Here is a 141,149-nt window from a genome sequence, read left to right as displayed (position 1 = left end):
AACTACTTACCAACGTCAATCTTGAATCCCCGAGAGCGAATCTTTGTTTGTTTTTAAAAACCCACCGAAGGTAGACTTCATCAATCGTCCCAAGCACTATCTGCTGCCCCTTCTTTTTTATTGTTCGAATCCGCAAACATGAACCGATACTTGTCCTCAATGTTTACTGATGTTGGTCCCGCTATTGAGCTTTTGGATAAAGCAACCCTAGCTTGCTTTTGAGCAGCTGCTGCTTCTTTTTCTTTCCTTCTTGCAGTCTGATGGTCAATAGCAGAAGCTGTCAAGCTTATAAACACGTGAAACAAAATTTTCTTTCCTTTATACCCAGATTAGTTAGCAATGAGAAAGAAATTCTGGGCACTAGTACGATGCAAAAGCAATGACCGTTGATAGTATATCTCAAAATCAGTACCTTCCCAGTTGCAAAAGCCACAGCATTCCCAGATCCAGCATCTGATATTGCTTTCTTTATATTTGCCACAAGGAACTACAGAGTGCCATCAATAATCAAGAATAAAGAGTTATATTCTGATAATGGAAGAGATGGTGAGAAGAAGCAGTAAGAAAAGGTGAACTAGGTACCATATCACGATCCGTGTAAAAGGAAGTAGATTGTCCCATTGATCCTGCTCTTCCCGTCCTTCCAATTCGGTGTACATAATCTTCCATGCTCTATATTGAGGTAGCCATAACTGAAGCTTCAGGTTTGCTATTTCACAACAAAATTAATAGCAACTGAAAAGACCAGGCTATTGAGATGCTATCACATGATAGCAAAAAGACTTAATGATCACAAGTTGACGCTATTCAAATACCAAAGGTAAGAATTGCCTAATTTATAGCCAATTCTCAGATAAGTTTCTAAGTTGGGTTAGTGGATTCCAGATATAAATTGACCTAGAGGCCTTCCTTCGCAACCACCTATACCTTTGGAAGATCCAAATTGATAACATGTGCAACTCCTGAGACATCCAAACCGCGAGACGCAACATCAGTGGCAACCTGGACACAAGGTCTCAATCAGATTCATGCTGATTGGTGATGTTAAAGCTGCCTTGTATTCAAGCAGAATCAGACAAAGATGAATAGATATAAAAAAGAAAATATGAATTTATAGAGCGCAAGACGGTGATGTACCAAAATACTGGTAGTGCCTTTTCTAAAATCACGTAGAGCAGCCTCTCTTTCAGTTTGTGTACGACCACCATGAAGAGTAACTGCATGCAAGCCTTGTGCTGCCAAAGCTTCAGCAACTTCGTCACATCTCGTCTACAAGCAAACACAAATTCAATGTCAAATTTCACTTTTGTCCAAAAAGAGTTAGTAACGAGAGAAAATTAAGTCACACCAGATTAAGTGAGTTTGGCTCCTACAAGCAATCCTAAAAAGCATTCTGATAGCATCTTGCACTAAGAAACAGGAAAGGCTTCACATTGAATTTGTACAAAGATTTCACACAATCATGCTCTAAACATATTTCTTCATCAAGCCTTAACGCGAACGCCTTCCATTATTCAGTACACTATTATAAAATGTACCCTAAAAAAATGTACCTTCCTTTCAACAAACACAATTGTTAAGGGCAAGGGATGGCCAGTTCCTTCAACCCGAGATGCCTCTTCTACGAGCAAAGCCAATAGCTGATCAGTCTACACAGACAAAGCATGGTTACCAAATTAAAATGAGACCAATAACTCTCCCAATAAAAGCAGTGGACACATTAAAAACTAGATGGGTAATACAAAAGATAAGCTGTGAAATATGGTTGCCAAAGATGATAAGATCATCGTCAAGCACATAAATATGCCGAGGGAAGTGCCAAATATACATAGAACAACTCTCCGCATCATAGGTCTGGCACTAAATTCCTAGAAACCTCATCCCCACAACAAAAGGAAAGAAAAAGACAAGACAATATCACAGACCGCGGAAAGAAAAAATGTGAAGAAACCAATATTGCTCAAGTCTGGGTGAACCAACCTTCTCACTCTCAGGAACCTTCTCCAAAGTCTGAGTCACATTTGCTGTAGGGCTACTCACTTTTCCCACCTTCACTTGCACTGGTTTAGTCAAGTATTCCTGAAGACAATAAAAGCTAGAATAAGTTTCAATGAAATTGTGCATGACAGTCCTAACTAAACGCAGAGAGAGAGAGAGAGAGAGAGAGAGAGAGCACAATGATCTTAATGGTATTCCAATACTAGCTTTTGTATATTGGAAAATTACAAAGTACAAATTCATTCCAAACTTGGTATAAAATTATGTTGAATTAAAGGTAGAACGCATTAGTTGCATGAAGTGACCACCAGAACAAGTGCTAATGGCTCATATGTGTGTCAGGAAAGAGATAAGGCCATTCAGACCCCTAAACCATAACAGGAAAAAATAAGTCATAGAAACATAAGATTGTAAAATGAGAAGGTTGATTATATGGAAGAATCACAGCGACACCTTTCCATTATTTAGTTACAGAAACTATGAATAATATTATTTAGTTACATAAACTATGACCATGTTCATAAAAGCTCGTACAAGAAGGTAACCTTTACCTGAGCTAATTCTTCGATCTCTTCAGGCATAGTTGCACTAAACAGCAAAGTTTGATGCTTTTCAGAAAGGTTCCGCATCACCTGAAATGGCATCAAAATAATGTGTTCTATATATGTACAAGACAATTTATTTCAATGTTGTGAAATTCTTAACCAATATACATTTTGCTTCTTACAGGAGTCACGCTATTGGTTATACTTTGAAGATGTATTACAAAGTTTATACACACACACACACACATTTATATATATATATATATATATATATATATATATAGCACATAGAGTTGTACAAAACCTAAACCTTATTCAAAATGGAACCTAAAAGTGAGATGAAGATCGTGTATGAGTCTAATCCCCCATGACGTCTATATTGCTTCTATAAATTGTAAAACCTCCAACAGTTTGCTTTTACCAAGCAATATTTTCCCTCTTTCTAATTTCCCCTTTACTGTTGCCCTTTTTTGTTAAATTTTCACTTCATGTTAAACCTGATATTTGATGTTTTAAGGTGGGAAATAATTAAAGAAAGGAATACACATGGAAGCATTGAAAGGAAGAAAAGGTAGGATGCAAAAACTTTGACCTCAAGAAATCTAAAAAAGAAAGCCAAAACCAATCCATGGTGAGGATAATTTTTTTTTTTTAAGGAAAAATAAATAGAAAGTAAAACGCATATTCAGGTCAAAAGTTGATGCAAAACATACCTCTCGTATCTGTGGTTCAAATCCCATGTCAAGCATTCTATCAGCTTCATCTAAAACAACAAACGAAATTCTAGTGATAGAAGTGTTCCCTTGTTGTAAATGATCTATAAATCTTCCAGGAGTAGCAACCACTACATCAACTCCTGCTCGTAGCTCAGACCTCTTTCATTCCATCCAGGTAGAAAGCCACAACAAAACAATTATTAGCAGAGACTAATAAGAAATAACATATTGCGTACGATGTCATAAAATTGAAAAAACATTCCACTAAAAGCATGCATCACTGTTACTGAATGAGAAACAAATGTTGATATGAACCTATTACACGACAAGCATTTATTAAAAACCTAGCCCACATCTAGGAATTATCAAAACCAAGACAAAACGACAAGTATTAATGAATTTCCGGAGTCACAACACCTACAAGAAGATTGAAAACACTTATTGAAATAGAATGTACCGTTATTCCACCAAATCAATTACCTGCTCAGATATGTTGGTTCCACCCACCACAATAGCAGTTCTGAAGGACTCGAGAGATGCACCAAACGCTTTGACCTGTAAAACCACACTTGTAACTTAGCACTTATGGAAAAGTATTATGAAACAAATTCCAAACTAACTCCTCATAAATGCATTGTGATCTTTTGCAGCTTAGGTCACCTCTTTTTCAATTTGTTGGGCAAGCTCTCTAGTCGGAGCCAATACCAGAGCTAGTGGTCCATCACCACGCTGAACAGGAGGTTGAGCCAAGCAATGCTGTACATCGAAAATAAAAAGTTAAAACATCCATTAAACCAAAATCTACTTAGCAGGCACATAAAGTCCAGACTACATAAGAATACTAAATAACAGGACCTCGGACCTGTATCATGGGAATGGCGAATGCAGCAGTTTTTCCACTGCCAGTTTCAGCACAACCTAATAAGTCCCTCCCACTGAGAGCAACCGGCATAGCTTGAGCCTGAATGGATGTCGGTGTGGTGTATCCGTGATTGTCGATATCCTTCATGATGCTAGGGTGCAAACACTGAGAATAGAGGAACGACACGTCCGTTAATACAAACTAGGCTAATCCAAAATAGAAGTAAAACATCCGATTGATAAAACACAAAAATGATTCACCATATCTGTAAAAGACTCGATCGGTGCCGGAGCAGGAGCAGAGTCGGAACTAACAGTAACATCCAAATTAAGCCGCAAACAAACCTCTTCAATCTACAGGCATGTAATTTCGTAAATTTCAGCTAATGGTGACGATATAAACAGACTGATGACGTCAATAAACCAGAAATTTGATTGAAATTGTGAAATTAGCTGTAGCAAGAACCCTAAGCAAATGCAAATGCAAATTTCAAAAAACTCATAAAAGGCAAAGGCAATGATTGGAGAAGCGTCGAACCATATCAGGATTCATGCGGAGGACGCGGTCGGAGGGCTTCCACTGAGGGACGACGGAGTCCGGGCGAGCTCTGCTGGCCTGGGAGAGAGCGCCGGAGCTCCAGCGAGAGGAGGCATTGGAGTGAGAGAAGCTGGAGGAGGAAGCACCACCGGACGACGACTTGTCGTTGCTGAAGTGAGAGTTGGAGGAGGAGTAGGAGAGCTTGCTCTGATCGTCTAGGGTTCGAGACGAGGCTTCGGTGGCGGTGGTAGTGGTGATTGTCGTGGTGGTTCTTGAGCTCGACCTCAGGTGCGGAGGCACATACGACATCGTTTTGCGGGAAGTTTTCTCGGGAATCGGAGAGAGTGTTTGATTTTACGGCGACGACGACTGTAAGTGGAGTGAGTGAGCAAATGAAAAACGAGAGGTGCGTGGTAGGCCAATCTTTCTCGCTAACTTGCGCTTCTGTGGGCTGTGGGCCCTTTTCGGTCTTCGCGGGCTTAGATTTTAGTCCATATTATTTATGGGCCAGAATAACAGTGTATTTTGGGTCCTTCTCCAGCAAATTTGGACCGGCCTACTCAGCCCACATTGGAATTGGGTTTTTTTTCTTTCTTGTATCCCAAATTTGGATTTTGTCTCCAATGAGAGCCACTTCATTGTACATGTTTTTTGAAATAATTTTACCATTAAAGGCCATTACTAGGTACTTGTGGCCCTTGAGGACCAAGATATAGGAGAAGCAAGGCCAGCCATTTTCCCATTTGACTTTTTGGTTTTAAGAATATTTGGCTTCGAGAATGAGTGATTGTCCTTCTTCCACCTCATCATTTAACCTATTGTGGTCCACTTGATTTATTGACTTCGTTTTATTGTCGGTTTGCAACCCTGATGCCAAAAGACTCACGTAAACGAATGCCAAAGAGCCATTATTGCACTACTTACCTATGAGCACATCTATATGTAAGTAGCATGAGAGCTCTCAGCGACATTAATAGCTCAAGTGCTCATTAGGATAAGTCTCTTTAAGAATGTTTGGTTTTGAGAATGAGTGATTGTCCTTTTTTCACCTTGTCGTTTAACCTATTGCAGTCCACTTGTCAATTTGAGACCCTGATGCAAAAAGACGCACGTAAACGAAAGTCAAAAAGCCATTATTGCACTACTTATGAGCACATCCGTATGTAAGTAGCGTGAGAGCTCTCAGCCGCATTAATAGCTCAAGCGCTCATTAGCATCTGTCTCTATAAGGTTGAAATATGAATCATATCAGGCACATTAGGTCTTCTATAGCAGCAGTATGAAGAATTCAATTTGATTCCAATTTCATATGTATCAAGCTCCTACAGTTGGCCAAAATAAAGAAATTGGTTTTATGAGAGTGATTTCAATAATTTAGTTAATATATTAAACTTGATACAATAAATGATCAACTTTTTTTTTATGGAAAGAAGTGGGAATAACCAATAAAAAATATTAGATGAGTCTCACAATTAATAGATAGATTTCACATATTAACTAACACGTATGTAAAAATTGTGTTATGTTTGATTTTTTTTTTTTATACATGAATCAAACTCGCATAAACCAAACAAAAAGCAACAAACTTCTATTCACAAAGGTATCCCGTGCGATTCTAAAAATGTTATTTTTACCATCTATTTGTACTACTATTTATATCATCTCTATAATAAAAGTGAACCCACATGAATTGATGTGTCCTATTTTTATTTAAGAGATTTTACAAATAAATGATATAGTGCAGAACTATTCGTTGGAAAGAGATCATCTCCCGATTTCTTCCATCAAATTCACTCAATCCTTAAATTCGGACTCTTGAAATTTGATTCAGCGGCTAAAATTATTATAACTTTTAAAAGGATTCCATATTTGTAGTCATTTGATTAAACTTCAAAAATCCAAATTTAAAAATTAGGTGAATTTAGTGGAAAGGATCAGAAGATGACCATTTCCCTCTTGTTCGGCTCACATAGCTTGGTAGTACGATGTAATCATTTGTATTCTTATTTCCGTGTGCTCCTTTTTATTTTTATTTAGCATAATGAGTCCTAGTCATTTAATTGCCTACGAGTGGTGTCGTAATTGATGACGATTGACATAAAGATGGATGTGGACGGTTTTAATGATTAAAAAATAGTAATAGTGAAATTAAATTTTGAATCAATGATATGATTTATAATGATTGAATTATTATTTAACTGTTCGTAGTATAACATTTAATTTATAAATTTAATTTAAAATTTTAATCTTCCTAATATTATTTGTGAAAACAATAAAGAGAAAATGGTTGGGTTGAGGAGGTGGTAGCTTGAGAAGGTGAGTTGCGTGCCATTCGTTGAACATCCGTTTCAACGGTGGTAGGTGAGATGATATGAAAGCCTTGGATGTTTGTATCTTATCTTCTTGTTCGTCCTTCGTAGCTGATTTGTGATGGTTTTGTTTCAATGATTAAATTTAATTAATTGTGTCCTTGTAGGGTGTATCTTTACATAATTACAAAATTATAGTGTCAACCGGTCATATAACTTTTACTTTCTTGGGCGACATTTTTCTTGTATATCTATTTGTAGTATCTTATTAAAATCACAATAATAATAATAATTTTTATTACATATTAAACTTTGATTTGTTAATAAAAATGATCGACATAAAGAAGTACAAGGATCGCGGACAAGCAAAATCTCCCTTGCTGCTTTCTACCCAATCTTTATCAAGTCTTGCTCACATTAGGAAATGTTCATCCGAAAAAAGTATGTGCATTTGTGTTTTATCCTACTCGAACAATATTTGACTACTTAAAGATGAGTAGAAATTTCTACTTACAATTTCTCGAAATTATTTGTTGTCAATTTATAGAACTTCGTGTTTATAAGCATAACTGTTCATATTCTCAAATCGGGATGTTCGAGATCACCCTATAAAGATTGCCTCTACAAAAAATAAATTAAAACTAAGATCGTTTAGTCATCAAACGATTTAAAACAAATGAACAGTATTGGTAAAAGCATTAGGAACCGTTTATGTATTTGTTATAATAGATTGACTAAGTCATTAAACTATTTAAAACAAATGAACAGTATTGGTAAAAGCATTAGGAACTGTTTATGTAGTTGCTATAATATATTGACTAAACGACCTTAATTTTAATTTATTTTTGCAAAGATGATCTTTACAGTTTGATTCATAGTATGAACGGTTCTGATCATAAGCACAAAAATTTATGATTAAAACACTAAGAGTGTTGAGTAGGAGTTCCTACTCATCTTTGTCAAGTATTGTTCATCTTACTTCGCTTTTACCAAGAGTAAGTCTCTTCGTGTAATATAATATAAATAAGATCAAGGGACAAATTCTCAACCTTTAGATCTAGTTTAATCCAATGGTCCCTAAGTAAAACTCAAATGTTCTCGGTGACATGGCAATGACATTAAAATGAATAAAAAACTAAGTAATTTTATTTTCACCAAAATTCAGGAGATATGACTTGTTCATTAAAATCCAAAAGTCATGACAAACGCCTTCATCAGACGGTGCTTTGATTTGATTCGTACAAGATTTTAAAGCACACAAATAATATCAAGCTATTACTCGATTTCTTGAATCTTTTATTAAGTAAACAAAACTAAATCCTAAATTATAAGTCTTCATTCTTAGTATCTTTAGGCGATGAATTAGGTTGTGGTAAAACTTTGATATCTTAAATTTTACCTAGTTCTTAAGTTGTAATTATTACTTATAAGTAAGAGGTCTTAAGTTTAATTCTCACCAAAGACGAATTTAAACCGCATAATTACTAGTCAATTGTGAAATTAAACTTACTCTTTTATTTAGTGTAGATAATGTCATTTGTTTAAAAAAAAAAATTGTGATTATCACTTTTTATTTCTTTTGGTCATAGTGTCCTGAAGACTTGAACCAAATTTGGTGGTTCTGGCAAATCACCAATCACCAAAGCAATGGAGGCCTTCCTCCCTCCCTCACGTTTTGCAGATTTTATTTATTATCTATGCATCTTTTATGCCATTTACTGCTTGAAATTCTCCACATCACTTTTAATTAGGGAAACGGGTCCTCTTCGGATCCTTTCCTCCTAATCTTAGGGATTCACCAATCCAGATTATTGAAATTTGATCCAATGGTTACAAATAGGGGTTCATTTTAAAAGTTATAATAACTTTAGTCATTGGATCAAATTTTAACGATCTGAATTGATGGATCCCTAAGATTAAGAGGAAGGGATATGAAGAGGATCCCTTTCCTTTAATTAAGACTATTGGATGCTATAAAAATTTAAAAGTTAAAAAGAAGTGTAAGCATATTTGTCAAAAATTTTGTCTATTGATCCTATCTAATATATGTATAATCACAAATATGAGGACGGAGGCATAGCACCACTTTTTTTAATAATTTTTAACACACGTTTTTGTGGGCCCACTTTGAAATGTATTTGTTTGGACCCAATTTTACACTATAGGCCCGAGTAATCTTGACCGTTGAATGAGCATAGCTCTCAACCGTTGGATGGCAGAATTGTTAAGATAATTGAAGGATATATTGTGGTTTTAATCATGATATTATCTTTATATTTCCTTGAAAAAGATGAGGTGCAGATTATATCTTCAACTTGAAAGTAAGCAGAATAAGTTCAATTTGATTTGGGATTCTTGGAGTTTAGACGCGTGACAGATTGGAGCATCAGAGCATTTTATCAAGAGTCTTAATATATTGCGACGTTGGTTGGCAAACGGATATTGATTGGCAGAGAAGATTAATGCATACATTTAAATGGGATACCAAGATGCGTAATCAACAGAGAATCAACTCCACGTGTGCTTGGAGTTGGTTAGCCGTGCATAAAGGTTATTGGCATATTTCAAATTAGGATGCTTATCAGCATAAAGATATGTGCTAATAATGGGTATATGCTATTAATTAGCAAGTGGTGGTGTCATGCTGGTAAGTGATAAGGCATAACAATCTTTTGTTTTGCATGAGACTGTTATGCAGGAGGAAGCGTTGGTATTGACGGCAGTTTTACAACATGACGGCCATCAAGATGATAGTCTTATAAATATGAGATGCGTAGAAAACAGAAGGGGACCTTGAATTCAGCATACAATTGTCCTGCGCAAAACCTCTCAAACACCTTGAGATTTTTTCTATTTTCTTTTTTCCGCCGACACATCTTTAGTTTGGATAAACAGCACTGTGAAGGCAACCGGCGAATATCTTCAGTTTGGATAAACAGCACTGTTGCCGTAGAATCAGCCGTTCCCGAAGCATCTTCAGTTTGGATAAACAGCACTGCGTCGAGGCCGACTGGTTATCTATCCAAGTCTCGGTCGAGAAGGATTTTCAAATCCTTATTGGCAGAGGTCATCTCATTAGCCTTCTCGGCGAAGTGAGGTGTTACCAGGTTACTACATTCGGCACCTTGAGAGCCGAATTTGATATTGAACTTCGTAGAACTAGCAGCCTTGTCTTCAGGCTCGAGAATCCAAAGGCCGAGATTTGTTCCTTCCTCGGCCGCAGTCGCAAGATAAAGAAGTCAACAACGCGCTCAACGCATCATCAACAAATTTTACTCCTCGATCGAGCTCGGCCGACGAGTTGGCACGCCCCGCATTCAACCGAATGACGTAGTTAGCTTATTAATTACTTGGCATGCGCGCCACGTAGGCTTTGTAATTTTTAGGGTCAACATTTTGGCACGCCCAGTGGGACCCAGTGCTAGAACTACGAAGTTCATATGATATATCAAGATTCCAATCTGGCTCAACGTAGCCGATTGTACGAGCGCCTAGAGGAATTGAAAAAACACAATGAAGAACGGAAAAGATCTTTGGAAGTGGAAAAGGTTCTTCGTGGCCATAAAGAGTTGCAAAAGTCATTCGCTTACATGTTGAGAATAAAAGCTCATGTTGCCCTGCAAGAGCAATGGGTAAATGAAGACAGGGCTCGATTTAATGCCTGGCTAGATGGAAAATATTTTCCTTACGTTTTCGACTACAAATCAATTCCATTTGAGGAATGGTTGGTTGAAAAGACTGGGGGGCAATTTTCCGCTTCGGCCGTAATCAGACATCGGCCTAAGAAAATTGTTAATTTGGTCGAGGAACAAAGGCCACCTATTTTTTCGGTCGAGACTGAAAGTGTGGTAGGCCTAGAAGAAAATGTTCAAGTTTCTGAGCCAAAAATTGACTCAGAAAATGATTCTTTAGAGGAGTGTTCCAATGACGAACAATATCGATACACGACTTCGGACCATAAAACCACATCAATTAATATGGTAATTGGAGACATGGTTTTAGATGCCGAAACTACGCCAATCAATATGATTGTTGGTGATAACACCGATATAGAGAAATCTCATTCGGCTAAGTTGTTTGAATTAAAAGCCGAAATTATGCTTGTGGGGCATAATAATTGTTCAACACATTCGGCGGCCGAAAATGAAAAAATTTTCACCAAGTTACAAATATTTGGAGAAAATTCTTTGTTTGGCCTAGAGAGAAATCAATTTAAAAATTTTGATATTAAAAGATCTCGGCTTGGAATAAAACACCGTTGGCCTCCTCCTATTTATGGTTCGACCACTTTTATTTCCGTATGCTAAAAATATATATATAATAAATAAATTATTTTCTTAAACATACGGCTATGCAAGCCGATGTAAAGAAAATGGGGGGCGGACATTATGGGCTTGCTCTCAATAAGCTTCTCCTCAGGGAAATTTAAGCGGTGATGGCCTGATGCTTAGTGCAGTGTGCAATTTGTTTGAAATTTCAAGCCTAACCTTGGTTTTAAAGTTAGCTTACATCAGGATGCTGTGTGTGTGTGTATATATATATATATATATATGCCACTTTTATATATAAATATGTATTTATAGGCAGGCCGAGCTCCAGGAATGGTTTTCATCGTCTTCGACCCTAGTTCTACTTGGTCTCGGCCCCATTTTATCCTCGACCCTAGTTCTTCTCGGTCTCGTACCAATATACTTTCCAAGTGATGTAACCAAGTCTATGGAACTTTTGAAGGCAAAGAAACTGGAGAAAGGAATGGAATTTTGAACATTAGTTTGCCGAATAAATTTTGTTCGGCGGTGGTTTCTCAACAAATTCTCAGCTATATGTTTTTCGTGGTCATTCGGCAGAATTACAAATTTCAAAGCCATGTAGCCGAAGCTGGGGAAATTTTTGATACCTGATTCCTGGACCATTCGGCTCCTCGACCGATGCGAAGAAAATAAAGGGGGGCAACTACAGTGCGGCAATCCAAATATATATATATATGGCCGGATTGGCCGAATACAATGGGATATATATATATATATATATATATAGGTTCTACACCCAATTCTTTTTGGCCTCGGCCTCGGCCCACTTTACAAAACTATATGGCCGAATACAATTCTTAGGCCGAATAAACGAAAGTTTGGCCGAATACAATGGGACATATATATATATATATATATATATATATATATATATGTATATGTATATGCCATTTAATGTTCAGCAGAGGTAGGGGCATTTTAAGTATTCTATTTGGTAGAATTATGAAGTGCTGTTACGCTTAGTTTCCTTAACCATTCGGCTTATGGGCCGAAGCTCGAGGAAACTGGGGGGCAATGTTTGGACCCAATTTTACACTATAGGCCCGAGTAATCTTGACCGTTGAATGAGCATAGCTCTCAACCGTTGGATGGCAGAATTGTTAAGATAATTGAAGGATATATTGTGGTTTTAATCATGATATTATCTTTATATTTCCTTGAAAAAGATGAGGTGCAGATTATATCTTCAACTTGAAAGTAAGCAGAACAAGTTCAATTTGATTTGGGATTCTTGGAGTTTAGACGCGTGACGGATTGGAGCATCAGAGCATTTTATCAAGAGTCTTAATATATTGCGACGTTAGTTGGCAAACGGATATTGATTGGCAGAGAAGATTAATGCATACATTTAAATGGGATACCAAGATGCGTAATCAACAGAGAATCAACTCCACGTGTGCTTGGAGTTGGTTAGCCGTGCATAAAGGTTATTGGCATATTTCAAATTAGGATGCTTATCAGCATAAAGATATGTGCTAATAATGGGTATATGCTATTAATTAGCAAGTGGTGGTGTCATGCTGGTAAGTGATAAGGCATAACAATCTTTTGTTTTGCATGAGACTGTTATGCAGGAGGAAGCGTTGGTATTGACGGCAGTTTTACAACATGACGGCCATCAAGATGATAGTCTTATAAATACGAGATGCGTAGAAAACAGAAGGGGACCTTGAATTCAGCATACAATTGCCCTGCGCAAAACCTCTCAAACACCTTGAGATTTTTTCTATTTTCTTTTTTCCGCCGACACATCTTCAGTTTGGATAAACAACACTGTGAAGGCAACCGGCGAACATCTTCAGTTTGGATAAACAACACTGTTGCCGTAGAATCAGCCGTTCCCGAAGCACCTTCAGTTTGGATAAACAGCACTGCGTCGAGGCCGACTGGTTATCTATCCAAGTCTCGGTCGAGAAGGATTTTCAAATCCTTATTGGCAGAGGTCATCTCATTAGCCTTCTCGGCGAAGTGAGGTGTTACCAGGTTACTACATTCGGCACCTTGAGAGCCGAATTTGATATTGAACTTCGTAGAACTAGCAGCCTTGTCTTCAGGCTCGAGAATCCAAAGGCCGAGATTTGTTCCTTCCTCGGCCGCAGTCGCAAGATAAAGAAGTCAACAACGCGCTCAACGCATCATCAACAAATTTTACTCCTCGGTCGAGCTCGGCCGACGAGTTGGCACGCCCCGCATTCAACCGAAGGACGTAGTTAGCTTATTAATTACTTGGCCTGCGCGCCACGTAGGCTTTGTAATTTTTAGGGTCAACAGTATTTTAACGATTAGAACTGTCTATCTAGATTCTAGAATAGTGTTCATAGATCACCCTCGCAACAAAATTAGACAAATCCAAAACCTCTAAGACTTTTATTCGTAATGAAGAAAATAAACGAATATGGTTCTACAAATAAATGCTAAATCCTTAATCCAAAGGTTATGGTTTCAGATTTGAAAGATTTTTGGTAGACATAATCTTTGAGGAAAGACTTAAAATATAAACAGTTAAAATCGTTAAAATATATATAGAGTGGTCCTCATTAAAAAAAAAAAAAGTCAAATATTATGTAAAAAATGTTCTGTCCCCACAAATATAGATAGAAATGCTGAGGAGTCTAAGAGTAAGGTGTGAGCACAATATATATGCACAACGTATGGGAATTGGGTGGTAAAGCCTGGTAGGCAGCACATGGATTTTTTGGAGGATGATATGATTAACGGAAGGTACGACCACCTCAAATTGCACTTGTATTGCATTAACCTAACGCCGTCAAATATCTAATTTAACGGCAATCCAATACGACGGCGTCTAAAAGTTTCTAGGAATACTAGGAAGATATGAAAGCGCGTTGACACGTTTTTTTTACTCTCTCAATAAATTATATTTTATCTATTTTGTATGGTAAACTTCCATTTGAAGTCATAGAGAGTCCGGATCCCCACTGGATCATCTTTGTGAGGATATTAGGGATCTATGAATTGTATCCGTTCATCGTATATCATGCGATCATAAATTATTTTAAATATTTTTATTTTAAAAAATAAATATAAATAGTACTTGACAAAAAATGATCGCACAATGTACGATGAACAGACACAATTCACGGATTCTTAAGATCCTCACCAAAAGGATCCGGAGAGGATCTTGTTGGTGAAACGTACACCAATTACACTTAAAAATTACATGACTGAATTATATGCGAGGATTACAGAGAAATTCAGATTCATTAACTATAATCTAACAAGAAGTTCAAATAAGTTTTATGTCGACGAATGATTTTCTAGCTATGTTGGTATACTCTGCCGTACCTTAAAGTGAAAAAACGGGTAGGATCTGTTTGATTTGGCTAAGAGCGTTCGGAATATTTTTTAGGTTATACGAGGGAAGCAAACTAAAGGAAGTTGAGGTTTCATTTAAAACCAGAATGAGAGAGTGACGCAACTCTTTATAAGTCCATGCAAAGTTTCTCAAATCTGCAATCTAAGATTTGCACTCTAAAAGTGTAGCTTCTACCCCATGCAATTTTTTTTTTTTTTTTTCTAATAGAGAGGATAGTTGATTCATTAAAGGCAGAAGCCAAAACAACATCAAAACCAGCAAACCAATTAAATTGGTCGTCAAAATTCAAACTATAGCGGCAAGACGACGAGCAACACTATTAGCTTGCCGACGGATATGGGTACACAAAGTTCAGTGATCGTGGGTTGCAACTAGCAACGCTTTCGTATCCTCCACTATTTGTCTGATCACAAACAAATTAAGGGCACCAACAATCTGAAACGAATACAAGATGATGAGACATTTAGTGTACCATTCATGCATCCAGAACTCATACAAGGTAAAGAATCAACATAGAATTTGATGGACTGAGTCTTCTTCGAGAAGGATATACAGAATTCAAAAATGGAGGACGAACCACTAATACAATTTGACCTAATTGCTTCTCATACATTTTAGATTCAAGATTATGGTGGGATCCACTACCGACTTTAAATGATTGAACCAACCTTATTTTCAAAATGATTGAAAACAAATTCAACCTTATTTAAGATGCTAAGAAATTTCAAAATGAAATTTAATATTATGGAATTTAATGTGGGTATAGAATTATTAATATATAAATGAGAGATTGTACTTAGGAGATGTGCTAGTAATGGTGATAATAACGACAATGATGATGATGGGTGGTGGTTATGGCGGTGGTGATGACAACAGGTGGTGGTAGTGGTGACGGCAATGGTAATGACAACAACAATATGTAGTGCTCTTGGCGGCCTTTCCTTTGGATCGCGCGGCTTCTATAATCTAGAGTGTTTATTTCTTTTATATTCATTTTTTCAAATTCGTGCAGATATAAAGGTTGATATTACTAATGAACTCGATTGGAAGTGTTTTAAAATGACTGAAAACGTAGAAAAGATGTTTATGGATTTCAAAAGCACTTGAAGTGAGTGCTTTTCCAAGATTTACTTGTTTTTTTACTAAAAATTGGTTCCACTAACATTTTCACCAAAATGACAAGTTATTTTAAAAGCATTTCCAAACAAACTCCATATTGAAACCTAAGACATCTGCTTTAAGAAATTAGGGTTTCATGCTCATGGAGCATTTTCCTGCAATTTTATCTCTCTTTCCAAATTTTCAATCCAACTATACTACTGGCGGCACAAATAAACTCTGAGGCAACCACATTCAACTTATAAAATTATAAATTTTGACAATGAAATCTATGCGTGTCAGCTTATAAATTTTAACTTTGGCCTTGTTTGGATATACTTTTAAAATGATTGAAAATGCTTTTAGATAAAATATTTTTGGGTTCCAAAAGCACTTTAAGTATTTTCTACAAAAAGCATCAGTTATGTGCTTCTTCTAGGAAACACTTTAAGTGCTTTTCAAGGATTTACTAGCATTTTTACTAAGGATTGTTTCTAAAAATATTTTTACCAAAAGCACTTTCAGTCGTTTTAAAAGCACATCCAAACTAGCTTTTTGTTTAAATTCTAAATTATTTTTCTCGTTCAAATATAATGTGAGGATCCGTTTGGTTCACGGAAAGAATTCATGAGAAATTATTTCCCATGCCATTGTTAAAAAAAAAAAAAAAAAGTTGAGTATGAAGAGTTATTATGGGTATATCTGGTTTTCCAATATTTAGTGAGGGCAATGTTGTCCAAAACGTTTTGTAATAAATGCTGAACTTGTGCTATAATGCCAATAAATAAAAATGAGGGGAAGCAAACCCTCCATCATTCTTAGATCATCTCTAATCTTTGGGTTAAAAGCCAAATATTTTACTCCGAAAAATTTAGCTATTAGTCCAGAAATAACTTTTCTACTCAAACCCTTCTGACCTAAAATTTTAGCCTATGATTATTAAAGAATGAATTTAGACTCATTTTTTTCTTAAATTAATTTAAAAATAAAAAATAAATATATAGACTATTGTAAATTAATTTTATGAACATTTTAATCTAAAAATATTTAAATTCCGATAAATATTGAAAAATCACTAAATTTCCACAAAGCAAGCCTTCAACTTTCACCAAACTTTCAATTCACCAACCGTTCAACACCAAACTCATCCTCTATATAAACACATATCCAATATTTGTTGATAGTCTTCCACCGATTATAAACACCACCACCGTCCAGCCCGCCGCCGTTTCAGTTTTCTTGAAACTTTGCAATGATTTTATCCCACGTAATTTTTTTTATTTTGATTTGTGCCAACTGCACCACCTTCGCTAACAGAAACCCATGACAAGCATAAAGCAACATCTTCATCAAAGGGTCCAATTACGACCTCTAATATACTCTCTTACCATGTTGAACAATTTGGAAATGGAAAGAAATGGTAGAAAGATAAATTGGAAGAATTGTAGGAGAAAATGGAGTTTTGTGTGGATGTTTGAACAAATACATAGGTATTTATAGAGTTTTGGGTGAATTTTGAGTTAAATAATTTTTTTTTAATTATTTTAGCCGTTGGATTTAAATTTGGGCCGTTAGATCTTTTTTTTTTACCGTTAGATCTTATTATATTCGATCTTAGCCGTTGGATTCAATGTATTTTAAAATACCATTTTTTTTTAAATTGAATCTGGACCGTTGGTTGATCCAACGGTCCTTAAATGATGGTCGTCCAATGCGCAAAAAAGCCGTTGGGCTAGGGGAAATGGCCGACAGGGGCCCTAACAATGGGCCCCACGCTGTCAGGAAACAATTTCAAACCTATCACGTGTGGTGCGTACGCATTTTTTGGGGGGGGGGGCATTTGGCACACCTTTAGCATTTGGCTTTTAGCCTAATGTTTTAACTTGGGTTGGGTGGTTTTTTTTTTTGGGGGGGGGGGGGGGGAGGGGGGCGGGAATAAATAGGGTAATTTGGCTTTTAGACCATGGTTGAAGATAGTCTTATAGATAAGGCTTTCCCATCTATTTTGCCAACGTTTATTACACCTTTTTCCCACAAGTCCAACAAACCAAACGCAACCTTACATTTTTGCTCCCATTGGATATGTCAAATTAAAAGATTTAATAAGTTTCTCTATACCATGTCTGATTGTATTCTTTTTCACTTGTAAGCGAGAGGTCTTAGGTTTGAATCTCGTGGATGACAAGTTCGATACCAGATTAGGTTGTTTATTGTGTGGCTTAGCTAAACTCTCATTTCTTTAGTGTAAAATATATTGTTATACTGTATCAAGGTAGGATAGAGAATTCCTTGATATCTTAGTACTCAGAAGTATATGACGTGATGACGTGAAAACATTAAAACACATAAAAATTTACTTGCCACTTGCTTATGAGAGAGGTCAATTAATAGTTTGCCACCATTTAGGTCCCTATAGTTTACTCACTTGCAATGAAGACAATCACGACGATAGCTTAATTTCGTCTAAGTTTCACAAAATTAACACGTATAAATGTCACACAGGTAAAGATAAGCTTGTCTTTATGGAGCCTAAAATAATCTTAAAAATTCTAGAGGTGATACGTGGATTTTTGCCCAAGAAAGACAAGATTGCCCACAATACATAGGCAGGCTCCTTGTATACTCTCACGCACAGCTTATACTCCTGAAGGTCTCGGCAGCTGAATACGACTATCCATAGCTCACCTACCCTTGTTAAGGAAAAGTCAAAGCATTAAAGATAAGGATTAATTACCCAAATCCTATCTTTAATACATTCCTAATTAAATATTGACTCCATTCAAGTAAATAATCTCAATTTAAATCAATTAAGGATAATTACTTCATTATCTCAAGATATTATTTCCTATTTAATATCTTGAAAATATTTCTCCATAAAACCTTGGCCAATAAGATGTTGTCATGTATAAGGTAAAACCCTAACACTATGACCGGCCACTCCCCTATATATACCTCATATTCTACCAAATTTCGGTAAGTTTTTGCTACCCATAAAAGTCCTAAACACTTTACTCTTCTTAGAGAAACTAACTTAGCATCAGAGATCCATTGGCCTAACCCCCACCTCTGGGTGCATAATGCTTAAGTCCTTGATCAAATATGTTGATTGTTTTGCAAGTGCATTTTCGTTAAGGCTATGTACAGTAAAATTTGCATTAACAGTCTTGAAGAGTACAATTACATACATGCCTCTCAAGTCTCAACTATAATCTCATACTCGTAAATTTAAATCACGACAATTAAAACTACGTCAAGCTTTTTAGTTGAGATCCGAATTCTCTCCTAACCTTAAAAAATTAAGCCTACTGAATAGGCGATCGTGGCCGTTGAAATTTGATCAAATGACTATAATTATTATAACTTTTAGAGAACCCCATATTTGTAGCTGTTAGATCTCAAGAGGACCATTGAAATTTGATCCAACAACTACAATTATTATAACTTTTAGAGAATCCCATATTTGTAGCTATTAGATCTCAAGAGGACCATTTAAATTTGATCCAACAACTACAATTATTATAACTTTTAGAGAACATCATATTTATAGCTGTAGATCTCAAGAGGGCATCCGGATCCTTTTAATTGAAGAAGGCCAAACAAACATTTGGACATCTTTACTCCGCCTCCACCTACCCGCTCTCGTTTATCTACTCCCCAGACCTCACAGGCGCACACACTTTCCTCCAACCCCATCTTCCGTTAAATCTAACGCCGTTAGATTCCGCATCATGCATTTACGTCTTCCACCTACCGCCACCCCACAGACACATGACCACGCAATCCACCTAACGCCCGCGAAACCGTTCCTCTATAAAACGCAAACCCAAAACGCGCAATAAATCAGTTCACTCTCCCACCCCAACTCTCTCTGCATTTCGCTCCGTACACCCACCAAATTTCTCACCACACCAACGCTCCCCCAAAAATGGATCTCCTCCTCCTGGAAAAGACCCTTCTGGGTCTCTTCGTCGCCGTGATCGTTGCCATCGCCATTTCAAAACTCCGCGGCAAGAAATTCAAGCTCCCGCCGGGTCCCATACCCGTACCTGTTTTTGGAAACTGGCTCCAGGTCGGCGACGACCTCAACCACCGTAATCTCACCGACCTCGCCAAGAAATTCGGCGACTGCTTCCTCCTCCGCATGGGGCAGCGCAACCTCGTCGTCGTCTCCTCGCCGGAGCTCGCCAAGGAGGTGCTCCACACCCAGGGAGTCGAATTCGGATCGAGGACCCGAAACGTCGTCTTTGATATCTTCACCGGTGAAGGCCAGGACATGGTGTTCACCGTCTACGGCGAGCACTGGCGGAAAATGCGGCGGATCATGACCGTCCCCTTCTTCACCAACAAGGTGGTTCAGCAGTACCGCCACGGATGGGAATCTGAGGCGGCGGCGGTCGTTGAGGACGTGAAAAAGCACCCTGAGGCGGCGACCAGTGGGATGGTGCTGCGGAGGCGGCTGCAGCTGATGATGTACAACAACATGTACAGAATCATGTTCGATCGGCGATTCGAAAGCGAGGAGGATCCCCTGTTCGTGAAGCTCAAGGGATTGAACGGGGAGAGGAGCCGATTGGCGCAGAGCTTCGAGTACAACTACGGCGATTTTATCCCAATATTAAGGCCCTTTTTGAGAGGGTATTTGAAGATCTGCAAGGAGGTGAAGGAGAAGAGGATTCAGCTGTTTAAGAGCTATTTCGTTGACGAGAGGAAGTAAGTTAATTCACATCATTTATGATTTTTAATTACTTTCATTTTTGCCTTTTATTTTGGATAGAAGTAATACTAAAAAGTTTAAATTTGTAAACTAAATGATGGATCATTAATAAAAATTAGCACGTTTATTAAATTTATTAACACTTAAATAATAAATTAATCATCAACTTTTATGTGTTTTAACTTTCAAAATTTAGTCAATAAATTAAGTCTTCTTAGCATTACCCTTTGGATAGTGCTCTTTATACAATTTTTTTTTACTTCCTACACGTTTTTTTTCATTATTTACACACTTTTAGTTCATTTTTAGGGAATTTTAATGAAAAGTTTCTAATAATGATCACGAAAAACCACATTTTTAAACTAAAAAGTCAATTAAGATATTATTCACTTTACCATTTGTCTTGTCCTTATTATTAAAATTTAAAGTTTTCAAGTCTTTTTTATTAGTTTGCTTAATTTTTATCATTTGATCATCTTTAATTCATTCGATCTAACGGTCGAAATTGAGATCTAATGTCCAAAAAAAAGTGAGTATAGGGAGTCTTTATTTTTAATATATGGTTGGCACATATTTAGTTACAGGTCTCACATATAATGGTAAAATTGGCAAAGAGTCGGACAAGCTTGTATCTAATTGATAAGATTTAAGCCGTTGGAGTTAATACCATTACTTGTAGTAATTCACGCTCTGAATTTGTAATTCTACGTTAACAAAGATGACAAAATGAGAGTGTAACTGAAATTACCCAAAATAAATTTTGCTTGATGTATTAAAATAACGTGATTGACAAATTGATCGCGTGAATAATAATATAAAAATTAAAAAAATTGAATATAATTTTTGTAGTTAAAAGTAGTGGATTAATAGTTTACTTAAATGGTGAGGATGTCAACATTCTCTGAATCTCTGATAGTGCTGGCAATGATATTTTTTTTATTTGTTTAATACATGTTTGAATAATTAATCATATTATAACAATATGTCGTTGCTATTTGAAAGGCAACGACTAAAATGAGAGCATGAAAATCGCTAGTCTGACTCAGTTTTTTTCTAATATTCGAGCAGGAAACTTTCAAGCACACGGGCTACAACAAACGAGGGGTTGAAGTGCGCCATTGACCACATCCTCGACGCGCAGCAGAAGGGAGAAATCAACGAGGACAATGTTCTCTACATCGTCGAGAACATCAATGTTGCTGGTGAGCAAACCCCACTCTCATAATATTAACTCTGAAACTAAAACGTGGTAAATTTTATTTTGTTGATGAGAATTATTATTAACACTTTATAAATTTTATTTTACACTTTAAAATTTATGTAATTAGAAAGAAATATACACTTGTGAAGAGTACAATATAAGATGTTTAGGATGCAAACAACAGTTGTCTTTACTCATTTACCAAGTTTAATGTTGTGAACGGTTCGTCCAAAAATTCTTTTAAAATGACTGAGAATATTTTTGGTAAAAATATTTTTGAAACTAACTTTAGGAAAACTTTAAATGTATTCTGAAAAAGTATTTGACGTTCGAAGCACATATATATTATTTCTTCTAAAAAAATACTTAAAATACTTTTGAAATTCACAATTATCTTCATAAAAAAACGTTTTTAATTATTTTAAAAACTATTACAAACGAACATCTATTGGAAATGGAGATGGATTATCTCCAGATTCTTTTCACTAAATCTTCCTCATCAAACAATTTGGATCCTTGAAATTTGATCAAACGGTTACAGTTATTATAACTTTTAAAGTGAATCTCTATTTTCTGCCGTTGAATCAAATTATAAAAATTCAGATTGTTTGATGAAAACATTGTGGAGGATTAGCCGGAAAGGATTCATAGGATCCTTTCCCGTGATAGAAACCAAATTGCGGGCTGGAGATGAGATAAGCTTTCTGTGACGGTTGTTGACGTGAATACATTAATTTGGAAGCTAACTTTTTGTTCCCCACCTTTTTGTTTTATATATATATATTTATTTTATTTTATATATTTGGGTTTTTTATTAAATATTTTTGGTTTCGTGATGGAGTCACTAAAATATGAAACATTTTGTATGGTTTATTGGCTCCCACGTATGCTATTGCTTGATATGTCGTAGAAGGCCTAGAGGACCCCATGATGTTACGTTATATTGTTTGCTTACGTATTATTGCAAGAGCCCACAAAGTTTCTATTGGAGACGTGCCCATCTGTAGTTGTCTCATTTTCATCCAGTTGGCATACTAGTTTAGGTCAAATACTTATCGTGTCATATATATTTTCGTGTGAGTATATCCTTGTGTATGGGTCACCAATATATAATCGTGTTCGTGTGGTATAGCACTTTTATAGAAAGAAAAAGAGACAAAAAACTATTTTGAGTCTGTTTGGATATACTTTTAAGATGATCAAAAATGTTTTTGGTGAAAATATTTTTAAAATCAATTTTAGTAAACATGAAAATAAATTTTAAAAAAATACTTAAAGTGCTTCCTGAAAGAAGTATATAACTGATGCTTCTTACATAAAGCATTTTATGTGTTTTTCAAATCCAAAAATATTTTATCTAAAAATGTTTTTAATTATTTTAAAAACACACCCGAGCTTGCTTTTAAAGTTGGTATTGACAAATCTAGGTGGAGTGGTTGGCGTGTTGGTGAACAAGTATGTTGCTTTTGATGTAAATTTGCTAAACCACTTTGATTGGGCATCCTTTTAAACAATTTATTGTCCTTATCCTTTTTGTAACTTGCATTTTATATGCCACTCGCTTCTTTTTACCAACCCCCATGACATTAACATGCAAACATGACGTGCTGTGACAGTAAACTCGCCGCTCTTTCATAAAATGAAAATTGGTTATACCATGTGGTTGTATTTCAATATCGTATTTTTTCTTTGTAACGAGCTTTGTGCAAATTCAATTAAGGTTGTTTAATTTTAGACTGCTGATGTCACATTTCTATGTTGAACAGCTATTGAAACCACGTTGTGGTCGATCGAGTGGGGAATTGCCGAGCTAGTGAACCATCCTGAAATCCAGAAGAAGTTGAGGGATGAACTTGACGCAGTCCTTGGCCGCGGAGTTCAGATCACAGAGCCCGATGTTCAGAAACTTCCCTACCTGCAAGCCGTGATCAAGGAGACTCTACGACTTCGCATGGCAATCCCACTCCTTGTTCCCCACATGAACCTCCAGGACGCCAAGCTCGGCGGGTTTGACATCCCGGCGGAGAGCAAGATTTTGGTGAATGCTTGGTGGTTGGCAAACAACCCTGCCCTGTGGAAGAAACCGGAGGAGTTTAGGCCCGAGAGGTTTTTGGAGGAGGAGTCGAAGGTGGAGGCTAACGGGAACGACTTTAGGTATCTCCCGTTTGGTGTTGGGAGGAGAAGCTGTCCCGGGATTATCCTGGCCCTGCCAATCCTAGGCATTACAATTGGACGTTTAGTCCAGAACTTCGAGCTTCTGCCTCCGCCGGGACAGTCCAAGCTTGACACCTCGGAGAAAGGTGGGCAGTTCAGCCTGCACATCCTGAAGCATTCCACCATTGTGATGAAGTCGAGGGCGTAGATTGATGCTTGGGGAGAAAGATTTTGAATATATGAGATGATATGTGGCTTGTGAAAATGTAAATTTATCAAGTGTTTTCCTTCTTCTTTGGTTACTTAGATTTATGAACTCGAATAAATGGACGGTTCAAGTAATAAACTTCTTTCTGTTTTTGAATAAGTCGTCATATATTAATTTTGATGAGTTCGTTTTCTGTTGATAGTCTTATAAATCAACGAGGACAACGTTCATGTGTGCTCCAAGAGTCACACACGCGTGTTCCGACAGTTATTCCTACAATAATGCAAGCTATAAGCCCCAGTTAATTCTTTCAAAATCGTCAAAAAATATCAAACAATATATCAAAATATTCCCTTGTCTTGGCTTTCCTTCGGTTAACTCTTTTAAAATTGTTGAAATTGATGCCTCTGAATTTGGTTATGAAGGTATTCTCAAACAAAGGGTCTCTCCAGATCAACCTGAACAAATTGTTCATTTGCATTTAGGAGTCTGGACTCAGGTCGCAGGGTAACTACAGTACCATCCAAAGTTACAACCCCTGCATCTGCCCAGTCACTAAAACCATCTCCTTATTCGATCAAAAGTACTACCCATCTTGTATTTATAGTAAGTACCCGGTTTCAGTCACTTCAAAAGTTCCCCTCATATTTGCCAGTCCACCAAAAATTCATCTCCTACATCAAACTGAGGATTTTAGTCGCTCTTGGTTCATCAACGAAGGTAGTATTTTTCCTCAAACTACAGAGTCTACAAAGAGGAAATAATTTCCGCCACTTAGGACTATGATCTAGTGTTATTCCTCTTCACTTGTAAGTTCGAGGTCTTATGATCGATTCTCGTCAAAGACGAATTTGAACCACATTATTGTTAACCCATTGTGAGGCTAACTCCCTCATCTTAGTGTAGATAATATCAATTGTTCAAAAAAAAAAAAAATTTCCCGTACCTTAGTGTAGATAGTATTACAACGCCAACTGGAAAGAAAAAGATGTAGTCAGCCAAATCACAGTGAAATGGTGGGATAATTTCAAGCACGACCGAATTACAGAACAAGTCGATACTGAATTCCCAGTAGCTCATACTACAGAAGCCTCTACTTCTTCCATCTCAATCGATGGAAAAACAAAATCAGAACTCACAAAAATAGCAAGCCGATTAATGCTCCAGGTCAATCAAATGAGCGAAGATGAAGAAGAGATTTCCTCGTAAAATTCATCTACCAATTGAAAAGGCAATTCTCCACCACACAAGTTTTTCTTTTGATACAAGATCGATAGATTTCATTAAAGAGTCCAGAAGGAAAACAACAAAACAGTTACAGATCAGCTTCCTCAACCCAAGCAAAATTAATTCCAAAAAGAAGGGCAGCGCGCATGGCGATGAGCAATGTCATTAGCTTGACGGCGAACATGAGTAAAAGATGGCCACATAAGTTAAGATGGGCAGCCTACTATGATAAATGACCCATATGATCTTGACGAAGATTACAAAAAATAAAAAATACTACTCTTATTATATGTTAATACTATCACTACTACTAGCACTATCTTTTTTATAAAATGAGATTCACATTTATTAATGGCTTACCTTTATTAGAGATACGGTACAATTAATAATATAAATATGTAGTAAGTGTAACATCACTTGTAAAAAATTAGTATCAATCATTCACAGTCACTATTGATAGGATTAAAAGCACACCACAAAAGTAGCACACAAATGTCCTATTGATTTTCCCTATTAACACTAAGATTTGTCAATTGTAGCATATGAAAATAAAGGTATTTCCTACAGAATATTGTTTTATCTAACTACTTAAAATGTTACAAAAACTGAGTTGCTGTCCCTACTAACCAGCCACCGAAAAGTAATTATTAGACCAACTTACACTTATCTAAAGTCTACGAAATTTTATATACATATACTAGACACGCAGAGCTACACTCACACAAAATTTTGGGATTTTTGGAGTTGATTTGCTATTTAAATTAAATTGAAAAAAAAAACAGGACATAAACAGATTAAGTAGTTCACAAATTAAGAAAAACGTGTTAGGGGAATTGCTATCCACCACCAAACAATCATACAAACATGTTATGTTTCATTCAAATTCCTTTTATTTCCAGATGAAGATGCTCAAGTTGGCTCAATGTTAGAACTCAACATATTACTCTTTCTTATATAGTATGTTAAGAAAATGACGTTTTCAACTTAGTCTCTAGCATTCAATTTAAAATGATGTGTTCATAGATTTAACAAGTAGAAATCATTAAGAAAGAAAAGAGTTCGAGTCATCACAAGGCATCGTAAGTACTAGTGTTGTCTTACTTATCCTAGAAATTGGTTCACATGTTAATCGCAATTAACAAGTAATACTCTAAAACATATGTAGGTCCTCATTCGACAAGGGCAGACACATATTCTTAGTATTAGAATCCTAGATATGCTTACTAAGTATGCATCTGTAGAAAACACATAAAGAATTCATCACTGACATAAGTAGTGAACTAATTTTCATCAATTCATAAAAGTAATTCAAATGAAATGTCATAACAAACTTGCAATCATATTCGGAACTTTAAAACAGCCCCTAACTACTAAAAATTTAATTACACATAATTCTCAAATTAAATAAAAAATAAAACATGGGTTTAAGAAAGAACCAAAAGAATCGAGTGAGTGGTGTTACCAAAAAAAGAAAAAAAAAGAAAAAAAAAAAGAAGAATCGAGCGAGGGCTCTTCTTCCTTCCTTCCTGTTGCTGCCTTGCCTTCTTCCTTTTCTCTAAAAATTTTCGTTCCCTTTACATCTTTTTCATTTTTTTATCCTTTTTTGTTGTTCTATTTTTCTCCCATTCCTTCCACCTTGCCGCTGCAACCTGCAGCCTTTTTCCCTTTTTAACTTGTTGCCCCATTTTCTTTTCTTTAACTCACTCACTAACAGTCATTTAATGATAACAATAAGTGAGAGGAAATGGTAAAACAATTGTAACTCTTTGAGTATTCTTTATGCCAATTACTCTCTCTTAATCCTCATCTTTAATTCGATTCCCTTTGATATTTGAATAAGTATCAGTTGACTTGTTCTTGGCTGCATCAGTTTTGGCCGCTAAATTTATTGGGTTTATTGCTTTCATTGCATGTTAACAATCCGCGAAATGCTCTAGAAAATAGACATTTCCAAGCATATAAGGCTCATTTTCTACTGCATTCTAAGCTGTTCGCAACTTGCTTCCACTGCACAGGCAATTTTGACGAATTTGTTACTTAAAATCCCACGTGTTTGACAAATCCTATAAAACATAAAAAACAAAGTAAATAGCTCAAAAATATAAGAAACTCACTAAGAAAAGACAAATAAATTTGATGTAAAATATATATAAATATAAGCTTATCAACTATTCATCCAAGGCAAAAGTGAAACAGTAATCGAACAAAGCCATTCATCGTCAGTGCTAACGTATGTTAAAGAAAATGTTAACTATTCTGACAAGCTTCTGTTTATTAGTCGCACACTCCAGTTCCAACTGTCATTCCTGCAATGATGCAAGTTAGTCTATAAATTCCAAATCATATCTTCTAGTTGATTACTCTGCAAACTCAATGGTACAATCTGGACTCTAACCCACCTAACATCCACGAAACCTGAAGCTACCAATAAACCCCTTCACTCTACCACCACCATTCTCAGCATTTCGCTCTGTGCACCCACCAAATTAATCACCACACCAACGCACCACAAAATGGACCTCTTCCTCCTGGAAAAGACCCTTCTGGGTCTCTTCGTTGCGGTGACCATCGCCATCGCCATTTCAAAACTCCGCAGCAAGAAATTCAAGCTCCCGCCGGGTCCCATAGCCGTACCTGTTTTCGGAAACTGGCTTCAGGTCGGCGACGACCTCAACCACCGTAGTCTCTCCGACCTCGCCAGGAAATTCGGCGACTGCTTCCTCCTCCGCATGGGACAGCGCAACCTCGTCGTCGTCTCGTCGCCGGAGCTCGCCAAGGAGGTGCTCCACACCCAGGGAGTCGAATTCGGGTCGAGGACAAGAAACGTCGTCTTTGATATCTTCACCGGTAAAGGCCAGGACATGGTGTTCACCGTCTACGGCGAGCACTGGCGGAAAATGCGACGGATCATGACGGTCCCTTTCTTCACCAACAAGGTCGTCCAGCAGTACCGCCAAGGATGGGAATCGGAGGCGGCGGCGGTCGTCGAGGACGTGAAAAAGCACCCTGAGGCGGCGACCAATGGGATGGTGCTGCGGAGGCGGCTGCAGCTGATGATGTACAACAACGTATACAGAATCATGTTCGATCGGCGATTCGAGAGTGAGGAGGATCCCCTGTTCGTGAAGCTCAAGGGATCGAACGGGGACAGGAGCCGATTGGCGCAGAGCTTCGATTACAACTACGCCGATTTTATCCCCATTTTAAGGCCCTTTTTGAGAGGATATTTGAAGATCTGCAAGGAAGTGAAGGAGAAGAGGATTCAGCTGTTTAAGGACTATTTCATTGACGAGAGAAAGTAAGTTAATCATTTTATTTAAGAAAACTAATGATAAGAATTTGAAAATTTTGAGTTTAATCAAAATAATAAAAAATTATTGTAAGTGAATAGCATATGAAGTAACTTTTTAGAGTAAGAATGTTATTTTTGTTAAAAATAAATAGTATCAGAAGTGTTTCATTAAAACTCACTTTTATTTATAGGTTCCTTTTTATTCAAAATGATCTTGAATTGTCATAATTTTTTTACTAAGTTTTCTGAAATTGTCCATTGTTAATTATTTTGTCTTTTATGTGAAACATCTATGTTAACATGTGTCTATTTTTTAAATCAACGCATCCCCTTAAATTGACATTTTCTTTAATTTAACGAAATTTTTTCACAAAATGATTAAAATAATTAATAATGAACAATCTCAAAGATCATTTTATTAATTTTAAATCTTAAATAGCAAAGTAAAAAATTATGACATTTTTATAAATTATTTTAACCAAAAATCCTTCTAATTTTTAATTACTTTCATTTGTTGCCTTTTATTTTTATGGAGAAATGACAGGGTGATATTTTTTATATCATATTTAATTCAAGTAGGAATTTTGTCATCAATCGTCACAATATGTTGTTTATAAATATGTTTAAAAAGATGATTTTTGCCTTGTGTTTGTGGCATGGCAATTATTAAGGTTTATCGTTTGACTTTTAAGTCTCATACACTTATACACTCTAGTGTGATCCTTGTTCTAAAAATTTCAAATTAACGCCACCTAGTGATTAAGCGGCTAACTACTATCCTGATTAATCTTTAGGTATTTGAAAATTAAAAAAGACACTAGACCGTCCATACTCACCTAGGCATTCACCTATATCAATATTCTTACTTAGACATAAAATATATAATTTTCATTTACATTTCATTTTTTTAAAATAAATTGAAGGAGACTTGTTGAATACTTAGATAAGTACACATTACATGCTTTTAATCATATGTTCTAATACTTTGTAATCTATGTATCATTCTATTTTGCAATCTATGTATCCCAATGTAATTATGTACCTTTTAAGTATAAACAAACACTTATATATACGATATATACTAAATTTGCTTAAATCTGCCTAATCCACCTAGGCCTCAGACTATCGCCTGACTATAGCCAAATGTCTTTTAGAACCTTGAGTGTGATTTTGAAGTGTGACAACTAAAATGAAAGTGGAAAAGGGAAATGTTAAGGAAACTCTTTCAAAAATATGACTTTTTATGGACTTTTTGCAACCCCATATGTTTTGTTCAATTCTCGTGCTAATATTATAAAAATTATGCCAAAAACACGAGATGGTAAAGAGTCCATGAAAATCCTACTTTAAAAAAGTTTTCTTAGTATTTCTCGAGGGTAATGGCTAGCCAAACTCAACTTTCTAATTTTGGAGCAGGAAACTTTCAGGCACACAGGCAACAACAAACGAAGTGTTGAAGTGCGCCATTGACCACATGCTCGACGGGCAGCAGAAGGGAGAAATCAACGACGACAATATTTACCACATCCTTGACAATATCAATGTCGCTGGTGAGTACACTCCGCTTTCATAAGGGTAATGTTATGAAAATTAAATTTGTAAATTAAGTGATGTGGCAGTAATAGGAATGAGTACGTTTATCAACGTTTAAGTAATAAATCAATTATCAACTCTCATGTCCTTTAGTTTTCAAAATTTAGTCTCCCTAGCATTATCCCTTTGATAATGTTAACTTTGAAAATTAAAACTGGGTTAATCTATCTTTACTGAATTACCATCTTTTTGTTATGGATCTATTTGATGACAGAAATGGTAATTTAATTTCACCTGATATTTTAAATTTTATGAACAAATCAGTTCTTCTTACCAACCCCATGACATTAACATGCAAATATGACAATAACAGTAACCCCGTCAATAATCCTAAAATGTAAACTGATCACGTGATTGTATTTCAATATCCTAATTTTTGTTTTATGAGCTCTGAGCAAATTCAATTATGGTTGTATAATTTTAGGCTGCTAATGTCACATTTCTCTGTTGAGCAGCTATTGAAACCACTCTGTGGTCGATGGAGTGGGGAATTGCCGAGCTAGTGAACCACCCCGAAATCCAAAAGAAATTGAGGGAGGAACTCGACGCAGTCCTCGGCCGCGGAGTTCAGATCACAGAGCCCGACATTCAAAAACTTCCCTACCTGCAAGCTGTGATCAAGGAGACTCTCCGACTTCGCATGGCAATCCCACTCCTTGTTCCCCACATGAACCTCCAGGACGCCAAGCTCGGCGGGTTTGACATCCCAGCGGAGAGCAAGATTTTGGTGAATGCTTGGTGGTTGGCAAACAACCCTGCCTTGTGGAAGAAACCGGAGGAGTTTAGGCCTGAGAGGTTTTTGGAGGAGGAGTCGAAGGTGGAGGCTAACGGGAACGATTTCAGGTATCTCCCGTTTGGTGTTGGGAGGAGAAGCTGTCCCGGGATTATCCTGGCCCTGCCAATCCTGGCGATTACAATTGGACGTTTAGTCCAGAACTTGGAGCTTCTGCCTCCGCTGGGACAGTCCAAGATCGACACCTCGGAGAAACGTGGGCAGTTCAGCCTGCACATCCTGAAGCACTCCACCATTGTGATGAAGCCGAGGGCGTAGATTAATGATTTCTTTTTTCTTCTCCTTTGGTTATTTAGATTTATGAACTTAGAATTAAGGGATGGTTTGATAAGCCAAGTGATAAGTCCGTGTCAGATCAGTTTGTATTTTGCCGGTTCCGCGCCTCTGCACCACTATAGTTCGACTTCAGTTCGAACTCTCCAGCAGACCACCGCTGGCTACTCTTAGGGCTGGTTTGGTATTTGTGCTTTGAAAAAAAGCTGTTTCTGCTGTGCTGTGAAAATAAGCAGCTGTAAAATAAAGCAGCAGAGTGTTTGGTAAACTTTTTTGTAAAAGTGCTTTTGAAAAAAAAAAAAGCAGTATTATAGTGTTTGGTAAACTTTTATGTAAAACAGATGTGAAAAAAAACCGGTTTTTCAAAGCTGGATTTTGCAGCTTCTTGTTTTTGGCTTTTTTTCATCCAAAACTGTGAAAAAAAACTAAAGCTGAATGTTTACCAAACACAAAAACAGCTCCCAGCTTTTTTTGATACCAGCTTTTTTCAGAATCACCTCATTACCAAACCAGACCTTAGTTCATTAAGTATTGTGTAAATTTGAAGTATTTTGTAATCAGAGATTACTCTTTTCTGTAACAACCTCATCACTTGTAACTCAGAATAATCAACGTGAAGCGTCACTCGTAATTATTGAGTCAAGTTTATTCAAACATTCATTCTACACGTTGCGGGGCGTTAATATGTTTAGAACACAAAATCTGATGTGTTTACCACTTTGTTTCTGTTGACTACAAAAATTACAAAACCTACGTGGCGCGCAGGCCGAGTAACTAATGAGCTAATTACGTCCTTCGGTTGAATGCGGGGCGTGCCAACTCGTCGGCCGAGCTCGGCCGAGGAGTAAAATGTGATGTCGCGTTGGGTGCGCTATCGACTTCTGTATCTTGCGATTGCGACCGAGGAAAGAACGCTCTCGGTCTCTGGGTTCTATAGCCTGAAGACAAGGCTACTAATTCTACGGAGTTCACAGGTCGTCAGACCCTGATTCGGTCACTGTGATTATATTCGTAAGAGTATAAGCACGCCGAATCGAGACCAAACTATATGGGCACAGGTACTCGAATGTGATGTATGTCTTGATGGTAAACGTAGTTCGGCCGTCGGAATGCCGAACCCTGAAACTTACTTGCGAGTATCCAATCATAAACTCACTCGACGTCCAATACGCCGAGCAATGCAACTCGTAACACCTAACTATGCCGAAAAGGCTTAGTTAGATGACCTCCATCAACAAAGGTTCGAAAACCCTTCTTGGCCGAGACTTAGATAGATAATCGGTCGACCTCGACGCAGTACTGTTTATCCAAACTGAAGGTGTTTCTCGGTCGGCTGATTCTGCGGCGGCAATGCTGTTTATCCAAACTGAAGGTGCTCACCGGTTGCTTCCACAGTGCTGTTTATCCAAACTGAAGGTGTGTCGGCAGGAAAAGAAAAGGAAAAATCTCAAGGTGTTTGAGAGGTTTTGCGCAGGGCAATTGTATGCTGATTGTCAAGGGTCCTTTTCTATTGCGTAATTTCTTGTATTTATAGCACCTCGCTCCTTGATTCCCATTCTGATTTGGATTGGGAGTCCTTGTCCCATCTCACCTTTAACTCAAACAATCCCAGTCCTACTGGGATTCTGAATTCTCCTCCTTTTGAGGCTTTATCCCTTGCTGGTCGAGAATCCTGGTTGCACCAGGATTTCCTCGACCTTTCCTCATTTATCTGGACTACTTAAGATAGGATCTGGCCGACCCTGCCAGCTGGTCCGAGTCTCATTATTTGGCCCATAGCATGTGTTATTACCTTGGGCCAAGCACATCCTGCTGCTCGGCCCAATCATAATATTTTGGGCCCAAACAGTTTCCCTTAAGAAATTGGTTGAAAATATGTTCAGCACACAAATCAAATCATTTCTGATTGATGGCGTGGGGAGTATATTAATACCAATTTTCGAAAAATTTTAGCTCATCTTAGAATTCATCACCGTTTTACTTGCCCTCATCACCTAGAACAAAATGGACTCCTTCACCCACATCCTTTCGGGATGCAGCCTTTCACCCAGCAAAATATCTTATAAATGGATGTCGATTGCTAAGCCTCCTCAATATCTTATAAATCAAAGTGAAATGGTGGGATAATTTCAAGCATGACAGAATTATGGAACAAGTCGATACTGAATTCCCGGTGGCTCAGCCTCTCCAATTTAAAAGGCAATTCTCCACCACACAAGTTAAGATGTGCATACTACCGAGATTCCCAAAACTCATATGATCTTGATGAAGATTAAAAAATAAAAATATGTTATTCTTATCATATATTTGTACTATTATGTGATAAGTGTAGCATCATTATTAAATAATTAAGATCAATCATTCACGTTTGCTATTCATCGAAGACAAAAGTCAAACAATAATCGTACCATTCATCTGTAGTGTCATCGTATGCTAAAGAGAAAATTAATTATTTAGACAAGCCTCCATCTATGCTACAAAAGTCATACACACGGGTTCCAACATTCATTCCTACAATAATGCAAGCTATAAGCCCAATCTATAAATTTCAACTCATATTTATCTTCGTATCATTTAGGGTTTTTATCACAAATGTTTTATGAAATTGGCTCACCTATCAAGATGGTTTCTGAAATTGAAAATCAATTAATGTATTATTTGAAAATGGATGTCGCAAATCAATGTGGTTATTCCATCACCAATTTGTCAAAATATCTATTATATTTTGACGACACATAACTACCCCATAAGTCTAACTAAATGGGTTCGGAATGGGTTATTATTGGCGATTCAGAGGGGTTATCATGATATCATTATTGAGAGTGATGTGCTCCAAATTGTCTCAACATTACGCAGCGGTCTTTCCAATGGTTCCTTGATCGGTAACATTGTTGAAGATTGCAAGGCGTTGTTGTCTACAATTATTGGAGCTACTACTGCCCATACCCGTCGGCAGAATAACAAAGCTGCTCACCGCACAGCTAGATATGCTTTTTCTAGCTTGACCAACTGTTCGTGGTTCGAGGAACTTCCGAACATTATCTCTGATATTCTTACATCTGATTGTAATGTCTGAATTTTAGCTTCTTTTTTAGACCGTAGCCTTAGGTACTTTTAGGGCTGTTAGCTTTCCTTTTTTTACTGAACTTTCTATCTATAAACTAATATCGTTGCCTACAAAAAAAACAAAAAATCCAAGAAGAAGGGCAGCACGTGAGGCGATGAGCAATGTAATTGGCTTGATGGCGAACATGAGTAAAAGATGGCCACAAAAGTTTAGACGGGGCAGCCTACTAAGATGCCTAAATTTTGACGAAGATTACAAAAAATAAAAAATACCACTTTTATCATATGTTTATACTACCATTAGATTATCTCTCTAAGAAAATGAGACTCATATTTGTTAACGGCTTACCTTTATTACAGAGACGGTACAAATAATAGTGCAAATGTATGGTAAATGTAATATTACTCTTAAATAATTAAGATCAATCATTCACGGTCACTATTCACCTACGACAAAAGTCAAACCGTAATCGGACAAATCCATTCATCGTCAGTGCCATCGTATGCTAAAGAAATTTTGACAAGCTGATATTCATACGTCACCCTCCAGTTCCAACAGTCATTCATGCAATAATGCAAGTTAAAAGCCGCAGTCTATAAATTCCAAATCATATCTTCTAGTTGATTACTCTGCAAACTCAATGGTACAATCTGGACTCTAACCCACCTAACATCCACGAAACCTGAAGCTACCAATAAACCACTTCACTCTACCACCACTATTCTCAGCATTTCGCTCTGTGCACCCACCAAATTACTCACCACACCAACGGACCCACAAAAATGGACCTCTTCCTCCTGGAAAAGACCCTTCTGGGTCTCTTCCTCGCGGTGATCGTCGCCATCGCCATTTCAAAACTCCGCAGCAAGAAATTCAAGCTCCCGCCGGGTCCCATACCCGTACCTGTTTTCGGAAACTGGCTCCAAGTCGGCGACGACCTCAACCACCGTAATCTCACAGACCTCGCCAAGAAATTCGGCGACTGCTTCCTCCTCCGCATGGGGCAGCGCAACCTCGTCGTCGTCTCCTCGCCGGAGCTCGCCAAGGAGGTGCTCCACACCCAGGCAGTCGAATTCGGGTCGAGGACCAGAAACGTCGTCGTTGATATCTTCAACGGTAAAGGCCAGGACATGGTGTTCTGCGTCTACGGCGTGCACTGGCGGAATATGCGGCGGATCATGACCGTCCCCTTCTTCACCAACAGGGTTGTCCAGCAGTACCGCTACGGATGGGAATCGGAGGCGGCTGCGGTCGTCGAGGATGTGAAAAAGCACCCTGAGGCGGCGACCAGTGGAATGGTGCTGCGGAGGCGGCTGCAGCTGATGATGTACAACAACGTATACAAAATCCTGTTCGATCGGCGATTCGAGAGCGAGGAGGATCCCCTGTTCGTTAAGCTCAAGGGATCGAACGGGGACAGGAGCCGATTGACGCAGAGCTTCGATTACAACTACGGCGATTTTATCCCGATATTAAGGCCGTTTTTGAGAGGGTATTTGAAGATCTGCAAGGAAGTGAAGGCGAAGAGGATTCAGCTGTTTAAGAACTATTTCATTGACGAGAGGAAGTAAGTTCATTCATTTTATTTATTAGTTGGCTTTTTATTCAAAATATTCTTCGGATTGATAATTCTTTACTTCTATCTCTGGGATTTACAATTGATCGTGATCTTTAGAATTGTCCAGAGTGAATTATTTGGTCTTTATGTTAGAAATCTTCATTGAATTGAAGTTTTTTCTTTTAGATCAACCTCTCCTTGAAATTGCAGTGTCTTCAATTTAACTAATTTTTTTTTATTTTATAAAATGACAAAAATAATTAACGATGTACAATCTTAATAACTATTTCTATCGCTATTAAATTTCATAAGCTAAATTGAATAGTTATTTCAATTTTAGTGACAATTTTAACTAAAAATTTAGATGAAATTTTATTATTTTTATTTTTATAAGAAAATGACGGAGTTGTATTTTTTATGGACGAGGATTTTCTTTCCTCACTTGTTTTCCTCTTCCCTCCCTTACCTGTTATAGTTTTTTTTTTCTCTTCGTTCTCTCTATTCTCTCAAGAAAGATGAAAAAAAAAAAAAAGAAATCTTGAACATTCAAACAGGATAAGATGGGAGAGATGGAAAAAAAAAAAGGAGAGAATTTTTGCCCATTTTATTTAAAAATAGGAATCTAATTATTAATTGTCACAATATGTTGTCTACAAATATATGTCTAAAAAGATGATTTCGCCTTGTGTTAGTGGCATGACAATTATTAAGGTTTATCGTTTGACATTTTAGGAGGTGTATTCAATCGAGGATTTGAGAGATTTTAATGAATTTATAAATTCATGAATTTTTATGGAGTTTAATTGATTTGTAGAGATTTCGGGGGTGTATTCAATTGAGATTTTGAGGGATTTTAATTCTTTTAATCAATCTAGGGGTTTTCAATTAGGATTTTAAGTGATTCTTTGAAATTCAATGTGTATCAATTAGGATTTTCAGATAGTTTATTAAAATCTTAAAAAATTCGGATGTATTCAATTAGAATTTTAAAGAAGTTTATACTATTCCAGGTGTATTCAATTAGAATTAGAATTTAAAGAATTTGGAAAAGTTGAGGAATTAGAGGGAGAATTGGAGAAATTTTAAAGTGTATTTTAAGCATCCACAAATCTTATCTCTCCCCATGAGATTTCGAGAGAATTGAATCAAAATTTTACTTGAAATCTCTACAAATCAATTAAACTCTATAAAAATCTATAGATTTATAAATCCATTAAAAATCTCTTAAATTCCCAATTGAATACACCCCCTTTATATAAAATTTTGATTTAATTCTCTCGAAATCTCATAGGGAGATATGAGATTTGTGGATGCTTAAAATACACTATGAAATCTCTCCAATTTCCTTTAATTCCTTAACTTTCACAAATTCTTTAAAATCAATTTCTAATTGAACATACCTAGAATGTTATAAATTTCTTTAAAATCCTAATTGAATACACTTGGATTTCTAAGGATTTTAATAAACTATCTTAAAATTCTAATTGAATACATGTTAAATTACAAAGAATCATTTAAAATCCTGATTGAATATCCCTAGATTCATTAAAAGAATTAAAATCCCTCAAAATCCCAATTATATAAGTCTTATACACCTATACACTTATACACTTATACACTAGTGTGTTTGCAATTTGAAGTTCGACGACTCAAATGAGAGTGTAAAAGAGAAATGCTAAGGAGACTCTCAAAAGTATGATTCTTTATAGACTATCTGCTAACTCATAAATTTGGCACAATTCTCATGCCAACATTATAAAATATTGTGTAAAAAATATGACACTACGGATAGTCTAACTCAACTTTTCTAATTTTGAATCAGGAAACTTTCAAGCACACATGCAACAACAAACGAAGGATTGAAGTGCGCCATTGACCACATCCTCAAGGCACAGCAGAAGGGAGAAATCAACGAGACTAACATTTACCACGTCGTTGACAACATCAATGCCGCTGGTGAGTAGACCCCACTCTCGTAATATCAAGAGAGTTTTAATGAAATATTCTTGGTATTATTCACTTTTAACGAAAATGATAATTTTACTTTAAAAAGTCATTTATGATACTATTCACTTACAGCATATTTTTGTCATTTTGATTAAAACTCAAAGTTTTCAAGTTTTTTTCATTAGTTTTCTTTAATATTAACTCTGAAAATTAAAACACTATTGATGACCGAAATGATAAATTTAATTATTTGAAAAATTTTGTAATGAGCTTTGTGCATATTCAATTAAGGTTGTTTAATTTTTGGTCGCTAATGTCACGTTTCGCTGTTGAGCAGCTATTGAAAGCACTTTGTTGTCTATCGAGTGGGGGATCGCCGAGCTAGTGAACCACCCCGACAGCCAGAAGAAGTTGAGGGAAGAACTCGATACTGTCCTCGGCCGTGGAGTACAAATCACAGAGCCCGACATTCAGAAACTTCCCTACCTGCAAGCCGTGATCAAGGAGACTCTCCGCCTTCGCATGACAATTCCACTCCTTCTTCCCCACATGAACCTTAAGGACGCCAAGCTCAGTGGGTTTGACATCCCGGCGGGGAGCAAGATTTTGGTGAATGCTTGGTGGTTGGCGAACAACCCTGCCATGTGGAAGAAGCCGGAGGAGTTTAGGCCCGAGAGGTTTTTGGAGGAGGAGTCGAAGGTGGAGGCTAACGGGAACGACTTCAGGTATCTCCCGTTTGGTGTTGGGAGGAGAAGCTGTCCCGGTATTATCCTGGCCCTGCCAATCCTATGCATTACAATTGGACGTTTAGTTCAGAACTTCGAGCTTCTACCTCCGCCGGGACAGTCCAAGCTCGACACCTCGGAGAAATGCGGGCAGTTCAGCTTGCACATCCTGAAGCATTCCACCATTGTGATGAAGCCGACGACATAGATTTATGAACTTTGAATTAATGTACAGTCTTGGTAAGCCAAGTGATAAGTTCACTTCAGATCAGTTTGTATTTCGCCGTTGCCGCTCTTCTCCGTCACTTAATAGTTCAACTTCGGTCAATCCTTCTCTATCTACAACTCCTTCACAACATTTGGCTACTCTCAGTTGATTAAGGGCTGGTTTGGTATTGTTGTGTTTTGAAAAAAATGCTGCTTTTGTTATTATGTGAGAATAAGCAGCTGTGAAATAAAGCAGTAGAGTATTTGGTAAACCTTTTTTATAAAAGAACTTTTGGAAAAGAAAAAAAAAGCAGTATGATAATGTTTGATAAATTTTTATACAAAACAACCATGATGATGTGAAATGATTAAAACCAAGCTTATCTATCATTTTTTTTTCCTTCCTTTCCTCTGCTGCTTATCTATCATATTTCTTTTTCTCCATTCCCAAAACCAAGATTAATTCTATCTTTTACATTTTTTTCCTTTTCTATTTTCTTTTACTTTTCTAGAACACTCCCTCTCTAGAATCATCTCCATTTTTTTCTCCATCCCGTCCAACTACCTCTCTGTCTCTCACTCTTCACTTTTTCTCTCATCACCAAATTCCATTATTTTCGCCACTTTCTCCCTCATCATCAAATTCCATTTTTTCTCATTCATTCTCAGAAAAAGCTTCTAGATTTGTCATATGGGTTTTCGAAGCTGATTTTGTACATCGACGATCTGGTGAAGGTGTTGAAGGACCAGAGGGACATCAACAACTTGGCGCAGTGTCTCCAGTGTAGGAGTTTGAAACCTTCTTGTTTCACATTGGTCAACAGTATTTTTTCACTAGTATTTATATAGGCTTATTCCTTTTTCTTAGTAATTAGAACTTGGACCATTTGGAAATGAATTGAAGGCTTGGGCCTTATGGTTGTGTGGATTAGGCTTGATGCTTATACTATAATATTAATATTAATTAATCAAGACAAGGGCACTTGGGGTCAAGGAATTAAAATTAATCTGATCAATTAGTTTTAATTTTGAATTAAGTTTTTAATTAAATTAATTAAAAACGTTTTGATTAATAGACACAACTCTTTGGAAAGAGTTGTATAGCTTCAGATACATCCAAAAGGTGTTTGAAGAGGTATGAAAGAGCCTATATAACTGGAGTCCTCAGTTCCATAAAAAATCATCTTTTTCTTTCCCCTTGTCTTCCGTACAAAATTTCTAGAAAGTAAACACAAGCAATTCGCTAGAGTTCTCCAGTGTGGGTTGTAGAATTAGGTAGTTGTATCCTAGTCGAGCAGACGTTGTAGAACCACAAGCACATGAGTGGGACGGAAATACTGTTCGAAGGACATAGCATTTGCGCTAGCCTCTACCTTCAATTCATTTAAGTTAGTATCATTTTAATTTTTTGTTACTATAACATAATTGCATTTTGTATTACAAGTATTTTTTAATAATAAAGTATAAGTATTTCTGTTATTTTATTTTTTCTAAATTGTTCTCCAACATCCAGCACTGCAAGGCCCTTCGATCCTCCTGCGATTCCGATTTCAATGAAGTCCAAAACTTGCTTCGAGGTTTGTTTCCTCACTTGGGTTTTGTTTGTTTCCCGAGAAAATTTCTGACCCAGAAAATTTTCAGTTAGTTGCTTATACTTTTTTTCCACTTTCAAGCAAGCTAATCTGGGATTGTATAGTTTAGAAACTTACCTTGTGCACACCCGTAGAGAGCTCCACCTCAAAATGTAGGGTTCTAACCCATTTTCTGGGAAAATGTTTTCTTAAAGAGGGAGGCGGGGGCCCGGGGGGGGGGGTCACTCGTAATTATTGAGTCGAGTTTATTCAAGCATTCATCCTAGAGATCATTGAGCATTAATATGTATAGCACACAAATCTGATGTGTTTAACACTTCCGTTCCTTTAAGAAATTGGTTCAAAATATGTTTAGCACACAAATCAAATCACTTCGCCTAGTAGCACCGCGCTTGTATTGCTCTCCCACAACCTAGGTGAAACCCTTACTTTAGGGCCTTGCCTCGTGATTTTCTTGGCAAGCATTTTGGGTGAAATGGGGTTCTAACAAGAAACCATGGAAATTTTAGATTTCACCATTGGTTACTTCAACAAGGTTACGGTTGTCTAGATCCGTCTACCGGTTGATTTTTTTTGTCTCGCATGTAAATCAATAGTTAGGGTCCTCAAGTATTAAAAATGCAACCAATAAATTAACATTTTGGCAAGAAATTTTTTTTAAACCAAACACCAGCTACTAATCAAAAGGAGTTCTAATAATATTTGGCAAAAAAATAAAATAAAATAAAATAAAATGCATTTAAAAACACGGTTAGATTTTTAACAAAAATCTGGACGCGCCTCAATAAAAAAGCTTCAAGAAAAGCACTGGTTGACAGAAGTGCTTTCCATAGAAGCTTTTTTTAAACAATGACTTGACTCAAGGGTTAAAAGCAGAAAATTCGACCTCGAAAACCAGGAAAAAAAAAAGGAAAAAAAGATAAAAAAAGATATGGGTTGTAATCAGCCCCTCAAATCAGAGAGGATCAGAGAGTGCGTACATGTAGACCCTTTGCATTTCAATTCAAAAATTATATTTAAGAGTTTCCTTGATATGCGACGAAGTCTAAGCTTCATTCCATTTTCATTTTTTTTTTTGACAAAAAATATCGACTGTATCAAAGAAATTTCAAACCTTGATTGGTTGAATGTAGGTCAAATTCCTTCATCAAATTGAAGGTTAGTCACTCTTGGTTCATCAATTTTGATAGTAAGTTTTGCAGTCAATTCCCAACAAGGTTAGTATATTAATCTATTCCCTGTGAGCCTCAAGGAATCAGTAAAATGTTTTTATTCAAAAGACGAAGTCACAAAGAGAAAACTATTTTCTCATTCATTAGCACTTTCTTGCCAAGTATAAAGTCCCCTGGATTTTCATATCGTATTACAAGTTACAACGCCAATTGGGAAGAAAAGGATGTAATTCGCCAAATCACATTGAAATGTTGGGATAATTTCAAGCACGACAGGATTACAGAACAAGTCGTAATTAAAAAATTAGGATCAGTCACTCACGATCACTATTCATCCAAGACAAATCAAACAGTATCTAACAAATTACAATTCATCTATATTCTATATTATTGTGGTAAGCAAAAGGAAGAATTAATGACGGAACATAATTGGTACATCATATATTTTAATAGGAGTAGTGAAAAAATTTATTTTTTAAGTTATCAACCTTTTAGCACACATCTTTTATGATTTGTATAATGACACATAATGTATTATTCCGTATACCGATTCCAATGAAAAATCTCCCTTCAGATAAACCGGTATTCGTGCTCCAAAAGTCATCATCCCTGCTCCGACAGTCTTTCCTACAATAATGCAAGCCAGAAGCCCCAGTCTGTAAATTCCAAGAAACCCAAAACCACACCAATAAACCAGTTCACTCTCCAACCCCCACTCTCAGCATTTCGCTCTGTGCACCCACCAAATTACTCACCACACCAACGCACCCCAAAAAATGGACCTCCTCCTCCTGGAAATGACCCTTCTGGGTCTCTTCGTTGCCATCGCCATTTCAAAACTCTGCGGCAAGAAATGCAAGTTCCCGCCGGGTCCCATACCCGTACCCGTTTTCGGAAACTAGCTCCAGGTCGGCAACGACCTCAACCACCGTAATCTCTCCGACCTCGCCAAGAAATTCGGCGACTGCTTCCTCCTCGGCATGGGGCAGCGCAACCTCGTCGTCGTCTCGTCGCCGGAGCTCGCCAAGGAGGTGCTCCACACCCAGGGAGTCGAATTCGGGTCGAGGAGCCGAACCGTCGTTGTTGATATCTTCACCGGTAAAGGCCAGGACATGGTGTTCAGCGTCTACGGCGAGCACTGGCGGAAAATGCGGCGGATCATGACCTTCCCCTTCTTCACCAACAAGGTCGTCCAGCTGTACCGCCACGGATTGGAATCGGAGGCGGCGGCGGTCGTCGAGGACGTGAAAAAGCAGCCTGAGGCGGCGACCAATGGGATGGTGCTGCGGAGGCGGCTGCAGCTGATGATGTACAACAACATATACAGAATCATGTTCGATCGGCGATTCGAGAGCGAGGAGGATCCCCTGTTCGTGAAGCTGAAGGGATCGAACGGGGAGAAGAGCGGATTGGCGCAGAGCTTCGATTACAACTACGGCGATTTTATCGAGATATTAAGGCCGTTTTTGAGAGGGTATTTGAAGATGTGCAAGGAAGTGAAGGAGAAGAGGATGCAGCTGTTCAAGGACTATTTCATTGACGAGAGGAAGTAAGCAATTTGAAGTGCAAGGACTAAAACGGAAGTGTGAAAATCGCTAGTCTGACTCAACTCTTCTAATTTTGGAGCAGGAAAATTTGGAGCACACAGGCTACAACAAATGAAGGGTTGAAGTGCGCCATTGACCACCTCCTCGACGCGCAGCACAAGGGAGAAATCAACGACGAAAATATTTACTACATCCTTGACAACATCAATGGCGCTGGTGAGATCATCCGTTTAAACAATTTGATTGTCCTTGTCCTTTTGTAACTTGCATTTTATGTACAAATTCAATTAAGTTCCAAGTTTAGGCCGCTAGCGTCACATTTCTTTGTTGAGCAGCTATTGACACCACTTTGTGGTCGATCGAGTGGGGAATTGTCGAGCTTGTGAACCACCCCGAAATCCAGAAGAAGTTGAGTGAAGAACTTGATGCAGTCCTCGGCCGCGGAGTTCAGATCACAGAGCCCGACGTTCAGAAACTTCCCTACCTGCAAGCCGTGATCAAGGAGACTCTCCGACTTCACATGCCAGCCCCACTCCTTGTTCCCCACATGAACCTCCTGGACGCCAAGCTTGGCGGGTTTGACATCCCGGCGGAAAGCAAGATTTTGGTGAATGCTGGGTGGTTGGCAAACAACCCTGCCTTGTGGAAGAAGCCAGAGGAGTTTAGGCCCGAGAGGTTTTTGGAGGAGGAGTCGAAGGTGGAGGCTAATGGGAACGACTTCAGGTATCTCCCGTTTGGTGTTGGGAGAAGAAGTTGTCCGGGAATTACCCTAGCCCTTTCAATTTTGGGCATTGCAATTGGACGTTTAGTCCAGAACTTGGAGCTTCTTCCTCCGCCGGGACAGTCCAAGGTCGACACCTCGGAGAAATGTGGGCAGTTCACCCTGCAGATCCTTAAGCATTCCACCATTGTGATGAAGCCGAGGGGGTAGGTTGATGCTTGGGGAGGATGATTTTGATTACATGGAATGATACGTGGGTTGTGAAAATGTAAATTTATGAATTTTTTTTTTTCTCTCTTCTTTGCTGATATAGATTTATGAACTCAGAATTAATGGATGAGAGTCTTTCTCACCGCAGTGTGAGTTTATTATCTCTCTTTCGTTTTCCGGCGGGCCGGGCACTGCGTGCTTTTCTTGTTTTCTTCTTCTTTTTGTTCCTTTTTTGTTATCTGAAATAAGCCCACCCCCTTTCCCTAAACCAATCTACACCTTTCTGGCCTCTATTATAAGTTAGAACCATCTGGATCCCAAATTCCGCATGTTCACTTTCCTATACCCTCCTCACCATTGGGCCTTATGTTTTCACTAAATCTCAATTTGATTCGCCTACCTTTTCTTGCGATTTTTCGCATTTTTATAGGAGCGTACTTAGAGTTTTAACTCGGGTGTCCACACCACAACCCTTGTTGACCTTTGTTGGTCTTTTCTGGTGCTTGCGCTTGTTGGCGATGTCACTCGCGGATATTTCTGCCTGCGTGGCGTTTGTTTTGGTGGTCCGTTGAGGATGGTGCGGCCTTCTTCTTCAACTTTGGTTTTCTGGATAGTGATGGAGGTTGGCTTCTATGCTTCGTTCTGAGGTGTGTCGGCTGTGGAGGTGGTTTCATATGAAAATATAATGTTGTTTGTGTATGTTGGGCTGCAATGTAGACTTGGGCTTGTCTGTTTTTTGTTTTGAGGTCCATGTTGTTCTTTGTAATTATTGTGGTTTTGGACCTCTTTGTGTATAATGTTTGTGTGTAATATTTTCTTATTGGTAATAACTTTACCTTTTTACATAAAAAGTTAAAAAAATCCCCCAGTCTGCATTTTGTCTTTCCCTAAATCGAATTTAGGGCCACAGATTCTCTTGAAGTTTTTAAAAGGATGTGATATACACATTTTTTTTTACTTTTCACATACCTCTTGTTAAATTTTTGTTCATTGATTTTTTTCAATTCATCTGATCCAACGGTCAAAAACTAAAAAAGTGTAAAAGAAGTAAAAAAAAATGTGGATATCACATCTCTATATATCAATACATTTTTAATTATTTTGTAATTAGAGATAAAATAATACTAAAAAGATTAAATTTGTAGATAAAATTTTAAAAATTAAATGACACAATAATTATTACTTAAACTTTAATATACGTACTCATCTTTATTAATGACATTATTTAGTTTATATTAAGCAATTAAAATGCATGAAATAAACATGTTGGAATAATGGTAGGCTAATCAATTTTCTTGTTCAAAGTTAGGCAAAATTAGGCTTATGTTCTTTTTCTTCCCTATATATATGTTTCATCTTGTAATTGTTTCTCCAAGCAAATATACAAAACCATCTTCAATACTTCTCTCTCATGGCTTAAACCCTAGAACCCACGAAACCCTAGAACCCACGAAACCCTAGCAGGTTCATATTTTATCATGGTATCATAGCAAGGTTTCGTGGGTTCTAGGGTTTAAACCATGAGAGAGAAGTATTGAAGATGGTTTTGTATATTTGCTTGGAGAAACAATTACAAGATAAAACATATATATAGGGAAGAAAAAGAACATAAGCCTAATTTTGCCTAACTTGCCTAATTTGCCTAACTTGACTAATCTAACTTGCCTAACTTTGAACAAGAAAATTGACTAGCCTACCATTATTCCAACATGTTTATTTCATGCATCTCATTACTTGGCAAGATGGGTGTGATTGACATTCACATTCCACCTTGAGGGGGAGTATTAAGCAATTAAAATACATGAAATAAACATGTTGGAATAATGGTAGGCTAATCAATTTTCTTGTTCAAAGTTAGGCAAGTTAGGTTAGTCAAGTTAGGCAAGTTAGGCTAGTTAGGCAAAATTAAGCTTATGTTCTTTTTCTTCCCTGTATATATGTTTCATCTTGTAATTGTTTCTCCAAGCAAATATACAAAACCATCTTCAATACTTCTCTCTCATGGCTTAAACCCTAGAACCCACGAAACCCTAGCAGGTTCATATTCTATCAGTTTACCTTCTATAACAACCTCATCATTTGTAATCAAGTTTATATAATTAACATGAAGCCTCACTCGTAATAATTAAGTTCATTCTAGTCAAGCATTTATTCTAAAAACTGCTGAGCGTTAATTGAGTTCATTCTATTCAAATATTTGATGGGTCGATAGATTAACATTTTGGTATGAAATATAATAAAATCAAAAGCACTTTCCACGATGTTTGACAAGAAAATTAAAATTAATTTGTAAACACGTCCAAGTCAAAATTACCGAGGCCTCTAACAAAAGAGCTTCAAAAAAAGCACTTGTTGACAGAAGTGCTTTCCATAGAAGCACTTTTAAACAAGAACCCGGTTCAGGGGCTAAAAAGCAGAAAAAATTCGATCTCGAAAACAAGAAAAAAAAAAGGAGGAAATGAGATAGAAAAGGTAATTTGGGTCGTAACCAGGCCCTCAAATCAGAGAAATTCAGAGAGGGCAGACATGCGGACCCTTTGCAATTCAATTTCCGTGCACATAACCATGCTTTCTTCATTCTTTTGTATCCAAAGCATCGGCTTATTGTGCACGGATCCGTAAATGATCTGTAAATTCTAATTAACACCCAATAAATCGAAACAAAATCACAATTTCAAGTGTTATATGCGTTGAAACCAAAGGATTCAAATGATAAAAATCAAAATCAAAGGATGCTAATGATGAAAATTAAAATCCAGAGGATTCGGATGCGAAAAATAAAAAAGAATGGGTCGGAATAAGAAAATATGGAAGAACGTTTTCGGAACTGCGTCCTGCTGCTGTGGAGTGTTGTTTCTCTTGCTCTGGTATATATAGGGTTGGAGAGGGATCTGATCTGTTAGGGTTTATGCGACGTTGAAGGTGTGTCAAATTACGAAAGGGCCACTCTTGTTTCTGTGAATTAACGAGACTACCCTTGGGTTTGGTTAAGTGCACGGCCCCTCCGGAGGGTATGGGTGCATTCATATGGGGCCCACGGTCAGCGGTGTAGGAACAATTTTGTTGGGCTTAGTAAGTAGTTGGGCCTTTTAGACTATTTCTCTTCACTTGTAAGTGAGAGGTCTTATGTTCGATTCTCGTTAAAGGTAAATTTGAACCATATTATTGTTAGCTCATTATGAGGCTAAGCCCACCCCCTCCCCCTTAGCTTCAAAAAAGAAAAATTGTTGATAATAAGCATAAACAAAAAATTGTTTTAAATTGTCACTTAGTACTACAGGTTAGTAGTATTTTTTTCTTCACTTGTAAGTGAGAGGTTTTAGGTTTGATTCTCATCAAAAGCGATTTTGAATCACATTATTACTAGCCTATCGTGAGGCCAAACCCACATCCTCCTCCTTAGTGTAGATAATATCATTTGTTAAAAAAAAAAACATTGTTTTAAAATTTTAATTAAAACTGTAGATGACATTTTACCTTAGTGACGGAACCACAGATGACATTAAAACTGCAGATGAGTTATGATACATACCATCATTTCAGTTAGCTTGATATGCATTGTTGACACATTCCCCAAGGGTTATCTGACATTGATGCATGTAATGATATATTCTAGGTCTCTAGGTTCAATTTGCATGAAACTCAGGTGAAATTCTACTCTGGACATAGACAGACAAGTTCGATATCTTAGGTGTTTTCTGTCTCGTACTAGCCTCCCAAATGAACTGAGCGTATAATTTTTCAACTAGACTCCGTGTAGCTGCGTATAGATATGAAAATACAGATTGTTTGGGTTCAAGAAGCTATTACCTATATGTACTTGAACTTTTTCTTCCTCAAATTGTTTTTACTTTGTCGGTATTGCACAGTAGGATTAAGTTGTGCGTTGTGTCCATTTCTTAGATCATGTTATGAAGAGCTTACATGGAAACATTGTGCTAAAACTGTGATTTTAGCTTCTCTGATCAGAGGAACATTCGTATTCGAAGCACCAAACTTCATAAAAATGATCGTGATTTTATGTTTTCCAGTAGGGCAAGGTACGCCTTCTGAGTAAGCTAAAATTTCTCAACATGTAGACATACACTCAAGAGTTGTGTCTTCTTGTGATTGCAGACAGACACCACCCAGTAGGAAGGAATTATGATTTCGGCGGTGTAACCAGGCAACCAGATTGGTCTTGCTTTGTGAATGAAGATGAAAGGGATGATCTGAGCTCGCTGCGGTTATTAGCGGCATTCTTTTATTTCCATTGATTTCTTCCCCACCTCTGACTGATAAAATCGTATGTTTCCTTACCTTCTGTGTCTTTTGGCAGCGAAGAGTCTTGCTCATCAAGTGCGGGTATATCTATCAAGCGAAGATATGAGGCCTTTTCTGTAATTGCCACTTTGATGATATTTTCTCAAAAACTTAATGTTCTTTTTTTCCCAATTTTTAACCTCATTAAGGAACAATACGATCTATAGTTCACTGTCAAAATCAACCAGGAATTGGAGCAAGAAGCGACATGACAATGCATATTCGGGCCCGGGAAATCATTCAAATACAGAACAAAAGCGGGCATGCTGTTCAACCAGAGAATTTCATGGCTCAACAAAGATGCCAAATTCGTCAATCTTCAAACCATCCCACTACTCAAACTCTCCTCTCCAGGAAAACAGCAATTGGTTTGCTGGCGAAGGATATCTGCCGGTTGACAATAATTCAGGTTGCAATTCTTTCCATCAAAAGTCAGACACAAACTGCCCATCTGCAGGCTCTAAAATTTTGTTTGGAGGTCCCTTCAGTGCAATTCCTGTCCCAGAAATACATCTCAATCCTAGATCTCCATTTGAACCCTCTTAACCTGTTGCAAGTTCACCTTCCGGCAGTTTTATTTCTGGAACTTTGAATTTCATGACTCTCCTATGACACCAAAGATTGGTTATGGACCAAGAACACCAGAGTTCCATTACTCTAATGGCGAGACGCCATCTCCTGACTTATCAGCGCATGGAAGTGTCGGCAAAGATGAGGGAAGAAAAGCTGAATTGCAGCCATGCAAAAAATCTAACGTATTTCCCTCACCGGGCCGAGAAGACTTCGTCATCTATGAACACTCCAGCCAAATATAGAAGCTTAATAGATGAAAAAGAGCATGTTGCACAAACATTGAAGTATTTCTCTCCCTCGAGTTTATATATATGTTTGGTTCCCCAACTCTGGAGCCTTTAAACCTATCCTATATACGTACTAAGAGGTTTTTGCTGTACAGGATCACAGTGGTTTCGAAATTCCTATTCCATGTCCAAATCGCAATGAAAGGCACGTGTTTCTTCTTAACTACGTTGAACTTCCCTTTTGTTTCTTATCTTGTGATAACAAAGGTTTAACAAATGTTTGTTTCATTATTTTTTCGATTTTTCCTGCAGACTAATGTGTTTCGTTTACTGTTTATACAGAAATGGGAGAGGCTGATGTAAACATTCATTGTTTACCAACAACATCATCAACCACACCATAAACTACATCAACGCGAAATCATCACTCGGTAAAAGTATTCCATGTGAGTGTACAAGACAATAAGCTTACTTGCAGGATTCGCCATGAAAACCTAGCAGCAAGGTGGTTCTCTTCTCTTGGATTTGTAATAGTTCTCACTTTCAATAGGACTAGTGCCATATGAACATGGTAATCTGAGAAGAGGGATCAAGCTATTTTTATCGTCTAAAATGATAACTGCTCCTCCAACCGTGGCAACAATTACATGTCAGTTTTTAGAGTTTGAAACCAACTCTAAATCAAAAGTTTGAGTTCTATTGTTTCCCTCCTCATAATTAAATTACTCTACAAGTCCAATATTAATGTAAGTCCATTTGTTTTCTTGACATACCGTAAACTAAGGTTTTATTATTACTCACATTATGGAAAAATCCTAACAGCTGATCCTCAGGAAACAAACAAAGAAAGTAAACAACAGAGTGATTTTGTTGACTCGTCTTGTCGAGTGATGATGCTTGAGACCTTCGTTCAGGTTTTGTGTGCGAGGTATTGAAGGAGGCAGCTGCGCACAACGGGATAAAGAAGATATAACACGTTTGCAACATGGTTGCCACATTCAGACATTCTAATAGACCTGAGGATTCTGTTGCATCAAACCACACGGTACGTTTTTTCTTCGTTAATATCATTTTCAGTTGTGTAATGCAGATCATACCGGTCTAGAATTTACGTTGTACATGCAGTACCAAAACGGAGGAGGAGGCAAAAAATATGCTTAAATTTAAATCTGTTTTATGTCCGAACAATGAAGAAATTGACAACGGTTACATTGTACTAATCTTCGGCTCCTTCCTCAAGGCACATATTGAGGTCAATAATTTTTGAAGTGCTGATAGCATCTCCATTAAAAATCAAAATTATCAAATAAAAGTTTTTACTTAAGAAACCGTGTGGTGTAAAATGTAAAAATTGAAACCTCATGGCTCATTTTGAAAATGACCCTTGAAACTTATGGTGTAAAATGCAATTAACCCTAAAAGTTTTCAATTGCGGGTAATTTATTTTCCTCTTAGATTCTTGCTTACCAAGTTAATTTTTTTCAGCCGTTTTGCTTATGTTTCCTACCGATGTTGTTTCAAATGTTACAACATTATGCATTTATATTACTCACAATTGGCTTTCTTCTTTTTTCTTTCGCATGGTAAAAAAAATGGTAACAGATGACTGCAATCTATTTGAACTGGATATTTAACCTTTCAGAAGTTACTTGATATCGGATGTTTATATGTACGGTTGTTAGGATCGGGATCCTGCTCCGAAAATGATAACCCAAATCCCGAACCGATCCCTTTCAGGGGAAACTGGTTGGAGGGACGGGTTTGTGCTAGAACTGCATATGAAAATTTAGTTTGCTGCAATACAATAGACACATTCCATTCGGGGGAAACTGGTTGGAGGGACGGCAGTTTGTGCCGCAAGGTAAGCTTGCAGTTTGGTCATTTATAAATTAAAAAAATTCGATCTCTCTTTCTCTCTCGCTTTCTCTCTGTGACTCTAGTTCTGTAATTTACTTAAATTTGTGCAGCCTCTCCACTGTGGATGCATAGTCTCTCGGTTTTTATATAAGGCCATCTCCAGGTCCAAAGGGCCAAAAAAACGTTTGAAAATTGTCTTCAATCAAGAACTAGGCCAGAGGATTTATGAGCCCCACGAAATCTGAAAGGGTCAAAGGATCAACCGGCTGGTCACTTTCAGCCACCTCGCTAGCTAGCCCAATTTCAACTTTTTTTTTTTTTTTTTGGTTCTTTCCATTAGCCCATCTCTTGAACAAAAAAGTCACAAAGTCACAGTAAGGGGAACCTATCATAGCAAGGGGAACTTGCAGCTAGCCCTAGTTTTCAGTAGCAGCAAGTCTTATCGTTGCTCTTCCCACTTCCTGCAACAACATGCTGCTGCTCCTAGAAACTAGGGTTTTTAGGTGACTTATTGATGTAAATCTCCTTAAATCAAGGAGTGCCATTGAAATCAGAAAAATCTTTTTGTTTAGTCTTTAAATCAAGGAGAAGGTGGTGTGTTCCTTCTCCCTTGTTTGAGTTGTGCTGCTTTATATTGTGCTTTTGTTGTAATCCTTTGATTCATCAGAAATACATAACAAAAAACACATTTGTCAATATGGTATTAGAGCAGTGTCCTTCTTAGGCCTGACTCTGCAACTTTTTTTGCCGTGATTTTTCACTCTTCTCAGCCAACAATATGGCAGAAGAAAATTCAGTGAATCAAGAAGCTGAGAGCTCTCTTGCCTCATCGGCTACAAATTTCTCTGAGGTTGATATCAACCCAAATCAAAGACTCAGTTCAGTTTTGTTGAATGAGTTTAATTATCTTCCTTGGTCAAGGGCAGTCTCTTTGGCTCTCGGTGGAAGGGCCAAGCTTGGCTTCATCAATGTAGTTATTAAAGCACCAGAAATTTCGTCTCCAAATTATGAAGCATGGCTGTGCAAAGATCAGTTAGTTATGTCATGGTTGCTAAATTCTATGGAGAGGAAAATTGCTGAAATTTTCAGCTATTCTAATTCATCACAACATCTACGGAACTAAGTGAAGGACATGTATGGCAATCAAAACAACTCGGCCCGTGTCTTTCAACTCAAGAGAGATGTTGTCGCTTTTCAACAAGAAAACAAGTCCTTCGTGCAACATCTTGGCAACCTTACCACTATGTGGAATGAGCTAGATATCTATCCACCTCACACCACATATGCGACAGTGTTGTTTTAAAATTTTAATTAAAACTGTAGATGACATTTTACCTTAGTGACGGAACCACAGATGACATTAAAACTGCAGATGAGTTATGATACATACCATCATTTCAGTTAGCTTGATATGCATTGTTGACACATTCCCCAAGGGTTATCTGACATTGATGCATGTAATGATATATTCTAGGTCTCTAGGTTCAATTTGCATGAAACTCAGGTGAAATTCTACTCTGGACATAGACAGACAAGTTCGATATCTTAGGTGTTTTCTGTCTCGTACTAGCCTCCCAAATGAACTGAGCTTATAATTTTTCAACTAGACTCCGTGTAGCTGCGTATAGATATGAAAATACAGATTGTTTGGGTTCAAGAAGCTATTACCTATATGTACTTGAACTTTTTCTTCCTCAAATTGTTTTTACTTTGTCGGTATTGCACAGTAGGATTAAGTTGTGCGTTGTGTCCATTTCTTAGATCATGTTATGAAGAGCTTACATGGAAACATTGTGCTAAAACTGTGATTTTAGCTTCTCTGATCAGAGGAACATTCATATTCGAAGCACCAAACTTCAGAAAAATGATCGTGATTTTATGTTTTCCAATAGGGCAAGGTACGCCTTCTGAGTAAGCTAAAATTTCTCAAACATGTAGACATACACTCAAGAGTTGTGTCTTCTTGTGATTGCAGACAGACACCACCCAGTAGGAAGGAATTATGATTTCGGCGGTGTAACCAGGCAACCAGATTGGTCTTGCTTTGTGAATGAAGATGAAAGGGATGATCTGCGCTCGCTGCGGTTATTAGCGGCATTCTTTTATTTCCATTGATTTCTTCCCCACCTCTGACTGATAAAATCGTATGTTTCCTTACCTTCTGTGTCTTTTGGCAGCGAAGAGTCTTGCTCATCAAGTGCGGGTATATCTATCAAGTGAAGATATGAGGCCTTTTCTGTAATTGCCACTATGATGATATTTTCTCAAAAACTTAATGTTCTTTTTTTCCCAATTTTTAACCTCAGTGATGGACAATACGATCTATTGTTCACTGTCAAAATCAACCAGGAATTGGAGCAAGAAGCGACATGACAATGCATATTCGGGCCCGCGAAATCATTCAAGTATAACTTCTACCGAAAAGATACAGAACAAGAGCGGGCATGCTGTTCAACCAGAGAATTTCATGGCTCAACAAAGATGCCTAATTCGTCAATCTTCAAACCATCCCACTACTCAAACTCTCCTCTCCAGGAAAACAGCAATTGGTTTGCTGGCGAAGGGTATCTGACGGTCGACAATAATTCAGGTTGCAGTTCTTTCCATCAAAAGTCAGACACAAACTGCCCATCTGCAGGCTCTAAAATTTTGTTTGGAGGTCCCTTCAGTGCAAATCCTGTCCTAGAAATACATCTCAATCCTAGATCTCCTTTTGAACCCTCTTAACCTGTTGCAAGTTCACCTTCCGGCAGTTTTGTTTCTGGGAACTTTGAATTTCATGACTCTCCTATGACACCTAAGATTGATTATGGACCAAGAACACCAGAGTTCCATTACTCTAATGGCGAGACGCCATCTCCTGACTTATCAGTGCATGAAAGTGTCGGCAAAGCTGAGGGAAGAAAAGCTGAATTGCAGCCATGCAAAAAATCTAAGCCGGAGGAAGAAAACTGTATTTTGAACAATTCGTACATGGAAAATCAACAATGGAACAGGAACAGTGAATACGAGAAAGGAAAAGATGCAGCTCCAGGACTAACGGCAGGTGTAAAACTAACCTATTTCCCTCACCGAGCCGAGAAGACTTCGTCATCTATGAACACTCCAGCCAAATATAGAAGCTTAATAGATGAAAAAGAGCATGTTACACAAACATTGAAGTATTTCATATATATGTTTGGTTCCCCAACTCTAGAGCCTTAAAACCTATCTATATGTACCAAGAGGTATTCGCTGTACAGGATCACAGTGGTTTCGAAATTCGTATTCCATGTCCAAATCGCAACGAAGGTTAACTACCTTGAACTTCCCTTTTGTTTCTGGTCTTGTGATAACAAAGGTTTAACAAATGTTGGTTTCATTATTTTTTCGATTTTTCCTGCATACTAGTGTGTTTCGTTTACTGTTTATACAGAAATGGGAGAGGCTGATGTAAACATTCATTGTTTACCAACAACATCATCAACCACACCATAAACTACATCAACGCGAAATCATCACTCAGTAAAAGTATTCCATGTAAGTGTACAAGACAATAAGCTTACTTGCAGGATTCGCCATGAAAACCTAGCAGCAAGGTTCTTCTCTTCTCTTGGATTCGTAATAGTTCTCACTTTCAATAGGACTAGTGCCATATGAACATGGTAATCTGAGAAGAGGGACCAAGCTATTTTTATCGTCTAAAATGATAGCTGCTCCTCCTATAGTGACAACAGTTACATGTCAGTTTTTAGAGTTTGAAACCAACTCTAATTCAAAAGCTTGAGTTCTATTGTTTCCCTCCTCTGTCATTTATCATAATTAAATTACTCTACAAGTCCAATATTAATGTAAGTCCATTTGTTTTCTTGACATACCGTAATCTATGGTTTTATTACTACTCACATTACGGAAAAATCCTAACAGCTGATCCTCAGGAAACAAACAAAGAAAGTAAAGAACAGAGTGATTTTGTTGACTCGTCTTGTCGAGTGATGATGCTTGAGACCTTCGTTCAGGTTCTGTGTGCAGAGGTATTGAAGGAGGCAGCTGCGCACAACGGGATAAAGAAGATATAACACGTTTACGACATGGTTGCCACATTCTAATAGACCTCAGGATTCTGTTGCATCAAACCACACGGTACGTTTTTTCTTCGTTAGTATCATTTTTAGTTGTGTAATGCAGATCATACCGGTCTAGAATTTACGTTGTACGGTACCAAAACGAAGGAGGAGGCAAAAAATATGCTTAAATTTAACTCTGTTTTATGTCCGAACAATGAAGAAATTGACAACGGTTACATTGTACTAATTTTCGGCTCCTTCCTCAAGGCACATATTGAGGTCAATAATTTTTGAAGTACTGATAGCATCTCCGTTCAAAATCAAAATTACCATATAAAAGTTTTTACTTGAGAAACCGAGTGGTGTAAAATGTAAAAATTGAAACCTCATGGCTCATTTTGCAAATGACCGTTGAAACTTATGGTGTAAAATGCAATTAACCCTAAAAGTTTTCAATTGCGGGTAATTTATTTTCCTCTTAGATTCTTGCTTACCAAGTTTATTTTTTTTCAGCCGTTTTGCTTATATTTCCTACCGATGTTGTTTCAGATGTTACAACATTATGCATTTATATTATTCACAATTGGCTTTCTTCTTTTTTCTTTCGCATGGTAAAAAAAATGGTAACAGATGACTGCAATCTATTTGAACTGGATATTTAACCTTTCAGAAGTTACTTGATATCGGATGTTTATATGTACGGTTGTTAGGATCGGGATCCTGCTCCGAAAATGATAACCCAAATCCCGAACCGATCCCTTTCAGGGGAAACTGGTTGGAGGGACGGGTTTGTGCTAGAACTGCATATGAAAATTTAGTTTGCTGCAATACAATAGACACATTCCATTCGGGGGAAACTGGTTGGAGGGACGGCAGTTTGTGCCGCAAGGTAAGCTTGCAGTTTGGTCATTTATAAATTAAAAAAATTCGATCTCTCTTTCTCTCTCGCCTTCTCTCTGTGACTCTAGTTCTGTAATTTACTTAAATTTGTGCAGCCTCTCCACTGTGGATGCATAGTCTCTCGGTTTTTATATAAGGTCTTTATAAAAGGCCATCTCCTGGTCCAAAGGGCCAAAAAAACGTTTGAAAATTGTCTTCAATCGAGGACTAGGCCAGAGGATTCATGGGCCCCACGAAATCTGAAAGGGCCAAAGGACCAACCGGCTAGTCACTTTCAGCCACCTCGCTAGCTAGCCCAATTTCAAATTTTTTTTTTATTTTTATTTTTTATTTTTTATGTTCTTTCCATTAGCCCATCTCTTGAACAAAAAAGTCACAAAGTCACAGTAAGGGGAACCTGTCATAGCAAGGGGAACTTGCAGCTAGCCCTAGTTTTCAGTAGCAGCAAGTCTTATCGCTGCTCTTCCCACTTCCTGCAACAACATGCTGCTGCTCCTAGAAACTAGGGTTTTTAGGTGACTTATTGATGTAAATCTCCTTAAATCAAGGAGTGCCATTGAAATCAGAAAAATCTTTTTGTTTAGTCCTTAAATCAAGGAGAAGGTGGTGTGTTCTTTCTCCCTTGTTTGAGTTGTGCTGCTTTATATTGTGCTTTTGTTGTAATCCTTTGATTCATTAGAAATACATAACAAAAAACACATTTGTCAATATGGTATCAAAGCAGTGTCCTTCTTAGGCCTGACCCTGCAACTTTTTTTGCCGTGATTTTTCACTCTTCTCAGCCAACAATATGGCAGAAGAAAATTCAGTGAATCAAGAAGCTGAGAGCTCTCTTGCCTCATCGGCTACAAATTTCTCTGAGGTTGATATCAACCCAAATCAAAGACTCAGTTCAGTTTTGTTGAATGAGTTTAATTATCTTCCTTGGTCAAGGGTAGTCTCTTTGGCTCTCGGTGGAAGGGCCAAGCTTGGCTTCATCAATGTAGTCATTAAAGCACCAGAAATTTCGTCTCCAAATTATGAAGCATGGCTGTGCAAAGATCAGTTAGTTATGTCATGGTTGCTAAATTCTATGGAGAGGAAAATTGCTGAAATTTTCAGCTATTCTAATTCATCACAACATCTATGGAACTAAGTGAAGGAAATGTATGGCAATCAAAACAACTCGGCCCGTGTCTTTCAACTCAAGAGAGATGTTGTCGCTCTTCAACAAGAAAACAAGTCATTCGTGCAACATCTTGGCAACCTTACCACTATGTGGAATGAGCTAGATATCTATCCACCTCACACGACATATGCGACAGTGTTGTTAAAAAGAGCCGAGGAGGACAAAATTTTTCAACTACTAGCAAACTTGAGCTCGGAGTATGAAGACTTGAGAAGTCACATTTTGATGACTTCAGAGCTTCCATCTTTCTCAAGCGTATGTGCCACCATTCAACGTGAAGAAGTCAGAAAATAGGTCATGGGATTAGACACCAAAGTGGTCGCGCGAGAATCACGAGCATATGCTTCGAATTATCAGTCATCTGAAGTGAAGTTTTACAAAGGTAAGAGCCCCGACTTGAAGTGTGATCACTGTCTTAGAATTGGCTATCGCTGGATTGGTCACACCAAGGATCGATGCTGGATACTTCATCCCGAGTTGAAACCCAAGTTCAACAAGGACATCAAGGCCATACAAGGTTACTGGTAGTTCACCATACAAACTCAGTCATATGGCAAACCTGGTAGAGTCTACTTCAAATCATGCCTCTACTAATGAGTTGTTAGATTTTTCTTCAAGTCTTGTTGCTCTAATAAATGAATTTGCTTCATTTCTTCAACACAATAAAGGGAATGGAAAGGTTGAAGAGGCAACAGTGACTGAATCTGAGAACCATTCTGCGATGCTTGGCAAGTTTGTTGGGTTTCTAGCAGAGGCTGAAGGTGTACCACATGAAGCTGTCCCAGGTATTCTCCATGCTCTCTCTCTAAATAATAGTTGTGTGCATGATTGTTGGATCATTGATTCGGGTGCCACTGACTACATGACAAACCAAAGAACAAACTTGCATGAATTTCAAGATATGTCATCTCAAGTGTCTGTTGCTAACGGAAAAGGAGTCTCCGTTATGGGTAGAGGAAAAATTAGGTTAATATCGAACCAAGTTGAGTCCACTGCCCTATATGTCCCTACCTTCCCAGTTTAACTTCTTTCTATTAGGAAAATTACCAAAACTTTAAACTTTCTTGCAATTTTCTCACCAACAAATGTAGTTTTTCAGGACCTAGTCACCGGGAAGACGATTGGTGAAGGTTTCTTTCTCAATGGTCTCTACTATTTGCCAAGAAACGATTCTCTGTCCAAAGGCTTCCAAGCTAGTTCAGCCTCAAGTTCAAAACAACCCCAAGATCCACATTTATGGCACCAACGTCTAGCACACCCGTCCAACCCTATTTTGTCTAAGTTATTTCCTACTATGTGTCAAACCCTTATCAAGTGTGACACTTGTAATTTCTCCAAATTTGCTAGATTACCTTTCAATTCTTCTTTGTCTAGAGCTAGTAAGCCTTTTGAAATTGTACATTCGGATATTTGGGGTCCAATTAATGAATCATTTGATGGCTACAAATATTTTGTGACATTTGTTGATGATTTCACAAGAATTACTTGGTTATATCTCTTGAAATTCAAAAGTGAAGTGTTTACTATGTTTAAAGACTTTCACAACCTTGTTACTAATCATTTTGAGTCCAACCTTCAAACATTAAGATCGGATAATGGCACCGAGTATATGTCTAACAACATGGCACAATATTTGAGCATGCATGGCATATTTCATCAAACAAGTTGTGTTGGGACGCCCCAACAAAATGGGGTGGTCGAGAGGAAAAATAAAGACCTCGTAGAGAAGACACGTTCTCTGATGCTTCACATGAACATTCCTAAGAAGTTTTGGTCACAAGGCGTGCTCACTGCCACATATTTGATAAACAAGCTTCCAAGTGGTCTTTTGGGGTTTAAATCACCCTATGAAGTTCTTAAACATAGGCCCATAGATTTGTCACATTTAAAAGTGTTTGGATGTACATGTTTTGTGCATATTCAAGCATCTCATCGTGATAAGTTAGATCCCCGATCTATTAAGTGTGTGTTTTTGGGCTACTCTTCAACCCATAAAGGGTATAAATGTTTTAACCTTGTTACTAACAAGATGATGGTGTCTCAAGACGTAAAATTTGAGGAGTCAATTCCTTATTTTCACAAAGGAACTGCAGATTCAAGTAAGGGGGAGACTTGGGAGGACTTGATTCCGTTGCCTAATCATATTGGGGATATTAACTCGGACTATCTTCAAGTTGATGTTACTCATGTACCTACTTCTGATGCCTCTCATCCTCCTGATTCTTCAAGCTATCAAGAGGTTGATCAAGTTGATGCCACTCATGCTCCTGCTTCCGATACATCTCCCTGTAATCAAGAGGTTGATCCACTTCTAGTTAAAAGAAATCCTCCAAAAGCTCGCCAACCTCCACCCAAACTGCTGGATTATGTTACTTATGCAGCACGACATCCAATCAGTCTTGCATATCATCGACACTCACCTTCCCATGCAGCTTTTCTCAATGCTATTTTAAACCACCATGAACCCTGTACGTTTCAGGAAGCTAACATGCATACCAAATGGAGACAAGCTATGGACGAGGAATTGTGAGCCCTTAACGACAATCACACTTGGAGTGTTGTTCATCTCCCTTGTGGCAAGAAAGCTGTAGGCAGTATGTAGGTTTACAAGCTAAAATTCCATTCTGATGGCTCTATTGAAAGTTATAAAGCACGATTGATGGCTCGGGGTTTTACTTAAACGTATAGAGTGGACTACAAGGAGACTTATGCTCCTGTGGCCAAGATGAATACAGTTTGGGTCCGTCTTTCTGTGGCAGTCAACCAAGGTTGGTTCTTATTCCAAATGGACGTAAAAAATGCATTCCTGCATGGGAAACTTGAAGAAGAAGTATATATGCAACTACCTCCTGGACATCCTCAAGCCTCCCAAAAAGGCCTGGTTTGTAAGCTCCACAAAGCCATTTATGGGTTAAAACAGTCCCCATGAGCATGGTACGCTAAGTTAAGCTCTGTGTTGGAAGAGGTAGAATTCTCCAGGAGTAATGCAGATTCATCCTTGTTTATTTGCATAGGTTCATTGGATAAATTGGTGGTGTTAATTTACATCGATGATCTTATCATAACTGGCGACAATATGGAAGAGATTGTGTCTCTCAAACAGTCTCTTCATCAGAAGTTTGCTATTAAGGATCTTGGTAAGCTCAACTACTTTCTTGGCATTGAGATGACAACTTCCTAAAATGGACTGTTTTTTAACCAAAGAAAGTACGTGTTGGATCTTCTTCGAGAGGTAAATATGTTTAATTGTAAACCAGTCACTACTTCCTGGGATTGCAAGCTCAAGTTGGACACGGCTGGGGAACTTCTCACTCACGTAGGTTACTATCAACAATTAGTTGGTAAACTTATTTATCTTACTATCACACGGCCTGATATTACTTATATCGTGAGTCTTGTTAGCCAGTTTATGCATGCTCCCACTGTTACACATCTTCATGTTGTTAAGAGGATACTACAGAATCTCAAAGGGTCCATTGGGCGTGGTATTCTCATGAGAAATAATGGTTCCACCCAAATACAAGGCTATACGGACGCAGATTGGGCGGCCAATGCTCTCGATCGAAAGTCAACCACGGGTTATTGTACTTTCGTGGGTGGAAATTTGGTCACTTGGAAAAGCAAAAAACAGAATGTCATTGCTCGCTCTAGTGCTGAGGCGGAATATCGCGCAATGGCTTCCACTGCATGCGAACTTATATGGCTCAAAAGTCTTCTTTTCAACTTGGGGTTCCTTAGCAATGCACCGATGTCACTCATGTGCGACAACCAAGCCGCGATGCACATTGCATCCAATCTGGTCTTCCATGAACGTACCAAGCATATTGAGGTGGATTGCCATTATGTGTGAGCTCAGTTCAGTCCAAAGTCATTCAAACTCTCTTTACTCGTATCTATGATCAATTGGCTGATTTGTTTACCAAGGCTTTGCCAGCTACACATTTTCAGCACTTTCTGGGCAAGCTTGGCTCTATTGATCTTATGGATCCAGCTTGAGGGGGAGTCTTGAACAAAAAAGTCACAAAGTCATAGCAAGGGGAACCTGTCACAGCAAGGGCAACCTGTAGCTAGCCCTAGTTTTCAGTAGCAGCAAGTCTTCTCTCCCACTTCCTGCAACAACATGCTGCTGCTCCTAGAAACTAGGGTTTTTAGGTGACTTATTGATGTAAATCTCCTTAAATCAAGGAGTGCCATTGAAATCAGAAAAATCTTTTTGTTTAGTCCTTAAATCAAGGAGAAGGTGGCGTGTTCCTTCCCCCTTGTTTGAGTTGTACTGCTTTATATTGTGCTTTTGTTGTAATCCTTTGATTCATCAGAAATACATAACAAAAAACACATTTGTCAATACCATCTTCTTTTTTTTTTCCCTTTTCCATTGCCCAGTCCACTTTAGGGTTTAGGGCTTTTTTTTTTTTTTTTATTTTTTTTTTTTATGCCCAGTAACCTTTTTTTATTTTATTTTAAATTTCTAATTTTTTCCTATACCATTTCTCACATATTTTTCACTATTTCATACTATTTTACCTCATTTTATTTCAATTCTTCACGTTCCATACTATAGCCTTTTGACCCTTGGTAGAAAACGGTTTTTTGCGACAAGGCTAAAATGAACGAGCCATCTGGCAAGCCTTCGGTTGGGGATGACCTAAGTACCTGGACTCTTAGCGTCTCCAACGCGGTAGTGTTAGGCACTCCAACTACGTATGATGTGACTCTTTTATCTTTATGCGTCAGACAACTTCCTTGAACGCAGTATCACTGACATGGGATGTTTCTATCAATTTGGTAAAGTAATATATAGTCACGATAATGTAGGTACAATGATCACTAGATTAAATGTAATATCATCAACATCCGCTGGTCGTCCCAATGAAATTCATCGCCCAACCTATAAAAGGCCAATGTTTGATTAATGGATTCAATGGCACACTAAGAGCTCGTTGTATCGGCCCATAAGTTCGTCAGAACTCATCGAATCTTCTAAGTAGCTATCTCATGTTTTTTCTTAATGGATAAGTCAATTCACGTTAAAAGAGGGTGGAAATTTTGGCACCATATACATGAATCATACATTATTGTATTCCAATTTAGGCCTAAAAATGTAATAAAGTGGCTCACGATTCATAAAAAGTCATGTATTAGTTGTCATGCAAAGAGGATAAGTTTATGTAGAGGACATAGAAAAACTTTTCAAGACAACCTTAACATCGTCACAGGGCATTAATTACAAATTCAGGGTGTCACTTATTTTAATTACATTAAATTTTTGGAGTATTTCCTTCTTTTTTTTTGCTGATTGGAGTTATTTATTTTATAAGGAAAAAAGTGGAAAAGATTTATTTTATTTGTCTTCAATTTGGCAAAAAAAATTGTAGTTTTCAAGTCAATTGGGTGTTAAATTTGAAGGGGTATTTACAATTTTGGTCGCTCTTCAAAGGGCAAACTGCGATTTTCTTTAATTAAAACAATAGGCCGATTGCAAGCTAACAAGGGTTTTGATTTTGTGATCGTTGGGGGAGGGGATAATGTTTACCGTACATAGTTTTATTCATATTTTGCTAAAATGGTGTTTACACGACTCAAACGCGTGACTTTTAGATCATAAATTTCGATCATAAGGGAACAACATTTTCATTGCGCCTAAGCTCGTCCTCTTTTTTAATAAAATAATAATATATATAATTACACAATTGACCGATTATAATAAATTGATACCTAACTTGTTATTTACGATAATCAAATTTAAGATATCTTTCTTCTAAATAAAAGAAATATCACTAAATCAAAGCAATTAAAATTACATAAAGCTCGTTTGGATGTGCTTTTAAAATGAATGAAAGCGCTTTTGGTGAAAATATTTTTGAAAACAATCCTTATTAAAAATATTAATAAATCTTGGAAAAATACTTAAAGTGCTTCTTGAGAGAAACGCATAGCTGATGCTTCTTGTGGAAAGTAATTAAAATGCTTTTGAAACCCAAAAATATTTTCTCTAAAAACGTTTTCAATCATTTTAAAAGTATATTCAAACGAGTTTATATATTTACGTAGTCGAGGATTAGAATTGAAAAGCAAAATAAAACACAAACACCAATTTTTTTTTTTCAAAAACCCTATTAAATATTAAATATAGGCAGATAAGGTCATAATAGTCTTTCCATTTTCTTGGTCAAGCAAACCAAGAAATACAACTGACAGGTCAGAGCTGATCCAAACCAAAAAAGCCCTAACGAAACCGTCGGGTCATCGGATCATATCACTGTCCTAATGGGGATTCTCACCCTCCCTTTCTCTCTCCTCACTTTCTCTCTCTAATATACAATTTCAATACAGTGTATATACATGGACTAAAAAAAAAGGAGACGACTTGTTAAGCGGTGGTGTGTCTTCAAGTGTCGTGCATGCATTTTATGCATCTGTTGCTTTGCATGCACTCTCTCTCCTCCCCCTCTCTCCTCCTCTCTCTCTCTCTCTCTCTCTCTCTCTCTCTAAATACACGCTTTCTCTCCTGGTCTTGCCCACACAGACCCCCAAAAATCCCACTCGCCGTTACGACTAATTACGTTCGTGAACGGTAAAACACAGCTGACTGAGTTTTGACTCGTTTCTTCTTCTTCTTCTTCTTCATCAGCTCACTCTATCGAGCTCGCCCCGCAGCCTCCGCCGTTTCTGGGCAGTTTCCAGAGTGTGTTTCTGCTCTGTTCTTGGATGACTAGTGGTTTTCGAGATTTGGGTTTCGATTTGGGGTTCGATTTGGATAAAACAAGGTTTGATCTTTGCTATTTAATTTAATTTTGAATTATTTATTTGTTTAATAATTGCCCAAATCTCAAATGTTGTGTATGATTGTGTTTAATGCTGGGGTTTCTGTTTAAATTTCTGGGTTTTGATCAAAAGGTGTTTAGGAATTTGGGTTTGATTGCTCTGTTTTGTTTGATTTAAGGGTTTGAAGAGTTTGAATTTGGGGCAATGGACTCCAAGATTTGCATGAATCCTTCGTGTAGGACGGCCAATACGCACGAATGGAAGAAAGGTTGGCCTTTGCGAACTGGTGGATTTGCCCATCTCTGCAACAAGTGCGGGTAATTTTTTTTCCCTCTTTTTAATTTTTGCTTGTCAAAGTTTTAATCTTTCAGTTGTTCAGTGGTAGATACGGAGTTGGGAGGGCATTATGGGAATATAGGTTGTGGTTCTTGTCGTGGGGTTTTATGTGTATTGGCGATTATTTTGTGTTGTGCTTTTTATGTGTGTTTTGTGGGTTTGGACTAGTTGCATTGTTCATGAGCTGCTTCTATTTTTATTGTTGGACATGAAGGAATTAGAGGCATTGTCGATAATCAACATATAATCGGGTTGCAATTATAATCCTTAGTAGAAATACTAAGGAGAAATATCAAGAATAAGAAAATTGTTCAACTTTTTTTTTACCGTAAGAGTATGTTCAATAGTGTGCTGAACTTTTTCTATCCTTGTGGTCCGGCTAATTTAAGTATGAATAAGAAAATTGTAACCCAAGTTGTTGAATAACTATGAAGAAATTTTCCCTGTGATTGGGGCCCAAATTACATCAACTAACCTTTGGAGAACCTAACTGTAGCCATAGTTATCTTAATGTAGTAGGCAGAAGTGCTTATCTTTCTTATCGGTTCGTGTTGTTTCAGCCGTTAAAGTACTTTGCATTTTGTATTACACTTACCTATTTCCCCTGTTGGTTTACAATATATCTTCCATTGCTGGTCATGGCATTGCGTGGACTCCAGAGTTGAGTATGAGAATTCAGTTTACTGCAATACATTCCATTCTGGGGAAACTGGTTGGAGGGACTGCAATTTGTGCCACAAGGTTAGCTTGCAGTTTGGTCATGTAAAAAAAAATAGTATTGAAGCTCTCTTTCACACCCGCTCCTCCGTTACTCTCTCTGACTCTACTTTCAAAATTTATTCAATTTTGTGCAGCCTCTCCACTGTGGATGCATAGTCTCAGAGACATTGTATGAGTGCCTGGATTTTGGGGGTATAGGTTGTATTGGCTGTGCTTCTCAACCTCGTGTGGTATGAACAAATTCGGGTTTTTGGTTATTGTATACCCATTTTAAAGTCACTATCCTGATCTCCACCGAATCATGTGTTTGCATTAAACTCTCCCATTTGAGTCCATGGTTGATATTTAACTTCAGTCTTCAGGACAGAAATTATACATGTACATATATGTATCTTATGTTGTACTTGACGTCAATTCATAGTATTGATTATTCTGTTTTCACTTGCTCAATGGAACACCTGTGCCAATAAAAGGACACATATCATGGTTGACAGACTGTGAAATGCTCACAGGCTCCCCCTAGTAATTTTAGATATACTCTATTGGAGGTCTTTATCTGTCAGAATATATCTGTCTGTATCTCTCGCTCTTGCTCACATACACACAAAGATGACTTTTTCAGGGATTCTTATTTTCTTATGTGCAGATCCAGAACGATGATGTGTTAAATGGATTTGGTGGATTGAAAATAAGTAATTCTGGTGATCAGCAATCTACAGTTCCTCAGAATGGAGCATTAAGTGATACTGCCAACGAGGGAAAACTTTTGCAATTGTGCCAAGTCATGGAGGCCAATGAATCCAACCTTTCGTCTCAATCTCAGAGAGGTGATATAAATGTATCTCCTGTGCAAACCAAACGAGAAGAAGTTACTTATCCTAAGGGGGAAGTTGGCCCAGGATTTTCAAGTGTCACTAGACCATCTATTGGATCATTAACATTTACCAAACCAGACAATGGTAGAATAATGATAGGGGTCAAAGATATGAATAATCCATCCTCTGAGCCGTCTTTGAGTATGACTTTGGGAGGCCCGTCTGCAACTCCAAATTTTGCTCAACCCTTTACTGGGGGAATTTTGGAGGGAAGAGATCAGAGCAAGATGCCTTCTTCCTTCCAGCAGGGGCAAAAAATTCGGCCTATTTTGCCCAGACCCTTGAGACCTCCCTCTCCTGTTCACCATGTGCGTGTTGCAAGGCCACCTTCTGAAGGGCGAGGGAAGAGTCAGTTACTTCCCCGATACTGGCCAAGGATTACTGACCAAGAGCTACAGAAATTAGCTGGAGAGTATCCTTAGTCGGTTCTATATTTCTACTATTGTGCCACTGTCTGTCTATTTGAATTTATGGTATTTTCCTTAAATGTTTTTAAAGTTTGAATTCTACTATTGTGCCACTGTTCGAGAAGGTGCTAAGTGCCAGCGATGCAGGTCGAATTGGTCGTCTGGTTCTCCCAAAAGCATGTGCTGAGGTAAAAATTAAAAAGTTAACTTCTTAAAAGGCTTCTTATGAATTTGGGATTATGTTATTTATTAGTTTTGGGAAGGATAGGTGGGGATAATTTTATTTTATTTTTGTTTCTTTATCCTTCCATTTTCCCCTTGTTTGTGTATGTGTTCTTTTCCCTTTGCCACACTTGTATGAACTGGAAGTGAATGCAGGCATACTTTCCTCCTATTTCTCAATCAGAAGGCCTTCCTATAAGGATTCAAGATGTCAAGGGTAATGAATGGACGTTTCAGTTCAGATTTTGGCCAAATAATAATAGCAGGATGTATGTTTTAGAAGGAGTAACACCTTGCATACAGTCTATGCAACTTCAAGCTGGTGATACCGGTATGCTTAACTATATTCTGGCTTAGAGGGCTTTTAGATAAAAAGTCCGCATATTTTGCATTTTTCCAGTTATTTCATTAGCTTCTCATTCACTTTGCCATAGAAAAAGAACTCCCAGCTGAAGTCTAGATTTGGATCTGGTTCTTTTGTTGCAGTGACATTCAGTCGGATAGATCCTGGAGGCAGACTTGTAATTGGGTTCCGAAAGGCATCAAGAAGTTTAGATATGCAGGTCAAGTATCATAATTTCATATTTCTTGATATTCTTCACCCTCTTACGTCTGTACTGTGTTTTTGTTCTTTTGTTCTGATGGAATCTGACTTTTCTACCCAAATGTTAAACAATTAGGACCCCCAAACATCTTTCCTTCCCAATGGAACTCCTGGGGAAACTTCCTGTCCTAGTGTCGTTGAGAATCTGGTATCAGGAAGTGGTCAGTCTAGTCTTTATCAAACAAATACGGGAAGCAAAGACCCTTACCTAAATGCTCTATCAGGACATTTGCATTTGGCTGATGGGGATACGAGTTTGCATAATTGTGAGAACCATAGTCACTTAACAAGTGAGGATTTACTGCAGCGGCCAGTGTCAAATTCTGACAAGAAGAGGGCCCGAAATATTGGGCCTAAAAGTAAGAGGTTGCTCTTGCATAGAGAAGATGTTCTAGAGCTGAGACTGACTTGGGAAGAAGCACAGGACTTGCTTCGTCCACCCCCGAGTGTCAAACCAAGCATTGTAACTATAGAAGATCATGAATTCGAAGAGTATGATGTAAGTATGTCATAGTCAGTGCTCCTCTTGTTATACGAAGACGTGTGTTATGATTCTCTGTCATATTCAATCCGTTGAAGGTTACAAATTCCAATGAGTCGACTGATCAATGTTGTTCAATTTTTCCAGGAGCCTCCAGTGTTTGGGAAGAGATCTCTATTCATTGCCGAATCTGAGTAAGTATTGTGAGATATACTATGCTATGTTACTTTATCATATTGAGAAAGAGGATGTATTTAATTTATACCCGGCCACAAAGAGCATCCTCAAGTCTCTTGAATCCACTATTGAAATGTAGCCAACGACCTTGTTGGCACATGAGCATGTGCCTGATATGGTATGCTGTCTGCTGTAAATTGTGGACTAACTTTGTGCGTGCATTGTGAAACCTGGAACTTATATTCCAGGAGACAAGAACAATGGGCTCAGTGTGATGATTGCTTTAAGTGGCGGAGGTTGCCTGTCAACGTTTTTCTTCCTCCAAAGTGGACATGCTCTGAAAATTCTTGGGATATGAACAGGTTGCAACTTAAATCATTAATCTTGTGCCGTGAGATCACTGTGATGCAAGACTGATTGTGTTTGTTTTATATCATTGCAGGTGCTCATGTTCTGCACCAGAGGAGGTGAGCCAAAAGGAATTAGATAATCTTCTAAGGCCAAGCATAGGTAGAACTTGAACCTTTGTGTCCCTTCTCTTTTATATAATACATTTTTCAAACACACATGCACGTATTGTTTCCAACCACACCCGTCAACGTAGGCATTGGTAAACTTATATTTTTCTGTTATGGCCATCTTTAATTTCACCCAGATTTAAAGAAGCGAAGAATCGTAGTAAACCATAATGAAGCCCAAGAACATGAACCTTCTGGCTTGGATGCCCTGGCGAGTGCTAGTGCTGCCATTCTGGGAGATAATGTGGATTACTCTGGTGAGCAATCACTTGGAGCCACAACCAGACATCCACGCCATCGCCCAGGCTGCACTTGCATAGTATGTATTCAACCCCCGAGCGGGAAGGGCAAGCACAAGCCAACATGCACATGCAACGTGTGCATGACAGTAAAACGGCGCTTCAAAACCCTCATGATGAACAAGAGGAAACGCAAATCAGAACGTGAAGCGGAGAATGCCCATAGGGATAATAATGACCACAAGGACGAATCAGAAATGAATGGCACATCAACAGAGATCGAGTTGCATATGAATCACTCATCGGAGAATGGAAGCAGCAGCGAGAAGAGAATTGAAGCTGACGTGGCTGAAAGTTCATGTGCTGGACAAATTGATCTGAATTGTGAGCCCAAACACAATTATGTGCAGGTTTCAGGATTGAACTTGTTGAGGCTTACTGACGCTGTTGCTTGCCAACCAGTAAAGAACGGCACGAAGGAAAGTTTCCTCACAAACAAGATGTGTGAGCCACAGGCTGGTCTTGGTTCTTCTTTACTTGCACAAGAGACTGCGGAGACTGACAGACTCCTGTGTAATGAAGGCAGCCTTTCGTCCGTAGCAGCGTGGGACTTGGAGGGTAGAGGTGGTGAGGACTGAAACAATCGGACCGTCGCCCTTCTTTTTTGTCGGAAGTATATCCTTATTTTGCTTTATTTATAGAGGCCAGTGCTATACATCTCTACCAGTTCTTCACAGCCAGTGAATGTAATCTGTTCTTTTTGCATGAACGCTACCCTTTTGCGGCAATCGGTTTTGGACGAGATTACTTAAAAAATCAATCTTATGGAAAAAAAAAATCCATCACTTATTAACTGTTAATGTTGAGTGCTAAGGGTTTTCTTTTGTTCTTCGGGGTTTCAAGTGTTTTGTGTTGAACGGTGTGTGTCATGGGTATATTTTGCTAAGGGTTTTCTTTTGTTTTTCGGGGTTTCAAGTGTTTTGTGTTGAACGGTGTGTGTCATGGGTATATTTTCTAGAGCTCACTGAAGAATCTCAAACCAACTCTATAGAAGGAAAAATTCAGCTTGCTGTTCAAGTTAGTGAAGTTATAATTAGACCTAGCAAGAACAGAATCACGCTCTATAGGATTTGAACCTACGATATCGGGTTTTGGAGAGCCGACGTTACCCATTCAGTGACTTTGGCATTGGACATTTCCAAAATGGGTACTATCGGGTCAGGTGAATTGAATTCAATTTAGATGAGAGCGAGGTTGGAAAAACAAGGCCAATGATTTTAATTGTTACGAGCAACATCGGTTGTATATGATAATCCCCGTTTGTTGGGAACTTGCGTACCAAAGAGAAGATCGAAGCCAACAAGAAAATCCGAGTTAGGTGGTCATGACGAAGTGTGTCCTATGTCTCAACTCTTCACATTGTGCACTCTTCTTCTAACCATTGAATAGAGTGCAGAAGGTGAAAAAATGTGCTCCGGATCTTTGAATCCAAAACAAACTCGACCATTGTTGTTTCATCACTAGGCGTTAAAATGACAGGGGGTTTTACCTAAAATTCACCAAAGCAAAGAGTGAAGACCAATATTTCGATAGCAGCAGACAAGTTTAAGTTTATTACTGGCTACAGTACTTGACAAACAAAAAAAATTCGCCGGCCGCAAGATTAACTATTTTGTTCTTGGCCGGGACGTTGATTTATATGCATTTTTATTGCTTATTTGTTTAGTTTCTCGCCAAATAATAGAAACATAGGAGGCTTTTTTATTTTTTATTTTTTTGTCAAGGAAAGCTTATGAGGATGGGAGGCTGTCACATTCTAGTATCAGGGCATAATACAAGTCTCTTTGAGGATTTACAGAAATGGGTCTTAGCCAATTTTTTTCGTTTTTACAAATTGATCACCGAAAGAGATTGTCAGCAATTGAACTTGAACCTAAACCTTGATTTAGAAAAGAAAATAATCATTACCAGCTCAACCAATCGTTGTTGCCAAAACATGGGGTGCACTTTATTTCTTCACGAGGTATCTAACTTTCTTTGAATAAATATTCTTATGATTATATACAAAGTGAAATAATAAAATCAAACTTCAAAGAACTCTTTATTTATAATTGAGGAATCTACCAAGGCACTACAAAGGGTCAAATATTGGATTTGTATTTAGGAGCGTTTTGATATAGGCGCCTCGTTTTTTAATTTTTTAGACTAAATATACGCTCCTTTTGAAAATTTGATCAAACATTTTCCTAAAATTTTGGTTATTAATTTCAGTTTTTCACATAAGTTTATTTTGTTTAGAATTTGAGTTTTTCACAACTATTCCTAGACATTTCGTTTTTTTTTTCTTTTCCTCTTATCCCTATATTTATGCATTTATTATACATCTCTATGCATTTTTTTTATTGTTTGTTTTAATTTTACTTTTTTTTTAATGTAGTAGAATATTTATAAAAAAAATTGTGTGATTTTATTATTTAGAAGACCCAACACATAATAAAGATTTGTTTGATTATATAGCTACATCTAGTTACCTATAATATGTACACATTTAGTTTTATAGTGGATTTGATTTTTTGTATTTCTTGGTACATTTGGAATGTAAATGTACCAAAAGGGTTATCAGATAGAGACATTTGGTTTTGTGGTACATTTGTGATTTTTTGTTCATTTGGTCTTTTGGTACATTTGGAATCTAAACGTACCAAAAAAGTTACCTAACAATGGGCACATTTGGTTTTATGGTACAGTTGAATTTTTGGTACATTTGGTTTCTCGGTACATTTGAAATCTAAACATACCAAAAGTCGATACTTTTGTTCTCAAATGTACCATAAGTTTTAAGTATATTATATATACACACGTGAAAACAATATGTATTGAAGACTTTTTATTGAGACATTTTTAATAGAAAGAGAATTTTTTTTTATTAAATACTGAATAAGGTAATGAGGAATTAGTTAATTAATTTTTTATTTTATTTTATTAAAAAAATGTCATTTAATGTGTAGGAGGGGATTGACGAAATTAAATTTCTATATTGTAGGCAATTAATTGCTAAGTTACCTTATGCCTCTATATAAATGCATTTAAATTAATGACATGGAAATTAAATAAATAGAAAATTATTGAGGTGACAATTGATCAAAGCACCTTAATCAAATCTTTAAAAGGAATAAATGTTTAATCTAATAACTATAAAAAAGATGTAGGGCATTCTAATTTTTCCTTGTATTTATTAGCCAAGTCGTGAAACGACCATAACTTTGTCTACTAATTTGCTTTGTTTTTAAATTATAAAATGGTTTAAACTTATGTGCAATGCAACTAAATGAACACAGTTTTCTTGCCAACTGACCCAATTCATTTCTGCTTAACATTCAAATAATTAGTAATTAATATATGTCACGGTTGAGGGCCAATTCAAAACCTTTTATTTTTGGGTTGTAATACATCACAATCCTTAATCCCTGCCATGTTTCAATATGGGAGGAAAATTTGATGCTCGATGTCCGCGACCGGCCCTTGAACTTGTCCATTTATTACCGTCGTTATTCTCATTGGAACCTATTAAACCAACTTAATCTCCCTTCTTAATCCCAACCGCTAATTCACTCTTTTAACATTCTCTCTCTCTCTCTCTCTCTCTCTCTCTCTCTCTCTCTCTCTCTCTCAAATTGTAGAGATGGGGGACAAGGCAACATTGAGCAAGGCAATAATGGAGCTTGAAGACATGTACCAAGGCATCCCAGATGAGTCGGTTAACCTAACTTTCCAGGATTTTGCAGAGCTCAAAATACACCAAGTTCCATCAGAAAAGAAGAAAAAACCTACTCCATTAATACTGGATCCAATCTCTGAACTAAAATCCACCCCACAAGCATCATCCCCTTCTCCTTTCACCAAACTCCCCAGCCTTGACTTCAACCGTGCCTTGCAAGCATCCGGAGACAACCACCGCCACCACCACAACCACCACCACATCAACGAAAACAATGTCCCCGTCGGTCCATATGGCATAGGTAGTAACAATGATCATAATTATCATCAGCATGGGCATGCAGCACGTGGAGGTCACGGTCGATATATGGGCGGTGGTGACCATCATAGCCATCAGATGCATCATGGTCATGATGGCCATGCAGTTAATAATGATCATCATATGAATATGAGAAGTCCTGGTCCCACGTGTAATTCCGGTATGAAGCATGGATTGGAGACTAGCTTAGGGGCAGTTGATCATGACATGAGTGGTGTGAGCGGTGTAAGCATGGCTTCCATGTACCAGAAAGGGAGAGGAGGAATACGAAGGCCTGGGATTCCCCACTCTAATATCTGCACCCCTTGCAGTACCTACATCTATATTTTCCGCCACCGTTGCCTGGTACGTGTTATTTGTACAAGTTTACAGTGTCTAATGCATTGCTGATATATTTGAGAAAATATTGAACACATGTATGGAAATGATGATGGATCAGATGGTAGTAATTAATTTTGTATGCAGGTATGTGGAAGAGTGTATTGTAGGCGATGTGTGATGGTAGGGATGGGAGAAATGACAGAAGGTAGAAAATGCGTTGAGTGTTTAGGGAGGAGATTCAGCCAAAGGTATGGTCAAGTCAAACTATGATCAATTTTCTTTCCAATTATTTGAAGTGCTGTCATACAATTACTAGATATTTAGATTCAAACCATTAGCTCAACACGATAATTACCCATATGGGTAACTTCAAAATGACTAAATTTTCTTATTTTGAATGTTATTGATATTCTAAGAAAATAATCATTTATTTATGATCTGTAAATAAATAATATAGCAAAACTGCACTTTAATTAATGTTTGATGACATTTGTAAAGTGTCAATAACATCTTTCATTCCTCTGTAACCCAAAGGAAAACCTTAAAACTCTTGTCCTCCAGCCACCGCCCCTTGCCATGGCTAGGGGTTGGCGGCAACCCTCTTCCCTACGTATTTTTCTCCTCCAGCCTTACCTCGTGCCTCCCCCTTCTCCATCTCTTCACCCACTGTTTTGAATCAACTCTCCATAATTTGATAGAGCCCCATGGGAGAATCAAGGCTTGCTATGTGGTCAAGAAGCCTTTCATGGCGGGATTTGCAACACGTTTTCTTGCTTTGGTGGTGGTGCTGTGAATTGTTCGAGGTATGGTGACATTGTTGATGGTCAGAAAAGGTTGTCCTGTTTTCGTTGTGCAGATGAGCCTTCGGCAGTTTCCTTTATGGCTTAGTTGAAGTTTGTGTTTGTTTGTGCCGCCTAGCGGTTTTGTGGCCTCTGTTTCATGGTGGCTTTAGGCTGGTTTGGTATTACTGTGCTTTAAAAAAAAATTGTTTTTGTTATGCTGTGAGAATAAACTCATTTTTGCTGCTTCACGTTTTCAACTTTTTTTTTTTCATCCAAAACTGTGAAAATAAGTTGTTTTTAAGTATTTACCAAACACCTTTTTGAGCTTAGTTTTTTTTTTTATACCCACTTTTTATAAAAGTATCTTAGTACCAAACTGGTACTTTATGTGTTCCTCAGTCTCAGATCTGTCAACACTAACCTATTGTGGCAGATTTGCACCGTTGATTCTTGTGTAATGTGTTTGTTTTATAATGCTTGTGGGGGATTTACTATGTTTGTTTACTGTGCTTTATTACTCTCTCCAAATCGAAGATTTGGTCGCTAAAAAAAAGCACCAAATTCGACTCCCATTAATAATTAAAAAAAAAATTCAAAGAATATACCCATTTTCATGGATTGTTTTCCACTCCCAAAACCATAGATTGGACGAGTTCGTGTCAAAAACACTAGAAAAAAGGTAAATAGACTATTATATACTCAATAAAAACGATGAAAACCATTATAGTGTTGAATACTAAACACATCAATTGTCATATCATGTAATGAAAAATTACAAACAAGGTACACATCTTAAAAAACAAACAAGGAAACTGAAAACTAAACAAATGCCGGCAATGAGGTTGTTCTACACGACGGGACCAATAATAACATATAATTTAAAGATATAAAATGTATTAGCATTGCCGTCCTTGGTTCTTCATACTTGGCACTTCACAAACTGACAGCGGCCTAATACATGAAGAAACTCCACTACAAGATGTTTGGACACAATAATGTTTTTGTCTCATTGTTTATTTTATGACACAAGTAAATTGGCTTATAGGTACATACAAAGAGCAGGGAAGGTTGGGTGTTGCTCAAGGTACCCTTCCAGTGTGAAGCAAGCAGAGCTCAAGTGGGCTGAGAAAGGGCCGAGAAGAAGCGTCGGCAACAGGGGCTACGGCCGGAGCTCGATGATATCGCCTAGATCAAAAAGCCCGATGACGCCGATGACTCCGAGGACCCCAAACAGAGGCCATGCTAGTGGCCCAAATTCTTTTGTCGTGAATAGTTCATCCTATTCCCCTTATTCACCAAGCCATCGCCACCACCTTCCTTTCTAGGAGTTTGGATGGAGACCGCAATTTATCCAACAATCTCAGTTTTCTTTTGGTCACTGAGTTATTTCCCATACATTATTCTTCCAATGGTTTATTACTATGGATTTTGCTTAATTAATTCATTATACGTGTATCTTCATTTTGCGTTGACATTTATAGAAATCATATATTCCATAGCCTAGAACCACCGGCCATGAGATATGCAACGAGATAAGCAATCAAAAGGATAAAATCTCTTTTTTTTGGCCAAACAATAGAAGAATTAGGGGAGGGGGATTTCAAAAGTAAGATTTTAAGTGTAATGGTAAACGCTCTTAACTACTTGAGCTACAAATCCTTTGCATGTAACACTAGATCTCTAGGTTTATACATAAGTATCATTGATCAGATGCGCAAGTTACAAAACCCTAACAACGGATACAAAAAAGATATAGCAAATAAACCTACAGTATTTCGGTCAAGAACAAGTGAAAATAAGATATATATAGCTATGGAAAATAATTATGTTAATTAATCCACGCCGAATTTTTATTTATAATGCATTAATAGTTCCATGATTTTCATTTGAAGAACAAGCAATTCAAGTGCAAAACCAAAATCATCAACAACCAAAGCATGAGGCACAAACAAGCCTTTGTACTAACTAAAGCTTTCTTGGTTTGATCTTCATTGGGAGACCCATGGATGGATATGGCCCAGGGTTACGAGTTATTGCTTCCTCAGGGTGCAGCTGTGACCACTCAAACTTTGTCACCAAGTTGTGGATGACAATGAGTAATTCTATTTTGGCAAACTCATTCCCTATGCAAGTGTGGAGACCTCCTCCAAATGGAAGATAAGTAAATGGAGGGATTGGTTTCGATGGGTTCTCAAACCGTGATGGATCAAACTCTCTGGGATTATCAAATACATCTTTGTTCATGTGAGTTCCATGTGCCATCCAAAGCACCTGCAGCAGGCATATGATATGATTAAGCAATAAACCCTACTTATTTAAATGTTTCTTAGATGCTAATTAGAGTTCGAGAATTTGGAGATTTTTTTTCACTAAGTATCAACAAAAAACCAATCATGCTTCACAAAGGAGACCACTACATGTGAAAGACAATTGGCACGTCCGGAGTGCATGGCAAAGGGAAAATATTTGGGTTAACAATGGGGGTATAATCAACCTGTTTTAACATGGGTGTATAGTCAATTTATATATTAGAGAGTAACAAACAAAACACGTGTTATAACATATGCACATGTGGACTATTGTACCAAGTGATGGAGTAATATTGTCACAACGAAGAATTACTTGTGCGATAAGGGAATAGTATGAAGCTAATGATTAAAGAAAATTTTACCAGCCACCCTTTGGGAATGTCATAGCCATCATATTGAGTGTCTTTAACTGTTGTCCGAAAGCTACCAAACACAGGAGGTACCATCCTCATCAACTCTTGTGCAACTCTCCATGTGTATTTCATATTGTGTATCTCAGACCATGTTAGTCCATCTTCTGCTTCTTCATCCCTCTTCCTTAAAATGTCCATTTGTTCTACCAAGCAATGAAATTTAATACAAATATATAAGAAGTGTGAGAAGTTTGCCATAATTAATTAAGCTGCTAAGCAAAAAAATGAAATAGCACTATATTTAGTACCCTCTAAAACTTTTTTGTAGATTTCAGAGTCTCTGGACAGCTTCCATATCATTAGGCTCAGAAGGATGGCTGAAGTGTCATGACTAGCTATGATTAAGGTGACATAATTATCTATAATCATATCATCAGAAAGTGGTTTTTGGTTTTCATCTCTTAGGGTTAGTAAGCAAGTGAACAGATCGCTTGTAGGGCTCAACTTCCCCTTTGAAAGCTCCTCCCTTTTTTGCTCAAGTATTGGCAAAATACGACTTACAATCCTTGATCTGGCTCTTAGACCTTTCCAGAAAACTGTGCCTGGAAAATTGAAGGGAATCGTCGCAATTGCTTTGAAGGCTATGGAGAGATCATCAGACAAAGCCTCAGTCGTGTGCTCATCCTTGATGCCGGTAAGGATGTTGGATGCTAATTCAAATGTGAGCTTCTTCATGGTGGCGACTCCTTTTATGGTGTCTTTGTTCTTTGTTTCTCTAAGCAATATGTTCTTGATTAATTCATCCATAGGTTTGATGTTTTTCTGAAGAATTTCAGGCTTTAAGATGCTCATCATTGCTCCCTTTACCATTTTGTACCTACACTACAACAAACATAAATTACCTCTTCATATTGAACCACAAATGTAATAAGGATCATATGCAAATTAAGGGCCGTGTTACATTGTCGGACATTATTAGACTGTCAACCTTGGTCATAGATCGTAACATACAAATTTAGGGATATGTTCCAACACTAGGCATCTAACAAGCCATGTTATTAGACTATTAATTTCGGTCATTGAATATAAACAAATTAGAGGTGATGCTCCATTACTATCTGACATGTTATGTTATTAGATTGTGAAACCTCGTTCACCTATGGTTACTAGACTGTAAAATCTTGGCTATATGACAAAATGACGTTCTAATGCAAAACTTTTGTCAAGTTATGTTTTTAACCATGAATTTCGATCATGCCTTAAAACGAAAACTTACATAACTTATGATTTAGATTGACAATCGAATAACATAACGTGTCACAAGAAATCATTTCAGTACAAGTTGGATGGGACTTATTTATTACCTTGATCCTGTAAGTTCAAATATATTTTCTTTTCCAGCAATGCTTGCAAGGGCGAGCGGTTGCTTGGTGGCAAGAACATCATCTCTACCACCAAGAACAAACTTGTTACCTGCTTGACCAGTAACAACGACAGTTGGTGAACCCATCAAGGAGGTTTTGAAAACTGGGCCATGTTTTGAAACTCTTTCTTCGAACCACTGAGGGCCTCGGTTTTGCTTCTGTGCTCGGCGGAAGCTCAGGGACTCTCCTAGCAAAGGGTACCCTAGAGACCCTCCTGGGAGATTTTTGGTCTGACCTTTAAACAGAAGTAATTTTGAAACGAAGAAAGCTATTATCAAAGTGATCGCAATTACTACCATGAAAGCCATATGTTTGTAGTAACTTTGTACGATGTTATGCAGACTGACGAAAAGTAACAAGATATTTATGCTCAAATTAAAATGGAAGACATTTAATTTAAAATTGTAAGAAATTAAAAGTATATGAGGATGACGGATTGAAAGGAGTGGAAAATATTAATTAGAAGTATTAAAGGATAGGATTAAGAAGAGGATATCTGAGGTGCAAAATAAGTGGCCGCAATTGAAGATAAGATGACAAAAAATCGGTTAAGATGATTTGGATACGTAAATCGAAGATCTTCAGATACTCTAGTTAGAAGATACGACTATGAGACGGAGACTTAGGGCAAAAGGGTAGAGGAAGATCTAGTAAAACTTTGGAAGAGACTATAAGAAAAGATATGGAGTATTTGGAGCTAACGGAAGATTTGGCGGAAAATCTAGCGCAGTAGCGTTTTAGGATTTATACAACCAACCCCCATTTAGTGGGATAAGACTTAGTTTTTGTTGTTGCAGAAGTATGAAGAGCTCTTAAGTGGGTTAATTAATGGGAAAATTAGAATCCCCTACAGTTTTTATATATTATTTAAATTAAACATCTGTGCCTTTTTAAAATTTGATTAAAGTGCTTTGACCAATAACCATCACAAGCTAAATTACATGTCATTATTATATTTTTTAAATTAAAATAATTTTTGAATTTATCATTTAGTTGCATGATGCACTTTTTCTTATTTAGTGGAGATATTAGTAATCAAACTATATTTTCTCTTATTTCATATATGTTTTTTCGATCACAGTTTTTTTTTTTCTCAAATAGTTGGTGATCAACATAAAAGCTCAATGTAATTTTTTCAATTTTTTTGTGATTTTTTTATTTTTTTTTGCTGTTTTTTTAAGTATAGTTGTTGACAAATTATTATTAATACATTACGTACATATTATCTGCAGGTACGTTTGAATTTACAAAAATCATTAATTGGTACGTTTATTTGTAATTTTGGTACGTTTGATTTGATACATATTGTTAATATTGGTACATTATTTTTATTTTGGTACGTTTTATTTTGTACACATTGTGTATTTGTACGTTTATATTATTCTCAATCCTATTTTCTCTTAATGCACTAAAAGAAAAACTTATTTCGGTACATTTGATTTTGTGGGATTTAAAAATATCTTAAACTATTTTGGAAAGAAAATATCTTAAATTGTAGATAATTATTGCTAAGTTGTAGCATTATTGTGAAAATAAATTGAATCTAACCAATTTTTTTTTTTTTTTTAACAATTATTTCTAACGGAGGAGAGTGTAATTAAAAAGATAGATTATAGGAAATTTGTTACAATATAATGTGCATATAGCGCCAAAATTATGACAAATAAAAGTTTAATCAAATTACTAAAATGTATGGATGTTTGATTTAAAATTTTAAAACTGAGGCGCCTATATCAAAAGATCCCTTAATTAATTAAGTTATCTTACATTCTTGATCCAAAAAGAAAATGCCTAATGACTACACTTTAATATTTCAGCATCCATAATCATGGATTCTTTCTAAGCAAAATATAGTGTTAAGTGATGTAATTAGTTGATTACATAAAGTCATGATTTGTGCACACTTATTATGTGAATTATTCTTACTAAGAAATGCTAATAAGGAGCCTCTTTATGGATTTTCTACAATTTCATGTTTTTGACACAATATTTTATAATGTTTGCATGAGAATTGTTAAATCATGAGGTGACAGAGAGTTCATGAAAAATCCAACTTTTAAAAGAGTCTTTTTAGCATATTTTTTTATCACCTTAATTGTTACATCATGTGGTTGTAGCATTACTAGTTGTGAGTAGTGGTGAAAATATTACTTACATGCTACATACTCAGCCATGAAAATGTAACAAAATAAGATTAAAAATAAATGAAGGACAACAATTATGTTTACTTTTATAATATTAAAGGACAAATAATAGCTGTAGTACATGCAGTTTAGTATAATCGGGGACTAACAGTGAAATAAATTAAGAAATGCAATTTGGTTTGTGGTCCTTGGTGATGTCACAATTAACACATAGATAATGGCAAAAAACAATAAGAACCTCCACAATTGTCAATTACTAGATGTCTTAGTAGTTCGTACAATAATTCTTTTATTTTATTGAATAACAATTATCCTTTCGTTATACTAATTTGCTCAGCAATGTGGGCTATGTATTACGAAAGTTTAAATGCTACACAAGATACTTTAGAATTGAAGAATCACACGAAAAGCAAGATACACAAAGAGAATTATTGTGCAAATACCGTAAGAGTACGCAAATTCAAAGTGGGCCGATAAAGAGACCCATTTGATTGGTAACATGTTTACTTTTGCAGTACCATGATGTCGTAGGTTCAATCTATATCCTAACCAATTTTCCATTGCTTTATAAAATTTTAGCTTTTTAGTTAAAATAATATATGAGATTTTCAATTTTTTACTTTGATTTTTGAGATTAAAAATCGATAGAAGTAACCCCTAAAATTATCCACTGTTAATTATTTTGATCATTTTGTGAAATATCCGTTAAATTGAAGAGCCATCGGTCTAATAAGATGAGTTAATTTGGCAAAAATACCCTCAATTTAATAGAGATTTTTCATAGAATGATCAAAATGATTGACGGTGGATAATCTCAGGGACCACTTCTATCAATTTTAAATCTCAAAAATCAATGTAAGGAATTATACCAATCTCACGGACCATGAAATAAAAAGCTTAATATGAAGTACATGAGATACAAATAGAAATGATAAATTCTTTGCATAAGGCATAAACAAGGCCTTCTAAACAGTAATTAAGGCTTCTTGGTGTGATCTTGATTGGGAGACCAATGGATGGACATGGCGTCAGTTGCCTAGTTATTGGTTCATCAGGATACACCTGTGACCACACAAACATTGTCACCAAGTTGTGGACGATAGTAAGCACTTATACTCTTGCAAACTCATTCCCTATGCAATTGTGGAGGCCTCCTCCAAATGAAATATAAGCATGGGGAGGGTTGGTTTGGATGGGTTCTCAAACCTTGATGGATCAAACTCTGTAGGCTTGTCAAATATCTCTTTGTTCATATGAGTTCCATGGGCTAACACCTGCAAAACTCAATTCACATGTTAAGTCTCATCATCCAGAGTTGATTTGATCTCTTTTAAAAATGCTAGTCATGTTTTAAAATATGTTCAATCTAAACTTGCACTCCTAACATTTTTGGGTTTTCTGAATAGAAACTCCTGGTTACACGGCATTAAACTAATCCGAAATTTACTAATTAGCTTTATTTACATTTTTCTTAGAAAAAAAGACTATAAGGTATATTAGTACGGTAACTTGACGAAAGACGTTGATCTTCTTAATATTACTCTTTTCCGTATGTCTCTACGAAAGATTTGACATTACTTTTTTTTTTTAACCTTCGACATTGTGTTTCTTGCGAACGAAGGAAGAAAGAACACAAAACAAAAGAACTCAAAAAAACCAAAACAAAAACAAAAACCCAACAGAAAATAGAGTGAATAATTCCTGGTGACACAAAGTGGAGCGAAACACGTGGGAGGGAGGGACAAACAAACCCACAACGTCCACAAAAACCACCCGGCCAATGAAGCAAGATCCCCCCCTCCAACAATCCAACCCTAATCCTGATTTCTTCACCTTCAATTCCAATCCCATTACCAATCCCAAATCTAATCCAATCCCGCCGCTTCCTAGAAGCGTTGGCATTGACGGCAATGCCAATGCTTCGGGATTAGCAGCCGCCGCCACGTCATCGTCTTCAACCTCGTTCACCACGTCCACATCGCTGAGCTTGGCGTCAATGCTGGGCAATTCCGCCTCCCCTTTCATCCGGGAAGACGCGGACGGGTCCCACCACCACCACAATCACGGTGTGAGCCACAGGAAGGCCCACTCCGAGGTGAGCTTTCGGCTGCCGGAGGACATGATGGATCTGCCCGCCGCGGCGGCTGATCCGTTCAACGGAGGATCGTCGACGGCGAGTCTAGAGGAGATGGGATCGGAGGAGGACCTGTTCTCCACGTACATTGACCTGGACAAGCTCGGTGGGTCCAATAATTCCTCGGATCAGAATAGTGGCGGCAATGATGGGCCTGATGGTGGGGCTAATGGTGGGCCCAATGGCAATGCCGGTGGCGGTGAGGAAGGAGGAGGAGGAGAGAAGAGGCCGTCCAGGCACCGGTATAGCAGCTCGGTAGATGGGTCGTCGACGTCGACCGGCTTGTTCGGGGAGGTCATGGAGGCCAAGAAAGCTATGCCTCCTGATAAGCTCGCAGAGCTCTGGGCCCTTGATCCCAAGCGTGCCAAAAGGTCTGTGTTTTGTTCTTTTTTTATTTCGGGGTTACTTTATTTTCCTGCTTTCTGTTTGGTTGCTGAGAAAATGTGGAATGTGAGAAGGAATCCTAATTGGGGTTTTTGGTATATGGAAATCACGAACTTATAAATGCTGAATTTGGAAATGAAATAGAATTCAAGAAACTGCAAATTAGAAACTGTTTATGCTGTTATTAATTACCATTAGCATAAAAACATAGTAGTAACTGATGTTGCCACAAACCAGCTATTTTCCTGATCAAAGGCTCTGCCTTTGTTAGAATTCACCACTAGAGGTAGGTTGTTTCTTGGTTTTCAAGACATTCCCTTTCAATTGAGATCGAGTGTTAATTAATATCAAACTGCATGAAGGTTGTATTTGGAGAATAAGAAGTGATAAAATTTGGAAAAGCATGAATCTGTTGAACCGAAGACTCGTGGTGGCAAACAAGACTTGTGTGCCTACGAACTTCTTGAACTCTATTTGTTTCCAGTTTGGGGGTTTTCGGGATCCTCACATTTTGGTTGTCATATATAGGATACTGGCAAATCGGCAGTCTGCTGCTCGCTCAAAAGAAAGGAAGTCCCGCTATATACAAGAACTTGAGCGCAAAGTTAAGACCCTTCAAACAGAAGCCACGACTCTTTCTGCTCAACTTACATTATTCCAGGTTTGTGTTGGTGTATTTTAGCAGTTTTCTCGTTGTACTGTACGTGCACAACTTTTTTGACAACACTGCCCTAATATCAAACATGAAATCTTTGTTTGGACTTTTTTTGTGATCCAACATTGCTAATCACTCTTATGTGCTTCTAAATTGATCAATGACACGTAGTACGGAAAAAGGCATTCATCAAAACAATGGATACTTGGAGCAAGTGCTTTATCATAACTTCTTTAATTCATCCTCTGCTGCAATGTTCAGTTATTATCCTTCATCTGGTTCTGAACTATGTTGTCTTCTGCACGCTTCATACGTATTCACACAAATTTTAGTTAATTGGTTAAAGATTATGACCTTTTTGTTTCTTGTCACACACAGAGGGACACCACAGGTCTGAGTACTGAAAACACAGAACTTAAACTTCGGTTACAATCTATGGAGCAACAAGCTCAGTCGCGCGACGGTGAGCAACATGCCAACTGTTTTCATATTTTATGCTTGAAATCTTTCTTATTTCTTAATCATATCAGAAGAAAACGGTCCATTTAATCCAAAAGGTACTTATTTTGTTTGAAATATTCCATGCAGCATTAAACGAAGCTCTAAAGAAGGAGGTTGAGAGGCTCAAGATTGCCACAGGGGAGATGATGAGCCCTTCTGAATCATTCAACTTGGGAATGCACCAGATGCCATACAACCATCCATCAGCTTATTTTCCACTTCAACAACAACCAGGACCGGCTAGTCACCAGACCATGCAGTTGCGACAATTCAATCATTCCCAGTCTTGTATGCCTACCCAACATCTGCATCAGTCAAATTCTCATACTCGTCTTTCAGATATGTTGCAGAATGGCCCTGTCAGTCAGTTACAGGGACTCGACATTGGTAGTAAAGGAGCACCAGTCGTGAATTCTGAAGGCCCCTCTCTTTCTGCTAGTGAAAAAAGTTCCCCCTTTTGACACACAAACTGGCTGCCGAGCTGCTCACCTGCTAACTTGTCCATTGCACACGCTGTCTGGTAGATTTGTTCATAGATTGATATCCGATCGTTTAGAGAGCCCACTCCATATTTATTTCATTATTTATTAGATCTGTGTCAAGCATTCATTCTTCATTGTTTATTCTTAGGGCTATTCCCCAAAACGGGGAAGCACCCTTTTCATCAGTCTGCTCGACGCGGAAATTTTGTGTATGGGGAGTGCTGTAAATTCTGGGAATGGAAGGTCATTGCCATGGGCATGGAGATGCTACCAATTCATGAAAGCATTCTCTTCCTTTGTATCATGTTTTTATGTAATACCTTGCAACTTTGTGTACTACTGCAACATGTTTCTTTTCCTTTCTTCTGTATTCATACTTCACCCAAAATCCTAGGATTAAAGGGAATGGAATATAAGATTTACTCTTCTTCTCACCTCACTAGTAATTTTCACATACGCAAGATCGACGGATTTACTTATCTAATGTTTCCTTTGTTTTTACTTATTAGAGTTTGATGCACCATGCTGGGTATTTTGGATAAATTTCAAGGATATGATACAAGAATTTAACTAACATCATAGAGAAATTGTTCGTACATACTACGCGTTATATGTACGAACAATTTGGAGCTTTTATAAAGGAGGATTTTTTTTATATTATTAGTAGATTATAATTTGGATTACTTGCAATTCATATAAAATATGATCCAACCCTTTCAAATTAAGTTCCACAAAAGCATTGTGCTTGGAAGAATGGTCTTCCCGGAAGCTTTATTGTTTATCTTCCAATCTTCCCATGGATTCAGTTTACCCTGAAAAGAATTGCACCCATATTTACAATTAGTATGCTATTGCTTTTGTTTATTAATTATCAAATGCCTCCTAAACTATCACGAAAATATCACTTTACTCCCCGTTTTTGTCCCTTGAACTTTCATTTTGCGTCTTACATTGCCCCATTTCATCAGTTCCAACAAGTGAATTATTAACTTTCTTTTTACATGGGCTTTGGCAAAATATGACCTTGGGGATTAATCCACGTAGGCACCATGCAAGAAAAAGTTAACGATTCCAACAATGAATGTGAGACGCATAATGAAAGTTCACGAGATCAAGGTGATAGAGTTACAAAAGTACATGATAAATTATGGCGATGGTCCAAACGGTATTTTGATAATAACGTCATACTTTGGTGATATGTTCACAGAAAGTTAGAATTATAGAGGAGGCTGAGACTTATGCAGAGCAATTAGTGGAGGGGTAAACTTTGTAGGGACAAAGAGAGTCACAAACATCACAAAGAGTGTTAATCCGGTCAAAATTAATCCCGGGGATTCTTGCAGCTCCTTCCTGAATGCAACTGCAAGCAATTCTCCGGTCCATCGTCGTCTTTTTTGCAGCATTCAGCCCTTTTATGCCTTTACAGCAATCTGGAGGCACTGTGCCTCCAAACACTCCAAAGGGTATACATGAAGTGAGCAAAACTACCACTTCACCACAAGGTATGGTGGCATTAGTGACAGAAGGAGCTGTCACCAATAAGAATACTATTGCCATGATGACCGAAAACCTGGGCATTGTTAGCTGCTACGTTTGGGTTTGGGCGGTACTACACTTGTATATGGGGCTATATATAAACTGTGATGTTGTGAACAGCTCGTGCATTCTTGTCATATTATTTCGTGTTCTTAATAGAAAATAGTCAATCAAAATCTCATCTTGTGTTAAATGACTCAACACTAACTTATAGTTCAAAATCTCATCACGTGTCGAATGACTAACTCAACTTGTTTATAGTACTGGTGTTGTATCATCTTCGTGTTGGTGTCAAGCTATTAATGGTCATCCAAACCCTCCTAACTCCGTGTCTAGTTTAAGTAGGCGTTACATGTCCCTAAAATTGTCACCCTATTGGAAATTAAGCATATTAAACTATATGTTGACAAGGGGGGTTACAAATCAAATAGGGTTTGCTTGTCTGTTACCTATGAAGGTCATGGGGCTGCTGCTGGAAAATTTCAAATTTCCTTGAACCGATGGCTCAAGGAAAATATCGGAAGGAAAATTCAAAGCGTCTTGAGCCTTCTTGTGGAAAGGGCTCCGTGAGAGACAATATTCGTTGTAGAAATGCCAAAACAGTGGAACATCAGATTTATGATCAGCATGTGTGCCAATCAATCATATTACTCGGATAAGCTCAATAAAGCCAATGACAGAAGATTCTTGAATGTGACCGGAGATATATCCTCCTCTTTTTGTCTATCGCATCACATAATTGTACACTAGAATCTCCCGTCAATTGTGCATGTTTCAACTAGGTTTTGAATTTTCCATGCCAAATTTGATCCAAGATTCATGGCGCCACCGATGCAAGGTTCCACTTTCTGCACTGTACAACTGATTGATCGTTTGTTCTTTCTTTTTGACTTGTTTGATTAAACTGTGTTCTAACTTCTAAAGCATTTCGTATTGAAGTTCTTAATGTTGGAATTCGACCTACGTACGTAGATTTGAGAGACTTTCTTTCCGATGCACTGAAAACTGCAATGTTCTTCCGATTTTGTACTCAAGTTGCACCTTGTAAGAAAAATCTCACTTACAAATACCAATAAACTATAATGTTAAATAGCCAACGAATTAAAACTTTGAATTCCAAACATTAGCTTGTAGTTTGTTGAATTATAAGTCTTAATTAAGTACCTTTATTATCAACAACAGCATCACTGTGTACATCAAAACTAAGGACGACCAAATCGTTGTTAATTTACTAGAATTATTTATAGAAACCTTTTTTCGTACTCGTCCATGTATATTTAAATGCCAAGAAATGGGGCCTCCATCGGCGAAGGTATATCCCGGCAACAATGGCAGAACGGCAAGTAGAGTCCCCGGACTTTCTTTCTGATGCATCTCCCTACATGTCCACAATTAATTATGCACTGAACATTGCAATCATTTTCCGATTTTGTGCCCGGATCGCATCTTTTTTCCCACATAGATATCACCGCAACAAAATTTTTGTTCAGCAGCTACATCTTGGAAAGCTGAAAAACGTCAATATAACAATGTTAGTTTTTACCAATCTCATAGAAAAATGGTTTTTCACACAACCCTTCGCTCTCCCTTTGCATGCGCCAGTTCTTTTTTCTCTCCATTAATTCTTCTTCGATAATTCAAGTCAAATCCACAAATAAAAAGAGCATGCGTAAAGAGAATTATGCAAAAATCACTTCCTTATCAAATAAATACATGCATGAAAATGAAAAATATAGCACGCTTGTCTTAGAAAAATAAAAAAACTTACATGAAACCAATTGAAGATTATTTATTAGCTAAGCATTGTTCTGTAAAATGAAAAACAGTTTGATACAAATGATTGATGTCATAACGGATTCGCTTATGCCTCCGAAGGATGGATAATGTCCGAATTCTTCTTAAATTAATTTAATATAGACTATCGCTTCTACTAAAAAAAAGCTTATATAACATATTTGACTAAATAATTATAGGCTGATCAAATAATAAAACAGACCTGTGCGTAAAAAGCAGATGACAATAAAGAAAAGCAACAACTCTCTTGCTATGGCTATCTTTTAAACTTTAGCAGATTTATTTGGATTTTTTTTCCCAACAGCTATGGCATAACATATATAGTGATAGTCATGTAGTTAGAGAGCTTTTAATTGGATTCCTTTCTATAAAGAATGTGCACGTAAATTCAAAGGCCATTTAATTTAGAGTTTAATTTTGATACAATTTATTTAGAGGGAAATCTTTTTACACTTGATTTTGAGGTAAATTAGTTGAACGTTATTAAACACTTTTGAAATTAGGATAGGCCAAATGCAATGAAGAATGTTGGTGCATATCTACAAAGTCAATGACCGTTTGATTCAGAGGTAAGTCCATGTATAGTCCTTCAACCGTCTTCAAATCTTTTGCACTTATTTTGTGTGTGATTTTTCGACGATCGATTTAAAGTTTTGACACATGTCTAATCACTTAACCTCACTTAATCATTGTTAAACGAATACTAGTGCTATACTAGAAATCAAACATCTTTGTGACCCTCCTCACTCGAGTTCTTCGAGACTCTCCACCTCCTTTTTCCCTTAGGATCTCACCTAACTATTGACAAAAAGAAATAAATAAATAAAAGAATGATAGAAAATAAAGAAAAGAACATCTATATCCAAGATTCACGTTCGATATTCCAATTAATCTGAGCTCGAAATTATACAAATTCAGAATATATATCTTAGTATTTTCTTTGTTTGTATAATGATAAATATGAAGTAAACAAACCTGTGCATAAAGCATAGGAAATGATAAAGAAAAGCAACAGCTCTCGTGCTCTGCTCATCTTTAAAACTCAGCAAATTTCTTTCTGGGTATTTCATATAACCAGCCAGGGCTTAATAGCATATATATGTGGTGATGTAGTTGGATGCAACGTTAATTAAATTTCCATTTATGAAGAATGGTGTATATCTCGGAAGTCAATTCCCATTTGATTTAGAGGTGAATCTGTTGAAGGTTAATGAGCATTTTTTATTAGTTAGGATATGCAACAAGGATTATATTTTCTTTTCAGTTATGGCGCGGTCAACACTCAACAATGAATTTGTTGGTGGCTCTTTAATCATTTTGCTAATACAAAAATCATCATAAAACCTGTTTTCATAATATTTTCCATGCACCATAAGATTCTCGATACTCATGCATGACGTTCTGGAGATGAGGCTAAGGGAACTATGTTCTAAGCATTCAATTTCGGTTTTGTACAAAAACACTCAACAAAAAATACTTTTTGGATCTAATAAATGGTAAGATTACTTTCAAATTCATAAAAACATTTATCTTATTGCGCGACTAAGATATTCTGTAAATTTAACAATTTCATTTCTCAGTTGACAAAAAAAGAATAACAATTTTATTTCTCACAAAAACTATTAAACTATGATCGAGTAATCATCCATAGTTTTCAATTGCGGAATGCAAAGTTCCAATGTCTGCACTGTACTTGAGTTAACTGTTTAGTTCTTTCCTTTTGACTTGTTTGATTGAATTGAGTTCTTTAGCATTTCTTATTGAAATTCTCTATTTGGACATGCATGCATGCTCCAAGATTCAAAATATGTACATTTGAAGTGTCAATTTTTAATAGCGGGAATTGTTATCACCATTTCACAGGCAGAAACACGTTACAATGTTTGAGCATACATACATGCTTCAAGATTCAAAATATGTACATTTGAAGTGTCAACTTAAATATCGAAAATTATTATTAGCATTGATGAGTCAATATTATAATATATATTTTATCCTATTCTTAGTATTAATTTATTGGTTATTATGTATGAATTTTGATACTTTGATTTATATTTTTAACGTAGGATGTTCGACTTCCTCTGGAGCAAAAAGTAGCCAAACGGATGAATTTTAGAGTGATTTCAATTGGAGGATATTCGTGATTCTGTTGAATTGATCATATCAAAGTTTCATAATTTTCTACCAAGCGGTTTATATATGGCGATAAAATAAAGGAGCAACGCAGTGCTGTCAATTTTACGTTTTGGGATTCTTTGGGCTTTTTGGCGTCCAAGATGATGTCTTTTGGGTTCGAGACCTTCTGCAATTATGTTCAGGACAACTCAAGCTATAATTCTAGCCATTTAGGCCTGTTTTGGAGCTCTGAAGATCCAGAAATGTGGCTGTTTTGAGACTATGCAGATTTTGGGCGAATTTTACTAGTCAATTTAGGATTATATTTCCTAATTTATTTTAATTTATTTGGTTTCCTAGTTTTATTCTAAGACCTTTTCTAGGTACGATTTTATTTTCTAGTAGTATAAATAAGGCTTTTTAGCCATTAGGGTTTTTTTGGTAGAGAAGACAGGGGAGAGGAGAAAACGCAAGCACACTTTAGAGAGCTTTTGGATTCAAGTTTATTTTCAAGTTGTTTTCTATCCTTGTTTTTAATAATATTTCGTTGTATGATTGCTAGTAACTAAATTTCGTTTGCTAGGGTGAGGCCACAAGCCTTAGCAAAAATATGTAGTTCTTTTTCAATTTGCTTATGATATTATGCATATATGCAGGTTTGAATTATTAATCACCGGTTTAGACTCTCTATTTGTCTTAACACTTAGAAACCATTAGGATATTTAGAAAAGTAATTTGATGCAATTTTGGTCAGAGGTCGGTCCCTAAAATTGACTAAGGCTTCTTGTGATTAATATGTGCAAGTTCACTTAGGATGAATACTACGTCTTAAGGGTTGTATGATTTTTCAAAAGGTTTTACAAAGCTTAATGAGTCATGCATGTTTAGATTTGATCTGAATACCACATACGGGTTGCATGTTTGATATACGCTCTATGTTGGGGGTCCAAGTAGGCATATATTAGGAAAACCTTACCTTCAAGGTATGTATGTGTAATTCATAAGTAATTGGAAGAACTACATAAAATTATTAAGGTAACGGCAGAACCCTAGGCTTTTACAATTTAATTTTCAAAAGCCGTTTTCTTTTAGTTTACTTTATTTTGTCACTTTATTTAATTATTTTCTATTAAATTCGTTTTTATTATTTAAACCAAAAAAATCACCTTTTTTTATTTTAATTAATTAATTAAGATTTGATTTGATACAAATTATTCATTCAATCTCTGAGGAGAATGACCTTGCTAGAGCCAACTATACTACAATTACCTTATACTTTTGCAAGTATTTAAAATGTTTTTTATTCCTACTTTTGCAGGTGGTCAAATTTCTATTAAGCATTTCACAAGCAGAAACATATCAAAATGTTAAGACACTCGTACGTACATGCTTCAAGATTCAAAATTATGTACATTTGAAGTGTCAACTTTTAATATCGAAAATTGTTATTAGCATGCTACAACCGGAAACACGACAAAACAAAAAGTGGGCTCCTATATTGACACAACCAATTCGATACTTTGAGTCACAAACATATTCTCGAGGTTTCTTACAAGTCTTAAATACCTTTATTAATATTTGATAATGGCATGACTGTTACATCGAAGTTAAAAGGGCAATCAAATGATTGTTTAGAATTATTTATGGAACCAATTCATGCACTCATCCATGTTATACAAATCTGAAGAAATGGGGGCTTCAATGTTTGGGAGACGGAGGTATATCAAGGCAACAATGGCAGAACGGCAAGTACAGTCCACGGACTCTCTTCACGATGCATCTGCCTACGTTTCCACAATCAACCATGCACTGATAATTGCAATCTTTTTCCGATTTTGTGCCCGGATCGCATCTTCTAAAACCATAAAGATCGCCGCAACAAATTTCTTGTTCAGCAGCTGCATCTTGGAAAGCTGAAAACATCTATTTAACACTGTTAGTTTCACTTATCTCATACGAAAAATGGTTTTCGCACAACTTATTTCTCCTTTTACATACTCTTATTTTTATCCCTCCATCTTTTTCGATTAATTCAAGCTATAAAATGTTACAAATAAAAAGGGTATGCGTAAATTACTTTCATGCCAGATTCTTACATGTGTGAATGAAAAACATATGTGAAAGCAATTGAAATAAACGGAACCTGTGCATAAAGCGCAGGTGACAAAAATGAAAAGCAAAAACCCTCGTGCCGTGGGTGTGACCATCTTTTAAACAGTAGCAAATCTCTTTGGATTATTATTTTACACCAGCCATGGCATATATAGCATCGATATCACATATATGTAGTCATGTAGAGACCCTCTTAATTAGATTCCTTTCTATGAAGACTGGTGCATACTGACTCAAGTTTAGTTGATAGTCTCAACCGGAGTCATTTAATTAGTAGTTGTGCGGAATGACTAAATAACACTAATACAACTTACTAATAATTGTGCCGGATCAAATTCGTGTTGGTGCACGTCAAGCAATATCTAAACAGCGTAATCCAAACGTGTTAGTCGTCTTCTTTGTGTCGTGTCCAAAACTTTCACTTTGCTTAAGTGGTGGATTGCCATGGTGGGTAAGGTCTTTCTCTCTAACTCAATGCATCATGAGTTTAAATTCTTCCTCTCATATTAGTGTAAATTAGTATAAAAGATCGCTTGTGACACTGAAGGGTCTTGGCCCTAATCATCCCCTATGAGGAAATTTAGCACATCAACTATCAAGTATATGTTGACTAGGGTGGCCATCGAACAAACAGGTTATTTTTTTATAATTTTTGTTACAGTTGGTCATGGCTCAAGGATAATCTGGGCAGGAAAATTCCAAGGCTTATGTGCGCTTTTGTGGAAAAGGGCTCAATAATGTCATTCTTGACCGTCTTCAAAGACATATCTTTATCTCTATCGCTCACATTACGTATACGAGTATAACGCCGATTGCATGCTTGTCCACAGTTAATTACACTTTGTCAAACTTGGTTTTGTTGGCATTTTTTAACCAGATGTGCCTGTCTACTTCCTTGCCAAATAAACTCCAAGATTTCTGGCATCACCAATTAATGCAAGGTAGGGTTCCAACCACAGTAGAGTACAGTGTATATATACACACACACACTACCTGATTAAAGTTCTTTCTTTTTTAGAATGAAAACTTAAAGAATCCAAATCCCATATTGACACAACCGATTCGAGACTTTAAATTCCAACATTTTCTTGAATTATAAGTCTTTATATAATACCTCTATATTATTGATAATGGCATGAGTCTGTAGTACATCAAAATTAATATGATGACCAAATGGTTGTTTACTAGTATTATTTATGAAAGCTGTTATATTACTATCACTTCAACCATGTCATCCTGCACTAAGTGTCTGCATTGAAATCGTAACTAGCCTCTCGCGGTGAATAAATGGGGACTCCAATTTCACCGGTCGGAGGTTTAGCAGTGCAACAACGACAGAAGGGAAAGTAGAGTCCACGGACTTTCTTGTATATGCAAGAACCATGTTGCCCGCATTTCCGTAAGCAAGAATAATCGCAAAATTGTTCCTGTGGTGAACCGGGCTTGCAAGATTGAGCAGCTACATCTTTGAAAGCTGAAAAACATCAATTGAGCTTTGTTAGCTAACATATATGGTTGGTTTTATTGATATAGGGTTAGTTTTACGTATAAATGTCGGGTTAGTACAAGTGCAATTGAAAATGTGTAAAAGATCATATATAATCGGGACTCGTAATGGGAAGCCTTTCCAAGTTGCAGTTTTAAGGGTAGGTAAAATACTTATGTTGAAGATATAAATATTTAAATAATTTACATTTCATTTACATCTGAAAGGAGATGGGAGCCGTGAGAAGAAAGCTATATATCATGTGGACCAAGAGAGCTGTATCATATGAATCTAAATTTACATATCCTCAGTTTGAGTAAAATTAAATCTCCCAAAATGTAAATGAAACATAAATGTGATTCTCACAAATCACAATTCGAAAATATATAAAAGTTATGGAACAACAACGGTTATTGGCACGTTAGCATGTACTCAAAACATGTAGAAATCTAAGAAAGAAAATACAGTTAAAATGAGTGTAGAATGACTATTTTGAAATATCAATAACAGTTATCGTTTAATGTTATTGACTAGATAAGTTTTGTTCCTTAAAATTAAAGAAATAGTTGTTATTTTATCTATGAATTTACCAAGGGAGAAAAAAGAAAGATGAAAAGGGTTAAAAAAAAGGGGGAAAGGTGTTTGCATTAAACAGACCTGTGCATAAAGCATGGGTTACGATAAAGAAAAGCAACAACTCTCGTGATATGCCCATCTTTAAAACTTCAGCAATTTTCTTTGGACTATTTCATTCCAACAGCCACAGGATGATATATAGTCATGCAGTTCGAGACCCTCTTAATTTGATTTCCTTTATATGCAGATTGAAAAGTGGTGTGTATCTGAAAAGTCAATGGCTATTTGATTTATTTCCTTATCAATATAAAAAAATATATATATCTCTAATTAACTGAACTATGAGGTGCTTGTTTTCTTTATGAAAATCCAATTGGATTAATGATTGGGCTTCACAGATCCGCCATCCATGAGAGGAATATAAATGATGGAATTATCCAGACACATCTCTTTTTAACTTTCCATATTTCTTATTAATTTTTGTCTATCTATTATCTTAAATTCATTCAATTTGACGATCGAAAATTAAGTCACATGCGTGAAAAGTAAAAGGCAATCATCCAATACAAATACAAATTCAAGAGGGGTACATGAAAGTTTTTATTCTATTTCGGATTACATCCATCCATTATCCATAATACAATATGATTATTGAATGCCACAAAATAAAGCTTTGTGCTTTGAGCAAGTGACCCATCTTGTAGCTGGATTTTTAGGAACAATCTTCTGGGAAGCTTGAGTTCAATGGCATTTAGCATCTCAGTTTACCCTGCAAATAAATTACATCCATAAATATTCTTAATTAGCATGCTAATTTCTACGTAAAACTCAGTATCGACCAGAAACGCAAAAAGAAGGAGGCATTTATATATGTATAAATCAACACAAGGCTTACTCAGAGCAGTTAGTAGAGGGGTAAACCGTATAGGGGCAAGGAGAACTACATCGATCGCCAAGCGTGTTAACTCGGTCATAATCTAGCCCCGGAATCATTGCAGCTCCTTGTTGAATGCAACTGCACGCAGTTCTTCGATCCTCCGCGGTTTTTTGAATATCATGCATCTCTTTTATGCCGGCACAACAATCCGGTGGCACGTCCCCTGCAAACACTCCAAAGGGGATGCATGGAGTGAGTAACTGGACAACCTGCCCGCAAGTTACAGTTGCATTAACGGCGTAACGAGCAGTCACCAGCATGCATAGCAACATCACCGTGAATGCCGCCCTAGACACCGAAGGCCTTGCCATAGTTGCTAGATTTGCAGTGAGTAAAAAAAAAAATTCCTTTTGGTTTTAGGTTGCTTGGGCAGAAAACACACATGTTAATTGCCCTTATATAGGGAGTCTTGGTCTCCGCTATGTCCAAGTTAACCATCAAGTGTATGACAACACAGTATCTGATCTGTTAGCATTGGTCATAGGGGCTGCAGGAAAATTCAACTTCGGTGTACCGATGGCCCATGGCCGGAAAAATGAGTGCAGAAAAATACAAAGGGTTCCGATCGAGTGAGCCATCATGCCGATAAAAGGGTTCCGGGAGGGACTTGAGTAGGAAGGCCGAGACAAATGCATGCCAAAGGACAAGAGAGATGGGAACTTTCTACAAAAATGAAGCTTCCATATCTCTTCCTCTACTTCGAAATATCCCGCCGTCAGGAATGCAAGGTTCGAATTACAGCATGGTACTGTCAGCTTTCGGAAATTCCTCGACTGTTTTGTTATATCTGAATTTACTTGTTTCCTTGTTCTTTCCGACTTTTCTGATGTAAGAAGAAGACTGGTATTTTCTGGCAAGAAAAACCCAACTATGTTAGCCTGATTTCGATTTCAACGATTTCTAACTCATTAGAGGCATTTTTATTCCTTTGGCAATTGTTTAATTGCTTCAAAGAGTGTGTATATTTAAGCACCACCCTTCTTATCTAACAACTCTTTGACACAAATCATACGTAGCGGAACAAAATCGAGTTTTAAAGGGTTAAGTGGCAAAATTTGAGTTCCGAGCAAAAGTGGTTTTGTAATCGAGTTCCATGTGACATATATCTTCTTGGGTTGGTGACCTGGCAATACTAAATCTTCCCCAAGTACTTTATTTTCCAAAGTTGTTTATCCTTTTTTTGTTATAAAACGATATTTACACTAAGAAGTGAAAAATTTAGGTCAAGCACATATCAAACTCGTCATTCCCAAAAGATGAACCTAAAAATATATCACCAGACCAAGTTGAAAACTAAATCGGAGTGCGCTACCAACTTTCCTTTACGTCAACTGACAGAAAATCTTGCATGTCATGGTTTCGTATCACCCCGCTGCCCAAACGTACAGTGATGAATCCGGTATGGCTAAGTTCGACCCAGAACAGAACAATAGAAGAATATATAATATAGGCTAAAAACAGTTGATATCATTTTGTTATGCTTGAAGTCAAGGCCATCTCTGTACGTCCATCATTTATAAATTTATGGGAACATTTATACAGATACTTACTAAAAAACCCTCTATGCAAATCTGAAAACCCCCCACTTGCTAAATTGCTCATCCATGAATACAAGGAGCAAAAAGGAGCCAAAGAAGATCACCAGACCAAGTCAAAAACAGTTGATATGATTTTGTTATGCTTGAACTTAACCAACAGGATCCTCTCTGGATCCTTCTGGTGAAGATCCGTGAATCATCTCTGTTCATCGCACATCATGCGATTAGTTTTTGTCAAATATTGTTTATGTTTATTTTTAAATAAAAATATTTCAAAAGATTTTTTATCGTACGATATACGATAAACGAACACGATTCATGGATCCCCGGAATCCTCTCAAAGAGAATCTGGACTCTGAACTTAAGGCCATCTCTGTACATCCATTATTTATAAATTTATGGGAACATTTATACAGATACTTACTAAAAAATCCTCTTATGCAAATCTACAAACCCCCCACGTGCTAAATTGCTCATCCACGAATACAAGGAGCAAAAAGGAGCCAAAGAATACAAGTGGATAAAAGGACACTACAAAAAACATCTTGCATCCACATCCTGTAGTTGTACAGAATATGCTAAGAGCAAATGTACACGTCCGATAAGGTACGGGATGACGAAAATACAACCGAGTAGCAGAGTATTCACAGGTGCCGCTACCCCTTCATATTTCTCCACTTGTCCTTCAGATCAACCTGGACGGACATAGTAACCCCAAAAGTCTAAGACACAATATTGACTGATGAAGTAGAGACATTTCAGATGAATAGAAAAACTTGTTTATGGAATAAATTTATGTGGATGGATAAACGCCGTTGAAGATATTACAAAACTTGGCGTACCTGAGTTCTCTCTTTGAATATATCATAGTAGCTTTTCAAGATAAGGCTCCAGCTTCCTTCTCCATACCTTCGTCGAAAAACATCATACTAATGAGACTCAGAAGCATATACATACTGCTCAAACTAATATTTGCGCAAGTTGTAATGACAAGTATGAAATTTAGAGTGGTAAAAGGGAAACAAAAAGAAGGCAGAGAGAAGGGATGCGACATACTTCTGTACACCAGTCCTTAAGGTGTCTTCTTCCAATAAGCTCCATCTTTTAACTTTTCTTCTCTTACTAAATCTCGTATCCTCATGCTTCTTCAAAGGAGATACAGCAGTCCTCTTTGGGCTAGGAAGGTGAAGCCTGCCCGCATCTTTCTTTGTTCCTTCTTGTGATGTATTTATCGATTCCTCCCACTGAAAAAACAATTTTCAACAATAAGTGCAAATTTATAAGCAACCAGATCCACAAAATTGCAGAAGGGAATCAATCATAATAAAAACTGAACAAAACAACTAAACACCAGAGAAACTCATGGATTCAGTAAAATGTTTACGAGGAATATGTCATGTTCCCCTTGCAAGAAATACAAACAAATCAGGACATCAATAAAATGATAAGAAATAAACATCGTGAACATAAATACCTCGAAAGTACGGGTTGTACTATTACGTTCCGCCAAGCTAGGACGAGCAACGTTAGTCTGATTACTGAAAGAAGGATTTCTAAGATTGGCAGCATCAGTTTGAAGAGACTCAGTGCCTCCCGGGTCAACAGGCGGATTTGGAACATCCTTTTCTATTCCACTAGATTGAGGATCATTCTGATGTCTGGATGGAAGATTTCCAACATTATCATTATTAGATTGAACAGGCTCAGCACCCTTCTCGATAGATGGATTTTCTGCACCTACATCTTTTCCATTTACGTGACTTACAGATCTCATTGCCAAACTAGATCTTACAGTTTCAGACACTCGCAAAGCATCTGGAAGTGGATCTGTTACTAATTCTTGGAGCTCCGAAATACTGGATTTAAGTGCTTCCTGTGCTCTGTTAACTTCAGGGGTATCTAAGGAACCATATTTTCCATCTGATACATCTGTGCCTAAATCTTCAGCATCCCTAATCCTAATCGGTCCTCTGGTGCGTCTATGAGCAAGGTGCTTGCGTCTAGGCATAGCAGACCTCTGATTTTCTACAAGAAATAGAAAAAAAAAGAATCAAACAAACAGAAATATTATATTTTGAAACTGAAGTCTGTGCAATAACTATATTATGCAGGAGTATATTTAGCATGGCTAAGGCAGTATTCAAGATGATGAAGGAGCATAAGAACTAAGATAACACAATACAGAGCACTCTCTCAACATCCACGCACACAAGTTAATCTCACTAAAATTACCTTAATCTCTCTCCGTATGAAAATAAAAGTACCTTTATCTTTCGTGGAATGGTCAATACTGAGACCCAGCTCCCCATTCCGACCAGGTATAGCCAAGCCTGTCTCGTTCACTTGACCAGGAGCCTGATCATCAGCCGACCTGTGTACTTCTCTGTTTCTGAATCCAGAATCTATTTCAACCAAATCATTCAAAACCAAGCCCCGGCTCACAGTAGGCAGCGAGCTCCCTACCCGAACTTCCTTCAATGGGACTGCAACCAATATAGGACCCAATTCAGACCCATTACTAACATTAGCCCCGTTGACCATTTGCCCCTCATATGTACACCCATCACGTACATTAGCCCCATTCACTGGCTGCGCCCCCAACTCAGACTGACTACCCACATTAGACCCATTCGTAGTTTGTGCATGCCTTTGAGACCCATCACTCTCATTAGTCCCATTACCAGTTTGTGCTTCTGGCTCAGACCCATCGACCACATTTGCTCTACCTCTACTCACCATTTGTGCCTCCAATTCAGAGTGACCGGCCACATTAGTCCCATTCTTAGTTTGCTCCTCCAACTGGAACCCGTGACCCACATTAGTCCCATTAATCATTTGCTCCTCCAATTCAGACTTATCACCCACACCAGTCCCATTCTCCATTTGCACCTCCATATCGGACCGACCACCCACATTAGTCACCCTCACCACTTCATCTTCTAACTCCGATCCACTGGGCCCCACATTTGCCTCGTCCCGCAGTTGAGCCTCCATTTCAGACCCACCACCACCCACATTAGCTCTACTCGCTATTTGAGTCTCCAATTCAGACCCACCATCACCCTTAGCTCCATTCACCATTTGAGCCTCCAAGTCAGAACAACCTTCCCCCGCATTAGCCCCATTCGCCATTTGTACCTCCAATTCAGGCCCATTACGCGCATTAGCCCCCTTCCCCATTTGCCCTTCGAATTCAGACCCACCACCCACATTAACCTCATTGACCACTGCAATGTGATCAGCTTCCAAGTCGGCAACTTCCATGGGCACATTCAATCTAATAGCCCAAGTAATAAACGGAGGTCCTAACAACGCCAAAGCTTCCTTTACATAAACCGAAACCGATCTCAGCGCATCATTCCTCGTGTTCATACTCGACAACTTCTTCGACACTCGCAAATCCCAAACCCCTGCCTCGATCTCCTCCATTCGATGCCTCAACTCCGCCGATACCAACTGGCTCCTCCCAGACCGCTCCAAAACCCCAACCCTCCCTCTCCAAATCCGATCCACGGCCTCCAAGTATTTCCCACTAGGCTTTCCCATAAAACCCACTAAGAACTTGACCGTACACTCAGTGGCCACAGAGCAGTAGGCGGCTTTCATGGATTCCGTGGTGGCAATGCCTTCTCTGATATCCAAATCCTCAATCATTTCAAGCGTTTCGAGGATCGTTTCGGAGACCGAAGCTTCGTAGACTTCGCACTCGATCGTCCGGAGGAGTACGGTCTTCTTCAAGCGAAAGTCTTGGTCCGAGAAGGGTGCGACTGCGAGGAGCCTCTTGGCAATGCAATCCTTCTCGCGGTCCCGAAGGAGAAGCTCGATGACCCACCGCGAAACGTCGACGTCTGGGTCCATTGAATAAGGCAACCGAAAGCTTAATTCAGCAAGAAGGGTAGAAAATTGAATGTCAGAGATTGAAAAGTGAAGATCTTGAACCGCGGAGATTTTGCTTATTTGGAAAATTTGAGTTCTTGATGCAAAATTGGGAGCGCCAAAAAGGATTTAGGGTTTGAATTTTGAAAGGGCTGGGAATTGATCATCAAAATGACGAATGTCCACGCCCTAAACTTTGAATTTGGGGCTATTTGTGAGGATGGTAGACGAATGTTACCGTCTATAATCTGCTGTCAATTGGACCTAGAATTTGGGCCTGTAACTTAATTTGGGCTTCTTTGATGATTTTTTTTTTATATAAAAATCTTTTTATCTTTCAATTATCCTAATATGCAAATTATTTTTAGCACTACAAAATAGTCATGGCCAAGGTTGCTCTTTCTTATATTTGTTTAAATAGCCAAGCTTTGTGTATGTATTACAAAATATTGTTCAATTGTTATGAAATCTAATTTTCGATCATGATCATGATTCAGTTTCGCATTTCAAATGGTTCTGATCGATCGTCTAGCACAATAAGAATACTTTTAAAAAACACGATAAACTCAATTTGTCTTGTCACTGCAACACTTCACCGTTCTAAATTCTAATGGACGAGGCAACAAATAAGATAACTTTGCCTTGAGAGGTTTTATAAGGCAAAATTTGATAACATTAGCCTAGTCATTTTACTTATCACTTGAAATGACAAGTTCGTAGTGTGACATATAGAGAAAGGTTATGTGTCACATAAACTATCAATGATGAATCGAAACAAATAACCTTATGTATAACAGTAAATGATATCATTAACAACTAAAAATATAAGTAGTTAATAGATAATGGGGCATTTACTTTTACCAAACATTTTTTAACTGCTTCGCTTACAAAGAAGCAATTTTTTATAAAAAAACACAAACGAGGCCTAAGTTTCTTCGTAAATAATCTGTATCTGAATGCAAAGTGACACGCAGTAACCATACCGTCTTATCAAACTGACTTATGCCCGACAAAATTGCACCTGAAACCCTAGGAGGAATGTGCATGGACTCATATATTGTAGGCCCCATACGAATAACATAATATACCTTCAAGCACCCACAACAAAGGAGTAAATTCCAACCCCGTCCTGCATTTGCTTCGTCCTCCTCGTCCTCCTCCCAGCTGCTCCAGGACCCCTACTGAGTGTCAAGACCCCATAGCAGTAGAGAGAACTGGGAGAGTAACCTTCAGTCGACTCTGAACTCTCTCTCTGTATCAATGGCTCGCTGCACTTTCAAATCGGACGATATCATAATAAAGTCGCCGAATGACAGACGATTATACAGATTAATCAAGCTCGAGAATGGCCTCTCGGCATTGCTCGTTCACGATCCTGAGATTTACCCAGAAGGGCCGCCTGATCACTCCAAATCCGTCGAACACAGTGAAGCTGAAGAGGAAGAAGACGAAGATATGGACGACGAGGACGGAGATGAGGGGGAAGACAGTGAAGGAGAAGAGGATGAAGAGGACGATGACGAAGAAGGCGGAGATGGTGAACTGAAGAAGAAGGGGAAGGGTGGAGACTCTCAGACTAAGAAGGTTGGTCTTTTGTTTTACATTGAAATTGTGAAATGCCCATCTCGCATTCAAGTTTATTTGATTTAATTTTATTGAAAAGTGAAAACCCAGTTGGAGAAACTTGGTAAGTTGGCATTACAAAGATAGGAAATTGATTTTAGGTTGGAAAACAGTATGCATTTTTGGTTGAATGATTGATACCCGATTACAGAAACTTTAGGATTTAAACTATTACTTGGTTACATACTGCTTCAAGTTTCCACCATCATTGTTTTTTTTCTGATAATCTATTAGCTATCGAACTTTCGTACCTTTGTACAAATTTTCATTTAAAGTGATAACGAAGTTTTGATAGCATAATTCCAAGTGGAACCAATGGTGGGTACTGTTTGTCTTCGAGTAAAACCTTTGAAATTGTTTTTGGTCATGCCGTTTGCAAGTCCGATTACTGCACTGATATTCTACTTTAATGATTGGGATGATGTTTACTCAGCTCAGTTAACAGAATTTGATTTATGTGAAGATGTTTGATCGTATTTGCAGGCAGCAGCAGCAATGTGTGTGGGAATAGGCAGCTTCTCCGACCCTTTGGAGGCACAAGGGCTTGCACATTTTCTAGGTTTGTGTTGCACATGCTTACATGGTTCATGGAAGGGCGTACTAGTGAGTGTTGAGGCAAGCATAACTAACAAATTGAATGTTTTGCAGAACACATGCTCTTCATGGGGAGTGCAGAGTTTCCAGATGAAAATGAGGTCTGTTTGTACACCGAGTATTCCTTTCTGTTTTGGGGTGCTAGTTATCTTCATTTTTATTTGCAAGTTATTGGGAGATGTACATGATCCCTTGTGCTATTCATCATAAATGAGGTGTACTTACTGTATGTGGAAATAATTAAGCCGCATGAATTTTCCCTCCATATAGATTATAGATGGTAATCTCACTATTTATATTTATTCGTTCCTCAAGCAACACCATCAGCCTGCTTAGTTCTGTTTCTTATGAAAAAAAAACATCACCAGCTTGCTTGTTCTATGTATACGTGAGTGGGATGATTTGTTTGTTCTTTTGCTGCCAACCTGCTTGCAGATGGGTCAGGCTGTATGGAACACTAATTCAACGTATGATAGTGTCATTTGTGAACATTAATTTACTTATACCTTATGGGAATGGATGCCATTTCAGATTTATTACAGTAATTGTTTATGGTAGTTTTATCTTCATTTCTGCTCATTGTTTAATAGTAAAATTGATATTTAAAAGTAATCTATTTTACTTGCTCCAACATTTCCTGAAAATTTCACTCAAGCTAAATAGGAGAAGTCTGTATTTGTGGCCACTCGTTTTGACTCTTCTCTTTGCTAGTATGATAGTTACTTGTCCAAGCATGGAGGTTCATCAAATGCATACACAGAAGCAGAGCATACCTGCTACCATTTTGAAGTGAAGCCAGAGTTTCTTAAGGGTGCCTTGAGAAGGTGTACTATGAGCTCTTCATGCTTTGAATATTTATAACTTGAAGTCCTTGGTATTGAGTATGTATTGTGGTTAGTGTGGGACCATAATTCAATTCCAACAGTCAATTAAACAAGGCTACAGGTTTTATTGATGCTTCCTGCATTGACCTTGAATCTTGTGTTGCCTCAGCATTTGTAGTTGAAAATGTTGTATGATTGTCATACTTATGTTTCAAAAGCATCAAAACATAATATGGCGTAGGAAGTGTAGGTTAAATCATTAGATTACGTTTTGTTTATTTATTTTTTATTATTTTCTGAATGCATGTTAATGATATTACCTACTGGTGCACAACCATATAAAAATGTTGGTATGGAAGTGACGTTCTCCAATTAATAAGGTCCAACAGTATGTTTCTTTTGGTTCCTCAGTGTCTGGCTCACCACAATTATTTCACTGGATAAAAAAATGTTCAAAAATAGTTGTCAAATTAATATGCATGGTAAAATTTTCTGTGCTCAAGGTTCCAATTGCAATATATTTAGCTAATAGCATGTACTTGACCCTTTGTATGGAATACTCTAGTTATATTTTTCTCATTCAAAATTGCTGTTTCAGAAACCTGGTTTGTATTCATTATGGCTCTTTATTTTATCAGATTTTCTCAGTTCTTTGTTTCACCTCTAGTGAAAATTGAAGCAATGGAGCGAGAGGTACAGGCTATAGATTCAGGTGCATGCATGTCTTACCTACTCTTCTTGATTCCAGCTTTTTGTTTACAGTATTGCTCAATGCAAATGTTCTAATGCTGAATGGTATTCTTTGTTGTTAATGAAAATGCAATGCAGAATTTAACCAGGTTCTGCAGAATGATTCTTGCCGCCTTGAACAAATTCAGTGTCATACATCTGCTCCCGGTCACCCATTTAATAGGTTCTGTTGGGGTAAAACTTTAATCCATTGTGCAAACTTGTCCCTCTCTTCCTCTCTCTCTCTCTCTCTCTCTCTCTCTCTCTCTCTCTCTCTCTCTCTCTAAAAATGTATTTTGTACATTTTTTTATGTGTGCTTGAAAGGAAATAAGAAGAGCTTGGTTGATGCAATGGAAAAAGGGATCAATTTACGAGAACAAATACTAAAGTTGTATAAGGATTATTACCATGGTGGACTGATGAAGCTAGTTGTCATTGGTGGAGGTGAAAATATTCCTTTCCTATTTTCTTTTGCTCTTTGTTCTTTTTTTTGTCTTTGACTATTGTTTATTTGTGGATGAATGTTAGTTAAAAAGAGCTACCAATTTTTATATCATGCACAACACACGGCGTGCTTGAATGGAAATAATGGAACATTTTCAATTTGACTTTGTAGATTTCAATCACATTACTAATCTACTTAGGGTTTCTGTTCTGTGGATGATGGTTCTTTGAACTGGTAGGGGTTGATACTAGTGTTCACTATTAGTCTATTACACAATAGAATATTTGTGTATCAAATAAAAAACCATCCATGTGATCATGTCCAATCATTTATGTGTACGATTAGCCAACCAATTAGAATATTGCTTATTTATCAATTCTATTTCATGTTAATTATATTAGTTCTAATTGCTGCAGAATCTCTTGATTTACTTGAGGATTGGGTTGTGGAATTGTTTGGTAATGTCAAGAAAGGCCCCCAAGTAAAACTGGAGTTCAAGGCGGAGGGTCCTATCTGGAAAGCTGGCAAACTATACAGGCTAAAGGCTGTTAGAGATGTTAACATACTCAACCTTACATGGACATTTCCATGTCTTCATCAAGACTATTTGAAGAAACCAGAAGATTATTTAGCTCATCTACTTGGACATGGTAAGATGAATCATTATTATCTAATCTGATGTTGATTATTATTCCTCTGCAGGGAACAAGAATTTCTTCAGCAGAAAAAAAAAAAGGACGTTAATTTAGAATTTTTCTATTTTTTAGTAAAAGCAGCATTTACAAATTTCTAAAGTAGACGTCTCTAGAAACTTCGATAGTAAGATCTAGTTTTATTTTGTTCGAAGGGAGCCCGAATCCTTCAGTTCCATCTGTCACTTTGCATCTCATTGATATTTTTTCACCTTAAAATGATATCTGACAGTGTCATTGCTTTTCTGCATTAGATTTTGTTGCTTTTGCATTTCATGTACATTACATGTTATTTATTATATCTCACAATGGGTTTAGTCATCTAAATTGTTTGGCCACCTATGCCATGATGAAGTGACTTTAAATTCTGAGAACTAAGTTATGGGTTTTTCAGAGGGCCGGGGAAGTTTGCATTTTTACCTCAAAACCAGAGGGTGGGCAACATCTTTGTCTGCTGGTGTTGGGGACGAGGGGATGCACCGATCTTCTGTGGCTTATGTCTTCCGCATGTCCATACACCTCACTGACTCTGGATTGGAAAAGGTAGCATCTCAACTTATCCCTTTAGAGAATCTTTTGGTGGAAGATAAATTTTCACAGATTCATAGTTCTATGTGGGCAGTTACTATAAACATCAGTAACTGTGGAGCAAAGTTTGCTTTTTTCTTTATTACTTCTCATTTTTTTTATGTGTGATGCACTGATGCTTATCTTGCAGATTTCCGAAATAATTTGCTATGTCTACCAATACATTAAGTTACTGCGTCAAGTGTCTCCACAAGAATGGATATTTAGGGAACTTCAGGATATTGGGAATATGGATTTTAGATTCGCAGAGGAGCAGCCCCAAGATGATTATGCTGCAGAACTTGCAGGTTTTCAAAATTGCACATCTTACCTTGGTCATGTTTTACATAACTGAAAGTATCCCTACTTATAAAAGATTCTTCACGATATCTATATTTTGTGTTTTTTAGTCAAAAAAGGATATCTCCAAATTCATGACCTGTTTAATATTGTGAAATCTTATTGTTGCAGAAAATTTACTACTGTATCCATCAGAGAACGTTATTTATGGGGACTATGTGTACAAAATTTGGGACGCAGAATTGATAAAGTATGTTCTTGGTTTCTTCACACCAGAAAACATGAGGGTTGATGTGGTATCAGAGTCCTCAATTAAGTCGAAAGGTAAATCACATATGCCCCTTTATGTCAAAAAAATAAAGTAGAAGAAAAAACCTAGAAAAAGAGTCTTGTTTCCATCTTGCAGTATTTATTTATGACTATGAATGTAACCATAAGTTTTATTTGTCCCATTTTAAATGTGTGATAATTTTGACGTGAGCTCTGTTCTTCCTAACTGTTTCAGATTTCCATTGCGAGCCTTGGTTTGGGTCACATTATACTGAGGAAGATATATCTCCATCTTTGATGGATATGTGGAAGAATCCCCCAGAAATTGATGACTCATTGCATCTCCCTTCAAAGAATGAGTTCATTCCTAGTGATTTTTCCATCCGCTCTGATGACCTGTGCCTTGATCCTGCAAATATATCTTATCCAAGATGTATAATTGATGAACCATTAATAAAGTTCTGGTACAAGCTCGATGATTCATTTAAACTTCCACGGGCAAATACATACTTCCGCATCAATCTGAAGGGTGGATATGCTAATCTGAAAAGTTGTGTTTTGACTGAACTATATATTCTCCTTCTTAAGGACGAGCTGAATGAGATTGTGTACCAGGTTCATGTCTTGTCCTTTATAACTGAATATTTTGTGCTTCCATTTAGATAGCTGATAACTCTTTTGTACTTGAATACATTTTAGGAAACACTGGTTGCATTAAGTTTATTTAGAATATATCTGCGGTCTCTGTCCAACTTTGTTCAGTTAGAGGGACTTGGATGTTATAGTGACTCGCAATACAGAAGAGGAAACTGGTGTAATTAATTGCCCAAACAAAATATATTCTTTTAGTTTTTCATTATATAAATACAAATGTTATTTCTTATCCATATTTCCCTCATTTTAATATTCTCAATATATAGTAATTCGGTTGTAAAAACATGAACTTATGCTGCAATGTAGTTATTTAGTTGATGCTGTATTTCATGAATATAGGTCTTTTTGACCTCATGCCGACTTATTTTTTTCAAATCAAACATGCTTCTGAAATGGCTACATGAGAATATCCTTTGTTCTGTGCGTGCAGGCCATTGTTGCCAAGCTGGAAACTTCTGTCTCTGTGTTCAGTGACAAACTGGAGCTGAAGGTTTATGGATTTAATGATAAACTTCCAGCTCTCTTGTCAAAAGTATTGGCAACTGCCAAAAGTTTCATGCCAACAGATGATCGTTTCAAGGTACACGTGTTGCCTTTTGTTTCCATCACTCCACTCTATGTCTGGTTTAGTTTGATTTTGCATACCTTGCTTGTTTCTTTTGGCTTGTCCATTGCTAATTGACACTTTAACAGGTCGTTAAAGAAGATATGAAGCGAAGGTTAAAGAACACCAATATGAAGCCTCTGAGTCACTCATCATACTTAAGACTGCAAGTTCTGTGTCAAATTTTTTATGATGCAGATGAGAAGTTGCATGTTTTGGATGAATTGTCTATTTCTGATTTGAAGTCATTCATTCCCGAGCTTTGTTCCCAGGTACACTACACAAATGTACCTATATTTGTTATAGGTTACTGCTGTCAATTCGTGAAACTCAAGTTCTTAACATCATCCTCCAGCTGGGTCTATTTTCATGAGAAATCCATGCGGTTCAGGCTTCTTGACCTCATATTCTTTCACTTTGACATGTAACTTGATAAGTGCAGAGTAGTATGTTCTGGCGAGAGAATTGGAGAGTTGCTGCCAAATGTGAACCCAATAGTTAATTTGACTTTTCTTTAAAAATAATTTTTTATATTTGATTTTGGACTTATTCATTTATTTATTTTTTCTCAAAGCTCTTAGAATTAGTTTAATTAAGGCATTTGCTTCAGCTTACCCTACCCTTAATATGTGCAGCTATACATTGAGGGCCTTTGCCATGGAAATTTGTTAGAAGACGAAGCAATTACCCTGTCAAATATATTCAAATCTAATTTTTCCGTACCACCACTGCCTATCGAATTGAGGCATAAAGAGCATGTTATTTGTCTTCCTCCTGGTGCTAACCTGATTAGAGATTCCAACGTGAAGAATAAGTCGGAAACGAACTCTGTGATTGAGGTAACTCAAAATGGTACATTTTTGTTTCGTTCTCCCTATATGAAGATGTACTTTCTTTTTCTTATGCGTTGATATTCTTCCCTTGGTTGTGGTTTCATATTGCAGCTGTATTTTCAAGTTGAGCAAGAAGCAGGGATTGAGTCAATCCGATTGAAAGCATTGATAGATCTTTTTGATGAAATTGTGGAGGAACCACTTTTCAATCAACTAAGGTGATTTTATTTGAGGCTGATACTTTTAATTACATACTGGCTAGCAAAAGAATCTGGGATCTGATAAGAATATATTCTAATATATTTGAATATATGTTCGTATAAATGTCCGCTATTTCTGGAAATAGGACGAAGGAGCAGCTTGGATATGTTGTTGAGTGTGGCCCACGGGTAACATACAATGTATATGGCTTTTGTTTCTGTGTCCAGTCGTCTGAGTACGACCCAATCTACTTACAAGGGAGAGTTGATAACTTCATAAATGGTCTGGAAGTATTGTTGGTAAGCAGTCAAATTTCCTTCTAATTTGAATGCTGCTAGTTTGAGCATCTCATAAGCTTTTTAACTATTGAGCCATGCGAAGGTGACTTGCGAATGCGATTTTACAATTTGAGGTTCCCTATTTGTTAGATATATAATTAATTTCAGTTTGTCGAAAACTTTGCTTGGATCTGGTATCCTTGTGTTATTCTACTTCCATGATTTGAGTTGCGTGATTATTGTTTCTGCATTGTGATTTCAGTTACTGAGAATATGTGTGCAGGTCGGGATTGATGATGATTCATTTGAGAATTATAAAAGTGGACTGCTTGCTAAGCTATTGGAGAAAGATCCATCCCTCACATATGAAACCAATAGATTTTGGAATCAGATTATCGATAAAAGGTGCTGTTATCATCTTTGGTTTGTCCAGATTGTGATTTCCAAAGATTGCATTTAAACATCATTGTGTGTTCTTATTATATGTGGTTTGGGACTTACGGGCTTTATTTTAATTTGCGTTGCAAAAAATAAAATAGGAGTGGAATCGCCATTAGCTGAAATTGCGTCTTTGAACATTCAAATTGTTGTGGTTCGATGCTCAGTCTAAAGTAAATACTTGTTGATCACAGGTATATGTTCGACCAGTCAAAAAGAGAAGCAGAAGAACTCGGCAGTATTCACAAGAAGGACGTTATTGACTGGTACAAAACGTATTTGCAACAATCATCTCCCAAGTGTCGTAGACTAGCGATTCGTGTTTGGGGTTGCAACACTGACCCGAAAGAGGCGGAACCACAACCGAAGTCTATCCAAGCCATCGAAGACCCTGCAACGTTTAAGAAGTCATCAAAGTTCTATCCTAGCCTTTCTTGAAAATGTGAACAAGCTTTGAGTGCTTGATTAAAAATTGAACTGTATTGGAAACACTGAAGGCCTCAGTTTCAGTTTTGGCTAGGTTGTGGGTGGGTGGAAATGACCATCTGGGAGAGGAAGTGAATGAGCAATCCTTTTGAGTAATTGCCTATTCCCTTCAATAAAATAGGGCAAACTTATTTGTTCTCGGAATATGCCACATTATGCGTGATTGACTTAAAGTATCACTGCTTAGATGAAGCAAAAGAAATCATTCAGGATTATATTGGGTTCAAATTTCCAAAGTTTGTTTTGAAATGCACATGGTAGGGTTTCGGGTTATATGATTGAGATGCATTTAGGAGCTTGTTTGTAGGGTCCTTTGTGAGCTCCGATTAAGACCATGTTCTTATTTTGCCCTATCAAAATCTGATATGAAGGTCTATCCTCTTTCGAAGAAACTCAAGACAAGTCCTTGTGAAGGGCGCTTTCAGAGACGTCTAACTAACTGTAATATAGATAATTTAATCCCCTATGCTCCCTTGTCGATAATTTGGTTTATCTAATGCCATGGACATGGACGCTTAGGAGCTCTGGTCACTAATCATGTTCCTACCCAACATTTGATCAAGTATTATTATTGAAAATGACAAAAAAAATTAAGAATAAAAATAAGGAAAAATGTGTTTTGTGGCTTAAATCAATGTTTTCAAATGCCTGTTGCTTGCTGGATTCCTTAATTATGTGGTGTTACTATGCTACTGAAGGCCAATGATATATTTTGTCTGTGTGACAGTACAGTTGATGCGCATTAAAAAATAACACACCAAAAATGTATTACTACGATACTTGTTAAATTTGGACACATGCCATCTTATTAAATGAATGTTCTATTAACCAGCATTGTCACGTGACAAAAACAACTCAGCTGAAGTTTTTCGATCTCATGTTTTATAAAAATCTCTTGATACATGCACTTAGAGAAAAAAAAAAATTTCACTAAGACCTTGAAGAATAAAGATCCTAAGATAATCTTACAAATATGTACACAATCTGCGGTAAAGATTGCAAGTCCTAATGCAATATTCCTTTATTGGATTTGCTAGAAACTTTAATTAAGCCCTAAACCCCAACTCGTATATTCTCTTCTTTCAAGCGTGGACAGGAATTCATTCAAGACAAGGGAACCGTAGGGTTTTGACGTGGGACAAAACGGTGGTTTAAGATGCTTCCTCATGGCTTCGTTTCTTGGAGATTACAAAAATACATAATATTGTCGTACTTGTTGCATGGGATATATTTTCAAAGATTTACAAAAAAGTGATGCATGCATGCATGAACGCTAAATGCCGAAAACATAAAACTAATATGCATGTGCTCATAAGATTGCAGGACCGACATGTATGTATGATATATATATATATATATATATATATATCCAACTTCTCAGACTCAATTTGTTTTAAATAACAATTTTATATTCGTTTTGTTGACATACAATAGTTTTATCATGAAAATCTAATGAGTTAACGAAGTGAAAAGTCTGTAGAAAAGAGAATCGAAAGCACCAATAACAAGTACTGCTACATTTACTACATTTTTTTATATTGTATTCATATCACTTCTAATTGAAGCAAGACTCTCAAATATATATGAATCTCATCTTTATTACAGAGATGGTACAAATATAGTATAAAAGATTCCGTAAAAGCAGCGTTTTGTGCACCAACAATTGTATGAATACCCTTACCATTTCTGATTACATACAATCATGCTTTTTATTTTTTATTTTTGAACAAATGTTCTCATTTACATTAAGAGGGTGGCTTAATTAGTCTCACAATAGACTAGCAAAAATGTAATTCATATTCGCATGTAATGAAAATTTAACTTAAAACCTTTTACTTACAATTGAAGAGGCTAGGAATACTACTAAACCATAATATTAAATAATATCTTACTTTTTATTTAAAGAAACAACTTAAACAATGCAGTTGGCAAGTATATAAATATATGACATTCGAGGTGAAATTTTCTATTAAAATTGCTTAAAAGGCCCTGGTCGGTAGATTAATATATCCTGCTGCCATTTTCACTTTAAAAGGCCCTGGTCGGTAGATTGGGAGTAAATAATCGTAATTTCTAATGAGGATATTAGTACAGAAAGAAGAAGAAAAAAAAGATTGTTAACAATTTGTGCATGCATAAGACAAAGATGCATTGCCACTTGTCCTCCGAAAGAATTACAAATTTAAGACAATTAATACGAATCATTTGTCTTGTTAATCATGGTTCATGAACATTTGTCTTGTTAATTGTTAGCAGAATTGTTTTTGTTCCATCTCTTAGTTAATTCTTTGATTAAGAGTCTAGGACCAATTAAAATGAAAAAAAAAATATATATATATATGCGTCAACAAACATTAATTAGAGTAATAGGCTGTGGGTTTTGTATGTGAGTGAATTGCTTTCACTCGTTCCTACGTGCACACATGCACTCACACGTGTATAACAATGATATATATTATTGGAGAAGAAGAGTTGGAAACAAGATGACAAGAACTGAACCAAAACTCATTTAAAAAGTCTGAGAATCATCACATGATGTCGTTCAGCGAGTGACAAACGATCCCGACTGTCAAACCTAAATGTTAATTAAACTCTCTCTATGGCAAGTTACGGACCTAAATGTGTGTTTATCTACATTCGACCTTTTTTTTAAGGTAAAGTTATTTGAACTTTTTTCATGAAGAATATATATATATATATATATATATATATATATATATATATATTTATATATTTTAACAAACGAAGTCTTATAATAAATTTGTAATAATGTGGTTCATCATATATATATGTTTGGTCCAAAGACGGAGCCATCATATACTCACTGGGTTCCATCACATTGGTCTGAAAAGAAAAAAGAGCACATATAATATCAACTTCCGCACATTCATCTTCTCCTTACCGATTTTTGTGCATTTCTAATCATTGAATTGAACAAATTAAAAGAAAATTAATGCACAAAAATAAACAAAGACATGCGTAGAAAGATCACATTATCACATTATGACAAATGCCCCATTACTCAAATTTGAGGGCAGTCCGTCGGCTGTTTGGTCCCAAGCCTCTAATAAACTCAAGTTCCCAGCAACATACCTTAATTCGGTGGTCCAAAATTCAGGCATGAGGGATCTCGCCTCTTCAATGTAATTAAAGTCGGCCATCCATGTGACCAAACGCCAAAAAAAAAGGGGACATATAGTTCCTGATGTCCCCACGCCCAAGTAACACCAGAGTTTCATTTTTTTTTTTTTTTTCAAAAAAATCATTACTAATTTTATACAGAATAATATTCACACCATCATACAAGCATACAAATGTAAATCATATATATTACATGGATAGTATACATTGGATAAGAGACTAGAAATTTATTGTCTTTACTTACTCATATCATAATACACAGCTATTTTCTAGACCGAACGTCAATTAATCGATAAAGTCCTAATACTATTGTCCATAAAATACAAAATTTGTCATTTAAAAAAGAATAAATGTTTTGCATTAGTAATTTCTCAGAATATGCTTACATCAGGACATAACAATGTTTTTATTTATTATTGTAATTTGAAGCCCTTTTATTTTAGACATAATCAATATCTAATTAATTTGTAATCATTTGATATAGTGACACTCAGTTGCTATTTTATTGAACGAGAACGATTGAAGGCGTCCGACCGTCTACAAAGGAGAAACCGCACCGAGCGAAGATCAACTTGGAAGTAAAGACTTTAATTTATTGCCTTAAATAAGTTAATGCTATGTTACTATTCAAGGGAGAAGAGATGTGTGTGGGGTGGGGCAGTGTCAAAACATAACACATGCACTACCCAAATGGAAGCACGAAAACGAAATAATGGGTGGGACTCGGCCACTTCCCACCATGAGCAGTACTCAAGACTACTCCAAGTTGCTAATCACATTCTGCACAGATTTGAAACCTCTACTTACAACCTTATTTATATCATGCCCTTAACTTTGTTTCTCTCTTAAGGATCAGAATGTTCATAAATGGAAAAAGATTAGAGAAAAAAATACTTAAAAATTCCATGTTTTGATTAAGCAAAAATTTCTCCCATGTGCAAAGATACCATTATCTGTTAAGACTACCTACCATTTATTCAACAAATGGAAGGGGATTTTCAACTTTCTTGGGCCACAAACTAAGAATTATCACCTTTATTTTTTAATCAAAATTAGTTAAGCACTAAAAACTAAAAGAAAATGCTATTCACACTCCTAAGTTACCATCATTCACACGCCTGTTTGATGACAAGAATTAAACAAGATTGAAACTGACTAGAATAAAATTTTATAGACTCCTACATCTTGAGACGGGACTTGTAAGACCCAATATATTGATATCCAATTCACTACGTAAGTCTAGTCTTAACATTTATAAGTTCACTAAGCAACAACTAGACATTATTAGTCTAATTTAACTGAAACAGTCCACTCAAATTCAAATACCTGACAACATTTTAAATATAAAAATAAAAATATTACTTTTACCATATTTTTCATACCACATTTGTAACATCTTTCTAATAAAGATAAAATTCATATGTGTTGAGGGACCCATCTCAATGCAGTCAAAGAAATCAGAATATATATATTTTTAAGAGATTTAATGGATGAGAAATGCATGTGGAAAGTTTGGCCCACGGGGATATCGGTTGGTAACCCCAACCACAACCAGGGCATGTGCGTTTGGTTTTCTCAATTACTTGTTTGTGGCTGTTTTCTGTGAAATAATATGCAAACAAACTCACTCACAATCCTCCCAAGTTTCCTTATAAATATAGGAACCCTCGTGCACTGTAAAGCACAGAGCAAACTCCACCTGCCCTACACAAAAACTAAACTCCTCTCTTTCTTTTCCCTATTGAAATCAAAACCCACCAAAAAGCCACAAAAATGGCAGCTCATGCATTGTCTTTTGTTCCTATAGCCCTCTCTGTTGTTCTCTTTAATCTACATCTGCATGGTGTATTTGCTGTTTATGGTAGCTGGGAAGGCGCTCATGCCACATTTTACGGTGGCGGTGATGCTTCTGGCACAATGGGTAAGTTCAAAACTCAACTGTCAATTACTTATCACAATAAAAGAAAAAAAAAAAAAACAGAAGCGTTTTTAGACAACTAAAATCGCTTATAAAGTACCCTTTATGGGTTTTGGAGGTGGTTCCTCAATAAGCATTTTCATGTGTTTTTCCAAAACGCACTAAAATTTTTAATGACGATAATTATATATATTTATATTTTTTTTAATGAAAGCGCTTATGAGCATAAGTGTTTCTCATATAGAATATAAACAATCCAAATGAGCCAAAACTGGGACTGTAAACAACATTTCGGTAACGAAAGAAAAAGATTTGTTTAATTTAAGATCGTTGGGGTTTGATATTAATTTGATTTGGGTTTTACAGGAGGAGCATGTGGTTATGGGAATTTGTACAGCCAGGGGTATGGAACCAACACTGCAGCTTTGAGCACAGCATTGTTCAACAATGGCTTAAGCTGTGGGTCTTGTTATGAAATGAGATGCGACAATGACCCGAGATGGTGCCGTCCTGGATCCATCATTGTTACTGCTACAAACTTTTGCCCTCCTAACTTTGCTCAGTCCAACGACAATGGCGGATGGTGCAATCCTCCTCTCCAGCATTTCGATTTGGCTGAGCCTGCTTTCTTGCAAATTGCCCAATACCGTGCTGGAATCGTGCCGGTTTCCTTCAGAAGGTAGGCCTTGAAGTTAAAGAAGAACATTTCTTTGGTTATCACAAGTTTAGTAGATAATATGAAACGGAGTTTAATCAAGGTGAAATTACTATGAAAATAGGTTATAACCGAAAATTTTAAGATATTATGTTGTCAAACTGAAAATCTAAATAATTAAGCTAGTTCTTTTTTGAAAATGGCTTTTAGTTAGTGACAACGTAACATGTCAAATATTTGAAAAGGCAACATTAGCCGATTATAATTGTGTTTTGTCTTGGCAGAGTACCTTGTGTGAAGAAAGGAGGAATAAGATTCACCATCAACGGCCACTCCTACTTCAACCTGGTTTTGATCACCAACGTGGCTGGGGCAGGAGACGTCCATTCAGTTTCAATCAAGGGGTCCAGAACAGGGTGGCAACCCATGTCAAGAAACTGGGGTCAAAACTGGCAGAGCAACTCTTACCTCAATGGCCAAGCCCTCTCCTTCCAAGTCACCACCAGTGACGGTAGAACCGTCACGAGCTACAACGTCGCGCCTGGTAATTGGCAGTTTGGTCAGACATTCTCCGGGGGTCAATTTTAGAGATATTCCTCTACATTATTGGTAAAAATTTGTATATCTATCTGTCATTTTTTTCCCGTAAACTTTTCTGAGTGTAAAAGCAAAGAGTTGTTGTGAAGTGGAGGTTTGCTGAGGTGAGCTAAAAAAACACCCGCTGGGCCTTTCACATTTGAGTTTTCTTGGAGAAATGATATTCACCTCATTCAGGTTGTAACCAATTTCTCAGTTGTACTTGTAACCTTAATGATATATATATTTATAAAAAACGAGAAAGCTTTATCAAGTAAGATGTCCTGCTGGGCTTAAGCAAGTTGACTATAGTGTGCTTCTCTTGCACTAAAGTTTGAATTCTTCTTCCCGTAATTTAAATGAATTTAGTGTTGATTATCATGTTGTTTGTCAGATAAAAAAAGAAGCAGTAAGATGGCCACTGAATTTGAACTAGTTGGTAATATGCATGGCATGTTCGAAAAAAAGTACCATCATCCAGAATGGAGAATAACTTTCTCAAAATGTTATGATGTCAGTATTGCAAGCCAATCATGCACTGCAGTCACTGCAACTTCCCACTACCCTAAATGTAGGTAAGTTTCTTCCTCCAAAAGACCCTATTTATGCGATTCTTGATATGGAGAGTCCACAAAAATATGAAGAAACACAACCCTTTCCACACAATCACTTTCAACAAGTTCTTTTTTAGCTTTTGGTAGTAAGTAGGAACTTTTTTATGAGATTCGGGAGCTGTCTTTTTAGACCATTTTCAACCGAAGGCTGGTCAGAGGGCTAGTTTTAGCCCTCTAGCCCTCCAAAAAAAATTAATATTTTAATAAACAGTACATGACCATAGTTCTTATCATCTCCAACTAAGGGTCATAGAGCTCGTTTTAGCCCTGTCACAAAAAACTCTCTCCAACCGAGGGCCAAAGGGCTATAATATGAAACGTGAAGAATTGAAATAAAATGAAGTAATATAGTATGAATAGTGAAAAATATGTGAGACATAATGTAGGAAAAAAATTAAAAATTAAAAATTGAAAAAAAAAGTCCAAAAACAAAAAAAACAAAAAAAAAGTGGGCTGGGCATAAAAAACAAAAAACGGGATGGGACAAAAAAAAACCTAAGCCCTAAACCCTAAAGTGGGCTGGGCAAATGGAAGAAAAAAAAAAGGAAATTGGGCTAACCAGCGGGCTGGCTGGTGCATTTGGGTCAGCCGATTGGCCCTTTGTGCCTTTTTTGTCCAGTGGGGCTCACGAGACATTTGGCTTGATCCTCGGTTGGAGATAATTTTCGGGCTATTTTCGATCCTCTAGATCTTTCGGTTGGAGGTGACCTTAGTGTGCTAGAAGTTGGTGTTGTATCTTTTTCAGCAATATAAAAGGGTCTGCATCTAACAAACAGCAGAACATGGCCACATGGACAAGCGCGGGCATGTGCTGTAGCAAAGGCTTGTTTTTGTTATGGGGCAACTAATAATTGTTGTGGAAATGTGAATGGAATGGATTTTATCATTAGGAGAAATGTGACAAACGATCATTAAATATGATATTTAAGCTCTTGAGAAAATGCGTTGAATCAAGACATTGCTTAGAATAGTGAGAAGAACTTTTGTGAGCGTAACCTATTAGCCATCAGCGTTGACTCTTGTCAACTCCCAAAAATGGGTAATGGAGATAAAATTGTGTGAGTGAGATGATATATTGGGGTTGCAATACTGACATTATGGCATAAAACCAATGATAATGTAGGTTGAGTAGATATATTCATAGACATATTCATAGACATATTCATTCCATTTACGTCCACGTTGAATAGTTTATCTAGATTTCACTATGATAATGTAGGTTACATTTGCAATGGCTTGAGAGCATTTTTGAGAGTAAAAGTGGAGCGTGAAGAGAGTTGGAATGTGAGGTTAGTACATGTGGTGCCAAAAATGTGTATGTTTTAAAATTTATACTTGCACACAAATATATTGAAATATAGGGCGTTATTAGTACGAGGTCGGATTCATAGGGATTGTATGAATTCGAAGTTCCTTACTACTTATCTATCAATTCCCAACTCACAAAGTGGCATTAATCATAGTTAAATTCTTCTTCGCTTAAAAGCATGAATTCGAAGCATCACATGTAAACAAATAATTGAACTACGAAAGATCAAAGCATGCTAAGCATACAACTTATGCAATGACTTGCTTTTTCTTGCTATTATAAGAGCTGAAAATCAAGTCTTGCAATTATTTGGAAGCAACAACTTGCTTTCAAGTACTAAAGTAATCCTTCTTTGCTTGCTTTTTCTTCCTTCCTCTGCTCCTATTGTCGACAGTATTCATTGAAGCTAGAAGTCCAAAGGTAGCTGCTACAGTTTCCTCAGAACATGCTTCGGTGTTTTGAGCATACAGAATTCCACAGTGAGTAAATCATAACCAACTTTAAATATGTTAAAGTGGACACAATTTGTACGAACTTTCATGAAGAAGTGGCTTTCATTTGAGCACTTTAAGTTGAAGTTTTGAACCCTACAATCTGACTGAATATCATGAGCCGAGAATCTGAACATCCGTTGGAGTGGGATGAACTGGAAATGCTACAGAGCTCGAATTAGCACCAATTGTTCATATGTTGTGGTAGAAACCATTTGACAACATTCATGAAGAAGTTATCTTTATCCGATCAGTCTACATTGCTTGTTTGAGGCCTCGGAGTTGACTGATGAAAAGGAGCTGCTAATTCCAGCTTGCTACCTACATAGAAAAGCAGCCTGTGTAAATTGGACATCAAGGCGTAGCAAAAATTAACTAGACAGAGGACTAAGGTCTAAACTTAGTAGTGATCGATGTGACATGTATCAGTGCAAAAGTTTTCTCACGGTTCAATCTCAAGCTCTCGCTCTTCTTTTTCTTGTCTAGTATCCAACAGTTTGGCTGCTGCTTGCACGTCCAAGACCTCAGTTCCATCACCCATGCTGCTTGCCTGTGTTAAAACTGATAAGGTTATACTTCTGACGAGTATTGAACAAAGAATGTTGATCCAGTGTAATAAAAGGAATGAGAGCTTACCAGTTTGTCCAAGTTAAGATATTTTGAGAACGAAACATGGAAGTGTGAGAAATGATTCGTGCATGAGTTTCCACCGGAATCCCAATTCTGCCTGGTCCAATATAACAAAGAACTCATGAAAGAAGATAGAGAACAAATTTCAACTTTTCAACTGATGGTACAATGCAATTACTTTTCAGAGTGAGTATTAAAGATTACACTCAACTCACGCCAATGAACTTTCTAACAAGTTTGAAGTATAATCTGACATATCAAGAAGGTGGCATATACGGAAGCACTCTTCTTTTCTTCATATAGTAAAAGCAAGTTACCTGCAGATAAAGGAAATGGCGTAGAGAATTCACATATGTTTGTAGGAGTAACTTGTTGCCAGTGAAGCTACCTTCAGAAGCACCTTTCAGCCTTTAGGGAGGAGGACCAAGACATTTGTTTTAAAGCTCTTAGATTCTGGCCAAATCCCACTGCCGATAACAACAACAATAATGTCACTCTCAATAGTGGCATTTCCACTAACTTTATCACTTAATCCCATAAATTCCGAAGATCTTGTTGTTTGCAGCTTGAATTTTCTGCTTAAAAGAACAGACACTACATATCTGCAATGCACAATTTATTATATATAAACAAGACTAATTCTTAAAGGAAAAAAAAAAAAAAAAAGTCAATCCTTTATAATGGCATAAGAAATTGACTCAAAGGAGACAGTATTACCTTCCCGGCCCAAGAACTCTCTGTAGAACTCTAAGGTGTTGAGACTGGTGAGTAAACACCATCAGGAAGAGTGACCCCAAGTACACAATATGGACCTGCACCGACATCGCTATGGCATTCCATGTCAAAGAATCTACTATTTTACAAGCAAAAGAGAAAGCTTTGTTTCGCAACAGAGATGACTTCTATGCCATCGTTATCATCATTTTAGAAGACTAATAAGCTCAAGGTGAATATGAAATGGAGAAAGCCTGAAAAACAGAAGAAAAAAAATTTGTTTAGATTGTTCGATGTAAAATAAAAGGAGAAAAGCACACATTATATGCTGCAACTCATTTTACAGACTGTCATCTCCAATAAAACATCCAGAATTTCTTTCTTTCATTAAAGACAATACTAAGTCCATAGGATTGTATGAACCTTCCATACGAGGGCACAAAGAACTGTACGGACCTTCCATAGGACTGTACGAACCTTCAATACGCAGGGCTATGTCCACATTTAGTAGTTTCTCCAATTTTTACTATAACAATGTACAATAGTTTTTTCACTTTTAATCTCAAGCTCTCCCTTTATACAACAGTTGGCTGCTTCTTGCAATCTCCTTTGAAAGCAATGCAGGGCACAAAGGATGCTAGGAAGCCCCATCTTCTAAAGATCTACACAACAACAAAATTCAACTGAATTCAAATCTCTGTGCAAACTCATAAGGATGCATTTCAATTTGGCGACAAGTATCAAACAAAGAATATTGATCCAGTTGTAATCGACAAGATAAAAGATTACCAATTTGTATCCAAATTAAGATTTGATGATATGGAAACATGATTGAAGTTGAAGAATGATACTGATCCACGCATGAGTGTTGATCGAAATCCCAATTCTGCCTGTACAAAGATAACACCAAAACAACTTAAGAAAATATAAACAACAAATTTCAACTTTTCAACTGATAGTAAAAACCTTGGAACTGAAGATTCATTTACCTAATTTCTGCAATAGTGTGGGCACACTCTATTCATCAAGTTACTCGAGGGTCATCAATCACAGATACAAAAGTCAACTGAATTCAAATCACTCTGCATACAAGTAATCATAAAAATCTCAGTCCAAAATCTTCATAAGAATAATAACTTTTTTTTTTTGCTGGAAGAGAAAACAATTGCTGCAATTTTAGATATTATATGAACATGGTTTTAGCAGATAACAAGTGTTGGAATAACATATGCCCACTTTCCTCATTATGTAAGAATCAAACGAATAAGGAAAGTGCTACAATTTTCATCGGGATAAAAAGTCATTAGTTTGTAACTTTAAGATCACAATCCATCTCACATCTAGAGTACACATTCCAGTTGAAAAGAAATCGGTGAAGAAACAGGAAAAAAGAAAATGGTTCAACACTTTTAGATTCACAATAAGTACTCCTATGCCAGTAATCCAAATACTCAACAAGTCCTCTGCTACCTTAGAAGTTGAAACTCTTGATTGTCAATTGAAGATAATGAAGAAAATGCCAGTTGAGAAGAATTACTGACCACGTTAATATTAAAATCACAAAGAGAACAAGTCTGAGTTGTTGAACCAAAAGTAATCCTCTAAAGGATAAACAATTAAGTCCCCTTCGAATTTGATGGCAACGTAAATTTCTCAGCAACCTTACGAGACATTTAAGCAACTACATGCTCCAACATAGTGCCAACAAGAAGTAAATGCTGCAGGAAAGAAATTACCATGAGTATTAATTCTCAAACTGGTTCTGTTAATTAAAAAAGATAGCCAGATATGACCGCAACAGAAAAGCTAGCATACTTTATATGTTGCAATTTTCGCAGCAGGAACACCTCTCCTCTAGCATTTTTGTTTCCTAGGCCATAAAAGTTTATATCCTCAACAGCATTCCCTGCCACCGCTGAGGGCTGAGGCAGAGTGGGTTCCATGAACGAAAAAATCCCTCGAAGACTCTCATGAGTAATATCGAGGTCCAACGAGCTTGCTGCAAAATGAACATTTCATATGCTTTGCAAAAGTATTACCAAGCACTGAGGCAACCCAATTATCGAAATTGTGTAACGCGCGCTGAACGTATATAGGCGTTATGCAGAACATTCTTGTTTATGATTTCGTTATTTTTTGTTTTGACAAAAAAGAATAGCATTCGAAAGTATTAAATTGGTTTACTTATATTTGTATGTCATAACAATCGAAAGTATCAATTTAGTTTACATATATTCGAAGTTACACACCAGCAATAACATCAGTGAATACCAAAAAGTCCCAAGACCTTGAATGTTCCGCTAGGAAAGACACAAAAATCAACAACTCATTTGGATGTGCTTTTAAAATGGCTGAAAGCACTTTTAGAGAAAATGTTTTTGGGTTCCAAAAGCACTTTAAGTGCTTTCTGCAAGAAGCACCAGTTATGTGCTTCTTCCAGGAAGCACTTTAAGTGCTTTTCCAGAATTTATTTGCATTTTTACCAAGGATTGGTTCCAAAAACATTTTCACCAAAAGTGCTTTCATTCATTTTAAAAGCACATTCAAATGAGCTCAATATCACTCTCGTATCAATCTGGACAGAAGCAAAATTCCACTTAAAAAGTTTTGGAACAAAACAATGTGTATCAGAAAGAACTATTCTGGGCCTGTGGAACTAAAAGTCACCGACAGATGGTTGAACAACCAAGTCCACTTTGACTTCAATGTATTTATCAACAACAACGTTATGAGCCACCTCAGAAATTACATGCTAGCTTGAAAAGGACTGTAAGGCAAGTACAGGGTAGAATGAGAAATTTTGCATGCAGTGGATGAAAGAAGGACGAAACAATATCTAAAACAAGAAACACCACTCTTTTTGGAAAAACATGTCTTATGCATCAGTACATGAACCCTATTTGCACCTACAGAACTACATCGTTCAAATTGAGTAAGAACATCACGAAAAATGCCAAAGGATACTAAAAAAATTATATATGCCTACTGAAATCACAACATATATAGTAAGTCAATTTAATTACTTGAAGAGAAAAGGAGGTGGAGTTTGAAAAACTTACATTGCTTAATTTGCTGCGACAGTAAAGTGGCGACACGTTGCATAACTTTTGCAAAGGATAGATTCATCAATTTCTTGTAATTCCTAATCGTCAGCCCTATAAGGCATGTAAGGTTACCCAACAACTCTGGTAAAGCCTCCACTCCCTCAAGTAGTTGATACATAAAGTAGTTAAAGAAGTTAAGTGTTGAATTTGATGAGAGACTTGAGCTTTGGCCACCCTTTCAAATGTAAGGATTCAAGCTGCAATGATCAACCTTGAACATCAGGAATGGAATTGAGCTCCTCCCATAACCCGCCAATGGTGAATTTTATCAATTTCGGGTATGTAGACCTTTCCGCAGATTTCTTAAATTCGCCAAATTATTAGTCCCCAACTCAGCATTGCAACTGAGAATTCTTTACCTAATTTATGCAATAACACAGGTAAATGGCAGTTCATCAAGTTACTCAAGGGATATGAATTAGAAATAAAGAAATCAACTGAATTCAAATCACTATCCATATGATTTAAAAATTTGTTCAGAAATCACAAGTAACCATAAAAATATCTGCCCAGAACCTTCTTATATAAGGATAATAACAAACAGAAAGCAATTACAGTAAATCTATATATTATATGAACATGGTTTTACAAGATCACAAGTATTGGCATTACTGTTCCAAATTTCTAACAAGATTTGAATACCATGAACGGGTAATTAAGCTAGTGGTTCAGCGCTCGTACAGATGAAGTAAAGAAAGTTAACATATCGAATTGATGTTGCCGGATCTATGAAAGATAGCATGTAAAGGAGACTGCCCACATGGTACCATAAAAAGAGGCTTGCTAGCTTGATAAGTACTATAACTTAAGGTATATTTTTTAGAATGAAGGTTGAGCGGGAAATTTAATATCTCGTGCATCAGTACCTGTATTCAGTTTGCACATATTGAGCATCCTGAAAAACGCCAATGCATGCCAAAAGATATATAGATGCCTCTGGAACACACAACAGATATAGTCAGAAGTCAACAGCACAATAAATTTAGAAGAGAAGAGGAGATGCAGATTTGAAAAGCTTACATGAATTAATTTCAATGTGGAAGTTGGAGCCATTTGGAGTCGTTTGTACATAAAACTGGAATACAAGTAATCTCAGAGAAATGTGGCCTTGCACACAATGAAATTTGGTTTTTCCGCAACTCATTGGTTGTGTACATTCAATCCGACTGCTGTATGACTCCGGACTGATTCAAACGAACAAAGGAGACAAACATATAATTAATATGAACTCTGTAATTTGATTTCAAGAATTTAAAAACTTACTTTCGATATACGGAATGTGAGAAATCTTAGGCCAATCTGTGCCGCTGTCCCTGCTGCATCGTTGCTTTAAAAGGGGATGACATCCCTCAATAAACAGGGTATGTAATTTGGTGAGGCGTTGCATTGCTTGGACACTTGGTAAGTTGGCCAGATTCTTGCAATTCCAAATCTGCAGCTCTGTAAGGGATGCAAGGCTACCCAACCATTCTGGCAAAGTCTCCACTCCGTCAATGTTATATACCCACAATGATGTTAGAGAAGTGAGGTGTTGAATTTGTTGAGGCAGAGACTTGAGCTTAGGCCAACCAAACAAGTATAAGGTTGCAAGGTGCATTAATGATCCAACTTGAAAATCAGGGAAAGGGAAGGACTCGAGCTCCTCCCAGAACCCACCGATGCTCAAATACTCCAAGCGCGGGAGCCGTTGTAACCCCGTCGGCCGATATTTTAGCTTTCGCCAATTTCTAATCTCCAAATAACCGAGAGAATTGAGGTTGTCTAAACTTGGAAGAATCTCTAAATTAGGGAAACCTTGTATTATCAGCGACCCAAGAGAGAGTGGGAATTGCAGCCCACTCACCCAACTTTCCAATCCTTCGCATTCACTAATACTCAATACTCGAAGGGAGGTCATGGTGCGCAAATCTGAAGTAGATTGTAGACTAATGCCACTACTTTTGACACCAAACGATGCTACCTTTGGGCATTCACTCATCTCCAAATGCTGCAAAGAGGGACATTGTTGTGGAAGAGCAGGTAAGCTTGATAATTCTTTGCAATTGCTGAATGTCAACTTCTGAAGAGAGGATATGCCGCCTTTAATTTCAATCAATGTCAGGTTGTTGCATCTCCATACTATCAATTCCACAAGAGAGGCCCATACATTCAGTGGGCCTGATAATCCATTACATTCCCAAATTTTCAATTTCTGGAGAGAGGTGCAGTACTCCAACCCACTCGGTAGGCTTGACAATCGTCCACAATACTCGATCACTAATTCCCGTAGAGATGCCATGCCATGTGTAATTGGAATCAGCTCTAGACTAGGACATTCCTTAATAGTCAGTTCCTCAAGGAGAGGGAGTGTATCTAGCCCATCCGCCAAATGCCTCAGCTTTTCACATTTCCAAATATCCAATCTCTCAAGAGAGCCCCACGATCCAAATACATCGGGGGCAATACAAGTTAAATCATTGCAATCTCTTATCTCCAGAGAGGAGAGATTATTATTGTTCTTCAAAATCCCTTGCGGCAAACAAGTAAGCTCCTGAATACTTCTTATTATGAGGAAATTGAGAGTTGTTAATCCACTGCTTATTTCTTCTATTGGCTTTCCACTATCACTAGAAATTATCTTCAACTTTTGAAGAGATGGAAAATGACTTGGAACATTTCTCAATTTGGAACAGCCTTTTATGGTCAACTTCTCGAGGCATGGAAAAACCACTACTTTTTGTGCTGACATCGTTGGTGCTTCCTTCCATTCAATTAGATTACCACACCTAGAAATATTTAGTACTTTTAGTGCAGGAAACAAAGTAATTATCTCCTTACTTGTCGTGGCTACATTGTGGACATGATCATAACCGTAGAACTCAGCTCCAACACATTTCATGTTAGCCATGCCGTTAATCTTAAGCTCTGTAAGATTGGGTAGATGACCGAGCGGTGGGACTCCATCACATTTGTCGCATCCAAGTAATTGAATCTTCTTCAAGTTGTTGAGCAGTAATGACCTACTCATCATCCATGATGGAAACTTATTGCCCATGAAATTTTCAATACTCAAGCTCTCCAACTCAGAATGCGGTCGAAGGCCTTCCAGTACATCCCCCTCCTTATTGTTGTTGGTTATTGACCTATTTTTTGTCCATTGGAAGCTTAAATGGCATATTTTCCTCTTATCCTCCAACTTAGCTTTCTTTGCTTCTTCTCCATTCTTTACGTGCTTCAGATTACAAATGATTAATTTACCTTTCAATTGATTTAAGCCAGCCAACTCTTCAATTCGACGACCAATCTCATTACCCACCGAAAAGTAAGGTAGTGTTCGAAGGCAAGTCAATCGCCTAATCCCCTGTGGAAATTTCGTACTCTTATCAAAATAAATATGCCTCAGGTTGATCAAGTTTTGCAGTTCTTTTGGAAACTCTTTAAGGGCACAATTTGTTGCTCTTAACGTCTGTAGGTTATAGAGCTTGCCTATAGACATGGGGAGTATTTTGAATCTTGTTTTAGAAATGTCAAGATACCTCAAGTGTTTCAGCTTACCAATTGAAACTGGAAATTCTTCAATATTAGCATTGCTTAAATTTAAGACACGTAAAGTTTTGAATCGTGGAAGAATGTTGGAAGGAACTTCACCATCGTTGAAAAACAGTGACCGCAATTTTCCATCACTTCTTTCTAGAATGTTTTCCAGTACAAAAGTAGAAACATGAGCAACATGTCGAATCTCAAGTGAGCCTATGCCACATAAGTCTCCCGTCAAGATTTCGGATTTGGATATAAGTTTTGCCAAATCGTGCACAAGATCGTGCATCTTGCATTTGCTAACAATGCCATTGTCACTCACTGAAGCATCTTGAAATAAGGAGCTTTGCAGTAGAATATCAAAATATTCATTGCCTATTTCCTCCGTATCTTTACCTTCATCGAGTGCAGGGTGGAGTAATCCTTGAGCCATCCAAAGTTGAACCAAGCTCTCTCTTTGAATTTCAAAATCTTTCTTGAACAATGAGCAATATGTAAAACATTGCTTCAATGATGATGATTCTAAATTGTCAAAACTCAACTTCAAGACTGACATAATTCTATTTTCTCCTTTTGGTAGGTTGCCCCATATTCTACTATCTTTAAACAGCGACCATTCTTCAATACTTTTTTTAGTGTGCAAAATGCCTCCTACAACCTGTTGATTGGATTAGTGAATTTCGAAGGCATCCTAAAAATAATGTAGAAAAGAGGGACTCATATTAAATAAGAGGTTTTTGTTTACTTAATTTTGAATCCCCTTGCCTAAAGGGACAAAATCTAATGTGATAACTATAATTCTTAATAGTGTGCAAAATGATATTAGATTCCTGTTTCTTTGTGCTTGACCAAATTCCCAAAAACCCATTAAGTAGTTAAAAATACGTTTTATTCTTGATTTGCTGGCGGAATTAATTTTATCTAGTTTCTGTCTTGTTCAAATCAATAAGTTGCGAAAGCTGGTTTATTAATAAGAAAATGTTAGGAAAATCACATATTTTATATACCATATAATGTTTTAGTGATATGTACATGTCATGCCAATTATTGCATTTGGTAAAGCTTTTTACACCCTCAAAAAAACTAATCTATGTGCATTGTACTTTCAAAATTCGATCCCAATTCAATCATCTTGCAATAGTTTGCTATATTCTAGTGGATAGGGTGTTGAGTTTTCACTCATCCATCCCAGATTCAAAGCTTCCGTTCTCCTAAATTATTGTAATAGTTTTGAATCATGTCCTTCCCATTAATAATAATAATTTAAAAAAAATCATATTGCAAATAATATAACTAAAGTTCGAAGGGATTGAATCAGTTTGTTTGCTACCAAATATCAATTAAATCTGAGACCATTTAGTCATCTATATGTATTGAACAAATTGACGTTGTTGGTACCAAGTAAAACATTTATAATATCAAATAGCTAATATATATATCATTTGAAATGAAATTTCGTAATGATGATCTTTAAATGGTGATTACGAAAATAAATAATTTCAATTATGAAATTTCTACAGTTAAAATACATTTGTCACAAGACCTTGTTCTAATTTATAAGGTGGTGCACCCCATGACTTGAATGCAAGTATTATCTTAATTTATAAATGAAAACATGTAAAAAAAAAAATAGGTGCAAACATATGATACGTAATCGTACGCACCTTTGCCACTAATGGAACACCACCACAATTTTCAGCAATCTCCATTCCAATTGTCTGGAATTCATGAGCTATATTAGCACTGCTATTGGGGAAAGCTCTATCTTTCATGATGGACCAACATTCATCCACGGAAAGTTTTCCCAATTCACATCGTGGAAGTAGCTTTTCTGAGATTGATGCGACTTTGGCACTGCGAGTAGTGACTATAATTTTGGATCCCCCATCAGACTTAAGCTTAAAAAAACATTCCATCAAATTCTTCCATTTTTCAGAATCTTCGTTCCAAACGTCATCAAGTATGAGTAAGTATCTTTTATCTTCCAACTCTTCATTAAGGAACTTAAGCAGAGCTTCCTGGTTATCTTTCAAGGAAGGGGCGTTTGCCGGTTTGAGTTGTTCTAACATCTTAAGTAGAATTAAATCAACATCAAAAGTGTTCGATACACAAACCCATATTCTCGTCTCGAAATGCTTGTGTATCAGATCCTCATTATAAACCGACTTGGCCAATGTTGTTTTTCCGAGGCCACCCATTCCCACGATGGCCATAACAGCAGGATTTTCTTGGTTGTACTTGGGGTCGGTCAAGGTTGTAACTATTTTTGTCACAACCTCTCCCCTTCCAACAGTTATTTCATCTCTGCCAATTAGTGAGTTGGTTTGTCTGTCCCATCTATTTCCTCGAGGAGTTGCATCTTTATTCCTGGAAACTAGTCCAAGAAGGGATGCTTCACTCTTGAGATCCACCAAGCATGCATTGATCTTCTTTATTTTATGCGCCATTTGAAGACGAAATGCAAGTGGATTAGAGAGTGAAAAGAAGTTAAGAACCTTTTTCTTCATATGGTTTTGGATTTCGACTTTACGCCGAGCAACTTCGTACTCGAATTCATCCAAGACATCCTCAGCATCATGAGCTACGTCTTTAAGTTTCTTCACCCAGTCCTCTATTGGCCCACCTGTTAAACAGAAAAGTATTTGAGAACGGTAATTAAAAATCTTGTAAATGTAGTGTGAGATTATAAGAGTTTAAAATAAAGGGTATACAAAAAATTTATAATTCTTCACAATCTCACAATTTCAAATACAACTCAATCTTTTATTCTTCTCCTTATTAAGTATTTATAAAATTACAAAGAAGCAATACTAGAAAATAAATTAAAATAATCCTTTGTCCACAAGACAAAAAAACCTAGACAAAATCTAATCAAATTCCTAATTAAATCATATCAAATCACTAATTAAATCATCTCTAACATACTTTCCTTTATATTTTCTAATTAACAACAAGAGAGTTCAGAAATATATACTACCTTGTGGTTGGTCGGCAACAGCAACCAAGAAACGATCAATGTCGGTTAATGAGTATCGAAGCTTTCTGAGTTGAGATTTGAAACCCAATGCAAGACTGAATTCTTTCGAAGCAAGTGAAAGCACCTTGCTCAGTATTCCCTCCACACCAAAAGTAACCACAGCTTCAGCTGCCATTCCTTCAATTCCCTGTTCAGCTCAGCTCAGCCAATCAGAGTGTTTAAGTTTCTCTCTTCGATACAATATTACAAGTGCAATGGAGGATGATATGATGATAGATAACAGATACAATAGAGTGTTGAAATTTCTGTCTTATAACGTGAAAAACGTGGAGCATACAATAATAGAGCTGTACACCGTAGCTAGCAAGACTTAATCTCTACCAAGTAAAACACGAATCTCCACCATGCCATGCAAGACAATTTCAGAAAGTTGGATAAAAAGCTAATCCCCCTATCCTTTACTTTTTTGCTTTAATATAAAGGGACCGAAAGGCTAAAAAGAAAGTTAAAAGCACTAATAGCTTTTTTTTTTTTTTAACCGAAAAAAAAATTATTTTTTCTTTCTCTCTAGAAGTTAATGTGTTTTATTTTTTTTCGTACAAACGATTGCACGGGAGGAGTCTCTAACGCCATTATATCTCTTGCCAAGTTAAGTTGCGTTCGGATAGGAAAATCAGAATTTTTAATTTGGCTTACGTCCAGTCCAACCACTTGTTCGGATTTTTTACCTTGAAAATTTAGGAACTTGGAAAATTAAAAATTTTATGAAAACAAAACAACTTGGAAATTGAATTCATCAAATTATGTACATTTCTAGGATACACAGGAGAGTAGTGATGGTTTTTGAGAAATAGAAGAAGAAAATATGAAAGTGTCAGAGCACATGACAATGCCCTAGCTTTGCCTTTGGGATATTTGATTGAGGCATGGATAACATAGCTTTGGCTGCAGTAGGTGCGCATATTCTTGTTAAGAACAAGAATGATAAGATCTCAACTTTTCCTCAAATTAATATATAAAAGGAGTTTTTTTTTCTTTTTTTCAATTACAAGTGATATTAATACTCTAAATTAGAGCAAGGTGAGGGGAAAATTTTTGAATTATGACTGCTGTGGATTGAAGATGAATGACATATTCACTAGGGCAATTCATCCATTGCAATAAGAAAAAAAATTTTGAAATGTTGTATGAATTTATACATTGTTTTCAATTGTCATATGAACTAAAATTTAACGGAGTTAAGATGAGACGAAAGTTAATGATTTTGAAAAATTGATATGACAGATGGCTTAAAATTTTAGTTTATGTTGAAAAATTGAAAATAGTGTATAAATTCACATAAGCCGGAGTTTAAATTACATTTAAAAATAAATACATTATAGTATTTTCAATTTAAATCCACTCATATATATTTTTGGGAAATTTTATTTAGGTTGGTGTTGCTACCTTGCATCGATTTTTACTTCTAAAACAACTTTGTTAACTTTTGACCTTTGATCTTCTTCAGTTCATTTGATTCGACGACTGAAATTAAACTCATATATTAATTAAACTATCAATAACTCTTTAAACCTAAACTTACTACCTAAATTACCTTCACAAACCCAATTCAACATGTAAAGGTATCTTTACACTTATTCAAAAAATTAAAATGTCAAACTCAAAGCATACGTTCTCTCCTTCCAACATATCCGTAGTATTTTCTTTCAATCCTTCCATCCTTTTGCAAGAACACACCACTCTTGTTGAGAATGAATCCCGCATCGATAGGAAGATAAATGTTGCATGTGCTTCTAAGAAATTGAGCTACTTCTCATGTTGTTAATTAGTTTTCTAGTGAAACCTCAACTTTCTTCCGGCCACACATGCTTCATATCATCCCGGTTGTATTGTTCACACGTTTAACTTAAAAATTTGTTGTAGATAAGAAATCTTGTTGAGATAAATCTCCCATAAACAAGAGAGAAAAAAACCTTTCATGAAATGAATCAGTGTTTTAAATTCCTCTCTTCGATACACTACAAGTGCAATGGAGAATGATGTGATCATAGATACCAGATACAATAGTGTTTAAATTCTCTCTCATAACGTGAAAAACGTGGTGCATCTAATAATAGAGGAGTAGATTCCTATCAGAGACAAATAATTGAGAATGGATCATTTGAGACTTGGAGTAGATTCCGATCAAAAACAAATCATTGAGGACAGATTTACTTTAGACGTGGATCCTCCTCGTTCAATAGTAAAAAGAGGAGTGTAAAGCTAATGACGATGAAGACCGTAGCAGGCGAAGGGGAGTGCACGTGGTGACTAAGGAGAAAGACCTTATATCTACCAAAAAAGAAGAAAGGCAGAAAAAGTTAAAAGTAATCAACATTTTTCTATCTCCCATCCTTTACTTTTTCTGCTTTAATATAAAGGGGCCGAAAGACTAAAAAGAAAGTTAAAGCACTACTATTAGTCAGAAAAAATTGTTTCAAGCACTTACGAAGCCAGATGCTCTCATTATTTCAAAAAGAGAAAAACGGGGTTATTCGCATTTAAAACATTGTTTTGTAAAGTGATAATAAAAATAACTTATTTGTCAACTTTTGTACTTTCATCCAAAAAAAAAAAAAAACCAAAACCCATCCTTTACTTCTTTTTTTGATCCACTGTGCTTTCTTTTTATAAAAAAAGTCACAACATATATAGTACGTCATAAGTCAACAGTACAATGCATTGATCAATTAGAAGAGAGGAGGTGCGGATTTGAAAAGCTTACATGGATTAATTTCAAAGAAGAAATTTGAGCCATTTGGAATCGTTTGTACATAAAACTGGAATACAAGTAATCTCGGAGAAGTATGACCTTGCACACCATGAAATTTGGTTTTTCTAATACAAATTTGTTGTATTTGGTAAGGTGCTGCCTACCTTCCATCCAGCTACTGCCAGACTCAGTCAACTGATTTAAAAGAATAGGGAGAAGAAAACTTTTGTTATAAAGATGCTAGCTTTGGGCAATTCCATATATACAATTCATGAAGAAAGGGACATTGTTGTGGAAGAGCAGGTACGCTTGACGATTCATCACAACCATCGATTGTCAATTTCTTAAGAGAGGCAAGGGAGACACCACCTTCAATTTCAAATGATGTCACATTGCAATTGAATATATTCAATTCCACGAGAGAGGCCCATACACCCAATGGCCCAGATAATCCATCACAATTTGAAAAATCCAACTGGCGAAGAGATGCAGGGGTGTGAACTGGAGACGATGCTACACCATAGTACTTGCGTATCCTCAATTTTTGGAGAGAGATGCAATACTCTAACCCACTCGGTAGGCTTGACAATCGTTCACAATCTAGACTAGGACATCCTAATATATTCAGTTCCTCAAGGAGAGGGAGTGTGTCTAGCCCATTCGGCAAATGCCTCAGCTTTTCACAACTACGAATAACCAATCTTTGAAGTGAACCACAAGATCCAAATACATCAGGGGCATTTCTCAATTTGGAACAACTATTGATGGTCAACATCTCGAGGCAATAAAATACTACTACTTTTTTAGTTGACATCATTGGTGCTTTCATCCATTCAATTAAATTGTTACACTTCAAAATATATAATATTTTTAGTGTAGGAAATAAGGTAATTATCTCCTTACTTGTTGTGGCTACATTGTTGACAAGATCATAGCCATAGAACTCAACTCCAATACATTTAAAGTTAGCCATTCCGCTAATCTTAAGCTCTGTAAGATTCGGTAGATGGCCGAGCAGTGGAACTCCTTCACATTTGTCGCATCCAAGTAACTGAATCTTCTTCAAGTTGTTGAGCAATAATGACTTGCCCATCATCCACGATGGAAATTTATCGACCATGAAGTTTTTAATACTTAAGCTCTCCAACTCAGGATGCGGTCGGAGGCCTTCTAGGACATTTTCCTCCTCATTGCTGTGAGTTGTTGACCTATCTTCCGTCCATTTGAAGCTTAAATGGCATACTTGCCTCTTATCCTCTAACTCAGCTTTCTTTGCTTCTTCTCCATTCTTTACGTGTTCCATATTACAAAGAATTAATTCACCTTTCAATTGTTTCAAGCCAGCCAACTCTTCAATTCGACTACCAGTCTCATTACCCACTGAAAAGTAAGGTAATGTTTGAAGGCTGTGGGAATTTCGTACTCTTATCAAAATAAATATGCCTCAAGTTGATCAAGTTTCTCAATTCTTTTGGAAACTCTTTAAGGGCACAATTTGTTACTCTCAAGGTTTGAAGGTTATAAAGCTTGCCTATAGACTTGGGAAGCGATTTGAATCTTGTTTCAGAAATGTCAAGATACCTCAAGTGTTTCAGCCTTCCAGCTGAAATTGGAAATTTTTCAATATTAGCATTACACAAATTTAAGACACGTAAAGCATTGAATCGTGGAAAAATGTTACTAGGAACTTCACCATCGTCGAAAAACACTGACCGCAATTTCTTAGCACTTGTTTCTGGAATTTTATCCAGCATAGAAGTAGCAACCCGAGCAACATGTCGAATCTCATTTGTATTATATATGCCACAGAAGTCTCCCGTCAAGCTTTCTGATTTGGATACAAGTTCTGCAAGGTTGTGCACAAGATCGTGCATCTTGCATTTGCTAACAATGCCACTGTCACTCATTGAAGCATCTTGAAATAAGGAGCTTTGCAGTAGAATATCAAAATATTCATTGCCTATTTCCTCCATATTTTTATCTTATCGGGTGCAGGGTGGAGTAGTCCTTGAGCTATCCAAAGTTGAATCAAGTTCTCTCTTTGAATTTCAAAATCTTTTTTGAACATTGAGCAATATGAAAACATTGCTTCAAATATGGTGATTCTAAATTGTCAAAACTCAACTTCAACACTCGCATAATTCTATCTAATAATGCATGGTTTCCATGCGTTGCTCACAAATGGGAAAAACAGATGTAAAAAAAAAAAAAAAAAAAAAAAAAAAAAAGAATTACTCAACTTAAAAATTAGCTTACTCATCAATCTAATATGGAAAGTAAATTGGGGGCAGCAATGTAGCCAATGGGTGTTTTTTTTTTTTTTTTTTTTGGGAGAAAAAATGTAGTCAATGGGTTTAAATTGAAGAAATAAAATATTAAACAAATGCTTATGGTTTTGGGTTTTTTATCTAACTTTCTATTGAGGGAAACAACACATGTGATTAAAGCAAATGTTAGTCAATGGTTATGGGTCTTTTATCTAACTTTCTATTGAGGGAAACAACATATGTGATTAAAGCAAATGTTAGTCAATGGTTATGGGTCTTTTATCTAACTTTCTATTGAGGGGAACCAAACACATGTGATTAAAGCAATTGATATTAATGATTTAAATCCTAGGGCCTAGGCTAATCTTATAATAGAATACTTTAAATAATATTCTTAATATTACTGGTATAGGCCGAGTGTAATCGTGTAATAAAACAATCTTAAATTCTTAATAGAAAGCAGAGCTAACAAATTGAAGTATAATATGAGATATGAAGAAGGTGGCATATACGGAAGCACTCTTCTTTTGTTCATATACTATTGTTCATATAGTAAAAGCGCTATTGTTTGTAGGAGTAAATGCGGTACGGCATGCACATATGTTTGTAGGAGTAAGTAACTTGTCAGTGAAGGTACCTCGAGAAGCATTAGATTCTGGCCAAAGCCCACTGCCGATAACAACAACAATAATGTCACTCTCGATAGTGCATTTCCACTAACTTTATCACTGAATCCCATAAATTCCCAAGATCTTCTTGTTTGCAGCTTGAAGTTTCTGCTTAAATGAACAGACACCACTTCCTTCATCTCTTATAATGGCATAAGAAAGTGTCTCAAAGGAGACGGTGTTAACTTTCCGGCCCGAGAACTCCGTAGAATACTAAGATGTTGAGACACTGGCGAATAAACACCATCAGGAAGAGTGATCCCCAGTACACAATATGGACCTGCACAGACATCGTTATGGCATTCCACCTAAAAGAATTTACTATTTTACAAGCAAAAGAGAAAACTTTGTTTCGCAACGGAGATGACTCTTACGACATTGTTCCCATCATGTCAGAATGGCTAACAAGCTCATGGTGAATATGAAATGGAGAAACCCTGAAAAACAGAAGAAAAGCACATATGATATACTGGAGCTGATTTTGCATAGTCTCGTCTCCAATAAAACATCGAAAATTTCTTCCTTTCATTAAGACAATACTAAGTCCATAGGACTGTCAACACCATCCATATGCGCAAGCTCGGTACGCTATGTTCATCAAGTTACTCGAGGGTTATCAATCACAGAGACAAAAGTCAACTGAAGTCATCTGTTCAGAAATTACAAGTAATCATAAAAATCTTTGTCCATAACTTCATAAGAATAATAACAAAGAGAAAGCAAATGCAGCAATTTTACATATTATATGAACATGGTTTTAGCAGATAATAAGTCTTGGAATAACGTTAGCCACTTTCCTCAGTGCGCAAAATCAAATGACTAAGGAAAGTGCTACAATTTTCATCAGATAAAAAGTCATTAGTCCGTAATTTTAAGATCACAGTGGTTCGAAACATTCCAGTCGAAAAAAATTTGGTGAAGAAACAGGAAAAATGAAAATTGTTCAACACTTTTAGATTCACAATATGCCACTAATCCAGACACTCTACAAGTCCTCTGGTACCTCAGAAGTTAGAACTCTCGATTTTCAATTGAAGCTAATGAAGAAAATGCCAGTTGAGAAGAATCACAGAACATGTTAACAGTAAAATCACAAAGGGAACAAATCTGAGTTGTAGAGCCAAAAGTAATCCTCTGAAGGATAAACAATTAAGTCCCCTTCGAATTTAATGGCAACGTAAATTTCTCAGCAACCTCACGAGACATTTGAGAAACTACATGCTCCAACTTAGTGCCAACAAGAAGTAAAATCTGCAGGAAAGAAATTACCATGAGTATTAATTTTCAAACTGGTTCTGTTAATTAAAACAGATAGCTTGATATGAACACAGCAGAAAAGCTTGCATACTTTATATGGTGCAATTTTCGCAACAGGAACACCTCTCCTCTAGCATTTTTGTTTCCTAGGCCATAAAAAGTTTATATCCTTGAACAGCATCCCCTGCCACTGCTGAGGGGTGAGGGCTGAGGCAGGAGTGAGTTCCATGATTGTAAAAACCCCTCGAAGACTCTCATGAGTAATATCAAGGTCCAATGAGCTTGCTGCAAAATGTTCATGGTACTCCCAATCGGTTCACAAACAGAGAAAGATAGGAATTGACAGAATACGTGCAGAAATTGTAAAGGAGAAAGGAGAAGAACAAGGACAGAAAAGGGGAGAAGAGTCAATTTCATTCATCATGCCTTTCTCAGATTACAACACATTATTTATATACAATCTGAAAAGGGAACCCTAACACCAAGCTGGGCTTTGAGCAAAACTTAGTTGAAGGCTAGCAATCATGGCTGGAATAAAGAGCTAAAAGGCCCAAACCATATGGTCCTAACAACTCCTCTCACCCCCCTGCGCGCACGCACTTAAGAAGAGACCTTTCCTCAGGACTGAAAATCAAGATAACGGGCAATGATATCTTCGGCTTCTTCCCAGGTAGCATATTCTGTTGGTAGTCCCGCCCATTTGATTAGCCATTTGGTCACTGCTATTTTCCTTTTCTTAAATATGCCTATTTCCAGTTTTATTTCGGGTTGCCAATGGAAGAACCCAGTGGAATCGATCGGCGGAAGGGTGGGATATGTAGGAACCGTTGCACCAACCTTCTTTTTGAGCAATGACACGTGAAAAACAGGGTGGATCTTTGAGGCATGTGGAAGGAAGAGATGATAAGCCACAGAGTCAATGCGTTCTTGAATTTGAAATGGGACATAAAACTTAGGCGCGAATTTGTTTGAATGGCGCATGGCGACGGATTATTGCCTATATGGTTGCAACTTGAGGAAAAACCACAGATCGACCATAAATTCATGCTCTGTTTGACCTTTATCATGGATTTGTTTCATTCTGTTTTGAGCGAGCTGCAGGTTGGTCCTCAAAAGACGAAGTAACTGATCACGGTCTTGTAGAGCGGCATCTACCGATTGGACTGCAGTTGTTCCAGGTAGATAAGTGTGAACAGATAGTGGAGGGACATCGTATAGTGCTTGAAAAGGCAACATCTTGATGGCAAACTGGTAGGTGGTGTTGTACCACCATTCGGCCCAGGGAAGGAAAGTGGACCACTTGCTTGGTTTATCTGCAAAAAAATAGCGAAGGTAGTGCTCCAAAGTGCGATTGAGTACTTTCGTTTGGCCATCCGATTGAGGGTGGTATGCCGAACTATGGCAGAGTTTACCACCTTGGTGTTTGAAAAATTCTTTCCAGAAGTTACTAAGAAACGTTGGGTCACGATCAGGACACTATGGATTTGGGGATGCCAATGTAAACGAAAAATCTCTTTAATAAAGGTGTTTACAATGGAAGCTGAAGTGTATGGATGTTTGATGGGAATGAAGTGACCATATTTGGTTAAGCGATCCACCATTACCAAGATAACTATGTAACCATTGGATGAAGGCAACCCGTCGATGAAATCAAGTGCAATATCCTGCCAAATGCCGGTTAGAATTGGCAATGGTTGCAAGAGACCCGGTGGGTGGATGGTCTCATGATTTTACTGCTGGCATTCGGTGCAGAGGGCAACAAATGTCTTGACATCTCGTCGTATGTCGGGCCAAAGAAAGCTGCGTTTAATTCGGTGATATGTCTGGAGGAACCCAGAGTGGCCACCCTGTAGAGAAGAATGAAATTCTTCTAGTATTTTTTAGCGCCATTGCGATGTAGAAGGAACGTAAATTCATCTCTTGTAGTGTAGGACTTCATTAGGGAGTGAAAAACCGTGAATGGTTGTATCTGGGGAAGTCAACAATGCAGGCCACACACCTTTAATAGAAGGGTCCGTGGCATATTATTATGGAAAGGCAGGGATGCATTCAAAGATGGGAGATAAGAGTCCCATCAGTGGCATTGACTCGGCTTAGCAAGATAGAGCATCTGGAGCACCATTTTGAGACCCCCGTCTGTATTCGACTGAATAGTTATACCCCAAAAGTTTGACAAGCCATTTCTGTTGATGTGGGGTTGTAATTCGTTGCTCGAGGAAGTACTTAATTGGCTTATGATCTGTAACCATCCAAAATTGTTGGCCTAGCAGGTACGGTCTCCAATGTTAGACGGTAAAAACAATAGCTAATGGCTCCTTGTCATAAGAGCAACTCCAGCGTTGGAGCCCTCCCTCCTGGCAATACACTATTCAATCCACCTAATGAACAGTAATTGCCCTTAATGAACAGTAAGTAGCCCTGGCAATAGAATTTGCATCTCCACCGTTACACTTCAATAGCCCTGGCAATAGGCAATAAAATATTAGTATTTTTTTTATTTGTAAAATTAATACAAAATAATTTTAATTGTAATATCGGAAAAGATTTTTAATCGTTCTCGTTGCGCCACGTGTCATTATCCGAAGTAAAAAAAAAAAATTTACAATTTTTTTCAGATTTTTTTTTTGAATTTTTTTGAATTTTTTACAATTTTTTTTAAATTTTTATTCAATTAATTAATCTCTGCCATTGGATATAAAAAAATTTGAATTCCAACACTCCAGATTGTGCCACGTGTCACAACAGTAACTTTTCAGATTTTTAAAACTATTTTTTCATTTATTTTTTAATTTATAAAGCATTTTAATATCCACCGTTGATCTCAGATCGAACGGTGGATATTAAATATGACTTTTTTTTTTTTTACCGTTGAGATCTAACGGTTTACATTAAGTGACCGTTAAGATCTAACGCACCGTGGGAAGCCACGTGGCTTCCCAACGGTAACTGACACTTTATTTTTTTAATTTTTTTTTGTGTCAGCGACGCGCCCCCACGCGCGGGTGGGGTGCACGCGCCTGACACAAAAAAAATTAAATAATGCGCTGACGCCACCCTGGCGTCAGCATTGCGTCATCCCCACCTCGGGCTCAAGGCCTGGCAATCCCTCACGGGCCTGGCCCTCGGGCCTCCCCCTTCCATCCGGCTCCCACACGCTGGAGCTAAGCCACCGGCCCTCGGGCCCTTCTTTTGGACCCCTTCCCCCGAGCAAAACCCCACGCTGGGGATGCTCTAAGTGGAGAGAGCGAGATTGCGTCCCGATAAAGCTTTGCTAAGGTAAGCAATTGGGTGGCCCTCCTGACATAACACGACTCATATGCCGATGCCTGATGCGTCGGTTTCCACAACAAATGTCTTGGTGAAATCTGGAAGAGCAAGAACTGGAGTGGATACCAATGCATGTTTAAGTTTCTCGAAGGCTGTAAGTGATTCAGGGGTCCAAGAGAAATTGCCTTGCTGCAACATAGTTGTTAAGGGTTTTGCTATCATCCCATAATGCCTGACAAACTTACGATAATAACCCGTCAGCCCCAAAAATTCTAGAAGGCTTTTGATGCATACTGGCCAATCGATGATGGCCTTAATTTTTGAAGTGTCCATAGAAACACCTTGACCCGAGATTGAGTGGCCCAAATAATCAATTTTATGTTGTCCAAATGAGCATTTGCTCAGCTTCACTTTTAAGCTGTGTGTTGATAGAACTTGGAAAACAATCTCCAAATGGGAGAGGTAAGTGTTCAAAGAAGGACTATACACTAGTATATCATAAAAAAAAAAAAAACTAAGACAAACTTACGTAAGTACAGATGGAAGATTGAATTCATTAGAGCTTGAAAAGTAGATGGGGCATTTGATAGGCCAAACGACATTACCATGAATTCAAAATGTCTGTCGTGTGTTTGAAAGGCCATCTTGGCAATGTATGTTGTGCATATGTCTATCTGGTGGTAACCACATTGAATGTCAAGCTTGGAAAAAATGGACGCACTATGTAGCTCATCTAGCAACTCATCTACCACTGGAATTGGAAAACGATCCTTGATGGTGAGGGCATTAAGTGCTCTATAATTAATACAGAAGCGCCATGACTCATCTTTCTTTTTAACCAAGAGGACAGGGGAAGAGAATGGATTGTTGCTATTGCGAATGACTCATCTTTCAATTTCTGCTTTATGAAAGTGTGGGTAACGATATGGGCATACGTTTATGGGTTTTGTATTGGGAAGCAAGGCAATTTTATGGTCGACTTGATGCTTTGGTGGAAGGCCGAGAGGAATAGCGAAAAGAGAGGAGTATTGAGACAAAAAGGGATATGATTGTTGGATAGGTATTAGGGGGTGGGGTAAAGTGGGTGTCTATGGAACATGTGTGTGGTGGACTAATGATGGTATCAGTTGGCTAAGTGGGCGGTAGGGTAGTGATGTTGTCAATAGAAGAATTGGGCGGTGGAAAAAATTGGTTGTAGTTGGTGTAATCGGCTGTAAGTGAAGGTGGAGGATAATAAAAGGTGGGTTGGGCTAAGTTGCACGGGTGGAATGTATGTTGGGCTGTAATGAGGCATTGTAGGGTGTATGTTTTGCCATGCACAGTGAAGAGCATGGTTTTGTTTTTGGAATGCCACCTAATGTATCCGAGGGATTAGAGCCATTCCGCTCTCAATATCAAATCATATCCTAGGATGTTTGAAAGGAGAAATAAACTCGTAAGGGTATAGTCTTGTTTACTCTCATGTTGGCAGTGACTTGTTTATGGGCAGCTGTTGTAAATGGGATAGGGGTGATTGGCTTAATAGGCAAGCCCAACTGCTGCGTTATGTCAGCCCGCAGCAGGTTGCAAGCTGCTCCTGAATCGATTAATATCATGATAGGTGTTGAGGCAATTAAGCCAGTCAACCGCATAGGAAGGCCAATACTGCATCCCGGAATGGAGAGTAACTCCAACATGTGGCAAAGGGGGTCAATAGGGGTGTCTTCCTCGGTATTGCAATCATGAAATTTAGTGTGATCATCATCCGGGTTGTCAACATCCAACAACACTAGCATGGGAGTTTTACATTTGTGTCTAGGTACATGGGGTTCGGTGCAGTGGAAGCACTCTTTCTTTCGTATTTTTTTTTGGACCTCAGCAGGGGTTAGGCGTTTGAAATGAACATTGTGGTTATGGGGTGGTGGGGGAGGGAAGTTACCTGGCATAGTG

At 37.2% G+C, this 141,149-nt stretch overlaps 13 protein-coding genes and 1 non-coding gene across 27 annotated transcripts in view; 8 read left to right on the top strand and 6 right to left on the bottom strand.

Annotated features, from left to right (window-relative positions):
- LOC103946019 (DEAD-box ATP-dependent RNA helicase 20) overlaps window positions 1-5,059 on the bottom strand; it is a 5,471-nt gene extending 412 nt beyond the window's left edge. The window contains 15 exon segments of the mRNA XM_009356638.3: window positions 1-103; window positions 105-257; window positions 413-487; window positions 583-672; window positions 928-1,002; window positions 1,138-1,269; window positions 1,554-1,649; window positions 1,981-2,079; window positions 2,550-2,630; window positions 3,257-3,418; window positions 3,740-3,814; window positions 3,920-4,015; window positions 4,122-4,286; window positions 4,382-4,474; window positions 4,659-5,059. The exon segment at window positions 1-103 is cut by the window's left edge and continues 412 nt beyond it. Of these exon segments, the coding sequence (XP_009354913.2) occupies window positions 1-103; window positions 105-257; window positions 413-487; window positions 583-672; window positions 928-1,002; window positions 1,138-1,269; window positions 1,554-1,649; window positions 1,981-2,079; window positions 2,550-2,630; window positions 3,257-3,418; window positions 3,740-3,814; window positions 3,920-4,015; window positions 4,122-4,286; window positions 4,382-4,474; window positions 4,659-4,967 (1,804 nt within the window). The 5' untranslated portion in view covers window positions 4,968-5,059.
- Window positions 5,060-19,549: 14,490 nt separating this feature from the next.
- On the top strand, window positions 19,550-24,148 carry LOC103945990 (trans-cinnamate 4-monooxygenase). Its single transcript, XM_048569095.1, has 3 exons — window positions 19,550-20,422; window positions 21,495-21,628; window positions 23,394-24,148. Exons 1-3 carry the CDS (start codon window positions 19,638-19,640, stop codon window positions 23,987-23,989), a joined length of 1,515 nt encoding a protein of 504 aa, XP_048425052.1. The 5' UTR covers window positions 19,550-19,637; the 3' UTR covers window positions 23,990-24,148.
- A 3,297-nt stretch (window positions 24,149-27,445) lies between these two features.
- LOC125467927 (trans-cinnamate 4-monooxygenase-like) lies at window positions 27,446-31,435 on the top strand. Its single transcript, XM_009356605.3, has 3 exons — window positions 27,446-28,514; window positions 29,925-30,058; window positions 30,557-31,435. Exons 1-3 carry the CDS (start codon window positions 27,730-27,732, stop codon window positions 31,150-31,152), a joined length of 1,515 nt encoding a protein of 504 aa, XP_009354880.2. The 5' UTR covers window positions 27,446-27,729; the 3' UTR covers window positions 31,153-31,435.
- A 3,395-nt stretch (window positions 31,436-34,830) lies between these two features.
- Window positions 34,831-38,802, top strand: LOC103945999 (trans-cinnamate 4-monooxygenase-like). The gene is made up of 3 exons (XM_048569484.1): window positions 34,831-35,801; window positions 37,615-37,748; window positions 38,077-38,802. Exons 1-3 carry the CDS (start codon window positions 35,017-35,019, stop codon window positions 38,670-38,672), a joined length of 1,515 nt encoding a protein of 504 aa, XP_048425441.1. The 5' UTR covers window positions 34,831-35,016; the 3' UTR covers window positions 38,673-38,802.
- A 3,269-nt stretch (window positions 38,803-42,071) lies between these two features.
- On the top strand, window positions 42,072-44,228 carry LOC103949098 (trans-cinnamate 4-monooxygenase-like). Its single transcript, XM_048569036.1, has 3 exons — window positions 42,072-42,984; window positions 43,065-43,198; window positions 43,318-44,228. Exons 1-3 carry the CDS (start codon window positions 42,416-42,418, stop codon window positions 43,911-43,913), a joined length of 1,299 nt encoding a protein of 432 aa, XP_048424993.1. The 5' UTR covers window positions 42,072-42,415; the 3' UTR covers window positions 43,914-44,228.
- A 2,158-nt stretch (window positions 44,229-46,386) lies between these two features.
- Window positions 46,387-46,493, bottom strand: LOC125470505. The gene has a single exon (XR_007252787.1). It is a non-coding gene; the product is annotated as a small nucleolar RNA snoR100 (small nucleolar RNA).
- Window positions 46,494-63,353: 16,860 nt separating this feature from the next.
- LOC103945981 (B3 domain-containing transcription repressor VAL2) lies at window positions 63,354-69,190 on the top strand. The gene is made up of 13 exons (XM_009356582.3): window positions 63,354-63,753; window positions 63,930-64,068; window positions 64,747-64,828; window positions 64,942-65,037; window positions 65,454-66,094; window positions 66,181-66,277; window positions 66,468-66,642; window positions 66,798-66,874; window positions 66,992-67,414; window positions 67,544-67,590; window positions 67,822-67,935; window positions 68,016-68,083; window positions 68,229-69,190. Exons 2-13 carry the CDS (start codon window positions 63,956-63,958, stop codon window positions 68,966-68,968), a joined length of 2,673 nt encoding a protein of 890 aa, XP_009354857.2. The 5' UTR covers window positions 63,354-63,753; window positions 63,930-63,955; the 3' UTR covers window positions 68,969-69,190.
- A 6,244-nt stretch (window positions 69,191-75,434) lies between these two features.
- On the bottom strand, window positions 75,435-77,863 carry LOC103949079 (taxadiene 5-alpha hydroxylase-like). The gene is made up of 4 exons (XM_018647909.2): window positions 77,496-77,863; window positions 76,440-77,008; window positions 76,141-76,334; window positions 75,435-75,740 (listed from the first exon to the last, which is right to left on the bottom strand). Exons 1-4 carry the CDS (start codon window positions 77,861-77,863, stop codon window positions 75,435-75,437), a joined length of 1,437 nt encoding a protein of 478 aa, XP_018503425.2.
- Window positions 77,864-81,370: 3,507 nt separating this feature from the next.
- LOC103945971 (transcription factor RF2b) lies at window positions 81,371-84,289 on the top strand. Its single transcript, XM_009356573.3, has 4 exons — window positions 81,371-82,204; window positions 82,746-82,878; window positions 83,251-83,335; window positions 83,461-84,289. Exons 1-4 carry the CDS (start codon window positions 81,480-81,482, stop codon window positions 83,832-83,834), a joined length of 1,317 nt encoding a protein of 438 aa, XP_009354848.2. The 5' UTR covers window positions 81,371-81,479; the 3' UTR covers window positions 83,835-84,289.
- Window positions 84,290-96,305: 12,016 nt separating this feature from the next.
- On the bottom strand, window positions 96,306-100,027 carry LOC103945953. 4 transcript variants are annotated; one of them, XM_048569535.1, is made up of 7 exons: window positions 98,654-100,027; window positions 98,576-98,605; window positions 98,214-98,545; window positions 97,424-97,974; window positions 97,006-97,193; window positions 96,792-96,858; window positions 96,306-96,644 (listed from the first exon to the last, which is right to left on the bottom strand). In XM_048569535.1, exons 1-7 carry the CDS (start codon window positions 99,805-99,807, stop codon window positions 96,606-96,608), a joined length of 2,361 nt encoding a protein of 786 aa, XP_048425492.1. In that variant the 5' UTR covers window positions 99,808-100,027; the 3' UTR covers window positions 96,306-96,605. The 4 variants fall into 4 exon arrangements, with proteins under 4 accessions (XP_048425492.1, XP_048425490.1, XP_048425491.1 ...); XM_048569533.1 differs by having other exon boundaries at window positions 98,576-100,027; XM_048569534.1 differs by having other exon boundaries at window positions 98,214-98,605.
- Window positions 100,028-100,845: 818 nt separating this feature from the next.
- LOC103945922 (nardilysin-like) lies at window positions 100,846-109,639 on the top strand. Of its 3 annotated transcripts, XM_009356526.3 has the most exons (19): window positions 100,846-101,409; window positions 101,932-102,007; window positions 102,097-102,143; window positions 102,754-102,866; window positions 103,505-103,578; window positions 103,695-103,790; window positions 103,921-104,040; window positions 104,458-104,691; window positions 105,128-105,276; window positions 105,452-105,608; window positions 105,772-105,924; window positions 106,106-106,485; window positions 106,955-107,104; window positions 107,218-107,400; window positions 107,764-107,967; window positions 108,073-108,179; window positions 108,308-108,461; window positions 108,724-108,845; window positions 109,073-109,639. In XM_009356526.3, exons 1-19 carry the CDS (start codon window positions 101,086-101,088, stop codon window positions 109,314-109,316), a joined length of 3,087 nt encoding a protein of 1,028 aa, XP_009354801.2. In that variant the 5' UTR covers window positions 100,846-101,085; the 3' UTR covers window positions 109,317-109,639. The 3 variants fall into 3 exon arrangements, with proteins under 3 accessions (XP_009354801.2, XP_048425120.1, XP_048425119.1); XM_048569163.1 differs by lacking the exon at window positions 100,846-101,409 and having other exon boundaries at window positions 102,762-102,866; window positions 103,534-103,578; XM_048569162.1 differs by lacking the exon at window positions 100,846-101,409 and having other exon boundaries at window positions 102,762-102,866.
- A 4,397-nt stretch (window positions 109,640-114,036) lies between these two features.
- Window positions 114,037-115,833, top strand: EXP3 (expansin-A4-like). The gene is given in 3 exon segments (NM_001302322.1): window positions 114,037-114,426; window positions 114,790-115,102; window positions 115,363-115,833. Coding segments are annotated over 3 exon segments (765 nt in total). The 5' UTR covers window positions 114,037-114,278; the 3' UTR covers window positions 115,667-115,833.
- Window positions 115,834-117,716: 1,883 nt separating this feature from the next.
- On the bottom strand, window positions 117,717-129,337 carry LOC103945939 (putative disease resistance protein RGA1). 9 transcript variants are annotated; one of them, XM_048569277.1, is made up of 16 exons: window positions 129,010-129,337; window positions 127,697-128,655; window positions 123,780-126,690; window positions 123,537-123,700; window positions 123,383-123,452; window positions 122,472-122,875; window positions 121,228-121,411; window positions 120,954-121,130; window positions 120,402-120,494; window positions 120,202-120,302; window positions 119,836-120,074; window positions 119,416-119,666; window positions 119,016-119,300; window positions 118,705-118,795; window positions 118,515-118,618; window positions 117,717-118,389 (listed from the first exon to the last, which is right to left on the bottom strand). In XM_048569277.1, the coding sequence occupies exons 1-4, from the start codon at window positions 129,182-129,184 to the stop codon at window positions 123,657-123,659; spliced, it is 4,089 nt and encodes a 1,362-aa protein (XP_048425234.1). In that variant the 5' UTR covers window positions 129,185-129,337; the 3' UTR covers window positions 117,717-118,389; window positions 118,515-118,618; window positions 118,705-118,795; window positions 119,016-119,300; window positions 119,416-119,666; window positions 119,836-120,074; window positions 120,202-120,302; window positions 120,402-120,494; window positions 120,954-121,130; window positions 121,228-121,411; window positions 122,472-122,875; window positions 123,383-123,452; window positions 123,537-123,656. The 9 variants fall into 9 exon arrangements, with proteins under 9 accessions (XP_048425234.1, XP_048425233.1, XP_048425238.1 ...); XM_048569276.1 differs by having other exon boundaries at window positions 119,869-120,074; XM_048569281.1 differs by having other exon boundaries at window positions 119,416-119,510; window positions 119,869-120,074.
- Window positions 129,338-131,990: 2,653 nt separating this feature from the next.
- On the bottom strand, window positions 131,991-133,734 carry LOC125470386 (putative disease resistance RPP13-like protein 1). Its single transcript, XM_048569347.1, has 2 exons — window positions 133,343-133,734; window positions 131,991-133,167 (listed from the first exon to the last, which is right to left on the bottom strand). The coding sequence occupies exons 1-2, from the start codon at window positions 133,732-133,734 to the stop codon at window positions 131,991-131,993; spliced, it is 1,569 nt and encodes a 522-aa protein (XP_048425304.1).
- Window positions 133,735-141,149: the final 7,415 nt, after the last annotated feature.

Source organism: the organism of the source record quoted next, unplaced genomic scaffold (genome assembly GCF_019419815.1).
Source record: "Pyrus x bretschneideri cultivar Hongxiangsu unplaced genomic scaffold, Pyrus_bretschneideri_v1 Contig5, whole genome shotgun sequence".
NCBI classification, from domain to species: domain Eukaryota; kingdom Viridiplantae; phylum Streptophyta; class Magnoliopsida; order Rosales; family Rosaceae; genus Pyrus; species Pyrus x bretschneideri.
Note: the sequence above shows the minus strand (reverse complement) of the source record. Positions and strands in the feature narration are given on the sequence as shown.

What these genes read in the sequence shown, in the direction of transcription:
- LOC103945971 (XM_009356573.3), top strand. Translation starts at nt 81,480, where the DNA reads ATGAAGCAAGATCCCCCCCTCCAACAATCCAACCCTAATCCTGATTTC. An exon ending in GATCCCAAGCGTGCCAAAAG is followed by an intron (nt 82,205 to 82,745) that starts GTCTGTGTTTTG and finishes TGTCATATATAG; the next exon opens with GATACTGGCAAATCGGCAGT. An exon ending in CTCAACTTACATTATTCCAG is followed by an intron (nt 82,879 to 83,250) that starts GTTTGTGTTGGT and finishes TGTCACACACAG; the next exon opens with AGGGACACCACAGGTCTGAG.
- LOC125470386 (XM_048569347.1), bottom strand. Translation starts at nt 133,734, where the DNA reads ATGGAGGAAATAGGCAATGAATATTTTGATATTCTACTGCAAAGCTCC. An exon ending in GGAAGGCTGAAACACTTGAG is followed by an intron (nt 133,168 to 133,342) that starts GTATCTTGACAT and finishes AAATTCCCACAG; the next exon opens with CCTTCAAACATTACCTTACT.
- LOC103945981 (XM_009356582.3), top strand. Translation starts at nt 63,956, where the DNA reads ATGGACTCCAAGATTTGCATGAATCCTTCGTGTAGGACGGCCAATACG. An exon ending in CATCTCTGCAACAAGTGCGG is followed by an intron (nt 64,069 to 64,746) that starts GTAATTTTTTTT and finishes CGTGGACTCCAG; the next exon opens with AGTTGAGTATGAGAATTCAG. An exon ending in CAAGAAGTTTAGATATGCAG is followed by an intron (nt 66,875 to 66,991) that starts GTCAAGTATCAT and finishes TTAAACAATTAG; the next exon opens with GACCCCCAAACATCTTTCCT.
- LOC103949098 (XM_048569036.1), top strand. Translation starts at nt 42,416, where the DNA reads ATGGGGCAGCGCAACCTCGTCGTCGTCTCGTCGCCGGAGCTCGCCAAG. An exon ending in TATTTCATTGACGAGAGGAA is followed by an intron (nt 42,985 to 43,064) that starts GTAAGCAATTTG and finishes ATTTTGGAGCAG; the next exon opens with GAAAATTTGGAGCACACAGG. An exon ending in TGACAACATCAATGGCGCTG is followed by an intron (nt 43,199 to 43,317) that starts GTGAGATCATCC and finishes TTTGTTGAGCAG; the next exon opens with CTATTGACACCACTTTGTGG.
- LOC103945953 (XM_009356551.3), bottom strand. Translation starts at nt 99,807, where the DNA reads ATGGACCCAGACGTCGACGTTTCGCGGTGGGTCATCGAGCTTCTCCTT. An exon ending in CCATTCCACGAAAGATAAAG is followed by an intron (nt 97,975 to 98,213) that starts GTACTTTTATTT and finishes TATTTCTTGTAG; the next exon opens with AAAATCAGAGGTCTGCTATG. An exon ending in TTAAGGACTGGTGTACAGAA is followed by an intron (nt 96,859 to 97,005) that starts GTATGTCGCATC and finishes TTTTCGACGAAG; the next exon opens with GTATGGAGAAGGAAGCTGGA.
- LOC103945922 (XM_009356526.3), top strand. Translation starts at nt 101,086, where the DNA reads ATGGCTCGCTGCACTTTCAAATCGGACGATATCATAATAAAGTCGCCG. An exon ending in CTTAAGGGTGCCTTGAGAAG is followed by an intron (nt 102,867 to 103,504) that starts GTGTACTATGAG and finishes TTATTTTATCAG; the next exon opens with ATTTTCTCAGTTCTTTGTTT. An exon ending in AGCTCATCTACTTGGACATG is followed by an intron (nt 104,692 to 105,127) that starts GTAAGATGAATC and finishes TGGGTTTTTCAG; the next exon opens with AGGGCCGGGGAAGTTTGCAT.
- LOC103945990 (XM_048569095.1), top strand. Translation starts at nt 19,638, where the DNA reads ATGGATCTCCTCCTCCTGGAAAAGACCCTTCTGGGTCTCTTCGTCGCC. An exon ending in TATTTCGTTGACGAGAGGAA is followed by an intron (nt 20,423 to 21,494) that starts GTAAGTTAATTC and finishes ATATTCGAGCAG; the next exon opens with GAAACTTTCAAGCACACGGG. An exon ending in CGAGAACATCAATGTTGCTG is followed by an intron (nt 21,629 to 23,393) that starts GTGAGCAAACCC and finishes TATGTTGAACAG; the next exon opens with CTATTGAAACCACGTTGTGG.
- LOC103945939 (XM_048569280.1), bottom strand. Translation starts at nt 129,184, where the DNA reads ATGGCAGCTGAAGCTGTGGTTACTTTTGGTGTGGAGGGAATACTGAGC. An exon ending in TGTTGCCGACCAACCACAAG is followed by an intron (nt 128,656 to 129,009) that starts GTAGTATATATT and finishes TCTGTTTAACAG; the next exon opens with GTGGGCCAATAGAGGACTGG. An exon ending in TCACATTCCGTATATCGAAA is followed by an intron (nt 123,701 to 123,779) that starts GTAAGTTTTTAA and finishes CGTTTGAATCAG; the next exon opens with TCCGGAGTCATACAGCAGTC.
- LOC125467927 (XM_009356605.3), top strand. Translation starts at nt 27,730, where the DNA reads ATGGACCTCTTCCTCCTGGAAAAGACCCTTCTGGGTCTCTTCGTTGCG. An exon ending in TATTTCATTGACGAGAGAAA is followed by an intron (nt 28,515 to 29,924) that starts GTAAGTTAATCA and finishes ATTTTGGAGCAG; the next exon opens with GAAACTTTCAGGCACACAGG. An exon ending in TGACAATATCAATGTCGCTG is followed by an intron (nt 30,059 to 30,556) that starts GTGAGTACACTC and finishes TCTGTTGAGCAG; the next exon opens with CTATTGAAACCACTCTGTGG.
- LOC103949079 (XM_018647909.2), bottom strand. Translation starts at nt 77,863, where the DNA reads ATGGCTTTCATGGTAGTAATTGCGATCACTTTGATAATAGCTTTCTTC. An exon ending in TTTGAACTTACAGGATCAAG is followed by an intron (nt 77,009 to 77,495) that starts GTAATAAATAAG and finishes GTTGTAGTGTAG; the next exon opens with GTACAAAATGGTAAAGGGAG. An exon ending in ACATTCCCAAAGGGTGGCTG is followed by an intron (nt 75,741 to 76,140) that starts GTAAAATTTTCT and finishes TGCCTGCTGCAG; the next exon opens with GTGCTTTGGATGGCACATGG.
- LOC103945999 (XM_048569484.1), top strand. Translation starts at nt 35,017, where the DNA reads ATGGACCTCTTCCTCCTGGAAAAGACCCTTCTGGGTCTCTTCCTCGCG. An exon ending in TATTTCATTGACGAGAGGAA is followed by an intron (nt 35,802 to 37,614) that starts GTAAGTTCATTC and finishes ATTTTGAATCAG; the next exon opens with GAAACTTTCAAGCACACATG. An exon ending in TGACAACATCAATGCCGCTG is followed by an intron (nt 37,749 to 38,076) that starts GTGAGTAGACCC and finishes GCTGTTGAGCAG; the next exon opens with CTATTGAAAGCACTTTGTTG.